Source organism: Cervus canadensis, chromosome 4, assembly GCF_019320065.1.
Source record: "Cervus canadensis isolate Bull #8, Minnesota chromosome 4, ASM1932006v1, whole genome shotgun sequence".
NCBI classification, from domain to species: Eukaryota; Metazoa; Chordata; class Mammalia; order Artiodactyla; family Cervidae; genus Cervus; species Cervus canadensis.
The window spans coordinates 12,773,890-12,888,325 of NC_057389.1; the positions used below are offsets into that span (position 1 = coordinate 12,773,890).

General features: G+C 38.9%; 1 long non-coding RNA gene across 1 annotated transcript; it reads left to right on the forward strand.

Moving 5' to 3' along the window:
- The first annotated feature begins 28,828 nt into the window (after nt 1–28,828).
- Nucleotides 28,829–104,358, forward strand: LOC122441036. Its single transcript, XR_006269181.1, has 3 exons — nt 28,829–28,881; nt 30,061–30,172; nt 103,711–104,358. It is a non-coding gene; the product is annotated as an uncharacterized LOC122441036 (long non-coding RNA).
- The last annotated feature ends 10,078 nt before the right edge of the window (nt 104,359–114,436 follow it).

Below are 114,436 nucleotides of genomic sequence, written 5' to 3' on the forward strand. Positions count from 1 at the left end.
GACTTCAGGACTCCCTTGCCTAGAGCAGCAGGTGGTTATACAAGATCATTTTTTGAAATGCACTTCTATTTTCTGCTCATGCTGTTCACAATTTAAATAGTACAGATGATTACACTAACTAGTTGTGTGAAAATTTGCTTAAGAAATTTAATGTCTCTGCATAAACTTTTGCCTTTCTTTTTTTCCTTTTAGAGAAAAGCACATTGCCTTTACAATGGGCAGAAAGTAATACCTATTCCAAAATTACAAGGATATATTCTGGCTCTAGAATTCAATGTCCAGATTCTAAAAATGAGTAAAGACACTTATTACAAAAATATTTATTGCATAGTATATAAGACATGGTAAGACATGGTGGCTAAGTGTTCTTACCCTATAGGGCTTATAGTCAAGTAAAAATAAGAAAAATCCCAAATTTTATTATGGCACTAATCTAGAACCAATAATTAAATTTGTTTTGTGTAACATTTTAATGAAAAAAAAAAAAAAAAGAGGAAATCTACTGGACTAGATTACTAAATAAGGAACTGGCAAAACACATGGAATGAATGAGCATATTTCCACTGGACAGATGTATCGGAAAGCAAGTTGGGAGTAAGAGGTCAAACAAATACAAAACAAGGCCCCAAGGAAGCGCACATCTGTGCAGCTTGAGCGTTGAGAACAACCATCCGTATCCCAGAGGGAGTTACATACTTACAGCTCCTTGCTTTACAGTTAATTTCAAGTAGAATCTCTCTTCATTTATTGTACAAATCATTAGTGCTTTCTGCTTGGCACTCTGCTAATGGGAAAAGGAAGATAAATGAGACAGGATTCCGCTTTCAAGGAGCTCAAAGATAGAAAGCAGTGTGTGTGTGTGCTGAGTCTCTTCAGTCCGGTCTGATTCTTTGCGACCCTCTGGACTGCAACCTGCCAGGCTCCTCTGTCGATGGGATTCTCTAGGCAAGAACACTGGAGTGGGGTTGTCATGCCCTCCTCCAAGGGATCTTCCCAATCCAGGGATGGAACCAGCATCTCCTGCGTCTCCTGCATTGCAGGCAGATTCTTTATCCTCTGAGCCACCTAGAAAGCAGTATTGTAAGGTACAGTAAAAGCTTGAGGGGCTTTACAGGGCTTCAGGTGAGTATGACAGCTCACAGGGGGAGGCTAGGAAAGTCTGGATGGCTCCAGGGGAAAAGGCAGTGGGGTTGAACTGGACCTGACGGCAGATGCAAGTGGATAGTCAGAGTTTGGAGAGCGGGCATGTGTTCTAGATGGAGAGCTTCTAGTAGGATGTAAGACAATGTAACAGAAAATAGGTCATCTTTGGGGCTAACCAATGAGCAATCTGGGTTGTGTGGACTAAACAGATTTAAGAAAAAGGCACACTTGCAAAGTTGGAGAAATAGTTAAAGAAATAAAATGGGTGTTGAACAACATTTGATTATGTACTTAGTCTAGAGACTTGATGAGCAGGAGAACCAGGGTAAGGGACACTCTGAAGAGGATTTTGTAAAATGATTGCCAAGTTTTTCTCTGTAGAGTGGCAGTTGCAAACTCGACTGTCTAGGAGAGTCTGGTAAGGAATGCTGATGAGGGAACTGAGCCGCGAGTAAGAAAAATAGCAACTCAAGGGAGATGATCAATGCCAGCAGGAGGTGATAGGGACTGGGCTTAAAATTGGCCAAGTGGACAGAACATATTACTTTCGAAAAGGGCAGCTGCTACTCAGCTCCAGACACTTGCTGCCTTGTGGAAACTGAGGCCCAGTAGGGCCAAATATTCAAGAGAAATTGGAAGTGCATACTTTATGTTGGAAATGAATTCAAATTAAAAAAAAAAAGAACAAACAGTGGACCTCGGCATTGTATGGGCCAAAAAAAATAGGTCTGCAGGCAGTTTGAGACCTCTGATGATGTCTTAGGAGTTCTTAAAATAGGAGGAATAGAGAAAAGCCTTCCATTTGAAGAGAAATCAAAGCATCATACTGCTAGGAATAGCAGGAATAGTAAAGAGACATGTGGAAAACCCACAGCTTGTTTGACTATTTGTTCAATGTCTGTCTTAGTAGACTGTAAACACTATGACAGTGGACAGCCTCCTTGCTTTTCTTCTCAACACCCAGCACAGTGCCTAACATAATATGGGCATGAAATGAGTATTTATTGGATGGACATTACTCTTAGAAATCTATCCTTAAGGCTAATGAGAAGTGCTAGATTCTATTTTTTTTTCCCCTTACTTTAGAAGAGGGAGGAGTATATTGATGTCTGAATAATTAATGACATAATTTTACCATATCAATATGCTATTTAATACACAACCTTTTTATTTTCGGCAGAATCTGTTCATATACTTTATCACAAAACCCTTAAAATTTATAGTCTATGTGAAATCCATGAAATAACTGTGATCATGGTATTCCTCTAAGCTTCAATGATTTCCGATCACCTACTGAAGAAAGTCTCAAGTCAACATGATGCAGACTTACTTATATGATCTGGCTTTTGAATGTTTCTTAGGTTCATCTTTTTTATTTCCCAATCTTGGGATAAGTGAGTAGGTGAATGGTTCTTGGTTGTTGAGAGCTGCTTCAGAGAAGAATTTTTAGGGGACATCCATTCATATTTGATAGTGATAAAAAAAAAGACAATAAACACCAATACATAGGATATATTACCAGTTGCCAAAAGAATCAAGTGAAATTGGGCAAAGATTTATGATAGGCTTAAGGAATCACTAGAATTCTAAACTTTAATTGTGCTTAGTTTCCCTTTATAGGTATTAGACCTAGTAAATAAGGACACACATTATTTTTAAAAGGTTTTATAATATTCAGAGTTTGTGTGGACACTTTTTAAATCTAGTTTTATGGTTAAATATTCTAATATGTTTGTGAATGCTACAGGCATTCTGTAGGCAATATTCACGTAATGAGGAGAATGGCTGTAAACTGTAAAAGTATCATTTATTTTCTAGATGTTCTTTACCCATTGTATTCTATGTCTTAAAGCAGTACTTCTGAAAAGACAGACTAAGGAACAGTTATATTAGAATAGCCTAGAATGTTTGTTGAAAGCAGATTTCCAGAACATGCCATAGGTATATAATGAAAGTAAATCTCTTGGGAAGGGCTCAGGCCTCTGAATTTTTACAGTTTCTTAAGAGATCTTGATGCAGATGAAGTTTCAGCACGACTCTTTGAGGGTAGGTGGTAAACTGAGAGTGGCATCGCTTATTATAATGTGTGGTCCCCGTCTCTTTCTTTCTCTGTCCTAGCGTGGAGTCGGGTCCACAAAAATGCCGCCCCCTGTAAGTCTGGCTGGGGAGATTCTGTGCAAATGTTAGGAGAAGCACACTGATTGAAACCGCCCACCCTGGCCAGGCACCATAGTAACCATTTGCATGAGTTGTTTTATGGCAGGAGATCCTGATAAGGAATACGGAGCTAATAGGCCACCACCAGCCGGAAGAGTTCGGGAAAGATCGAGAGGAGACACTACCTGTCCGTCCACCTCCCAGAATCCCTCTCCGAGCATCCATCTTGGCTGAGCGATGCGTGCGCCACCAGGAAAGACTGAATTAGAATGATTGGCCAAAGACCACCCGGAAACTAATCCCATCACCATAAAACCCAAGACTGCGAGCCACGCGGCAGAGCAGTTCTCCTGGGTTCCCTTACCTACTGCTCTCCACCCGAGTGCCCTTTCCCAATAAAATCTCTTGCTTTGTCAGCATGTGTCTCCTCGGACAATTCATTTCCGAGTGTTAGACAAGAGCCCAGTTTCGGGCCCTGGAAGGGGTCCCCCTTCCCACAACACAAACACCTGCATACCAGATGGGCACGATTGTAGACCTCCTTCTGCTGATCCAGCTTCCCCTCATGTCATGCACCACTTGCTTAATTCAGAGTGAATGGAAAGGATGATGGGCATTTCACACAGAAGTCTTCAGCACATCAGAGTCATTTTTCTTTTTTTGGTTCTTTTCTTTTTTTTTCTTCTTCTCTATTTACCATGATTTATAGTCTTTTTCTTTTTCCTGATCAAGAATTGCAGGGATTGAATATCCCAACGTAAACGACTGAAGGTTAAAGGCATTGCTTTGTGAAAACAAGTGACTTAATTCAGAAAGCCTCAAGAAGCTGGTGTTGCTATTTTTAGGGATAGATTTGTTTTTTATTTTATTTTTTTAAATAAATTTATTTATTTTAATTGGAGGCTAATTACTTTACAATAATGTAGTGGTTTTTGCCATACATTGACATGAATCCGCCACGGGTGTACATGTGTTCCCCATCCTGAACCCCCCTCCCACCTCCCTCCCCATCCCATCCCTCTGGGTCATCCCAGTGCACCAGCCCCGAGCGCCCTGTCTCATGCATCCAACCTGGACTGGAGATTCATTTCACATATGATAATATACATGTTTCAATGTCATTCTCCCAAATCATCCCACCCTCGCCCTCTTTCACAGAGTCCAAAAGACTGTTCTATACATCTGTGTCTCTTTTGCTGTCTCGTATATAGGGTTATTGTTACCATCTTTCTAGATTCCACATATATGCGTTAGTATACTGTGACTTGTTTTTTAAAAACAGATCCAGTTTTCTATTAAAGCCATCTAACAGCTTAAAGCTTATCAAGTACTAAGTGTAAAAGTATGTATAGATGTATTAAAATAGGGTCTGAAGGTAAAAGAATTATAATTTCTTTCTTTTTCTAATGCCAGTGACCTAAGTATCAAATAGATGGTTAATCTCAATCACCACAATGAGATACTAGGATAAGATTGTATACTAATCTTTTAATGAGGCAAGTATAGCATATATCTAGTTTACTTTCTCTCTCTCTTTTTTTTTCACCTGTACTTTTTCTTCTTACACTGTTTTTCCTACTGCTACTGCATTGCAGGATGGAAGGAAATAGTCTGCTGTTGGACTCCTGGGGAACTAGGAAACACTATTAGAAATGGTTTAGGTAGGAGTTATAGATCATGGGAAGGGGAATTGGGTTATGATCTTTAGCTCTAAAGAAAACCCTGCCTATGAATTTAAAGGGAAAATAAGTATCCATAAGACTTTTTAAAAAGGTCACCATAAAACACTGACAGTTAGAATAAATGATTATAGTAGCACCTACACACACACACACACACACACACACACACACACACACACACACACACACACACACACACACACGGCGGGGGTGGGGGGGCAGAGGGTGGCGGGGGGAGGGAGCTTTTCTGTTACCATTCAAGGCTCTCAGCTAAATGTTTTGATTGCATTAGCTCACTGAACTTCATAAAAGCCCTACAAGGCAGAAATCCGCCCCCCCCCCCCATTTCATAGATGAGTAAAGTGGGGTTTATAGAGGCTAATTAATTACCCAAGGTTACACAGTGGCAGAGCCGGAATGTGAATTCAGGTGCTTTGTCTCTAGACCTCAAGCTCTTCACCACTCCTATAACTGCGGAAGGGAGGTGCCGAGAAACAACGGTTGTCAGGGATCAGTGAATTCTGGGAATGTCCTAAAAAGAAAGCAGTTAGCTGCTAATCTGGATTGGTCAAATCTGGACTGAAGAAAGCAAAGAAAAGTCTCCAGTATACCGTCATATCGTTGACGCTGCCCTTTTCTGCCAAGTGTGCAGCTGGGAAAAAGCAAAACCAGTCAAATTATTCGAATGATGTCTGTGCTGGTTCTGCTGAGGGCTGTTGCTTTCAAATTAAACTGGTCGAAGAATATGCAGAATAAAGCTGAGTAAATCTGAAAGATATCCACCTTGTCTGTCTATAGTTAAAACTCAGTGGAATACAGTTGCAGTTCATTTCCTTTCCTTGCTAGTCAGGGATTGAAATGCTGAGTATTTGCCAGTCAGTTGGAAAATGCCTCTTAAAGAGGCAGAGGCTGCCCCTGACCTCTCGTTCCCCCCACCCCCACCCCCACCCCAGCGGACTGCTGTTAAGTCTTCATTGTTATGTGCAGAGTTCAGTCCCAGCAACATCACCCTCTGTGCTGAGTTCACATGGGTTTGCAAAGGAACAGATGTACTGTGAGCAGTTAGCCATTCCACAACGCTATGCTGCCTAAGCTGACTTTGCAGTATTCACAATAGACCCAGCTACAGAACACCAGCAGGAATTTCCTGTTTGGGATCCTTTTATTCTTGCCACAGCAAAACCTCTCAGAAATGTGTCCTATGCATGTCAGGTATGGTGGAATTAAGTAATATCAGGCTGCCACATTGTTGAAAGTTCCCATTATTTAAGTTCCCATTAAAGGACTTTTATCCTCCCAACACATATTGTGGAATATACATCTTCTCATAGCTGACACATGTGGTTTTGTCTGGTTCCTCAGCTAGAGATGGGATTATCTTTTGGGAATATGCTTTAACAATCAGCTTGAGCATGAAAAATATATATCTTTTAAAATTTTTTCCTAAGGCTTGTGTCCACTGCCTCCTCCCCCAACACTTTCTTTACTTTTCCCCCTTTCTTTTTCTATTCCCTGCATTTCCCTCTCCTCAGATATCAGAATTTTGGAACAACAACAACAAAATTATCTATGGCACTCCACAGCAACACAGGATTCAGACTCTGCAAAAACCGTTAAGTGAGGTTTCATTAGTTTAGTCAACAATGTTGTAACCAGTTGTCTGCTGGGTTCATCCATGTCAGGAAACTGTCAATAAAATAAATAGAATCATTTCTGTATCACAGGATGCCATGAGGAATAAATGAAGTTGTGCATGGGAAAGCATAAAGCTCAAGGCTTAGAGGGGTGTTCAAGAGACATTAATTCCCCACCTGACCCCAACCTTTTCTATTTTTTATGTCTTAAAACTCCTGAAGGAAATATTTTGATTTGGTACTTCATAAAGGTAACAAACAAGACATTTTATTGTTTGAATGGTGTTGAAAGAATTATTAGATTTATCAGAGTTGGCAAACATAAACGTATATAGCAGTTTGTGTTAGTTGGTCAGTCATGCCTGACTCTTTGCAACCCCATGGACTGTAGCCTCTGTCCATGGACTTCTCCAGGCAAGAAACCTGGAGTGGGTAGTCATTCCCTTCTGCAGGGGATCTTCCTGGCCCAAGAGTTGAAGCCAGGTCTTCCATGCTGCAGGCAGATTCTTTAGCATCTGAGCCACCATGGAAGCCCCATGTAGCAGCTTGTATATAAGCTGTGGTCCTCTCAGTCATGTTCGACTCTTTGTGACTCCATGGACTGTAGCTCACTAGGCTCCTCTGTCCATGGGATTTTCTAGGCAAGAATACTGGAGTGGGTTGCTGTTTCCTCCTCCAGGGAATCTGCCCCACCCAGGCCTCTTTTGTGTCTCCTGAACTGGCAAGCCAATTCTTTACCACTAGCATCACCTGGGAAGCCCTGTATAGCAGCTTACGTATATACATTTATTATTGCAGTGTAAAGCTGTGTTAATAGGCGTACCTCCTTATCAGAGCTTTAGTGACCCTCAGGGTCGGCTATAGCAGGAATGGCAGATAGGTTTTGCATGGTGTTTGACCAGAGAACTCACTGGGGAGTAATTTTCTCTGCTTAGAAAAAGCCTCTAGAACATGTACAAGCCAAGCCTGAATCTCTATGCTGGGGAAAGAGCTGATGGGAAGTGAAGGTGGGGGAAGGAACTAGAACCTTGGCTTTGCTATCACACCTCATGTCTGTTTTCAGTGCTAGGAGCATGCTTTCATGGCTCCTAACATACAAATGCCACTGGGATCTATAAGCCAATGATAGGCTCTTATTTTGTTCTTCCTGGTAACATAGAAACTTTTGACGTCCTTGGAGGAGATAATGACATCCAAGGTGGCAAATCAGAATCCCAAGTTCTGGAATACCTGCCATTGTTGTATAAAAGTGAAAAGACCCAACTGGACCTAGCTTGTGGAATTTCTGGTTTATGTAATTCAAAGCAGGGAAAGCAGTCATGCATAACACGTGAACAAATAGGTGTGGTCATTTTTTCCAATAGACTTTCATACAAAAACAGTAGAGTCAGATTTGGCCCACAGGCTGGGGTATACCACCCCAGCCCCTGCCTTACAGAAGAGAGAAGCAGTTACATTGGACCCTTGTGCTCAATCCAGTGTCAAGCAGATAGTTCTACTGCATTTGCGATGGCCCAGTGATTCTATCAGTGATCTAGCACAGAGATAGAGAATGAGCTTTCTCTCATCTGTCACTTTCAAACAGTTGGTTTGAATGCACGTGTAACTATGTTCAGAAGCATTCTGACATTGTGTCTGGGCTAAGCAGAAAATATAAACAATTAGCAATGCTTGAAATAGGCATCAAGGGGGATACAAGTAGTGATACATCACATTTTTGCCATTTTTGCTTTAGTATATAGGGCCGACATGGCCTGATTTTGCTTCACACATTGAAAATTTTCCATTCAAGGGCCAAGAAAGATTTTTCTAGCTTTATGATCACATTTTTTTTTTTTAAATGATCCTAACAAAGATCCAAGGTCGGCTAAGATGTCACCCAATGCAATTGCTCAAAAAGAATGTTTTAAATTTTTTTAAAGGTTAGTACAGAAATGATAAGATCATTTAAAGTATTTTATCAAGAGGAATTAATCAGAATTTGGAGTTAATCCATCCTATTGAATTTTGGAGCTAATCCATCTCACTAAATATTCAAATGAGATGCCTAGGGTTGTTGTTGAGTCATTAAGTTGTGTCCAGCTGTTTTTCTAAGCTGGTTGCTAAGTCATGTCTGATTCTTTCGCTACCTCATAGACTGTAGCCCGCCAGGTTCCTCTGTCCATGGGATTTCCCGGCAAGAATACTGGAGTGGGTTGCCATTCTTTTCCTCAGGGGATCTTCCTGACCCAGGGATTGAACCTGTTGTCTCCTGCATTGGCAGGAGTTCTTGGAGCACAGGTGACCACTGTGTCACATGGGAAGCCTATGATAACTATCACTTTTTGGGATACTAGAATGGGATGGCAACATAGTAATGTATGTTTTTTTAAAGTTTTCCTTTAACTCTCAATCATTTTGTACATGTATTACCTATGGCGTGCTCTTACTAACCTTTCTTATTTTTATTTTCCAATCCTGGAGAAGGCCCCAGACATCTTGAAAGTCATAGGAGGAGAGGTGATTCCTAATCGGCTGTTGTAGAATCCTGCCTACAGACAAGCAAGTACCGCCTGCAGCTGTGGTATAAAGCAAATGCTGCTTCTTGAAAACATAATCATTGGGAGGCAGTTGGCAGCTGTTAAAATTGAATCACCGTTGCTCTGTCCAAAGGGAAGGGAATTTTAACCATTCGTCTCTCTAAATTGATATTTAATTACCCTCTAAAAAAGAAAAATGTGAAATTTCTCTTCAGAACTCCCTATGTGCCATACCCAGCGTTTCACAAGACCAGACAGCAGCTATGTGGGCAGAGCATACACAAGAAATAAATCCATGGTTCCTTTTAGTTGAAGTTTGGCTTTAACCAGCTCTATTTTCAGTTATTTTACTTACACTTTCCTAAAAGAGCAAATTAGGTTTCAAAAATATAGTGAAAATCTTTTTGAACACTTTCTTATGATCTTGATGGAATGTTTTTCTTATCAGAGAATGAGATGTGAGAAAATGGGAAAAGGGATCGAGAGAGGAAGAAAGAGAAAACAGAGGGAAGAGGGTTGAGGCAGCAGTTCTTTTCCTAGGCTGGCTTCAAGGATAGTTTTATAAATCATCTGAAATTGTATGTGAGACTTTACACCCACTCCACTCGTGTAAAGTACACTTCGGGGATAAGTATTAACCCTTCAGTTGAAAATCACTGTTCTAATAGACTGAATCTTTATCTAGGGATGGTAGCTGGAATAAGTTCTGGAATAGCCAAGTCCAGCCTGAGACGTGGTAGAAAGTAGGGCCAAAGAAAAAGAGATGTTAACTAAGGAAAATATCATGTACTTCACCAGCTTGCCCAGAGGCCGCCCTGATCCTGGATACGTGATTATCAGTCCCGGAACCAGCAGGAATCACGGTGGTCAAGGCAGGCTCTTTTTGGGAATCAGTGACATATGACTGCTTCCCTCCTTCTCCCTGCTAAGAGAACAGCTGGTGCACCCTGGAGCGTCCCTGACAGTGAATGATAGCCCAAGGAGGAGGCACCAGCTGAAAGCCAGCTTGGCTGCAAATTAGAGTATAATGGCAGAGTGGTTTCTGCTGCGAAGCGATTTGCATCACAGCCCACTGACAATACACGGTCTGTAGGGCGGGCATTTGAAAGAGAAGGAAGTAAAAAATGCTGCATTTCTAAATAATTTAGAAGATTCATCAAAGGAAGAGATGCAGAGGAGATAGGAATCTCTAGTATCTGTTTTTAGATTATGTTATATGAACACTTATTTTGCACCCAAAGAAAGTTATCTATATCAAATTTACCTCCACGTTTTTCATGCTAGTTGCCCCTTCGTTCCCTACTCTCACAGTACTGAAATCATAACTGTTATAGAACAATATAAGTGCAGTGCTTAGACATATATCTCATTAAATTGTGTATTTATAATGCTTAGGTGTGGTTCCCTAAAGATCAGATTACTGTGGTTGTCACATCAACGCTCCAGCATTCTAAGAATCTGGGGTATGTGTGTGTTTAATAAAATCTTTAGGAAATGTACAAAGGACTGAATCTTGTGGAAGAACTCTGATAATGTGAAACATCAGAGAAAGTAAGTGAAAGTGTTAGTGGCTCAGGTGTGTCTGACTCTTCGCGACCCCATGGACTGTAGCCCCCCAGGCTCCTCTGCCCATGGGGGTTCTCCAGGCAAGAATGCTGGATGGGTTGCCATGCCCTCTTCCAGAGAATCTTCCCAACCCAGGGGTCAAACCCAGGTCTTCTTCATTGTAGGTGGATTCTTTACTGTCTGAGCCACAAGGGAAGCCCCTAAACATCAGAGAAGAGCTCCAGTAAATGCTAAATGAAATTCTGTGATAATGGAGACAGAAAATGCTGACAAACACAAGCAGTTGGAAAGGGAAACCAAAGAGAAACATGATAAGACTCATAAAATAGAAATAATAACCAACATAGAGGAGCATAGCATATTTATGTGTTACAGCTATCAGAAAGATAATCCATTATACTGGGTATAAGAGAAACATATCAAATAAACAGTATTATTTCATTAATTTAGCTATGAAAATCTGCTGGAATGGCATATAAATACATGGTAATTTATGACGTTTGAAAGGCTGGGCTTGTATTTTCCATCTGATGGTGATTTTCATGGGGACAGAAACTATATCTTGCTCCTTTTATCATCTCCAGTACTTAGCTCAACACTTATCACACTGAAAGCACTGAATAAACATATGTTTTTAAAAAAAGAATGTCTGACATTTCAGAATCTTTGTAATTGGAGGCCTGATATTATCAGAGCTTCTTAATTTTCCACTTCTTCGCATTCATACCTCCTGCTCCACTCATCACTGCCTCGTGAAGCCTCATTTGAGAATGTTTTCTCTTCTTTTTGCCTTTCCCAATCTTCTCTATACCCATTTATGCTTCAGCACAGCTTACATCCCACTTAGTCTATGAGGTCTCATTTGTCTGCTTTTCATGTATCAGATTCCTTCTAAGTTAGAATTCATCATATTTGCTTTTTAAAATTTATTTTACTGAAGTATGATTGATTTGCAATGTTGTCTGAATTTCTACTGTACAGCAAAGTGCTTCCTATATATGTTCTTTTTCATATTCTTTTCCATTATGGCTTCCCCCAGGGTGCTGAATAGAGTTCCCTGTGCTATACAGTAGGTGAAAGGGAAAGTGTTCGTCACTCAGTTGTGTCTGACTCTTTGTGACCCCATGGAGTGAAGCCCACCAGGCTCTTCCGTCTATGGAATTCTCCCAGGCAAGAATACTGGAGTGGGTTGCCATGCCCTTCTCCAGTGGATCTTCCTGACCCAGGGATCGAACCCGGGTCTCCTGCATTGCAGGCAGATTCTCTACCATCCGAGCCACTGGGGAAGCATCCTGTTGTTGACCCATCCTATTTATAGTAGCTTGCACCTACTGATCCCAAACTCCCAATTCATCCCACCTCACCTCCAACACCTTGACAACCACAGATCTGTTCTCTATGTCTGTGAGTCTATTTTTGTTTTGCAGACCAGTCCATTTGTATCATATTTTATATTCCACATATAAGTGACTTAACAATTCAAAGATGGTATTCGTCTTTGTCTGACTTACTTCATTTAATATGATAATCTATGTCCATCCACATTGCTGCAAATGACATTATTTCATCCTTTTTATGACTGAGTAATATTCCATCATATGTATGTACTACATCTTCTTTACCCATTCATCTGTTGAGGGACATTTGGGTTATTTCTATGTGTTGGCTATGGTAAGCAGTGCTGCAATGAACAATGGGGTGCATGGGTCTTTTCAAATTGTAATTTCCCCTGGATATATGCTCAGGAGTCGGATCGCAGGATCATATGGCACATGTTCAGTTGTCATTGACTGTTTCACTTGTTTAAGACTTGTTTCCCTGCATAGACTACAAGCTGTTTCGTCAGAAGGAACCATGTTTCAAAGAAGGTTGCTGGCTTAGACGCGGAGTCGTGTCTGACTCTTGCAGCCCCATGGACTGTAGCCCACCAGGCTCCTCTGTCCATGGAATTCTCCAGGTAAGAATAGTGGAGTGGGTTGCCCTTTCCTTCTTCAGGGGATCTTCCTGACCCAGGGATCAAACCTGGGTCTCCTGCATTGCTGGCAGATTCTTTAGCAACTTAGCTATGAGGGAAGGTAAGTTTCTATATTTCCCATGTTGCTGAGGACATTTCATAGACAGACAGGAGGAGTCTAATGCCAGGGAAGAAGTGATGCCTGAAGGACTTGAACACATGGTAGGTGGGTGGGGATCCAAGCTTATAGGTTTCCCACGGTGTGGGGTAGTTTCACCATTTGCAGGGAGCTCATATCTATGGATGTTTGATAAAATGGAGGCAAGGCCCCTGAATTTAGTGTCCTTTGTGGGGATCACACACTTTGCTAAGCTTTCCACTCATTTCCTATCTCAGCCGCTGTAGTCTCAGAAGCGACATATTGAAATTAAATGGGTTTCTTTTACATGGTTACAACTTTTAGCTTTTCTTCCTCCCTAGGGCATAAATTAGAAGTAGGTAAGTAAATAGTGGCATAGACATTTAATCAGTTTTCTATTATAGGAAAGCTCTCCCCACCTTTTTTTTTTTTTTTTTTTTAATCTCTCTCTACTTCTAGGTGGAGAACATAAAATAGTAATAAAATTATTCCTATATTCTCGTCTGGCATTTACTGGCTTGACAACATCTTCGGTACATGGAATACAAGCAATACAAAAATCTGATCTGTATATTGTGCTAACCTTAAAATTTTTTTTCCTGTGGTTTTTCAAGGGAATTTAGCTATATCAGTTGATAGATAGTATTCAGTAAAGAGAAAGAAAAAAATGTAGTCTTTGTCAATTAAAAAGAACTGAAAACATGTTACATAAGCTCTAATCCTTCTGCCCTGTGAACTCTACTTTGGAAATAAGCCAGACTTTACCCTCCCGAAATTGTAGAATATTTTTGTATAGTTAAGCAATAATGTAGCATTCTTTAGCCATGTTTTCCATAAAAACATCTAATAGCCTATTAGAAGAATAAAGAAAGGCAAGAATCAAGATCTATCCCCAGTCTGATAGGATTGTTCTACGTGGTGGTGGCTTACTAATAGCTTTATTATTAAACCATGTAAGCAAAAGAAAGCACTACAGCTTAGAGAGAACTCGGATGGATCTGCTTTCAGCATGTAACTCAACCAGTGTGTAGAAACAAGTAATTAAAAGGACACAAAGCCCGTAATCAATTGCGCACCGGTTATCTTTGATTGCTCTTGCAAAGGACAAATTACACACAAGCCTCTTGAAAGCCTGCAGAGAAAGAGGTTCTATTATCTTCGTTTTGAAATCATCTCTCCACAAAGACAAGGGCTTCCCTATTCCCGATCTCTTGGTTTAATTAAAAAGACACAAACATCAGATGATGTTGCCGCATATCGAATGTTTCCCTGTCAGTGCAATGGCGTGAAAGAGGAGTAGGGGGAGGAGGGTGAATGGGGAAATAGGGCCGGGGGGTGGGGTGGGGTGTGGGCTGGAAGAATTTCTTTGCCATAAAGACTGGCCTTTTTCACTCTGACCATCTGTTTTCTCATGGTGAAAAGCCCCATTGCTGTATCCTGGCATAGCTTTGCATGTCTTTGTGCTTGAGGGACATTCAATCTTGCATCTGATACACGCTGATCTGTGACACTTCCTAACAAATGAGGCTTTGTTCAAACAAAGAGGCTCCCTGATAGGAACTGTAAACTTGGAGCTTGATATCCTGCAGGAAAGGCAGGCTACGGCTGAACAGGCACAGGAAATTCTCCCCGCAATGCAACAGAGCCGAAGGAGGTCACACACCCATGCACACACACAATCTTTCAGATCCTCCCAGACCTCGCATCTCTGTCTTCCCTTCAGATCCAACAGCTCTAGACCACAGCTGTGTTCGGACCTGGCAAGAATGGGACCCATCTCCATTAGAGGCCGAAGCTCACTCTCCATAATAATGGCACATATTCGTGTAGCTTCTTAATTTTACAAAGCACTTCCACAACATTAATCCACTTGATACCATAAGCTCTCAAGGCCCAGTCCAAATGTGATCACATCCAAGAGCGCTCTTCTGTAAATAGCAGGGCCAGTCGCAGCTCCTCTCTCTTTCTTCTCCTTTTACGTCCTCTCTCTTCTTCTCTCTCTCCTTTTTCCTCCAGCTGGTGAGCTTGAATTCGAGGTTCCCAACTTCAGAACTGCCCACCTTTTAACCATACTATGTTTTCTGTGGTCCCTGACCACTTAGATTTAAGCTGCGGAAAATGGACAATGAGCTATGAATACGGATTGCAATTCGGGGAGAAAAAAAAAAAAAACAGCAGAGAAGACCCCAGATAAGGAAAATACTGCTTGCTCTTTTCTAGTTATGATTTGGTATCCTGTTAGAATGTAATCAAGCATCCCTAGGAAGAATGCTACTTTTTCTTTTCCTCCCTTAATGCACTGTGTTCTCTCCCTGGAAACTCCTATGCGTTCACGGAAGACCTGGCTGTTGCAGCTTCTGTTGCGGGCATCTCCTCCTTCCTCTAGTTGGTTAATTTGGTACTTCCTTCATGTTCTCACCCCACCTTGCTTTCCACTCAGCATGAGTATGTAGCATATCATAGTCTGAACTGTTCATGTATCTATTTCCCCTACTAAACTGTGAACCACAGGGCTGGACCATGTATTTATTAGATGTCCTTGTACATTTCCAGTATTTCATGGAGTGCCTGACCCACAGCAGGCTGCCAGTAAGTGTGTTAGATAAATAAATTTTGTTGGTTAAACACTGATACAATTGAGAGGGAAGAAACAGGAAAATACGGCAACACATAAAGCATTGACTTCCCTGCACACACCTATAAATTTTTTCTTGGCCTGGACCAGTCACTTGGCTTTCTGCTTCTTACCACTTCCACAATATGAAGCAGTGTGTGATTCAGGAATTATCTTAGACCCAATGTCTCAGTTTTCTGGATCAGTACTTTTTTTTTTTTTTTAGAAAGATACTTGAATTACAGAGAATTTAAGTAACCTTTAAACATTCTGTCTTTGATTACTTAATGGATCTATTACCAAATGTAAAGATTTTTGGCCCAATAAGGCTCTGGAGTTACAGGAAAGAAAACTTGTCCAGTGGAGCACTTTAACATGAAAATTTCTTAGGGAGGTCAGTAAGCTGCAAAAAAAAAAAAAAAAAGTAGTCACATGTACTTAAAAATCTCACCTTTCAACTGGTTGTTCAATCATAAGTTTTTTTATTTAATGTTTCTGAACCTTGATTTCCCTAGCTATAAAATGAGAATATTAACACTAGCATGCCTCAATGGGATTTTATGAGGATTAACTAAATGTGATTGTAAAGCATGCTGGGAACATAAAGTACTGGATAAAATAATTAATATTCATAATTTTGAGACTGGATGTGATTTCAAAGGGTAATGGTGTGAGGCAAGTTGCAACGGCATTGCAGTTTTAAGGGGAGTGGTTCCAACCCATTTTGTCCCTTTTCTCATCTATTTCCCTCATGTGCTGGTAAAAATACAACAGAAAATGGATTAATTAAGGTGTGGTAGCATGGTCAAATTTATTTGAAAACTGTTTTTAAGAGTAATAGTGGTCAGCAGTCAGAGGGTAGAGTAACTGTAACTGCCCTGTTATTCCAGCCAGTCTGAACATTACCACGTAAAACATGGGAAATAGCCACAAAGATAGCAGAGCAAACCTCTTGGCTGTTAATGTCCAGTCACTTATTCAATTAAAAGTAACCAGTATGGACTCTCGAAGTGACTGTCAACCTACGTTTCTGTTGGTTCTGCAGTAGCAAAAGGGTCAACTCTTGGCCAAGCAGTGAGCACAACCTATGGATCTAAAATTTGACGTTCAATTAAGAAACACCTTCAAAAGGCGATTGACACCATGGACTCACGAGGTTAGTTTATCACCCCAGGGGAGTAGCTATGAGTTTAATGTGAACCTACTCAGAGAGATTCTATTTAAACTAATAGTTGACATGAATGTTGTGCTGCCTTTTCCTCTGAGTCTCTGTTCTGTATCATTGCATATGATGCTCCTAAAACCCCTTTAAGGAGACAGGAGAGACTGTAGTCACTCTAAAGTATAGACAGGAGAGTGAGGAGCTGTCACATGAGTCACCCACCCTGGGCAACCTTTCTCCTCATCGTCAATGAAGCTTCACATTCTGATTAAGCTTGTCAAATTTTCCAAACTTGTGTATCATGTGTGAAAAGGGACTTTTTTTTTTTTTTTTTAAAGGAATGGAGCTCTGAGAACAATTTTCCCAGCATTTTCAAAAAGCAGTATTGATTTTTCTTTCAAACTATCTTTCAGATTCCTTCCCTCTTTTCCATTCTCACGTCAGCCCTGAAGGTCAAAGTCTCATGACTTAACTTACTGGAGCAGTAGTTTTCAACCCTGGCAGCACAGTAACATTTCTCTGGGAGTTTTAAAAGCACTGACATTTGGAGTGGAATCTCAGAGATTCTGATGTAACTGGTCTGGGATGTGTCCTGAGCACTGAGATATCGAAAGTGCCTCTGGTGATTCTCAAGGGTGGCCCAGGGAGAGGAACCAGCAGTCACTGACCATGAGCTCTTCTCTCTCCAGATCCGTCCTGCAACTTCAGCTCAGCCACTCAGTCGTGTCTGACTCTTTGCGACCCCGTGAACCGAAGCACACCAGGCCTCCCTGCCCATTGTCAACTCCCAGTTTACCCAAACTCATGTCCATTGAGTTGGTGATGCCATCCAGCCATCTCATCATCTGTCGTCCCCTTCTCCTCCTGCCCCCAATCTTTCCCAGCATCAGGATCTTTTCAAACAAGTCAGCTCTTCACATGAGGTGACCAAAGTATTGGAGTTTCAGCTTCAATATCAGTCCTTCCAATGAACACCCAGGACTGAACTCCTCTAGGACGGACTGGTTGGATCTCCTTGCAGTCCAAAGAACTCTCAAGAGCCTTCTCCAACACCACAGTTCAAAAGCATCAATTCTTCTGCGCTCAGCTTTCTTTATAGTCCAACTCTCACATCCATACATGACTACTGGAAAAACCATAGCTTTGACTAGATGGACATTTGTTGACAAAGTAATGTCTCTGCTTTTTAATATGCTATCTAGGTTGGTCATAACTTTCCTTCTAAGGAGTAAGCATCTTTTAATTTCATGGCTGCAATCACCATCTGCAGTGATTTTGGAGTCCGGAAAAATAAAGTCAGCGATTGTTTCCACTGTTTCCCCATCTATTTGCCATGACGTGATGGGACCAGATGCCATGATCTTAGTTTTCTGAATGTTGAGCTTTAAGCCAACTTTTTCACTCTCCTCTTTCACTTTCAACAAGAGGCTCTTTAGTTCTTCATTTTCTGCCCTGCACTCACTTAAACTTCATAAGCATTACAGTAACTAGTTCCATCTTGGTTTTACTAAAAGTATCTCTCATCTCCATTTTTCCTCCTATTTTCTATTCCTAATATAGATATTTCATCTCATATGGTTTGAAACTAAAAGTGGAATAGATGATAAATACATTAAAATTCCAGTGCTAGATAAATATTTCCCGAGTAGTGCTTTAATCATTTTACTCATCCAGAAATTCTAAAACCTCAGCATTGCCAAGTTGCAAAGCTCTTTGAGCTAGCATTTAATATTCTTCAATTGCTTAAAATCTCATTTTACCTCTCTAGGTTGACTTATCACTACTGCCCTTTCTGTATTCCAAATGTTCCACACTGAACCATTTGCTCTCCCACCATGCCTCCTACCACTTCATCTCTGGGTCTCAGTTCTGACCTTTCCCTCCACTGAGAAAGCCTTGAGCCAGCTCTAAATCTTTCAATATTAACCACCCCTAATGTGCATATCAATACGCCACTGTCTTTAATAAGACGTTTCAGTTCTAATAAAAATGGGTGCAAATCCTCTTTCTACTCCAGAACATTTTTACTCCTACATCTTATGGCTTGATCTATGATTATTTGTATATTTTATCCTACATCCTTTCTTCCTCCCATTATACTTGTAAGTTCTCAATGGCCAAAATAAAATATGATTAGAGCTGCTATAGACTCAGGTAGCCTGGGTTCAAATCCTGGTTCTGCCTCCTACCAGACATGTGACTTCTAGCAAATTGCTTTCCTTTCTGGGCTTTGTATTCTTATTTTTCAAATGGGAGAAATAAATGCCACCTTCTTATAGGGCTATGGGACAAATTAAATAATGACTTGTGTATACTTTGAACAGTGCCCTGCACAGAGTGAGTACCAGTAAATGCCAGCTCTTGTTGGTTGCTTGTTTTATCTTGACAGAGAGTAGGGCAGTATCTTGTACATTTTAGGCACCAAAAATATTTGTCAATTGTACTAAATTCTTTGCAGCTTGAAAAGATCCCAAATATCCATACTATAAATATTTGATAGCTGATGAGTTTTAGGTCATTTTTACAGCTACTTGACAGAGCATGTGGGCCAACGTGACCTGATATTTTGCTTCAAAAAATGGAAAACATAATGTCTGACAGGCTTGATATCCTGTGTTGAAATTCTTGAGTCCCACAGTTAGTGCTAGAGATTCACCTCTGTGGAATGCCAAAACTGTCAATCACAGTGATTTATTGCATGCTCAGTTCCACAGACATTTTAAAAAAATAGTTGAAAATCCAGAAGCCATTGAAATTCTTTGGCTTAGAGCAAGTATGTGCAAAGAAACTAAATAGGAAAATTATGTATTCTGAGAACAAAACTTCCCAATACAGATATTTCATTTATTAATATATGCTTCACAGGTCTTTGGAGATAAGACTATAAAGATGACTGTCAGATTTAACCAATAAATATTTTAACACCAGCACATCTTAAACTCATAGGCATTTGTGTATCAGATGTCATAAAGTTGAACTGCCATTTAGTTTTTCAAGACAGAAAAAAAGAATAAATAAAATGATTAAGTCAATGTCAAGTGCAACTATTCAGCCAGTTACGGGGGTTTTCCCCCTCCTACGCTGACTTTTGAAGTGTTTGAAGTGGCTTTTTAAAAAATTAATAATTAATCTTTTTAAGGTGTTCTTTTTGCAGGTGGTGAGGGCAGTCAATGTTAAAGGGGAAAAGATAAGAATAGAGGACAAATTCTGCCTGTCGGAGGCAAGGTGTTTATGAGGCGATAAGACGCCACAGGGGTCACTTGTGTGTGCTTGTACTATAGAGGTTAATGTGATCTTTGTCTTCAGTGAATTCCCAGGAAACCTTGTCAGTGAATTAGCTCTGGAGGTGATGTTTGTGCATAGGAAGTAGAATAGTAAAAGTCTGAAGTAACAGTTTACAGCTGTAGAAGAGGGAGAAAGAGAAAGCAAGTAAAAGAGAGAGAGGGAGAAAGAGAAAACTTCAGAGGCAAATAGGGCTTTTTGAAGCGATGCTGAAGACAGTTTGTCTTCAAGGAGTCACATACTGATAATGGCACATGAGAATTTATGTTGTTTTGGGTGTTTTATGGCTAACAATTTTTTACCTTTGCTGACTGTCTTGAGTCCTCTTTGTTCAAAGAATTTATTCATGGGGTTACACTCAGATTAACAATGGAATATCCAGCATGTATACTTCTGGATGGGAGTATATTTCTTTATCTGATCCTTTTATAGGGGTCATTACATGCCAGGCACTATGCTCTAAGTTTTACTAAAATATAATTACTGATTTAATGGCCCGAATAGCCCTGTAAGATAGATACCCTTCTTATGCCCATTATACAGATGAGGTAATGGAGGCCCAGAAAGGTAAAATATATTGCCCAAGGTCACAGAACAGGGCTAGAAATAGGACCCAGGCTGTCTGATGAGCTATCTGGCTCATGCTTGTAAACACTGAGTTATGTTGTTTTAGAAGAAAAGACACAGTTAACACAAGAGCAATCAGAGCAGGTTCCCCCCTTCAGTCTTAGTGTTTTGCTCTTATTATGAAACTGTAAGCAGTGCTCCCTTTTAAGGATAATAGGAGATAACGGGGCTAATCTGATGAAAGAAAGGAATTTTTAAAAATGCAGCAAAGGAAGACCAGGAATTTAAGTTGACGTAAATCGAGTGTAAATGTCTTAAAGTGCTTTGGCCCATGGCCTACACTGATCTATGGGAGGAGCTGGTGTCTCAGGGAAAGGTGTGCAGTGAGTGTGGAGGGACAGTTTTATGAGAAAGTGACAAAGGTGCAACAAGTATGAGGGGGCACACTAAAGGCCAGAGGTGTATGAATTCAGCAAGGACATCATCTCACATCAGAGAATGGATTCACCTATCCTAGATACCCTCCCCTTCTTTCTAGCCTTCTCCATAGCAGGAAAACTATTACAAGGATATTCTGCAAAAGATCGCTGTCTGGATGCCTGAACTTAAATCCTCAGTCCACGACTAACTGGTCTTACGGCTTCGGTCCAGATATTATATTTCCCTTGATCACAGTTTTTCCATTGGTGAGACAGGATTAATAATAGTACCTACCTCAAGGTTATTGTGAGAATTACATGAGCTAATCTACATGAAACACTCCTAGCACAGTGATTACTCAACAGTACTTTTTGACTTTTTCTCTCCTTCATGACATTTGATGTCATGAATGTAATTTTCTATTTCACAAATATTTATCTTCTACAGGCTAGGTGCTGGGATATATAAAGATAAATGAAATAAAGTTTATTTCATTTAAACTCCCTTGCCTTGAATTTAAAAGATATTCATGATCTACACAACAAAGGCAAATATTTGTTACATGGTTGTACAAATAAGTGAACTATAAATACTGCAATAATTCCTAATCGATTTTCCAGAGCAAAAAAAAAAAAAAAAAAAGCTTTCAAGATACATAATAATTTGATAAAATGCACTAAGTGTTCTCTGCCACGTGTGTCTCTGTGACTTTTTTGGAAGCGTGATGGATGTTGCCAGGTGGAAGAAGGTTCTCCACTCACAGTCTATGTACTGGGTATCTCACAGGACAGGTAAAGGCGGAGATGTCCTTGAGACGGGCAAAGTCTTTCTCCTTAATTATGCTCAAAGAGTATCAAATACACATTGTAAAGGGGAGGCATAACAGAAAAAAAATGGATTTATACACAGTTTTCTAAACTATAGTAACAAGACGGTATCTAACTTTTCTAAGTCCTAAATCATAATTTCTGGGTAGCAGGTCGCAAAAGTTCTTTGTGCAAAATGGTTTCAGATTGTGTATGCCAATATACTTCATCAGAAGATATGACAAGTCCATTTTAAATATTTAATATGAAAATCAAATTTATTCTGTTGCTTCACGTCCCACCCTGCAGCTTACTCTGATTTTCGCCACAGCTGCAGGGCACACTTTTATACAATCTCAGCTGCGGGCCGACAACATCCTGCGGCAAAGCCTCCTCGTGTAGATACACTTTCTACCCGAGACCCTGTCGAAACCACAGCTCCTGCTCAGTCTATGGACAAAACCAGTCTGGAAACATCTGGGTGTTAGTGTCCAAGTTGAGTTAGTGGATATGCTTGCTTTCCCCTTCTTCTACTGTAATAATTGTGAGACATGCTCTGCATGCTCTGCCTAAATTGTACCAAATACATTTATTTACACACACACACACACACACATATATATATATATATATATTTCTCCTGTCCTATTTTACTTCCCTTGCTCTTTCACTCCTGTTTTCAAGATTATCCCTCAGTAAACAATCTGCATACAATGCATTCAAATCTTTATCTTAAGCTCTGCATGGAAAAGGTCCATATTAAGACATAAAATCCCAGCACGCAGGTGATTGATAGTCTTAAGCTAGTTAAAACTGAGTCAAGGAAAATGGGTAGATCAGGATACATGGGTGTTTCACTTGGAGAGATTGAGATAGAGATCATCAGTGGAATCTCCTTTCAGACCAATTAACATGACACAGGCAGGCAGGGTAGCACCCACTACAGTTCCTAGGAAAAAAATCTTTAAGTAAACTCATCCTTCTAAGAGATATTCAGTGGCTACATATTTCTATAATAGGAGCAGAAATATTATGTTTTAAACACATTAAAAGAAAAATTACAATGCATCTTTCTTCTCAATAAACAGTTTTAAGTCCTAACTGAAGTGCTGAAAAGACTTAGAGACATATGGGCCACTTTCACTGAGTCTGAATCAATGAGACTGACATAATGGCCTCATTCTTCTTTAGTTGGTTTATGACAGCTGCTTGTGTTAGAATGTCAATGAAAGCCTGCGACAGCAATATAAAAGCTATCATATTGATTGTGACATAAGCTTTGAGCTGATTAGAACAAAAGTACACAGTGCAAAGTATAATTTTTATCACTTTATAGTCATTATAAAAAGACCACAGTGATTATCACTAGCAAAGCTGTTTACATCATGGTGCGTGAAACTGACATGTATATAACCCAAAGCGAGGCAAACAATAAGAGTTAAGGATAGAGCAAATACACCTGCTCTGAATTAAGAGCATAATAAAATGATAGGGTCCCTTCTGAAAAGGGGTCTATACACTCTGTATCCCTATATTTGAAGTTCTTAACGAACATGATTATACTTGAGTTTTAAGTCACCAGTGGTGAGCTAAAGAATTTCATTTTAAATCCAGGTACTGGCTTCCCTCTTTTAGCTGTAGTAATATCACTTTAGATATGCCTTGTGCATTTCAGATTACCTATGACTCTGAGTAAGTCCCATGCCAACTTTTAGAAAAACAGTCACCCTAAAAATGATAAACAGTTCTTTTAATATTCCAGGTTTATGGGAACCTTATCAGAGCAAAATTAAGGAGAGCCTAAATAATTTGAGTCATGTAATCTCTCCTAGCATAAACCAGAAACTGAACTTGTCCAAAAGCTGTTGAAGCCTCTTGAAGTAAATTAGCAGAAGAGGAGATGCTCTCTGAATGTGATGGGGGAAATCTGGTCAGTGTCATGAGGTTGTCATTCCTCTTAAAAATTGCTGGGGAGCTATGTTCAACCTCTGTATTCGGGGGCTGTTTGAGAATTTATCGGAGTGTTTTTTAAGAAATGGGGATGTTTGAGGTAGTGAGGTAGACAGAAAATTGCTAGGTGACAAATGACCGGAGAATTGTTAAATGTTGTGGCTCAGTTCACTTTAGGTGTCTCCGCTATAAATAAATGGCATTTCTGTGGAGCATGTCTCTTAAATGCGCAGAACTATTTGTCTCACAGGATAGGATAGACATTACTCACAAACACTGCTGGTATGTCAGTCCTTCTGGGAGCGTGGGAGGATTTTGCCCCATTAAAGTTAGACAAACATCTAACATCCTCTGACCAAGAAAATGAGAGAAAAGTAAGTGGTGTCACCTGTGACCTAAAGCATAGAAGAAAGGGCCTGAGCACCATTCTTTCTTCTCTTCTTTGCCCTGCTAAAGCTGGAAGGCTCTTTTGCAAGAGCAGCAGGTAGGAAGCTAGAGCCTTTATCTACCTTAGTCTCTGACTGCCATAAACCAAGTTCTCCCCTTGATGCATGTGGGTCATGTGCTGTGTGTGGGAAACAGACCTTTGCTGTGTTGTCACAGAAAGGTTAGTGTTTTTTGTTAAACTAGCATATCCTGACTAATACATAGGATCTGTTTTAAAAGGCACTGTTTATGCAAACCAGCCGCCTGGGATTGAAATTAGCTTTGATATATAGAATATAGGAGTATAATATTTAATCAACTATAACTCTACCTTTATAATCTTGTGTTTAACCTCCAGGCTTATGGCAAGATAATACCCCAGGAGAATCAAATCTAAGTTAGTGGATCTTCAGTGATAGGAATATAACTCGTGTTATTTGTATTGAGTTGTATTAGAAAACAAGAGTGCAAGGAAAAAGGATTTTGGCCAAACACCATCTTATACCACAGAGAAAAAAAGTGAGGGAGAAAGACAAAATCAGAATGAGATAAAAGAAAGGCATCATAAGCAGTAGGAGTGATATATCCATAGCCATAATGCAAGCAGGTTCAGACCAGAAACCTGGGCATATACTGATTGAGCCAGCCCAAAGTTTGAGGAAAGATAGAGCTGGTAGTATAGGTTTCAAAAGTGGCTCAGTTGGTAAAGAATCCAGTTGCAATGCAGGAGACTTGGGTTCGATCCCTGGTTCCGGAAGATCCCCTGGAGAAGGAAATAGCTTCCCACTCCAGTATTCTTGCCTGGAGAATTCCATGGATATCTATTCCATGGATAGAAGAGTCTGGCGGTCTATAGTCCATGCGGTCACAAAGAGTTGGACATAACTGAGCGACTAACACACACGCATACACACACACCCACACCCAGGTTTCAAAAGGGTTTTAACTGAAGCTGCGTATACGTGATGTCCAAAGTTTTATCAAGTCCCATATTGGTTTTACAGACCTGATCGATTTTTTTTTTCTATCCAATTGGTTGACTAATGCTATTTATACAGAGTGATTTTTTTTTTCTCTCAGAGAGTTATATGTCATGTCTAATCAAATGCCTTGTCTCTCACAAGTTGGTGGTAATTATTTTTATGGTCAAAAAAGATCTTTTTCCTAATATCAGCTTTTTAAGATCAAGAATAATATAAGGGTTCTCAAAACTTTTGTATTTCCCCTTTTTGATGTTTATATTCCCTAAAGGACTGACATTCCATGAGGGCAGAAATGATGTTAGTCTCTTCACTATAGAATCCCCAGGACTTAGCATAATGCCTTGGTCACAGTACGTGCTTATTATTTTCTCAACAAATATATGAACATGTATATCAAGCTTCTAAGCTCTTTTGGTGTGGTCTTACTTTAACTTAATCTTCCCTGGTGGCCCAGACCGTAAAGTGTCCGCCTACAATGCTAGAGATCCGGGTTCGATCCCTGCGTTGGGAAGATCCCCTGGAGAAGGAAATGGCAACCCACTCCAGGATTCTTGCCTGGAGAATCCCATGGACGGAAGAGTCTGGTGGGCTATATTAGTCCATGAGGTCACAAATTGTTGGACACTACTGAGCAACTTCACTTTCTTTCTTTCACTTTCTTTACTTTATCTTTCTGGTTTTATTTCTGTTAGGCTCCCTCACACATACTGTGGCCAAACAGATCTGTGTATAAACTTCATCCCATCTTTGTTCTTTGATTTACTCTCTTTCCTCACAATGTCCCCACCTCTCTGTCTACTGCTAATAGATGCCTTTCACAGCTAAGAACTTTTCATATATGTTGCCATTCTCTAAAATAAAATAAACAAAACTATGAAGTAGGTTCTATTCCTAGTAATAACACCATTGTACAGATGAGGAAAATGAGGCTTAGGAAAGTAAGGTATCTCAGTTCTCTGAGCCCCATAGGCCCCCAAGTGCAGGGCGGCTAAGCTTTGTCTCCTCACAGAACCACTGCCTCTAACTGCCTTGCTTACTGCTAACTCCTGCTGTTCTTCCTTCAAGCCTCACTCAAACACCACTCCCTCCATAAATCTTTTTTATTATGTTGATCTTCACCGATCTCAATCTCTCTTCTGTTCCAAACACCTGTTACCCTTAAACTCAGCACCAGGCTGTTCACCCTCACTGGTTCCATATATATTTCATGTGTACTAACTTAACATTTCCAACGAGACTTTGAAGCCTCCAACTGGAATTGAGCACTATCGTATATTCCAGGATCTAGCACAGTAGAGATGATCAAAGAAAACTTTCCAGGAAGCAAGTTGAGAAAAAAATAAAATAATGCTAGAGTTGCCCTATTTAACTTGGAATTCTCATTTGTAACTTTTTCTCAAAGCTCACATCAAAGATCTAACCTTTTCTTTTGACATTCTTTATTAATTTATTTTTTAATTTCTGCCACTCTGAAACTTAAAACCATATCTTTAGCTTCGGAATTGTTAAAAGTAGTTTGGATAAAACAGGCTGCCTTTTCAAGATGAGGCAAAAACGGTTATTTCCAGTCATTAAAAATGTTTAGGAACAAAGGAATCAGCTGACAACTTGTGCCTGTGCCATCAGAGAAGCCGGAGATTGGGATGTTTAGTTTTACACATTGGGAAGGAAGAAGCAAGGATTAGCCCCCGAGGTTGACACCTCGGATGAGCTCAGTGGTTTTGCATTATATCACATGAACATAATGTCTTTCTTCATGCCCCCTTAGAACTAGGCAGAGGCACAAAAGAAAGCCCCAAGCCAGAGCTCTGAACATAAACTGGATCTAAGCCTTAGTAACTGAATCTGATCATATAAACAACTCAGAACAAGTGAAGAAGTGCCAAACTTGCCCTTGTGAGTTTCCTTGTAAGTTAAAAATAAACTCGAACACTTATGTATTCAGATTATAGAAAGGTAATGAAATTGAAGCTAATTTAAGTAAATGATTCATGATTCCAAAATACATAAAACTACTACAAAATTAAGTTTATTTTTGTGCAAAAGGAAAAACAAAATAAATGGAGCCCTTGGTTAGGTTTGATATTCTTTAAACAAATTGCAAAATATTTTCCCATGTCAGCTTAAATCATAGATTCAGATTTAGACCAATTTGGGGATAAGGAATAGTTATTATTGGATGACTTTTCTGTGGACTATGTAAAACAAAGTCACAGTTTAAGTTAATTCTCAATGTAAAGGTGTCCACTATAGCTACGGATACTTGGGCTGAGCCCTCAAGTAATTCACAAGTTAAGTCATAGTATCAGAGTGGTAAAGAATCCATCTGCCAATACAGGAGACAAAAGAGACTAGATTTGATCCCTGGGTCAGGAAGATCCCCTGGATGATAAAACGGCAACCCGCTCTAGTATTCTTGCCTGGAGAATTCCATGGACAGAGGAGCCTGGCGGGCTACAGTCCATGGATTCGCAGAGAGTCGGATTGACTGAGCACACATGTACAACACACATTTAATTCTCTTATATATATGCATGTTTTTAATAGGAAACAAATATTTTTTTTATTATGAGTTGATTTCAAGATTGAAAGAAAGTGAAGTCGCTCAGTCGTGTCCAACTTTTCAAGATAGAGACTCACTTAAAGATCACACAGTTCGTATTGAGGACATAAATGGGAATTGTGAGACCAGGCCAGATGCCCATTTTGGACAGTATCATCTTGCTAACAGCACTCCAAAGATCATGCCGTGGGAGAGTGGTAGAGGCTCTCATACTGTACCTTATGGTCACTTGCTAACTTCCCAGTGCTTTCTGGGGATCATTAGACTTTTGTCATTATTTCTGCAAAGTACAATACCTGTTATTCCCACCACTCTTTTGATTCACAAGCTATCAGGATGGGGATGGTTGCTTACCCTGAGGGACTTCTCTGTAAGATCTTTTCCAGTCTTACCTCCCCCACCACCCTTCTGCCCCTTTGCCCTTTCTCTGACCCATTGTTGAGATTCAGACAACCTTGCAGCTAGCTGCTTGTGTTGGGAGAATTTCCTCACATGTCCCCTGCATGTGCCGCTCTCAATCATTATGACTCTCAGGCTCTGTGGTCTTTACAGCTTTATGTTTTACTAATTTAGCAGTTTCATGACTCTTGCTCATTCTGTTTGCCCTTCTAAATCTAGACCTCCTCAAGCTTTCTTTGTGTAAAATTACTGAAATGGAAGGCTTATGGTGTAGTTCAGAATCCCTGGTAATAAGTCTAGGTGAAGTTACATGTGTAAGAGATTAATTGAAGGAAATGCCCATGAAGGATAGAAGAAGAGATGGAGCAGAACTTCAGACCGGGATGCAGGTCTGAAACCAGACAGCAGAGAGGGGAGGAAGGAGGATTTGGAGCCTCACGTTGCAGTGCAAGTGGAAAGAAGTCACACTCAAGTTGGATCAAAAGTGGCCCAAAGGAGTTTCCCATAGGTAGGAATGGTCCGAGTCCGTCATCCCTACTGTGCTCCACCACGGGCCAGCGGGTGTCCAAGAAGAGCACCATCTCCATGTGAGAGCTGTGATGGAGCCCACTGGGTCGCCGCTGGGGTTATCACTATCTACAATCAGAGCAGATTTTTTCTGGAAGGGAGGTCAGAGTAACTCACCTTCCATAATTCCCGCTTTGGACTGCACAGACTCATTTCTCCACCTGTGTTTGGGGCCCAGCCTCTCCCCAGTTCCTAGGACTCCTCTTTCTGTAGGATAAATTAGAAGACTGTGGTTAGGGGGATGGAAAACAGTTGTATTATTTCATTTGGTCTCGGGTCTGCCACAAGGGCTGGTGGTCTCCCTCCTCTACTGTTGGACTAAAACGCACTTTGTTCACCATCTTCTTGGTAAGTCTTTGTCATTAACCTGAGGGGTCCGAGCCCTGCTAGTCATTCCTTTATCAGGTCAGGTCGGGGTTGCTGAATGCGCGCACTCACAGCTGGGTGAGGGTGTATCCAGAGAGACCCAAATAGGTCACCTGGCTTCCCCATGTCCGCCCCCCCGCCCCCCGCTCCATCCCCATCAGCTCAGAATGTCACCACGTCCTCCTACTGACCAAGGTCAGACTTCTGCGTTGTCATGTGGGTTTCCACGTCTGTGGGTCATGTACTCCCTCCGAGACTAGACAGTGGTCCTGACTGAGCATCCCTGGGTGGGTAAAGCAAACTCATACCTGAAATCAGTATTTTTCTCTGTAAGGACAAGCTGCCAGTCATTTCAAGATAAAAGAGACCCAAGGTAGTCAGACCACCTGAAGGAGTTGCTGGTCTCCTGGAGGAACAGAGCTACATTGGAGACTCAGCGCCGAGAGCAAGCTGGACATTCAGAGATGACAGTAGAAGTGTGGGCCCGGAGAGGTGTCAGTCCGTGTCAGGTCCTTATGTAGCTTCCGATGCTGACACCTTGGCGTCCCTGAATTTTTACAGAACTTGTCTCTCACCCTCTTGACTACAAGGCCTCCGAGGCTCTAGCCATCTCCTGCTCACCCTGCCTGAAGCCAATAGATCAATGTGATTTTCTGCGGAGTGTCTAGACAGCCCGTATCTCCTTGAATAGTACTAGGACAGAAGGCAGGAGTGAAAGTGAAAGTCGCTCAGTCGTATCCAACTCTCTGCGACCCCATGGACTGTACAGTCCATGGAATTCTCCAGGCCACAATACTGGATTGGGTAGCCTTTCCCTTCTCCAGGGGATCTTCCCAACCCAGGGATTGAACCCAGGTCTCCCACATTGCAGGCGGATTATTTACCAGCTGAGCCACAAGGGATGCCCAAGAACACTGGAGTAAGTAGTTTATCCCTTCTCCAGGGGATCTTCCCTACCCAGGAATCAAACCGGGGTCTTCTGCATCTGCAGGTGAATTCTTTACCAACTGAGTTATGAGGAAGGCAGGAGAGCTATCACAATAGAGTTATCAGAGCCCAGGAATAAAACTGCATGGATATTTTTGTCTATTTCTTGTAAATGCAATTGTGTTTGAACTTTTCTCCTGAGGTAAAAAAAGAGGCCTTATTAATATCTTCTAGCAAAGAAACCATGATTGGTCTTCTAGAGGTGATCATGGCTAACACTTGGTTGTGCTCTGGTAGAATACAACCATTCTCCCCGATCTGTCCAGTTTCTGCAGAGGCCAGACTGGTGAGTTACACAAAGGTATGACAGAAGCTGTAGTCTTAAAATATTTATCTCTTTAATGACAAGAATAATCTCCACCACCCTTCCATGAAGTGATATTGTTTAGATTTACTTTCTTTACTGAGAAATAATAGCAACTTTAAAGACTTTCACTCAATTTCATCCACTGTGATAGTGCTTATTCCACACTTCAAGGATCCAATGTGAGGGATAGTCTAACTTTGAATCCTAACTATACTCAATGCTAATGACTACTTAATGTGTCCATGGACTCAGTGGCTGGGACCACTATAGTAGATAAAATCCATTGTACTAAGTTGGATTTTATCAAAGATTCCATTTATTCCCTGGATCCCACACTAAATCAGGTGTGATAATGATGGTTTGGGTTCCACCTATCAATGTCAATTCAGAATGTAGTATCAGTAGTCTTTACAATGTTGGATATTACTTTTTCCAGGAGTCAGTCATCTGACTAAAAGGCTACAGATCCCTCTATGAACACTAAGCATATTTTTACCGTATAGACTTGTGATAGAGTTGGGAGATCGGCAATGGATTCCGTTCCTGAAAATTGACCCAGAATTAGGAAATGAAAAAGGAACTATGACTTTTTACTGGCATGACTGCCCTCAGCTCCCTACTCTTTCACTGTTGTTAGAGATTAAGGAGCATTACTGCTGTCAGGCTATTCATCCCCTAGGGTGTGACAACCTATTAACCATTTTCACAAGTCTTTGTGGGTTAATTCTCCATGGCTGCTTGCCAGTTATCATGGTAACAGTGGCCCCATAGCTTCTGGCCATTAAGTGCCACCTCCTGGCCTCTATTGCCCACTTGGCTATTAATGAGCCAGGCTCAATGCCCACCTCCCCCAACGTCAGCCCTGGACAGCAGAGGTGGTCACCTCTGAGTTTTATGAGGCTGGTGTTCCCCTCCATAGTGCATTCCTGCTGGCCTTGGTGAACACTGGGTCTTGTGAGCCCTCTCCTGGAGCATAGTCCTGGGTTGGATGTTCATTCCCATATGCCTATTTCTTCAGTTCAGTTCAATCACTCAGTCATGTCCAACTCTTTGCGACCCCATGGACTGCAGCATGGCAGGCCTCCCTGGCCATCACCTACTCGGAGCTTGCTCAAACTCACGTCTATTGAGTCGATGATGCCACCCAACCATCTCATCCTCTGTCGTTCCCTTCTCCTCCCGCCTTCAATCTTTCCCAGCATCAGGGTCTTTTCCAATGAGTCAGCTCTTCGCATCAGGTGGCCAAAGTATTGGAGTTTCAGCGTCAGTATCAGTCCTTCCAATGAATATTCAGGATTAATTTCCTTTAATTCCATCTTCTACTATCTGTCACGTCAACTCACACCTTCAAAACCCAGTTCCAGGAGACTCTTCTGGATCCTGCTGGCCCATGCCTGCTAATTTTTGCCATTTCTTTGGTGTGTGAGGTATTTCCTGCCTTATTGGACCTGCACATCACCAGTTGGATTATGCTGGGATTGAACTGTAGTGCTTGGGTTGGTGGCCAGGAAGGGGAGAAAGAACAGCTTCCCAGGGGCACTTGCCTCCCAGGGGCCTCTGTCACAACACATGCACAGGAAAAGTGCCGACTCTCAGGAGGTGGTGTCACTTCTGTAAGCTCCATAGACTCAGGAGAGTCTTCAGAGTCCCATTCCCTGCCCCTCCACCACCTTAAGGGCATCAACCCAGTTCATCCCATCCCTTAACTCCAGGCTCTAAATATTCTCAACTTAGCATAACATACCTTCCAGGGCTGGGCATTTAAATGATTCTGGAGCACCATGACCCTAACTCTTAGATTCTGTGCTTACTCCTCAACTGTGTCTGTCTTTGCACCACACCAGATAAAGGACTTCTTCAAAAGAGTAGTCCTGACACATATACACTACGATGTGTAAGACAGATAGCAAGTGGGAAGCTGCTATATATTAATAACATAGGAGCCCCAACTCGGCACTCTGTGGCAACCTAGAGGGGTAGGTGGGTGGGAGGGGATATTTATATACGGCTGATTTGTATTGTTGTACAGCAGAAACTCACGTGACATTGTAAAGCGATTATCCTCCAACTAAAAAAAAAAAAAAAAATCTACCAAAAATGCCCTCTGGTTCACACAGTTTGCAATTAACTCTTTTATTTTAAACTGATTTAAATTTCTCATTGTCCTTCAGAATGTCAGTGCAATTCAGAAGTGACTGGCCAATTCCACTGTCCTTAATTGGGCGTTTTTCCACCATACATTTCAAACATCTGAATCACTGCATCATCAAGAGTATCCCCTTCTCCTGGGTCATTTTCCCAGATCAGTTCAGTTCAGTTCAGTTCATTGGTTCAGTCCTGTCTGACCCTTTGTGACCCCATGGACTGCAGCACACCAGGCCTCCCTGTCCATCACCAACTCCCAGAGTTTACTCAAACTCATGTCCATTGAGTTGGTGATGCCACCCAAGCATCTCATCCTCTGTCACCCCCTTCTCCTCCCACCTTCAATCTTTCCCAGCTTCAGGGTCTTTTCCAGTGAGTCGGTTCTTTGCCATTGGTGAAATTTTTAGCAGTTGGGCTCCTTCCTTGCATCAGAGACTCTCTGTGCCTCCTTCTAGATGAATGTTAAGGGATCCACCAGCCCACAGACCTCATCTTAATATATTTCATTGGGATCATTTCTGGTGCCAACTGTGTCAGCTTGGGAAGCAGGTGCCAATGTGGAATTAGATGTATGAGAGCTTTATTTGGACAGTGGTTCACAGAAGATGAAGGGGAGAAGCATCAGGATTATGCAGGAGTGTGACGCATGTCTGACCCCTGTAAATGGATTTTCAGAAGGAGGATGATGGGATAGAAAGAGCCTCACATCATGATTCAGCTAGGAGAAGGCCCTGGGCAGGCTGATAGATAGCCTTAAAGAGAAGACTGCCCATTAGAGAAGTCCCACTTTGCCCAGGAATGGAACAGCTCTAGAAAAACCTCCGTGCTCTGTGGCTGGTCATAGCATGGCCTTGGCATGCATGCTGCAGTGGATTCTATGATGCAGCCCCAGAGTACGCTCCTCATAGCAGGTTCTGTCTAGAAGGGAGATCTGGGCCACTCCAGTGGCTGCCACAGTTATATTTCAGGTGTGGACGCATCATATTTTTATTTGAGGGAAGTAATAATTTGTTGATTTTTCCCCTTACATACTAAAATTACCCAATGCCTAATATTTGGTTCACTCTCAAAACCCTAATAACCTAATGCAAACAATTTCCACTCATCCTACGTCTCTTTTCTAGATCATGACTGGTAGCTCAGAACTCTTTGTATTATTCATAGTTTGAATTATTTATTGCCAAATGCATTACCTTGAGTTTTCCCATATTAAAATTTATCTGATCACTTTCCTACTCACTGTTTGGACTTAAATCATCTTTTCATAGTGTGTCTACCACTCAAATATGTGTAACGGGGGTCATATCTATAACTTCCCCTTTATAATGAATATTTGCAAGTTTTGACAAGTATTCTTCCAATTTCATGGCTAAGTATCTCCTTGGATTTACCTAAAGTCTATTAGCTTTAGACTATGTTGAGATCTATGAGCAGAATCTTCTGAGAATTCTTCCTTTGTATACTAACAGGGGACTCATCCTTTGTGTCAGCCTTGTGTTCCTGTACTGGAGAGATTAACTAAGGACCCATTAGCCTGAAGAATCTGTGAAGTACATGCCACCTCTTAAGGGTGGAATTTCCTGTATAGAGGGTCATGGCTCAAGAAGCAAATTTTGCAGGTGAAAACTGTCTTGCTATCTGACCCACCTGACTGTACCAGGGATACATAAAAAGGCAACAAATGCAAGGTTACCCATGGGGTAGGCCAGTTGGCTTTGGTGAGGCTCTGCTGATATTCTAGATGAACATGGAGAAAGGTGGTCACGTAAGTACTGACCATTATACAAAGTTAAACAACTGCCCTCTATGTAATCTTTTATGTGTAACACGACTTCTTCTCTTGTGAGGCAACTCATTAATGTACCCCGGGTTGTGTGTGCTAGCAATACAGTTAATATCTGGAGGTAATCTGTTCTCTCTCTCTTTAATGCTAAGGCAGTTGATCAGCTTGATTAGCCTTACTTGGCTGTATAATTTCCATTTACGACTGCCCTGTTGTGTCTCCTGACTGCACTAATGTATTTTTGAGAAGTCTTCATTTCTAATCCTCCTCCTCTTACAGAGGAAACCTTTTCTGGTGCTTGCTTTTTAAAGTTTTAGATCACATTAGTTTCCGGTTTTCTAAGTCATTCAATAAGTTAGATGCCCACCAACCTTTGTGTCCCCTCCAGGGTAGAGTTATCACTGGAAGCAGACACTTAGTCAGAGACCTCGGTACCCCAGCATCTAGATAAGGCTGTGCGTCTGGTTCTTGCTACTGGAATGGAGTAGAAATGCTGTGTCACACTTTTTTCTGTGGGTTGGATACAAAGCATGATAAAGTCCTTGGAGGTGGCACATTCCCAACATGGAGGGAACAAAGGTCTCTGACTTAGACATAAAGAAACACTGTTTGCTCATTGGGAATAACTGGACTAGACTTAGGAAAACAAGGATAACAATTAACTTCTATTGCACTGAAATTTTAGGGTTTATTTACTGGCATTACCTTAATGAATATTAGACTTTCAATAAGGAAAGATCTTAAGCATGGTTTTAAGAAACATCATTACATTTACCTTACGAATATCTCTGAGTGTGAGGAGGCAGAATTCGTAATGTTCTGTGGCACAGGCAAAACAGAAGAAATTTTTTTTAAAAAATGAAATAGCATTGGTATATCTTTGGATAGAAGTATCACTTTTTTGATATATTCTGATAAAAATATATTATAGACACCAAAAGCAAAATAGTGTGACTGTGTTTCAAAAAATAGAAGGATTTGGGTAAGCTGCAAAACTAAATGAATGTGTAAATCCAGAAACTTCATTTAACAAGAGATAGACTGGTGGAATGTTACAAGAGCTGGAAGACAGGGAAGAATTTTGAATAAGATGGGAACTGTGTCAAGAAAGGATACTTAAGAGTTTATAATTTAGCAGAAACAAATCCCAAAGGGGGTAGTGAGTGAAACAGTAAAAACTGGCTCATAAATCAGCATTTTAAATGTAGAAAGTAAGTGCCACAGATATGTCCTTTTTTTTTTTTTATCTCCTGTACTTTAGTAGAATCTAGCTAGATGTAAAGATCCAAAAATGGAGAAGGCAATGGCACCCCACTCCAGTACTCTTGCCTGGAAAATTCCATGGACAGAGGAGCCTGGTAGGCTGCAGTTCATGGGATCGTTGAGTCGGACACGACTGAGCGACTTCACTTTCACTTTTCACTTTCATGCATTGGAGAAGGAAATGGCAACCCACTCCAGTGTTCTTGCCTGGAGAATCCCAGGGACGGGGGAACCTGGTGGGCTGCCGTCTATGGGGTCGCACAGAGTCGGACACGACTGAAGCGACTTAGCAGCAGCAAAGATCCAAAAAAGCCCTGGATGAAGTAAACAATATTTTTCTCTTGGCACTTTAAATGTTGCAAAACATTTTACACACTTTACCTCACTTATTCTTTAACAATGTCCTTGACAATTAGAAATGTTGGATAAATAAATAAATAAATAAATAAAAATAAAAAAAAATAAATAAAGAAATGCACTCAGAGGAAAACCAAAAAAAAAAAAAAAGAATGATGAGGATAAAGAACTGAGGCTCAGAAAGTACAAGCAATTGTTTACAGCAAAGGGCTTCCTGCCAACACTGGCAATGAGGATAGTTGAACTGGCTGTTTGTGACTCTCAAATGAAACTTTGAAAAACAAAACAAAGCAAGCAAAAACTTTTGCAGCGGCTTGTTGTAGGGAAAGGTGTGATGAACTTGAAGTTTTTATCCAAATGTGAAGAGCCAGCTGGGAAAATCCATGAAATGTTTCGGGGCAGTCCTATCCTTTCCCACGATGAGGCTGAGATGTTTATAAACTAAATTTTTATGTTTATGCAACTCAGGAGTAAAGTACTGAAGAGGCATCAAAGAGGAGTGTTTTGAACTCTTCCTAATTGGATTGGCCACTTGAGTCAGCGGTCTTTGGAGGACATGTGTTTGGTAACTGGGTTCACCTCCTTAGAAATTAATCTAGAATAATGTCATTTGGGGAACAGTATAATTGCTGTTGTTGTTTTGGCTGACTGTATAGAACTTCGCTATCTTCAGCTGCAAAGAATATAATCAACCTGATTTCAGGATTGACCATTTGGTGCTGACCATGTGCAGACATGTCTCTTGCGATGCTGGAAAAGGGTGTTTGCCATAACCAGTGTGTTCTCTTGACAAAACCCTGTTAGTATTTACCCTTACTTTAAAAATAATGCTTTACACTTTTAAAAACATCGATCTCATTTTTTCCACTTATTCTATAAACTCAGAATCTATTTTGAGGTATGAGATGGTATTAAGGATAAGAATGTGGAAGTCAGACTTGTTTCCTAAGGAACTTTGAATCCACTGGGTAAACCCGAGTAGTGAATAGATAACATTACAATGCAATCAAGCACTCTGATGTATTTATTGAGGGAAGTATATGTGTCAACTCAAAAACCATAGTAAATATAGTCAAAATTCACGGGACATCAACTATAATTTCAAAGTCATTATTAAAATATTTTGTTTTGATGAGTGAAAGTGAAAGTTGCTCAGTCGCGTCTGATTCTTTGCGACTGTATAGTCCATGGAATTCTCCAGGCCAGAATACTGGAGTGGGTAGCCTTTCCCTTCTCCAGGGGATCTTCCCAACCCACGGATCAAACCCAGGTCTCCTGTGTTGCAGGCAGATTCTCTACCAGCTGAGCCACACGGGAAGTCCAAGAATACTGGAGTGGGTAGCCTATCCCTTCTCCAGTGGATCTTCCCAACCCAGGGATCGAACAAGGGTCTCCTGCACTGCAGGCAGATTCTTTACCAACTGAGCTATCAGGGAAGCCCTTGTTTTCGTGAGAGGACACTGGAAAAAAGCAGTGGGAATTATTATTTTTTTCTCTAATTTTCTAACAACCTCCTGGTTTGCTTTTATTATCTTTCCCTCCTCTCTTCTCCATATGTAATCCACACTCTCTTATTTGCTCTCCTACTATTTTTAAGGTAGTCTCACAGATTTACTTAAGCTTAAACTTATTTCCACGCAGCACAACTGTGGTTTAAATATTACAGTCTGTGGAGTCAGACTTTAGGTTCAAATCTGGCCCTGTCTCTTATTACTTGTGTCAATGTACTTACAACTTCTGTGTTTAATCTCCTTGTAGAAAACAGCATTCGCTTTATAAGTTTCTTATATTTTTGTGAAGACTTAATGGGTTTACATACATAAAGTGCTTAGTGTCTGGCATGTGGTAAGTGCTCTGTGGTTGAGTATTAGTTTCCTTGTGACTGTCACAAATTACCTTGTACCTTAGGAATATAAGTCAGCATCCATTCATCATCTCACAGTTCTGCAGATCAGAATCCGGGTAAGTTTTCCTGGGTACTCTGCTGAGGGTCTAACAAGGCTTAAATAAAGGTGTTGGCCAGCATAGGCTCTTATCTGAGGCTCTGAAGGAGAATCTGCTTTGAGGTTTAGTCAGGTGATTGGCAAAGTTCAGTTCCTTGTAGTTGCAGGATGGAGGTCCCTGTTTCCTTGACATGTGGGCCCCTCCATTTCAAAGTCAGCAATGGCATGCTGAATTTGTCTTGTACATTGATTCTCTCAGACATCTTCTGCCACGTATTTCTGCCTATTTTGCCCTCTTCTGCTTTCCAGGGCTCCTGTGATTGCATTACCTGCTCAGATAATTCAGGATAATCTCTCTATTTTAAATCAGATAATTAGCATTTTAGTTACCTCTTCAAAGCCTCTTTTGTCATGAAGTGTAACATATTCACAGACATGATGTGGGGTGGTGAATGTTATAGGAATCAAAATTCTGCCTACCACAGACCATTATCTATTATTACTGTTGTAATTTAAATGAGTGGAGGACTAACAGGTGTATGGAATAGAATGTTCAGGACAATAAACTTTTCTAGTGAATTGAATTGAAAATGATTTGAAAGTTATTTAGAGTTAAACTCTGGGGGTAAAGGAACTATTGCTCTGATGAACAAACTCAAACTTTGAACTCTTATCTTTTTGCATATATATATACTGATTTCTCCATTTTTAAGGGTAACATTCTGTTACTCTGAATCTTAACACAAATCTGTTGATACATTTCAAAACTGTTTATAAAATTACAATGCTAAAGTCACCTCTCATTTCAAAAATAGAATAAAATTATTAAGAGAAGTAAAGTAAGAAAGAGAAGTGTTTTCTTATAAAATATAGCTTGGAGAAAGGTTCAGATATCTCACAAATTGTGCACCTTTCAAATATAGGTTTGTGAGGATGTGTAGAAAAAGGAACACTTGTACACTGTTGGTGGGAATGTAAATTGTGCAACCACTATAGAAAACAGTATGGAGTTTCCTCAAAAACCATGTGATTCAGCAATTCCACTCCTAAGTATATATCCAAAGAAAAAGAAAACATTAATTAGAAAAGATACACCACCCTAATGTTCAAAGCAGCATTATTTACAACTGCCAAAATATGGAAATAACCCATCCATCAATAGGAGAATGAATAAAGAAATGGTGTGTGTGTGTGTGTGTTCACACAATGGAAAACTATTCAGCCAAAAAAAAGAATGAAATGTCATTTGCAACAATGTGGATGGACTTGGAGAATATTATGGTCAATGAAATAAGACAGACAAAGACAAATACTGTATGTTATAACTTATATATATGTGAAATCTAAAAAGTGAAACAAACTAGTGAAAATAACAAAACAGAAAAAAAATGCTTTCTTCTGAAATATGATACAATTGACTCCTGCTAATATAATAAGGGGCTTCCCTATATGTTTAAGAAATTATTAAATTTATTAAATTATTTAATATAAAATGAAAGTATTTAAATTGTAATTACTTCTAGGTATTTCACAGTCAGAACCTAAACTAGGTTTTGTTAGAAGCTGAAAACAGAAAGCTTCAAAAGATCATGAGGAAGGAAAAATAAAAATAAAGTAAAATACAATGTTTAACTTATTTATGCGTGCAGTATGAAGCCAGATAACTATAATTAACATGGTTAAGCTATTTCTAAAGATATTTTTCTGTTGTTTTGCTTGTGAGTATAGTATTCAAAGTGATTTTCCACTCTACACACAGACATCACAAGATGGTCAGTATCAAAATCAGATTGATTACATTCTTTGTAGTCGAAGATGGAGAAGCTCTATACAGTCAGCAAAAACAAGACCTGGAGCTGACTGTGGATGATTATCAGCTCCTGATGGCAAAATTCAGGCTCAAATTCAAGAAAGTAGGGAAAGTCTCTAGGCATTCAGGTATGACCTAAATCAAATCCCTTATGAGTGGAGGTGATGAATAGATTCAAGGGACTAGATCTGGGAGACAGAGTGCCTAAAAAGCTATGGACAGAGGTTTGTAACATTGTACAGGAGATGGCGACCAAAACCATCCCTAAGAAAAAGAAATGTAAGAAAGCAAAGTGGTTGCCTAAGGAGGCCTTACAAATAATGAGAAAAGAAGCAGAAGCAAAGATATTCCCAACTGAATGCAGAGTTCCCGAGAATAGGCAAAGAGGTAAGAAAGCCTTCTTAAGTGAACAATGCAAAGAAGTAGAAGAATACAATAGAACGGAAAAGAGTAGAGACCTCTAAGAAAGTTAGAGAAACCAAGGGAAACTTCCATGCAAAATATGCATGATAAAGGACAAAAACAGCAAGGACCTGACAGAAGCAGAAAGGATGCTGGCAAGAATGCACAGAAGAACTGTACAAAAAAACTCTTAATGACCCAGATAAACACGATGGTGTGATCACTCACCTAGAGCCAGACGTCTTGGAGTGCGAGGTCAAGTGGACCTTAGGAAGCATCACTACAAACAAAGCTAGTGGAGGTGAGGAAATTCCAGCTGAGGTATTTCAAATCTTAAAAGATGATGCTGTTAAAGTGCTGCACTCAATATACCAGCAAATTTGGAAAACTCAGCAGTGGCCACAGGACTGGAAAATGTCAGTTTTCATTCCAATCCCAAAGAAAGGCAGTGACAAAGAATGTTCAAATTACCGTACAATTGCACTCATTTCACATGCCGGCAAGATTATTCTCAAAAATACTTCAAGCTAGGCTTCAGCAGTATGTGAATTAAGAAATTCCAGATGTACAAGCTGGATTTAGAAAATGCAGAGGAGTCAGAGATCAAATTGCCAACATGCTCTGGATCATAGAAAAAGCAAGTGAATTCCAAAAAAAAAAAAAAAAAATCTACGTCTGCTTCACTGACTATGATAAAGTCTTTGACTATGTGGATCACAAAAAATTGCAGAATATTCTTAATGAGATGAGAATATCAGACCACTTTACCTGCTTCCTGAGAAACCTGTATGAAGGACAAGAAGCTACAGTTAGAAATGGACATGGAAAAATGGACTGGTTCCAAATCAGGAAAGGAGGCTATATATTGCCAAGGCTATATATTGTCACCCTGCTTATTTAATTAATATGCAGAGTCTAATATTCAGCGTACATTATGTGAAATCCTGGGCTGGATAAATCACAAGCTAGAATCATGATTTTCTGGAGAAATATCAACAACCTCAGATATGAAGATAATACCACTTTAATGGCAGAAAGTGAAGAGGAACTAAAGAGCCTCTTGGTGAAGGTGAAAGAGGAGAGGGAAAACACTGGCTAAAGACTCAACATTCAGAACATGAGGATCATGACCTCCAGTCCTATCACTTCATGGCAAGTAGATAGAAAAAATGTGCAGACAGTGTCAGATTTCATTTTTTGGAGGGCTTGACTGAGCAACTGAACTGAAAATCAATGCAGATGGTGACTGCAGCCATGAAATTAAAAGATGCTTGCTCCTTGGAATAATAACTATGACGAATAAAACTAGACAGTGTATTAAAAAGCAGAGACATCACTTTGCTGACCTTTGCTGACAAAGGTCCATATAGTCAAAGCTATGGTTTTTCCAATAGTCATGTATGGATGTGACAGTTTGACTATAAAGAATGTTGAGTGCTAAAGAATTGATGCTTTCAAACTGTGGTGCTGGAGAAGACAGACTCTTGAGAGTCCCTTGGACAGCAAGGAGATCAAACCAGTCCATCCTAAAGGAAATCAGTCCTGAATATTCATTGGAAGGACTGATGCTGAAGCTGAAGCTCCAGTACATTGGCCACCTGATGTGAAGAGCTGACTCACTGGAAAAGACCCTGATGCTGGGAAAGATGGAGGGCAAGATGAGAAGGGGTTGGCAGAGGATGAGATGGTTGGATGGCATCACCGACTCAATGGACATGAGTTTGAGCAAACTCCAGGAGATGGTGAAGGACAGAGAAGCCTGGCTGGGCTGCAGTTCATGGAGTCGCAAAGAGTCAGACATGACTTTGCAACTGAACAACAACAGTGTTAGAATCTTCTGAGCATGGTTACTTCTCCCTAGCTTCTGCTCAGGGCTCAGAATCTCACAGTAGGGCTAGTTATTTGTATTAGGGTTTGTGTCTTAGTATAGGAGTCACTTGGTATTTTTTTTCATGGATGATGAATCTCTATATATGTTTACATGCATACATACATCTGCACATGTACTTACACATACCCACATTATTAATTTACCTGATCAGTTAGTAATAATTTAAAATTTGCTTTTCAAATGTACTTTTGTCTTTAAACTTTAATGTGTACTCTGCATATTAAAGGCAGCATAATATCAGCTATCTCTAAACAGGGATGTTTCATTGGGAAAGAAATTGACAGAGATGGACAATGAGTACGTCTAGACTTTCTAAGTTATACCGTAACTTGCAATGTTCTTTTTATTTTTCTCTCATTTCTTGTCCCTATTTTTTCCCCATCCATTTTAGAGCTAACTTGCCAAAGTTTTTTCTATGCATGTTTACTCATGCCTTAAGTTCTTTTCTCTCACTTCCCTCACATAAACCAGGTTTTGGCCTAGTACAGCTTTTACTATACATCTTGGAGTATGGTGATTTAGATAAAAATTCAATCTTCTTTTGCATAAGGACAAGAGATTTAAACCTCCAAGGTTTTATTTATGAAAATATCAAAAACCATGAGTGACTATGAGTCACTATGAAATTTCAAAATCTCTTTTTAGCTGTAGTTAATAATTTACAGATTGAAGAATACTTGCTGGATTATGATCAAACCTTCAGACAAGAGGATGCTAAGATGATAGCTTTTCACTACTTAGTATCCATTTATATGATATCACTGAGACTTTTGGCATAGAGTTCATGCTCAAAATGTTTTTAACATCTGTGTGACTATTTTTTTTATGACTGAAGATTCAATATTTATTAATCTCTCAAACCCCAGTTGGGTTTCTGAATACTTTCTTTGAGGAGTGCACAAAAATATAATCTCAAAACAAATCTCAAGAAGTATAAGGTAGAGGGTTTTAGTTCTAAGAAATGCAAGAGTTCTTGCTATGCTTAGGGAGTTAGGTTTAATGTAGTGAAATATTTTATATGTCTTTGCATTACCTTTCACTTAAATCTGTCATGCAGAATGCAAATAAAGTTGAAAATCTCAGCAACAATAGGCAGATTAGATTTAGAAAGGAATGAATTGGTGTCTGTTTTATGATATATATCACAGTAAAGCAGGTTTCCAGATTCTCTGCTTTCCAGAAATGCATAACCCATGATGATAAACATATTAAAATTGCTTTTGGGAAATGAGGATGATATTCATTTGACATAGAGGAGGATACTTAATCTCTGTATGGACATCAGATTGGGAAAAAGCAGTTTTTTCATTTGGGTTACATTTATTATCATTTCTGCACTTTTGATATGATGGTTAAAATGAATAGATCAACTGGGCTGCAAGTACACAGAAGGCTATGGTTATAGACATGAAATAAACAGTAACTAACAGGGTTTTCAAGATAAATGTAATATACTGAGCTGACACCAACCAGAAGGCTAATTTGGAAACAGCACAGAGAAGGTTTAGTAAGAGGAATTTTATTTTGGATGAAACATTAATACAAAATGCATAATTTCACAAAAGGTTGTTTTGTTCTGTTTTTTGTTTTTTTTTTTTTCCTGTTTGATTTTGTTTGAAGCTGTCATGAATGGCCCCCTCCATGGATCACAGCCTTGTGGTGAAAGGGCTTGTGTAACTCAATGAAGCTATGAGCCAAACCATGCAGGGCCACCCAAGATGGATGGGTCATAGTGAAGAGTACTCATAAAATGTGGTTCCCTGGAGGAGGAAATGCAACCTACTTCAATATTCTTGCCTAGAGAACCCCATGGACAGTATGAAAAGGAAAAAGATATGACACCAGTGAAGATGAGACCCCCAGGTTGGAAGGTATGCAATGTGCTACTGGGGAAGAGTGGAGGGCAATTACTATAATAGCTCTAGAAAGGGTGAAGTGGCTGGGCCAAAGTGGAGATGACAATCAGTTGTGAGTATGTCTGGTGGTGAAAATAAAGTCCTATGCTATAAAGAACAATGAATCTAGAATGTTAGGTCCATGAATCAAAGTAAATTGAATGTGGCAAAGCAGGAGATGACAGGAATGAACATGGACATCTTAGGGATCAATGCATTAAAATGGACAAGAAGGGGCAAATTAAATTCAGATGATCATTTTATCTATTACTGTGGGCAAGAATCCCTTAGAAGAAATGGAGTATCCCTCATAGTCAATGAAAGAGTCCGAAATGCAGTACTTGGGTGCAACCTCAAAAATGACAGAACTGTCTTGGTTTGTTGCCACGGCAAACAATTCAACATTACAGTAAATCTAGTCTATGCCCCAACCACTAATGCCAAAGAAGCTGAATTTGACCAGTTCTAGGAAGACCTTCAAGATCGTCTAGAACTAATACCAATGAAAGATGTCATTTTCATCATGTGTGAGTCACTAAGTCATGTCCAACTCTTTGCAACCCCATGGACTGTGGCCTGCCAGGCTCCTCTCTCCATAGGGATTCTCCAGGAAAGAATACTGGAGTGGGTAGCCATTCCCTTCTCCAGGGGATCTTCTTGAAGCAGGGATAGAACTTGGGGTCCTTTTCATCAGGGGATTGGGATGCAAAAATAGGAAGTCAAGAGATAAATGGGGTAACAGGCAAGTTTGACTTTGTAGTACAAAATGAAGCAGGGCAAAGGCTAACAGAGTCTCATAGAGAGAATGCATTGGTCACAGCAAACATTCTTTTCCGACAACCCAAGAGACCACTCTACATGTTTACATCACCAGATGGTCAAAACTGAAATGAGATTATGTTCTTTGTGGCCAATGATGAGAAGCTCTATACAGTCAGCAAAAACTAGACCTGGAGCTGACTGTGGCTCAGATCATGAGTTCCTTATTATAAAATTAAGACTTAAAATGAAGAAAGTAGAGAAAAGTACCAGACCATTCAGGTATAACCTAAATTGAATCCCTTATGAATATACCATGGATGTCGCATGGGATTAAATCTGGTAGATAGAGAACATGAAGAACTATGGATGGAACTTCGTTAACACTGTATAGGAGGCAATGAACAGGATCATCCCAAAGAAAAAGAAATACAAGAAGGAAAAGCAATTGTCTGAGGAGGCTTTACAAACAGCTGGGGAAAAAGAGAAGCAAGACAAGGGAGAAAGGGAAATATATACCCAACTGAATGCATAGTTCCAGAGAATAGCAAGGAGAGATAAGAAGATCTTCCTAAATGAACAATGCAAAGAAATGGAGGAAAACAATAGAATGGGAAAGACCAGAGATCTTTTCAAGAAAATTGGAGATATCAAGGGGACATTTCATGTAACAATAGGCACAATAAAGGAAAGAAATGGTAAGGAACTAACAGAAGCAGAAGGGGTGGTGAGAAAACACAGAACTATACAAAAAAGGTTTTAATGACCCAGAAAACCACGATGGTGTGGTCACTCACCTAGAGCCGGACATCCTGGAGTGTGAAGTCAAGTGGGCCTTGGGAAGCCTTACTACAAGGAAAGCTAGTGGAGGTGATAGAATTCCAGCTGAGCTACTTAAAATCCTAAAAGATGATGCTGTTAAAGTCCTGCACTCAATATGTCAGCAAATTAGGAAAGCTCAGCAGTGGCCACAGGACTGGAAAAGGTCAGTTTTCAATCCAATGTCAAAGAAGGGCAATGCCGAAGAAAGTTCAAACTACCATATAATTGGGCTCATTTAACATGTTAGCAAGATAATGCTTAAAATCCTTAAAGGTAGGCTTCAGCAGTGTGTGAACTGAGAATTTCCAGATGTACGCGCTGGGTCTCAGAGAGGCAGAAGAAACAGACATCAAATTGCTGACATTCACTGGATCATGGGGAAATCAAGGGAATACCAGAAAAACATATACCTCGGCTTCACTGACTACACTAAAGCCTTTGTGTGGAAACTGTGGAAAATTCTTAAAGAGATGGGAGTACCAGACCACCTTACCTGCCTCCTGAGAAACCTGTTTGTGGGTCAAGAAGCAACAATTAGAACCAGACATGGAACAACTGACTGGTTCCTAATTTTGAAAGGTGTATGTCAAGGCTGTATATTGTCTCCCTGCTTGTTTAACTTCTATGCAGAGTACATCATGTGAAATGCCAGGCTGGATGACTCAGAAGCTGGAATCAAGATTGCCAGGAGAAATATAAACAACCTCAGATATGCAGATGACACCACCCGTATGGCAGAAAGTGAAGAGGAAATAAAGAACCTCTTAACGAGGGTGAAAGAGGAGAGTGAAAAAATTGGCTTAAAACTCAACATTCAAAAAACCAAGCTCATGGCATCTGGTCCCATCACTTCATGGCAAATAGATGGGGAAAGAGTGGAAGCAATGAGATTTTATTTTCTTGGGTTTCAAAATCACTGTGGACAGTGACTGAAGCCATGAATTTAAAAGATGCTTGCTTCTTGGAAGGAAAGTTATGACAAAAAGCTATGATAGTGTATTAAAAAGCAGAGATATTACTTTGCCTACAAAGGTCCATATAGCCAAAGCTATGGTTTTTCCAGGAGTCATGTATGGATGTGAGAGGTGGATATAAAGAAGGCTGATGGCCGAAAAATTGATGATTTCAAATTGTGGTGCTGGAGAAGTACTCCTGAGAGTCCCTTGGACAGCAAGGAGATCAAACTAGTCAATCCTAAAGGAAATCAACCCTGAATATCCATTGGGAGGCTATTGCTGAAGCTCTAACATTTCTGCCACCTGATGAGAAAAGAGATGTCATTGGAAAAGACCTTGATTTAGGAAAGATTGAAGGTAAGAGGAGAAGAGGGAAGCAGGGGATGAGATGATTAGGTAGAATCACCAACCCAATGGACATGAATTTGAGCACATTCCTGAAGACAGTGGAGGACAGAGGAGCCTGGCTTACTATAGTCCACAAGGTTGCAAAGAGTCAGACATGATTTAGTGACTGAACAACAGAAATAATACCATGAATGCCAAGTGATGTTACCATGGTTTTTTCTCTTATAGATACTTTTTACTCAGGGTATCTTTCATGCATGTATATTTGGGGTCCATTATTCAATTAAAGGGATATGCAAACAAATTCCCATGATCTGCTTTTACGGCCTAATCATCAGCTGTTACCTGTAGGAGTTTGAACCAAATCTTTCTTAAACTTTTTAATTAAAATTGTATAAAGTGTGCAACATGATGATTTGACATGCAGTAAGTCTCCTACATTTGAACTTTTAAGTTGTGAACTTTCAAACGCACGTTCACGTGTCCAATCAGGTAAGTTAGTTCACATATCCAGTGTACACTGACATGTGTGTGCAGCCTCTTTCAGATGGTTGTGGCTTTGTGAACTTTACTGTACAGTACTTAGAGATTACAGTGGTATAGCATCTTTATTTTAAGCCCAGGATGTCCTGAAGCGAGTGGAAAAGCAGTGGTGACACAGCTGGTACCGATAAGATGCATCAAGAAATAACTATGGGAACAAAAATGAAAATAACTGAGTGTGAAGTCAGGAGAAAAGATGGTAGACATTGCCTATTCTTATAACATGAATCAGTCAACCATTGGAACAATTCTAAAGAACAAGGACAAGATCATGGGATGTATGAAGTCTGCTGTGCTGATGACGTAGACAATAATATCAAATAAAGGTGGAAAAGTGATGGGCGAGATGGAGGAACTTCTCAGTGTGTGGATGCAGGATCAGCAACAGCTTCAAGACCTGCTCAACTCAACGCTGATTCGAGAGAAAGCTAACAGCCTTTATGAAGACTTGGAGAGGAAACATGGTGAAGAATAAGAGGGTATAGCTTTTAATGCCGGCCGTGGCTGGTTTTATCGATTCGAGGCTGGAGCCAACCTTCAAAACATAAAAGCAAATGGCGAGGCCACGTGTGTGCACATGGGAGCTGCCCGGGAGTTTCCTGAAATGCTTTGAGATATTATTGATGAAGGCATGTACTGTCATCATGAAGACCTGATGGAATCGGGGGCCCAGAGAAAGGATGAAGAGTGGCAAGAGAAAGCAGAAGTAGCCGAAGAGATGAAGCGATTCATGATGCAGGGAATGACAAGGGGATTTTCAACATTTGAGAAGGTAGGTAGTTTTTTGAGACACAGAGCCTGAACACAGAACAGCACATGAAGGTTGCAGCAGCCATTCAGGATGCAATCCAGTGCTACTGAGCTATTAATGACAAAAAAAAAAAAAAAGAAATACCACCCAGAAGTCACTGGATTGCTTTTTTCAAGAGGGTAGATAGAATTGAATCCAGCAAGGAACCAGAACGTGTGCCATCAACGTCAGGCATGAGTGAACTGCAGCTTGCCCTTCGTCTGTTGTTGCTGACAATCCTTCAGCTCTACCAGCTCTCATTCCCCTCTGCCAGGCAGTAGCTCTTCTTGCCTGTTCACTCGATGCCAGCCCCTGTGTGCCAGCTATTGTACTGTACTACTGTACTTTTCAAGGTACTGGACTGTAAGAATAAAAATGGTTTATTTTTGCATCTGTTCATCTTTATGTATTATTTATGTGAAAAATATTACAAACCTATTACTGTACAGTATTGATTGTGTTAGTTGGGTACCTAGGCTAACTTTGTTGGACTTATGAACAAATTGGAACCCATTGGTGGGTAGAACTGTCCATATGCATGGAGAAAGGATTACTGCAGACAAGCTAATTAACATATCATCTCACATTTCCATTTTTTGTGCATAATGAGAGCCCCTAAAATCTACTATTTTAGCAAATGCTTCCTCCACATCATGGCAACTGTAAATAAGGCTGCTATGCATGTTGGCATGCATGTTATCTTTTCAAATTAGTGTTTTTGCCATATATATATATACACACACCCAAGAATGGAATTGTTGGCTCAAATGGTAGTTTCAATTTTAGTTTTTGAGAAGCTTCCATGTTGTTTTCCACAGTGATTGCACCAATTTACATTCCCACCAACCATGAACAAGTATTCTCTTTCCTCCACATCCTCACCAACATGTGTTATTTGTGGTCTTTTTGATGGTAGCCATTCTGACAGGTGGGAGGTGATATCTCATTGTGGTTTTAATTTGCATTTCCCTAAAGCTCAAAATTCACAAAACAAAGATCATGGCATTTGGTCCCATCACTTCATGACAAATAGATGGAGAAACAGTGGAAACAGGGGCAGACTTTATTTTTTTTTTTTTTTTGGCTCCAAAATCACTGTAGGTGGTGACTGCAGCCATGAAATAAAAAGACGCTTACTCCTTGGAAGGAAAGTTATGACCAACCTAGACAGCATATTAAAAAGCAGAGACATTACTTTGCCAACAAAGGTCCATCTAGTCAAGGCTATGGTTTTTCCAGTAGTCATGTATGGATGAGAGAGTTGGACTATAAAGAAAGCTGAGTACCAAAGAATTGATGCTTTTGAACCATGGTGTTGGAGAAGACTCTTGAGAATCCCTTGGACTGCAAGGAGATCCAACCAGTCCATCCTAAAGGATATCAGTCCTGAGTGTTCATCGGAAGGACTGATATTGAAGCTGAAACTCCAATACTTTGGCCACCTCATACGAAGAGCTGACTCATTTGAAAAGACCCTGATGCTGGGAAAGATTGAGGGCAGGAGGAGAAGGGGACAACAGAGGATGAGATGATTGGATGGCATCACCAACTCAATGGACATGAGTTTGAGTAAACTGTGGGAGTTGGTGATGGACAGGGAGGCCTGGCATGCTGCAGTCCATGGGGTCGCTGAGTTGGACACAACTGAGCAACTGAACTGAGCTGAACTGAATGATCAGTGATGTTGAATATCTTTTCATGTGCCTGTTAGCAGTCTTTATGTATGTTGATGTATTTTGTTTATGTATGTTGGATATTAACCCTTTATTGGTCATATCATTTGCAAACATTCTCTCCCATTCAGTAGGTTGTCTTTTTGTTTTGTCAATGATTTTCTTTGCTGTGCAAAAGCTTTTAAGTTTAATTAAGTCTGATTTATTTTTGTTTTTGTTTACTTTGCATTAGGAGATGGATTAAAAAACATATTGCCATGATTTGTGTCAAAGAGTGTTCTGCCTATTTTATCCTCTAGGAGGCTTATGGCTATTTGGTCTTACACTTAGGTTTTACACTTAGGGCTTCCCTGATAGCTCAACTGGTAAAGAATCCACCTGCAAGGCAGGAGACTCTGGTTCAGTTCCTGGGTCAGGAAGATCCACTGGAGAAGGGATAGGCTACCCACTCCAGTATTCTTGGGCTTCCCTTGTGGCTCAGCTGGTAAAGAATCTGCCTGCAATGTGGGAGACCTGGGTTAAATCCCTGGGTTGGGAAGATCCCTTGGAGAAGGGAATAGCGTTCTCCACTCCAGCATTCTGGCCTGGAGAATTCCATGGACTGTATAGTCCATAGGGCTGCAAAGAGTCAAACAGGACTGAGTGACTCTCACTTCATTTTCACTTTAGACTTTCACTTTGCTTTCAGTTTAGGTCTTTAATTCACTCTGAGTTGACTTTTTTGTATATTGTGTAAGAGAATGTTCTAATTTCATTCTTTTTTAAAAAAATTATTTATTTATTTTAATTGGAGGCTAATTACTTTACAATAAAGTAGTGGTTTTGCTATACACTGACATGAATCCACCACTGGTGTACACGTGTTGCCCATCCTGAACCCCCCCTTACCACCTCCCTCCCCATCCCATCCCTCTGGGTCATCCCAGTGCACCAGCCCTGAGTGCCCTGTCTCATGCATCGAACCTGGACTGGTGATCTGTTTCACATATGATAATATACATGTTTCAATGCTATTCTCTCAAATCATCCCAGCCTTCCCTTCTCCCACAGAGTCCAAAAGTCTGTAGCTGTCCAGTTTTCCTGGCACCACTATTGAAGAGACTGACTTTTCTCTACTAGCACGTTCTTGCCTCTGTTACAGATTAACTGATCATAAGTGTGTGGGTTGGCACAAATTTAATTTTTTTATGAAGCAAAAAATTGTCTAATTTTGCTTGATTTTCTATGCACATATTATTTGTTTCAACCACAAAGTATTGTGTATCAAGTGTCCTATTTAGTATTCCAGAAGTGTTTCCTTGAGCCCTCTGACCCACTTCAAACGGGACTGTATACTCTCTATGTCTGATTGCATGCATGCTAAGTTGATTCAGCCGTGTCTGACTCTTTATGACCCTGTGGACTGTAACCCTCCAGGCTCCTCTGTCCACAGGATTCTCCAGGGAAGAATACCAGAGCGGGTTGCCATGCCCTCCTGCATGGAATCTTCCTGACCAAGGGATCGAACCCTCGGTTCTTACGTCTCCTGAATTGGTAGGCAGGTTCTTTACCACTAGCACCACCTGGGAAGCCCTAAGTCTGATTACTCAGCGGTCGTTGTGGCATCTTCTGTCAACACCATCCTGGGACTCATCTCTTCTTTCTGTGTGCTTTCCTGTTTCCCATGAATTTTTATCTTTGTTTCAATTTTATTTTGGTAGATCATCTCTGTCTAGAAGATCCTTGAGAAAGGACACATGGGAGTAAGAATTTTGAAGCTTTGTCTCGTGTGAAAATGTCTTTACTTCTATTCCTTTTTACTGATACTTCATCCTGACATTGGATTCTTTACTTATTTTTCATCAGAAATCCAAAAGCTCTTCTCTTTTGACTTTTAGTGCTCCCAGTTTCCAAAGTTACTGCTGACGAAAACCTGAAGCCATGTTAATTTCTGTTTCATTTTAGGTGCTCTTTCTTTCTCTCTCTGGAACCTTGTTGAATCTTCCCATTGTCCTTAGTGTTCTGAAGTATCACAGTGATGTACAGTGATAAGATCTGTCTGCATTCACTGGGCATGTTGTTGGTCTTTCAACCTGAAAACTTAAGCTCTTTGAGTTTTGGAAGAAATTTTTAAAAATAATTTTGCTTATCACTTTCTTCCCACTTTTTTTTTTTCAGTTTTACACTTCTGGAATACTTTTTTTTTTTTTTAAATAGTAGACTTTTTGAATTGATCTTCTCATTTTCTTGTTATTTTTGTTCTCCTGACCTAAAATTACTTTTTGCTACTCTTCTCATTTCTCTTATGCTGTATGAAATCAATGCTTTCTTTGTATTTTTGTCTTTGATAATTGGTGTCTAAACAGGCTTTTATTTCTATAAGTTGTTATGTTATAATTTGAAGCAATTTTGTTAAATCTGTTTTTCAGTTTACTAGCTCAAATGCATCATCTCCTTCCAAGTCAAGTGAGCTGAAGGTCCTTACCACCCTTGTCCTGTTGTTTTATTTTAAATTTAGAAAAACATTTAAACTTTATCTTCTATTCTTTACCATCTGAGCCAATATTTTAACTATGGAAGCACTCTTTTGGTTCTCAGGATGTTCTTTTTTATTATAGCATTCTATTCCTTTTCTACAAAGTTATAATATCTCCTCTTGTGTTTCAGTGGATATTAATAATACAAATATCTTCAAAGCTCTCTTCCCTGTGAATAGTCAGCTTCCCCCAAGTTGCTTTTTATATTGTTCATACTTTTCACATTGCAGGCATTCCTCAGATGTCTAACAGTTCCCGGGGACCAAAATCTTTGATTGGAAGCTCTGATACATGAGTGGATCTTATCACCTGTGAACCTCAAGGCAGAAGGATGTAGGTACGCTTTTCAGTTTTGTGACTTCTGGATACATTCTCTTGAAGTGGTCTGAATTGCCAGAGAAAACATTTCTAGTCCTGTGCCTGGAGGATGATGGCCTAGCTGCTAGATGTTAGGGAGCCAACGAGGGGAGAAGAGCTGGAGGACTCAGCCATAGTGCTCATACTTGTCCTTGCTGTTTTATCATGCTACCTTTGCCATCCACCCTGTAAGGGGCCCAAAGCCTCCCTTGTTTCATTGTTTTAAGAGAACACGCTTCCCTATTGAGCAAATATTCAAGAGGCGTGGTCATTTGATTGCCTTAAGCTGGGAAGCAGATCTAGGGATTTGACTGCTACTTAACAGTCCTCCTTATTTCAGCTCTCTCCTATTCACACTTACAGTGGTACCTGATGCTACCGTATCCTTAGGTTTTTGAGGATTCTGGGTTAGAAATCTGATGAGTTTTCAGCTTTCTGAGTGGCTAGGATAAGATTCTGCTTTCTGGGGTCAGTTAAACCCTTTGCCACTTGAACATCTGCTTTCCAGCTTCTAAAATTTTGTTGCTGCTGCTTCTTTCATTTTTCCTGTATTTTGGAGTTGATATGCCTTGGGTGGGAAATCAATTTGCTATTATCTTAGTGAATTTCAGGAGGGAACAAAATTAGACTAATGTGTTCCATCTGTGGCAGACTGTATTTTCCAAAGGTGGTCACCATAATATCTCCTGTCCCTTTGTACTCTTTTGATGTGATTATGGCATTCCTTCTATCAGGTGGTTGGTCCTGTTTTTCCCTTCTCTTGAATCCTGATGAACTTTTGACTATGGTGGAAGTGGTGCTTTATGACTTCTGAAGCTAGGTCACAAAATGCTATGAAACTTCTGCTGGGACACTTGCCCTTGGAATCTAGCCATCTTAATGTGACTAGAACACAGCGAGCCAGTTGGAGAGTAGGAAAAGCTGTGATGGAAGAGAGAGGTTTTGTTTTTACTGGACATGAGTCACAAAATCTGTTCTTCAATTTTAGTTTTTCTAGGTAACTGTGATTTCAGCAGCCTCAGCTTCTTCATCAACAAAATGGATGCATTAAATAAGATGAATTTTAAGCTTCTAGTTCTACTGCCCTATTATTTTTATGACATTTAAATAGTTCAGAGCCATACTGATGTTTAACTTCAGGGAGTTTTATTCAAATAGACTGCAGTGAGAATGATACCCTAAAGTTGCAGAAGATGGCAGCTATGATAATCAGCGAGGCTGATATGTGTATCTTTGAACCTAAGTTCCACTATTGGACAAGTCTATTATGCGTCTGACATTGAAATTGTATGGGAACTTGTCACTCTGTTATAGCATTTTAGCTATGAAGTAATATAATTTGGTTTGCAAAGATTCATTGACTGTAGTCTTTCTCTGAATGTCTTGTGATAGAAAGTAGACAATTTCTATGACTGTTTTCTTTGCCTATTAGTTTGGAGGGAAAACAAACCAGAAGCACACATTTAAATATTGAGCAACAATATATTCAAGAACAATAAAGAGTATGGAGATGTCTTAAGTAATATCAAATCATTTGTTTGGTTTCTCCCCACTATTCTGTAAGTCCTTCTTTCTACCTCATAGACACTTACAGATCCCCTACTTCTTTCTCATATCTTTGTTTTAGAATTTCTGAGTTCTTCAGAACTTCTAAGAATTTCTTGAAATTTAAAAGTTTTTTGTATTTTCTAAGACTCCTTGAAGCCAACCTTTCTTGGCAAGAATTTTTATCCATATTCTTCTGCTAATGTAAAATATTACATCCTTTCCTCATGGAATTCCTTATTTTCTACATAAATTATCCTGCAAAGCTAGAGCTCCTGAGGGAAAGGAAGATTTCTTTTACACATGGAAAACCCTGAATGTCCATATTTGCCTTGGATAATTTTTAATGCTTTTGAGAGGAGGATCTATCTTCTTTCCCAAAGTACCCCAGAGCTCTCACAGATCACCACTCTAAACATTAACAATTTAAAAAATCTGCACTCACAGGAAAGAGAGCAATGAAATCTTTTCCCCTCCCCAAAGAAGAGCTCTGAACCTTGGGGGAAATCATGAAGCCACATACTTTACTTTTAAATTAGTTTCAAATTTCTACTTCTCCCTTCTGTGCAGAACTCTCAGGCGTTCCTGAGAAGCTCCTATTTTGCACTTTTGTATTAATATTTGGTTAGCCAACCAGGTAAAGGATAGAAAAGACTGTCATTTTTGGGATGAAAGCCATTCTGAATGAACTTTCTTAATTAAGAAGCTTAAAAAGGATAAAAACATATATGAACCACAGAGACGCCCTGGTTAAAACAATCTTGTAACCAGTAAAGTTTTGTTGTTTATGTGAGAATTTCTCAATTATTCTAGAGCAGTAGGTCTCAAACTTTTTGAGTGTCAAATTAACTGGAGGGTTGATAAAACAGATTTCTGGGCTCTACCCTCAGGGGTTTTAAATTCAGTAGGTCTGGGGTGAGGCCTAAGAATTCGCATTCCTGACAACTTCCCAGGTGACACTTGATGCTCCTGGTCTAGGAAACCAAACTCTGAGAACCACTGCATTAGAGAGCCTGGATGCTGAGGGTCCTTCAGTTCAGTTCAGTTCAGTCGCTCAGTCGTGTCCGACTCTTTGCTACACCATGAACCACAGCACACCAGGCCTCTCTGTCCATCACCAACTCCCGGAGTTTACCCAAACCCATGTCCATCGAGTCGGTGATGCCATCCAGCCATCTCATCCTCTGTTGTCACCTTCTCCTCCTGCCCTCAATTTTTCCCAGCATCAGGGTCTTTTCAAATGAGTCAGCTCTTTGAATCAGGTGGCCAAAGTATTGGAGTTTCAGCTTCAATATCAGTCCTTCCAATGAGCATCCAGGCCTGATCTCCTTTAGGATGGACTGGTTGGATCTCCTTGCAGTCCAAGGGACTCTCAAGAGTCTTCTCCAACACCACAGTTCAAAAGCATCAATTCTTCAGTGCTCAGCTTTCTTTACAGTCCAACTCTCATATCCATACATGACCACTGGAGAAACCATAGCCTTGACTAGATGGACCTTTGTTGGCAAAGTAATGTCTCTGCTTTTTAATATGCTATCTAGGTTGGTCATAACTTTCCTTCCAAGGAGTAAGCGTCTTTTAATTTCATGGCTGCATATATTTAGACATGTATAATTTAAAATTTTTATACATATTAAATATATAATATTTGATACACACAATAGAAAATCAAAAGATATGTGTATTATGAAACATAAAAATAAAATGAACACCCATAAATAATTTCCCAGTAAGGAGTAGGACTTATCAATACTGTTGTATCTATATTGGTGTGTTCCTTTATTCAATCCTCTTACCTTCCCTATCCACTCTAAATTTAGTTTGGCATCCCACTGCTTTAAAAAAATGGTTTTGTCATGTAATTTTTTATCTTAACTAGGATATTTAATTTTGCTGATATTTAAGTCTTATGGTTTCATACTGTATGCAGTCTTCTGAAACATGACTTTTTTGACTAAATATTGTGTTTCTAAGATTCACCTCTGTGGCTGTGTGAGATGTTATTTATTTTTTAGTTTCATAGTTGTATAATTTTCCTTTTGTGTGAATACAGCAAAACATATATATCTCTTTTCCTGTTAATAGACTTTTAGGTAAAGCTTTTATGGACAAGACTATTTTAGGCATCTTTTATGTATCTCCCTGGACGGCTATGCAAAATTTTCTCTAGGATTTTTTTCATCTTGAATGAGTAATATATTGATTCTATAGAGAAGAAAGTGACATCTTTTTTTAAACATTATTTAAAAAAATTAAATGTAAAAGAACTTATGAAGTGTTTTCTATGGAAAACTAACCCCACTAACTGCTTTTTCAAAATGCGTTTCATGGGCAAATAATATTGATAAATACCCTATTCTATGTAACTGCTTTGGAAAATCACAGTAAAATTAGCATGTCAATGGCTCTGAGAAGACCTAATATAAAGGAAATGTTTATTTATATTGAACCTAGTGATTCCTATGTTTTTGGTCATAGAATCCCAGTTGTTCAGTATGTTTATTATTATCTCATGGCACCAAAAGTCTATTGAACACATCTTGTTACACTGACATACTGCATCAATACTATAACACTATATAGGGTTTTTATTGCATCTCTTTGATACATAAATGAAATTTGACACATTATATACATTATGGAATAGGAAGGAAATCTCTATGGAATATTAGAAAATCCTAGGAATACCAGAAATCCTCACCTAAAATCAGTAATTCTGTGCTAATACGTGATCTTTGTGATCAATTACCATTGACTGGTTCTGGTCCCATTCCCACTTTTTATAGTGGGATAAATAGCTCAAATCCTAGAAACATGGAGGAACCATGAAAACAGTATTGAGATAGCTCTTGTCCAATTATCAGCTGGGTTTAAAAATGAATTCTTCCCTATATCTAAAAGTGGAAATATTAATACTTCTTGAGCAGGAATTCTAGCATGTCTGTTAGTCCACCATGCCAGAGAGGCCAGGATGCCTCCCAGATCCAATTATTCACTGTTTGGGTCCTATCTGGTTACATCAAGACTTCAGACTTTTCAGAAAAATCCACAGTTGCTCTACTCCAGCACAGAAAGTAACTAGTTTACATTTTACCATTCTTTGCTCAAAATCTTTTTCTTTGTGTTTCTCTTTGGTTCAGATTTTGACTTCTTCTTCTTCTTCTTCTTTTTTTTTTTTTTTTTAGCTGTTCAGATCGTTGGCTTATTTTGATAATGTGCCCATATTTTGTTTCAATATTTCCATAGAATTTGTCTCCAGGATTTTCTTTTCAATTCCTTGCAAGCTAGCTTTGGGGAAGTATAACCTCATCTCTGAGTTTCTTGGAACAGACGTTTCTATGATACTACACTCCATCTGAGCCTCAATTCTCAAGGTTCATTTAGCTGAGGAATTAGGTTCCAGGGTCCAGAATTTCTCTGTTTTCTTTCTATCCATATAACCCCTAGAGTTCAGAGTATGAAACCCTTCATTCCTTCCAACTGGCCAAGCCCTTACCTTATTCTATTTGCCAGACTCTGAATTGGTTCTGATTCTTCTTTCTCTTAGATTTTGTGATTTTCCAGAGTGCTCCTTTTCTGACAAGTGTTATCACCCGCTCTGCTTTGTGGCACTTGCTGAAGAACACTTTCTGTGTACTCTTGAATATTATATAGGTTATCAACAATTATGACTTTATTGGATTTTAATAATTATGATTGACCAAGCCAGGGCATATAAATTGCTCCTTAGTTTCTAGTCTTTGAATGTATTTCCAGAAATGTATTTCCTTGAATGAGCTCATCTCTCTGGAAAATTTGTACTCTCTACCTTTGAACCTTTAAATATAACATGGGTATAGTTCTCTGTGGTTTGGAGAAGACTCTTGAGAGTCCCTTGGACTGAAAGAAGATTCAACCAGTCCATCCTAAAGGAGATCAGTCCTGGGTGTTCATTGGGAGGACTGATGTTGAAGCTGAAACTCCAATGCTTGGGCCACCTAATGCGAAGAGTTGACTCACTGGAAAAGACCCTGATGCTGGGAAGGATTGGGGGCAGGAGGAGAAGGGGACAACAGAGGATGAGATGGCTGGATGGCATCACCAACTCGATGAGCATGAGTTTGAGTAAACTCCGGGAGTTGGTGATGGACAGGGAGGCCTGGCGTGCTGCGATTCATGGGGTTGCAAAGAGTTGGACACGACTGAGCGGCTGAACTGAATAGTTCTCTGAGCAGGACTAAGTGTGTCTGAAGTATACTACATGCTCTATAGAACATGCTACAAATCTCTCTTCCTAAAAATGTTGGCTTCATCCTACAGTCAGACATTTCTTATATATGTAGCCAATATGGAGGGACCTTCACAACCATCTTCCAATTCTTTATTTGACTCCAGTGAATTACTTTTTCCTTGCCCCTTCATTCACTTTTCAACCCAACCCTCTATTTGACTCCAGTCTAACCCTCTAGTTGGAAAATCTTGCTTCCTAGATCATCATGAAATCTCACGATGAATTCTCAACTTATTGCTGGCTCCATCTATGGCCTACAAGAGATATAAACCCAACATTTCCACCTATTTTTTTGTCTAATAGTATGAGTAGTTCTCCACTCAACCCCATTTCTTCCATTTGACCCCTCTTCTGCCTAATTGGGGATTTATCCTGCCAGTTACTACCTCTTTGTACATTGTCTAGCCATTTCAGGTCAAGGCTTAAATGCAGTTGCAATTCCTCAGAGAGGAATTTCCTTCTTGTAAACCCAGAGTAACCCAGCTGCCACTGTCCATGGCAGCACCCTGTTTTGTTGTTTTTCATGGCAGTTATCATCACCTAGTATCCCTCATTTACCTGATATTTGTTGACTTCTTGTGACTTCCTTGAAAGCAGCGACCTTGTCTCTTGTTTATTTCTAAAGTCTTAATACTTAGCATAATGCTTGGAACATAGTAGGAGTTCAGTAAATATTGTGAAATAAAACAATAAGTATATCCTCCAATATCCTCATTTCTACATACTCTTTCCTTCTAGTTTATAAATATGTGTATTACTTTCCCATCTTAAAAACAACAAAAGCAAACAAGTAAAAGATGAAAAAAAAAAATTTTCTTAATTCTGACAACAATTGTCTAACCCAGGGATTGACAATGTGTGGCTCACCAGTAAACCACATTTTTTTTAAATAAAGCTTTATTAGGAAGGGCCATGAACATCCATTTATGTATTGGCTATGGCTGCTTTCTGCCCTACAATGGTACTGCTGTATCTTTGCCATAGAGACCATATGCCCACAAGCCTCAATTATCTGGCTTTTTCAGAAAACGTTTTCCTAGCTCAGGACCTATTTTCATATTTAGCATTCTCCAGAGTAGTAGTGTGCCACAATTTCTTGCATTCTTGTCTCATTTCTCTTTTCTCTTTTTTTTAGTCTGATTCCATCTTCATACTATACTACATTGCTTTCTCTAAGGTTAAAAATGGTGCCCTAATTGCAAAATGCAGTAGATGCTTTCGGTCTTTATATTCTGGGGCTACGGCTCTTGGCTTCTGTGACACTCACCCACTTCTTTCTTTTCCCTCCTCTCTGACTGTATCTTTTCTCTTTCCTTTAGCCTGCCCCTTTAGAACCTGTGCATTCCCAGATTCTGTCCTTAGCTAAAAGTTCTCAATTTGCATACTTTTCCTACATAAGTTCATTCAGTCTGGTTGGTTTCAATCCCACTGCTAAAGTTCAGTTCAGTTCAGTTCAGTCGCTCAATCATGTCTGACTCTTCACGACCCCATGGACCGCAGCATGCCAGGCCTCCCTGTCCATCACCAATACCCGGAGCATACTAAAACTCATGTCCATGAAGTCAATGATGCCATCCAACCATCTCATCCTCTGTCTTCCCCTTCTTCTCCTGCCTTCAATCTTTCCCAGCATCAGGGTCTTTTCAAATGAGTCAGCTCTTCGCATCAGGTGGCCAAAGTATTGGAGTTTCAGCTTCAGCATCAGGCCTTCCAGTGAACACCCAGGACTGATCTCCTCTAGGATGGACCGGTTGGATCTCCTTGCAGTCCAAGGGACTCTCAAGAGTCTTCTCCAACACCACAGTTCAAAAACATCAATTCTTTGGCACTCAGCTTTCTTCACGGTCCAACTCTCACATCCATACATGACCACTGGAAAAACCATAGCCTTGACTAGATGGACCTTTGTTGGCAAAGTAATGTCTCTGCTTTTTAATATGCTATCTAGGTTGGTCATAACTTTCCTTCCAAGGAGTAAGCGTCTTTTAATTTCATTGCTGCAGTCACTATCTGCAGTGATTTTGGAGCCCCCAAAATTAAGGTCAGCCACTATTTCCACTGTTTCCCCATGTATTTGCCATGAAGTGATGGGACCAGATGGCATGATCTTCATTTTCTGAATGTTGAGCTTTAAGCCAACTTTTTCGCTCTCCTCTTTCACTTTCATCAAGAGGCTGTTTAGTTCCTCTTCACTTTCTGCCATGAGGGTGGCGTCATCTGCATATACACACCATTTCTTGACTTTGGCAGCAGCTTTCTGACTAGTCTCCCTGCATTCAACCATACCCTATTAAAGCCACCTTCTTCTACCCAGATGCCGAGTGTTGGTTTAAGGCAGTGCTTTCCCGACTGTACTGAGCATCAGGCTCTCTTACAAGACTTACTAAGATACGGATTGCTAAGCCCCATTCTGTAGTTTTCACCTAGTCGGTCTCCTGTAGGGCCAGAGTATCTGCATTTCTTCCTTCCCAGGTGCTTGCTGCTGGTGCTGCTGTTGTAAACTGTATATTGAAAGGCACTGGCTTAAAAAATGTTTCCATTGCCCCGCTCCTTCCTTAATACCATGCAGTGGTTTCCCGTAACCTCCAGGAGTGGACCTAACTTTCCTAGTATGTCACATAATGCTCTCCAAGCTCTTACATTTCCTACTTCACCAGAATTCCTTCTCTCATTCTTTGACTTCCACTTGATTCTCTTGAAACCTCAAACATTTGCATATTTCAGCAAGTGTCCTGACATTTCAACCCTCTGAGCTCTGGCTCATACCTGTGATATCCATACCCAGTCTGCCCATCTTTCTTCTCACTCTTTAAAGAGGTATTTCAACTGTCTGTTCCCCTTCCAAGCTTCTGCCATAGTGCACACGTTCCTCTCACTACACAGTTTCTCTGTCCACTCTGCATCCACAGTAGTATCTTAACAACGGTTATTTGTGTTTATCTTGTCTCCCCTAAATTGTGAGCCCCTCGCGGAGGACTTAGAATCTATGATTCTTTCAATCCCTTTCTCTCTCTCTCTCTCATCACAAAAATGTAGGCTCGTTTTGATGTATCAATAGAAAATATATTTCACACTGAGGGTTAGAACATGGAATTTAGTGTTCCCATACATTACTGATCACACCATAAATTGACTGCATCCTTTCAGAAAGCAACCTGGCAGAAGCCATGGAGAGCCAGAAAAATAAGAAAAACCTTTCATGTTCTTGGACTTAGTCATTCCACTTCTGGGAATCTAGTCTAAGAAAATAATTCAAAATATGCATAGAGATGCAAGTCACACCACTTAAAAGAGCAAAACAATGGAAAACACAGAGTGTTTCACACTAGAGAATGATTAAGTAAGATGATTCTGATGAAATACTGCATATTTAAATAATTTTTAAAGCACATATGGCAAGCATAAGATTATTTTTATTATAATGTTAAGTAAAACATAAAGATACCAAATGTTAATATAAATTATAATTCCAATTATGTAGCAAGATTTTTTTTTTTTTTTCCAGTGGGTTTGTCATACAATGATATGAATCAGCCATGGATTTACATGTATTCCCAATCCCGATCCCCCCTCCCACCTCCCTCTCCACCCGATTCCTCTGGGTCTTCCCAGTGCACCAGGCCGGAGCACTTGTCTCATGCATCCCACCTGGGCTGGTGATCTGTTTCACCATAGATAGTATACATGCTGTTCTTTTGAAATATCCCACCCTCACCTTCTCCCACAGAGTTCAAAAGTCTGTTCTGTATTTCTGTGTCTCTTTTTCTGTTTTGCATATAGGGTTATCGTTATCACCTTTCTAAATTCCATATATATGTGTTAGTATGCTGTAATGTTCTTTATCTTTCTGGCTTACTTCACTCTGTATAATGGGCTCCAGCTTCATCCATCTCATTAGGACTGGTTCAAATGAATTCTTTTTAATGGCTGAGTAATATTCCATGGTGTAAGACCTATACATAGAAAACTATAAAACACTGATGAAAGAAATCAAAGAGGACACAAACAGATGGAGAAACATACCATGTTCATGGATTGGAAGAATCAATATTGTCAAAATGGCTATTCTACCCAAAGCAGTCTATAGATTCAATGCAATCCCTATCAAGCTACCAACGGTATTTTTCACAGAACTAGACCAAAGAATTTCACAATTTGTATGGAAATACAAAAAACCTCGAATAGCCAAAGTAATCTTGAGAAAGAAGAATGGAACTGGAGGAATCAACCTGCCTGACTTCAGACTCTACTACAAAGCCACAGTCATCAAGACAGTGTGGTACTGGCACAAAGACAGAAATATAGACCAATGGAACAGAATAGAAAGCCCAGAGATAAATCCACGAACCTATGGACACCTTATCTTTGACAAAGGAGGCAAGGATATACAATGGAAAAAAGACAACCTCTTTAACAAGTGGTGCTGGGAAAACTGGTCAACCACTTGTAAAAGAATGAAACTAGAACACTTTCTAACACCATACACAAAAATAAACTCAAAATGGATTAAAGGTCTAAATGTAAGACCAGAAACTATAAAACTCCTAGAGGAGAACATAGGCAAAACACTCTCCAACATAAATCACAGCAAGATCCTCTATGACCCACCTCCCAGAATATTGGAAATAAAAGCAAAACTAAACAAATGGGATCTAATGAAACTTAAAAGCTTTTGCACTACAAAGCAAGATTTTTTTTTAAAAAAGCCTGGAAGAAAATGCACTCTAAATTAGGATAATAAACTTATGATATGACTGTATATGGTGGTTTTATTTTTTATTTTATATATTTTAAATATTTAAATATTTTAAATATTTAAAAAAATATTTTTTTAAATGAAAAAGATGTGTCAGTTTTAGTTATACAGACAAGGCTCAACTGAGATTTTAATACTAATCTTTACTTGTATCTTTTGTCTAAATTACTGCAGGATACAATTTTAGAAACTGAAAATGATTAAGAGCCATAGTGTTGAATACTGACAACATGTAGCTGAAGATTCATGCAACAATCAAAGGTAAAATGACTTTTGTAAGAAGCTGAATATAACATGAAGACACCAAGTTACACATCACAGCGGGAGCCAGCAGGGCATTAGATGGATAAATGCAGTCAAACATCGTGTCCAACATTATGGGCTAATGTAGAGCTAGTACAGCGTGTGGTTAGAGTTCTCACTGTAGCACTTTAGCCTGGATTTAAGCCCTACATTGTCCCTTGCTAATGAAGTACCTGTGGGTAAGCTTCAGCTTCTTGGAGTCTGTTCTCCCCCCTGTGAGATAAGGATGGTAACACGTGCTTATGGTGGACACTGCAGATTGCTTACCCAAAGCCATCCTACTGTCTGTGGTCTGCCCCCTCAACACTGCCAAGCTCACACACTCCCTCTCTCTTTTACATACACACTCATTGCCCATCAGAGTCTGTCTCTTACTCGAGAGGCTCCCAACATTAGATCCTTACTTTCTCAGCCCTCCTTTAGCCAGATTAAGGTTTGATGATCCAGTTCTGGTCCCTCGAACTGAGGGAAATGTCATAATATCTTCTGGGAAAGATTGCCCACCCCTCGCACCAGATATATTCATGGACAAAAACACTGACTTTCTTTGCTGAGTGTGGTCATTTGCAAGTGTGAGGTCTGCAATTGTCTCACTTCTGACAGTGAGAGAGGGAACACTGCACAGAGTATGGCAGAACGAAAAGATGGACAACCCGAACCTTTGATAACATCACCACCCTGGAGAACTTTTTTATCTGGAATCATACATATGGTCAGTGTTTAAATCAGTTTTAAATTTGGTTATTCTAGTATTTGCTTTTAAATCACTTTTTGTTGGCTATTCTAAAACTTGCAGTTGAAATGACTATACAATTTTATACTAAATGAAATAAGGTGGGTAATGTGCTTAGCAAGAAAGCAAAGCATAGTGGTCAAGGGTAGAGGCACTGAAGTCAGATGGAGTTTTTTCTAGTGCTAGTCATGTAACACTGAAAAACTTCTTAAGCTCTCTGTAACTCAGTTTCTTTATCTGTAATGAGGAGATAATAATAGCACCTACCTTATAGGGTTTGAGTTGGGAATAAATGAAATATAAAGCACCTATGAAAATATCTGGCACCTATAAAAATTCCTATATTAGGAAGTAAATGTAGTGAACCAGGGTCGCCCACATGGCAGGCGGATTCCCTACCAGCTGAACTATCAGGGAAGCCCAGTGGTGTAACAAGAGTTCAGTAAATGAAATACCACTCGTATAGATAATTGGTTATGAAATGACCTTAAAGACCATGTAGACATTTTATAACCAAGCTGTAGTGACCAATCTCAGGTTAAATAATCAAGTCACCTAATTTTTAATTCATGGCACTTTCTCTTATGCTGTCCTGTCATTATCTTTTCAACAGTCCTGAAACACTGTTATTGCTTTTTAATTATCATAAGTTTTATAGTTTTAATATGTGATGCAGAAGTAGATTCAATGGATAGATATTAAATTGCTTTTGCATTTAATTTGGGTAATTTAGACTCTTTAATTAGACATGTTATATTCCTGACAAGTTTATGTAAGTAACATTTTTTTAAAACAAGGGGTTACTGACTGATATTTTTTACTTTATAAAGTGTTCAGAATAAATTTAGTATAAACTTTTCAAGCAAGACATGAGGCAAATTTTGGAAGATTTTTCTGAAGCTTTCTCTCCTTAGGTGTCATATGATATATGATTGCTTACCCACAGCCATCCTTTCATCCTCTCCAGTGCTATAAATATCTGCAGAATCTAAATTTTTAAAAAGTAACAAAGCCATTATCATAACTCATGTGACAACTTCTGCTACTCTTTAGAAGTGTGTATACCACTCAAAATGAAAGGGAGGCATTAGTTGTCAGTCCCTCTGACTGTGAGAGGGAGAATCCATTGTGTGAGTGTCTGGTAGGGCATCCACAGAGTTCTTTCTGATCTAATCTACAGCTACAGCTTCTAAAAATCAACAATCTTTTACTCTTAGCATCTAAAAGAATGCATGATAATATTCCATAAATGATTGGTAAATAAATGCATACACCAATCACATATCTATTAAGCAAATTCATATATTGGGAAGGTAGAAAAAGTTCTTGATCTCACATTTTAATGGGTAAAGTTGTGGTAAGTGCAACAAAGACAAACAAACAAATGAACAATGTGGAGGTGTGTTAGAGAATTCCTGAGTAGAGTAGCTGGCAACTTTAGATGAGGTAATCAGAGAAAACTTCCTCATGGTATTTCTCAGGTAATTTGATCTGAGACCTAAAAGATGAGAGGGGCTACCCTGTAGTTTTCCAGTTGGGGAAGGCTCTGTCGTAATCTAGGAAACAATATGTTCAAAAGCCTGGAAGCAGAAGTTAAGTTGGCGTGATCAAACAAACAACAAAGCAAATCAAAACAGAAAGACTGAAATGTTTGAAGTGTCACTAATAAAGAGGGAAATGGTAGACAATGAGGTGGGTGAAGCTGGCAAGAGCCATGTCATGCAGATCTTGATACAACATGGGAAGAACTTTGGACTTTTCTAAGAAAAGTTGGAAAACGTTGGAATCTTATTCATGTAACCAATGAATAAAAATATACAAGGTGCTAACTCCTTACCATTTAGGCACTCTTCTCATATTTTACATTGATTAAGCTACTTAATGCTTAGAGCTGTCTTTTGAGAAAACTGGTGCACAAATATATTAAATAATTTTCCCAAAGACATACAGTGAATAAGTCAGAGTACCAGGATCTGAAGCTGGGAAGTCTGGCTTCATAGTTCTTGCTGATTCCCTTAAACTTAGTGTCCTTTATATATCAGTGTGAAGCAACACAATAAAGAAATTGGAGAACAGGATTTGTTTCTTCTCCCCAAAGGTAAAGTAGTACCGTTATTTCCCTTGTGATTTAATTCCATTCAGGCTAACAAAAGTTCACTGATGTCATCCTCAGCACACAGTGCTGGCTAAAGTCCTGGGCTGTAGAAATGAAGAATATAATGGTTTTTTCTCTCAAAGAACTCAACAGTCTAACCAAAAAATGACAAATGACATATGATATACATATACGTATATATATGATATATGAATGACAAATGATATACATAAATATCTATAATGTTAGCAAGTCTCTGTGGTATTTAAGATGAGTGTTCTCTAATATTCACTCACTTTCTCTATCTTAGGCCCACTTGCATTAAGTTGGACCATGTCACTAATTTTGTCCATGGATTCTGAATATGTTACTTCTGGACTAAGGCATCAAGAGCCCTGTACAATCTACCAGTTTGTTCTTCCCTCTTGCGGTGACTGAGGAAGTTTCATGTTGCTAGGGCAGGGACACAATTTGGAAGCAGCCTAGTCAGAAAAGAAATAACTACCCTAGGGAGTTACCAGACTCACATCAGACTTTTTTTTTTTTTTCGTAAGAAAGAAATAGACATTGTTGGGATAACTGCTGAGATTTCAGGCCCTGTTTATTACCACAGCAAGGCAGAGACTATCCTGTGTTTTCTGCTTTAAAAAAGTGCATGTGATGAATTCTGAGACACAAGAGGAAAAAAGAAAACAACAATTCTTACTGGTAAATAGAAGATGTTTCCATAGAAGAAGTAACATTTTAATTGTGTATAAAAGATGAAAAGGACGTCAGTGGCCAGAAAGATTAGGGGAGAGGGGTGAATAGGAATCAGGAAGGATACCATAGAAACATAAACCAATTGAATAATGAAGCTTAAAAAAAGCTATGAAAGTAAGGAGAAATAATTTGGAAGATAGAAAATAAAGCCACTTTTCTAAAATGTTCAGTAATTAGTAGTAGGCAGTATAAGGCTAAACATAGAGAGATGTGAGTGAAAAGATAGATTTGGGCTTATTTTGACTATGCTAAAGATTGTGACTGTGTGGGTGACAACAAACTGGAAAATTCTTAAACAAATGGAAATACCAGACCATCTACCTGTCTCCTGAGAAGCCTGTATGCAGAACAAAAAGCAACATTTAGAATCAGACATAGAACAATAGACTAGTTAAAAACTGGGAAAGGAGTACATGAAGGCTGTATATTGTCACCCTGCTTATTTAACTTATATGCAGTGTACCTCATGTGAAGTGCCAGGCTGGATGAATCACAGCTGGAATTAAGACTGCCGGGAGGAATATCAATAACCTCAGATATGAAGATGATACCACTTTAATGACAGAGAGTGAAGAAGAACTAGAGTTTCTTGATGAGGGTAAAAGAGGAGGGTAAAAAGTTGGCTTAAAATTCAACATTTCAATAAACCAAGATCATGGGCTCTGGTCCCATCACTTGATGGCAAAGAGATGGGGAAAAAGAAGAAACAGTGACAGACTTTATTTCCTTGTGCTCCAAAGTCACTGTGGATAGTGACTGCAGCCATGCAATTAAAAGACACTTGCTTCTTGGAAGAAAAGCTATGACCAACCTATATAGCATATTATAAAGCAGAGACATCACTTCGCTGACAAAGGTCTGTCTAGTCAAAGCTATGGTTTTTCCAATAGTTATGTATGGATGTGAGAGTTGGACAATAATGAAAGCTGAGCACTGAAGAATTTATTCTTTCAAGTTGTGGTGCTGGAGAAGACTCTTGAGAGTCCCTTGGACTTCAAGATCAAACTAGTCATTCCTAAAGAAAATCAATCCTGAATATTCATTGGAAGGACTGATGCTGAAGCTGAAGGTCCAATACTTAGGCCACCTGATGAGAAGAGCTGACTTATTGGAAAAGACTTTAATGCTGGAAAAGATTGAGGGCAAGAGGAGAAGGGGTCAACAGGGGATGAGATCATTGGATGGCATCACTGAGTCAATGGACATGAGTTTGAGCAAACTCCAGGAGATAGTGAAGGACAGGGAAGCCTGGCGTGCTGCTGTTCATGGGGTCACAAAGAATTGGACACAACTTAGCAACTGAACAACAATTTTGATAAATGTAAGCTCCTTAAACTTGATTTTGTACTATCTGAAAGAGCTACTAAAAACTTTTCATGCTGCTAATTCACTTTAGTCGTGTCCGACTCTATGTGACCCCATAGACGGCAGCCCACCAGGCTCCCCCATCCCTGGGATTCTCCAGGCAAGAACACTGGAGTGGGTTGCCATTTCCTTCTCCAATGCATGAAAGTGAAAAGTGAAAGTGAAGTCGCTCAGTTGTTTCCGACTCTTAGCGACCCCATGGACTGCAGCCTACCAGGCTCCTCCATCCATGGGATTTTCCAGGCAAGAGTACTGGAGTAGGGTGCCATTGCCTTCTCTGAAAAACTTTTCATAGAGGAAACATTTTCTGACAAACACTAAAAGACATGTTTTGAATAGATGACATTAATTCTGATATAGTCCCCACCCTGTGTTGGTTGCAAACTACAATCAGAGACATTGCATTGTTTTGAAATTATTTGTTAGGTGACCTTAAGTGTAAAGGTCACTTTACATTTAAGCAAACACTTTCAGATTATTTGTTTCATATTGAGGTAACCTCACAGTGGAAGTTGCATTTGCTCTAAGTCTTCATTTTTTGCACAGTAGCTAAGACTTGCAGAAGGTGTTGAGAAGGACGAAAGAGATGGGAAGGGCTCATGGGAGTATGAGTTGGGCTCTGAGATTGCATGCAGCCTGTGCCTAGACCGATGACTCAGGCAGCAACGGATTCCAGTAATTGTTCAGAAGAGAAAATAGGGGCTCAATGGGGACAGTAATGGGAGGCTTAACCTGGGGAGAGACTGAATGGGTCAAGAGACTTTTGATGTGCCCAGATGTCTATTCAGCTACTAAATGAATGATGCACATGTCATTAGGAAGATAGGAGAAGTAGCATTTTTGAAGAGTCATAAAGGATCAGATGGCCTGCTTCGGCCTAGGTCTGTAGAGTGCCTGATGGAGCCCCTGAAACTGAAGAGAAAGCAGCTTTGTTGTTGACCATTGTGCTTAATGTCTCCACTGAATTCTCTCCTGTGACATGAAAGATCCTAAGACAGAAATGAACCCTTTGAAAAACAGTACTGGTTCTATTGACAATAGAATGGGAAGAGTAAAAGTAAGGAATAGACAGTTTTGTTTTATAATACTTGCAAATTCTAATGTGAAAAATATCATTAATATGGATTAAATATTATATTATTTTTCTAGTGTATATAGGTATGAGTATTATGAATAAAATATAAATCATTAAAATAATACTGGATATTTACTAACTTTCTGTCATTATTGTAATTCTTTATCATTTGATGATAAAAATATAACTATCAGCCTGATTAGAGGCTGCAAAATTTTTGATGTTAAAGTGAAAACAGTATCCATGGAAAAGTTAAGAACCATCTGTTCTGTTAAGAAATATTTATACCATGGGTGTACATTCTTAACAAACAGTGTTAAGGATATGTCTGGGATAACCTGAAATGAATAGAAATTCATCAGCTGACTCTGAATGTAAGCAAAAGTCATGGAGATGGTCTTGCTTTGACACAGTCCATAAGTTACATACCTAGATAGGACAAACAGCTACCAGAAACTTTGAGGAAGCTCCCAGAACATTGTTCTCATAATTTTTGAAGATTCCAGTGCTCTGTGTGTGTGTGTGTGTGTGTGTGCGCGCGTGCGTACACACGTGCCTACTGGGAACTTAGCAGTAGCAGGAGGAACAGGAAGGATGTACCAATACTGCAATGCCCTTAGCACGTGACTCTCGGTGAAAATGGGAAGTTTGCCAGCTGTTTACATTATTTTCAGATAAGTTCTTTATCTGAAATCTATAGCTACTGTGCTTCATTTTGCTTGTGAAAGCAACTGTTACAAACCATACTGAAGATAAAATAGTTGGTTATTTTTACCCTACATAAGGACTTTGATCCTTTGTGAGAAATTCCTTTACTGAAAATATAGAAAAATTTTGCTGGAAGCATTTTGTTGAACTTAAGTAACAGAGGTGATGCCTTTTATTGTTATGTCACTGAAAAGTCAAGGAGGGTTTAAGTAAATATTTTCCTAATAAATTGTATGGGGAATCTGTAACTGCTCAGTGGAAAAATCTAAAATAAGCAATTAGCGAAGGCACTGTTTGTTAAGAATGACATTTCCCTGGAAGCCAGCTGTTGCCATGAGCATGAAGGTTTTCTTACTCTTTGTGTCCCCTCACTCCTGACTTGGAAATCAGTTAACACCAAGTAGCTGCTGATTTTATTTTGCAAAGCTTTTTTTTTGTTAACATGTCCAGATATTATATAAGGCTTTCCATTGGCATCAAAATTTAATTAAGCGTAGTCAGTTTGCCTTTGCTTTGACTTTGATTATTTGAATTTCAACTGCCTTTAGGGAGAAAAATACGGAAGTATATTACTCACCATTTCACATCTGTTGCAGTTTAAAAGACTCAGTTGCCAAGAATTTTATGAAGCATCACTTAGTAATGATTCAGGAAATGATTAGTCAATGCATCTTATGCTCAAAGTGGAGGGCACCCTCTGTTGTCCATCTTGGTGTGATATTTCCTTTGTGTTGCTTAAACCACAGAATCAAGCTATGAATTTGCAATTTCTCCTTAAATGAACACTGACCCATATACATAAAAGAATCCTTCAATATTCTACTGAGAGTGTTAAAGTAGGGTGGTCTAAGAAAATTGGCTTCATTCTCATCTTCCATTAGTTAACTGGGATTTCCAAAGTCATTTGATATCTCTTTCCAAATGAGAAATATTAACAACTTAATGGTAATGGAAAATGAGAATGTTGACAATTGCACAATGTACATTTGCAAAGGTTTAATTTTGCAGTTGTTATTTAAAGCTGAAGTACAAATGAAGTTTCCAACATTTTTGTCTGTTTGTTTGTTTTACAATTTTAAGATTCAATTATTATTAACATTTTCTAAAAGGCCATGGAGCTGAAAACTATGTTTAAGCCTTTGACTAAAAAAGACACCTCAAGAAGTCTGCTTCTTTAACTTTTTCCTTATACACTCTTAGGACTTTATTACCTCTTCTAAATATTTTTCTTGTTCTCTGAAATTTGCAATGGATCTTTCCTTTATTATTATTTATACATGATTTGATTCTTGATTTCTAATGATTTGTACCTTAGACCTCTGTAATTTCTCTTAGCATGCAACTCATTTATTTTCATTGTTTCAACTACCACACCATAATAACAGTCATCAGATCTTTGTTTTAGTCTTACAAAACATTCCGCATCATATTTTCAAATAGTTACTATGCTATTCAACTTGCGTAGCACTCACCATGTCAAACTCATGACCTTCATCCCAAATCTACCTTAGGTTTGATCCCTATGGAAAGACTACAAATGGTATTATGTATTTTCATTGAAAAGCATTAAATATTTGGCTGACTCATTGCAACACAGTAAGTCATTGTCTCCAGATCTTTTCAGTGGTCAGAGCCAATATACTTTATCCATTTTATATAAGTATAATAGCTGTATATTACATATTTTGTGTAAGTGCATATTAAAGATAAAATATCTCATGAATTCATACTACTTATAAAATTTTAGAATACAGATTTTTTACTTAATTTGTTTTATATTTCACCTATATTACCGTTCACATTTAAGACCTTAATTTTCAAGGATACAGGGGATCATAGAATTAGACTAGCTCATAATTTTTCTTCATGAAATCTGTGCATGTTTTTGCCATTTCCCCCCTTCTTTCCTTCCTTTCAAGGTATAGTTGATATGCAATATTATATGTTTCAAGTGTACAACATGGATTCATGATTTTTAAAGGTTACACTTCAGTTATAGTTATTATAGGACATTGTGCTGTAAAATGTATCCTCATAGTTTGTTTATTTTTTACATAGTAGTTTATACTTCTTAATCTTCTACCCATTTCTTGCCCTGATCCCCCTTCTTTCCTTTCCCCACTGGTAATTAGCTCGTCTGCTCTCTGTATCTGTGAATGTTTCCTTTTGTTATATTCACTAGTTTGTTTTACTTTTTAGATTCCATATCTAAGTGATATCATAGGATACTTGTTTTTCTCTGTCTGACATTTCACTAAGCATAATACCCTCAAAATTGATCCATGTTATTGCAAATGGCAAAATTTCATCCTTTTTTATGGTTGAGTAGTAATCCATTGTATATATATATATATATATACCACTTCTTTATCCATTCATGTGTTGATGGATGCTTGGATTGCTTCCATGTCTTGGCAATTGTAAATAATACTGCTATGAACACTGAGGGTGCATGTATGTTTTCAAATTAGTGTTTCTGTTTTCTTCAAGTATATAATAAGAAATAGAATTGCTGGATCATATGGTAGTTTTTTGAGGAAATTCTATTCTGTTTCCTGTAAAGGCTGCATCAATTTACATTCTCACAAACAGTGTACAAGTGTTTCCTTTTCTCCACATCCCACTTGATCATGATGTAATCCTTTTATTACTTTATTTTATTGATCATGATGTAATAACTTTTATTTTATTGTTGGAGTCAGTTTGCTTGTGTTTTGTTGAGAGGTTTTGCATCTATGTTTATCAGTGATATTGACTTGTAATTTTCTTTATTGTGATATCTTTTTCTGGTTTTGGTATTACGGTGATGGTGGCCTCAGAGAATGAATTAAGAAGGGTTCCTTCCTCTGCAATTTTTTGAATAATTTCAGAAGGGTAAATGTTAACTCTTCTGTAAATGTTTGGTAGAATTCACCTGTGAAGGCATGTGGTCCTGGGCTTTTGTTTATTTGGAGTTTTTAAATTACTGATTCAATTTCAGCAGCAATTGGTCTGTTCATATTTTCTGTAGTTGTTGTTCAATTGCTGTCATGTGCAACCTGGCAACTGAAGCATGCCAGGCTCCCCTGTCCTTCACTTTCCCAGAGTTTGCTCAAACTCATGTCCATTGTGTTGATGATTCCATCCAATCATCTCATATTCTGTTGCCCCCTTCTCCTCCTGCCCTTACTCTTTCCCAGCATCAGGGTTTGTTCTAACGAGTCAGCTTTTTGCATTAGCTGGCCGAAGTATCGGAGCTTCTGCTTCAGCATCAGTCTTTCCAATGAATAGTCAGGGTTGATTTCCTTTAGGATTTGATCTCTACTCTTCCTGATTGAGTCTTGGGAGATTGTGTATTTCTAGGAATTTCTTCTAGGTTGTCCATTTTATTGTCATATGGTTTTTCATAGTAGTCTCTTATGATCCTTTGTATTTCTATGGTGTGGGTTGTAACATCTCCTTTTTCATATCTGATTTTAATAATTTGAATCCTCTCTCTTTATTGATGTGTCTGGATAAAGATTTATCAATTTTATTTCTTCAAAGAAATGGCTCTTCATTTCATTGAGCTTTTCTATTCTTTTTTAGTCTCTATTTTATTTATTTCTTCTTTGATCTTTATTATTTCTTTCCTTCTACTAACTTTGAGTTTTATTTGTTCCTTTTTCCTAGTTGCTTTTTGTATAAGGTTTAGGTATGAATTCCCCCCCCCCCAATTTCTGGGGTAGAAAATTGGGAAATTATAAAGAAATGCAAAATATAAAAGTTATAAAAAATACAAAATTTTTGTATTTCTATTGTCTTTGTCTTTACTGATGAGCTTTTTTCCTTTTGTAATTTCCATGTTTCTCATTGTATCCTTTCTTTTCTACTTAAAGAAGTTCCTTTAACATTCTTGGAAAGCTAGTGCTAAATTCTTTTGGCTTTTGCTTGTCAGTGAAGCTTTTCACCTCTCCATCAAGTCTAAGAGCCTTGCTGCATAGTTTTCTTGGTTGTAGGCTCTTCTCTCTCAGCACTTGAAATACATAATGCCATTCCCTCCTAGCCTACATTATCTTTCTGAAAAGTCAGCTGATATCCTCCTGAGAGTTTCCTTGTATGTAGCTCATCACTTTTTTCTGTTTTTTTGTTTTGTTTTGTTTTAATTTTTTGATTTTTTTGGCCTCACCATGGATATTAGTTTCCTGACCAGGAATCAAGCCCAGGCCCTTTCGAGGGAGAGGGTGGAGTCCATGGACTGGACCACCAGGGAAGTCCCACTGCTTACTGCTTTTAATATTCTTTCCTTATCTTTAATTTTTGCCATTTTAATTACAATGTGTCTTTGTGCATTCCCCTTTGGGTTAATCCTGTTGGGGATTCTCTGATTCCTGGACTTGGATGTCTGATTCCTTTCCCAGGTTAGAGAAGTTTTCAGCTATTATGTCTTCAAATATGTTCTTAGCCCCTTTCTCTCTTTTCCTTCTGGAACCCCTAGAATGCACATATTCATGCACTTGATGTCAGAATTCTGCTAAGCTAGCCTCATTTCTTTTCCTTTTTTCTGTTCAGTGTCAATCATCTCCACTACTGCGTATTTCAGCTCACTGTTCCATTACTCTGTATCATTTAGTCCACTTTTGATTCCTTCTAGTGTATTTTTCATTTCAGTTGTTGTATTCTTCCTCTCTGGTTGCTCCTTATAATGCCTGGTAAAAAATTTCAACTTCTCTCTTTGTGCATGCATTCTTCTCTTGAGTTCTTTGATCATCTTTGCAATCATTACCCTGATCTCTTTCTTGAATATATTGCCTATCTCCATTTCACTGAGTGTTTCTGAGGTTTTATCTTGTTCCTCTGTTTGCAACATGCTCCTCTGTCACCTCCCTCTGCCTATTTTAATTTCTATATATGGTAGGTTAATACATTTCCCAACCTTGGAGAAGTGGCCTTTTGAAGGAGATGTCCTATGTATCCTGCAGCACACTCCCATTTTATCACCAGAGCGATGTGCTCTAGGAGTTCCCCTTCCCTGCCCGTGTGTGCCACATGGGCCCTTCTGTTGTGGTGGGCTGCTGACTAGGGGTGGTCTGGTAGGCTTGGTTGGCTCTGGGTCCACTTGATTGGTAGGCTTTTGGCTTGTATGGAGGCTCCTGGCTGCTGCTTGGCAGGGCCAGACAGGAGGCGGCTGGCTGCGGGACCCCAGGAACTTGCAGGTCTAGCGCTGGCTCCCTGGTATGCAGAGTCAGGGTCCAGGAGACTCCGGGGCTGGTGCCTGCCTTTTGAGTGAAATCAGGTACCTGGGCCAGGGCTAGTTCAATGGAAGGCAGAAATGGGTTCTGGAGCCTGGTTGCAGGGCCCAGGGTCCCAGAGCTGGTCTCAGACTGTCGCTGGGCAGAGCTGTTTCTAACACAACTGACTCATTGGTGTGGGGTGTCCAAAGCTTGTATTGGCCTCCTAGTGGGTGGGGTGAGGGTCCAGCCAGACCCAGGGCTGGTGCTGGCCTGCTGGTGGGTGGGCTGAGTCTGCAGGCTGTGGGTATTCTAGAATTTTTAATTTCTATCCTTCTATATCACATGCATAATTATATTAGGGTAAAAATTTTACTGCTATCACTATCGCTATTATTTATAAAATTAATAAGGTTTTCTTCATTTGTACTCCTCATTCTCCTTATCCTTTTGAAAACTAGTTGGCCTATATCTACATTGTCAGAGCGTTTAGTACAGCACACTACAATCTCTCACTCTGAACCCTCATTTAGGGTTAGTGTTAGTTCAACAATTAATTATGCATTTAAGTTCACCACCAGATCTAAGAAAAGAGTACATCTATTTTTTTTAAGTTTTCCTCCTCATGTGTCAGTATGCTCATGAAATAATGAAAGAAGAAGGGTGCTGGCTTCACCAGTTAGATATGCTTATGCTCCCAGGATAAGAACTGGGGACAGATTGTCTACATCAAATGGGAGAAATTCAAGAAAATCCTTTTCTCAGTTTCTAGAAATGTGCCTCATTCCCTGGGGAAAAATACTGAATCACATGTAGATCAAAAAATATCCGTTCATCCAGAGAACTAGTCCTTAATCTATTTATTACTTAATTGCTCCTTTTTTACCTTTATGAAGCACTGAAACATTTTTAAAAGATACTTTAAGCACTTGTGAAGAAAACAGATAATCAAGTAGTGAGTGTGTTTGCAATAGATAGCTAGTGGGAAGTTGCTGCATAACAGAGGCAGCTCCACCTGGTTCTCTGTGACAACCTAGAGGGGGCGGGACGGGGTGAGGGGGTGGGGGGGAGTGTCAAGAGGGAGGGGAAAATGTATGCTTATGGGTGATTGTAAGCATTGTAAAGCGATTATCTTCCAACTAAAAATAAAAGAAGTGAATGTGTTAACAGTAAGCACGTCCTATCAATTTGTTAAGACATTTAGCAACACTAGTCAACTAGTCTTATGTATTATCCAAAGTGGACATGTATATACATGGCAGGTTTTGGAGGTTTATTTAAATAAGAATATTTTTGATTATTAGAATTAGTTTCCATATGTTCAGGTATGACTGGAAAGATCATTGGTAAACAATAGAGTACAATGCACCAAACACTGTTAGAGATGCCACTGTAAAAAGCTCCGCTGGATTCTTTTGAATTTGCTTTTAAAACATCAGCATGTATAAAAATAAAACAAAAATGAAAGTGAAAATAATCATGTAAATAGAAATGTAGGATGTGAGCTTTGCTATCAAGTAGATCTGAGTTCCAATGATGCAAAAAGATGTTTAGTAGTAATTGTTGAATGAATTAGAGAATAAATCAATCATTCAGTCATCTAATAAATCATAGTTCTATTACATATAGAGTATGCAACATTGAACATGTTATTCGTAATAAAAGCAGAAAAGCTTTTATATGACAGAGACTAGCTCACAGAATTGGAGTGAAGACAATTGGCATGTTGTGTGCAAACATCACAGAAAAGAGTCTTAAACATAATAATTGATCAATAGATGTTTCTTTGTCTTTTTTTTAAAGACATTTGGGCTACTTTTAGTAATATACTGTCAAAAATGCTGTCAAATAATAGGTGATTTTAAATAAGGGTATTTATTTATGCATCACCACAGAATTGGGTTTTCAACCAGACAAAAGCATTAACTCTATCCAACACTTACTCTGGAAAGTAGCTTGAAGTTTACCAGACCATAAAGTTGCTTGGATAATTTTAAAACTCTGAGTGGATATCTAGGAAGGCCTTTCTTGAGTATCTTGAAATGAAAGATAACCTGGAACTTTCTAAGGAGACTGTTACCAGAAAATTCACCAGAGTAAAGAAAACTCTTTTTCATTAGATTGGTTTTCCCATTTGAAATGAACACATTGCTGAACCAATTTAATTAATGTGTTTTTCTGGAGCTCAGCATTTTTACTTTTTGTATTGAGTGAAATCAGGTCAGTAGAGAAGATTAGTAACAGCAGGTGAATTTTTGGATAGAAAGTGAAGAACATGTTCTAATGCCTTTTCACCATCCACCATAACCATCTCATCTTGATCCACATCTCAATTAATGGCAATAGAAGCTATCCACTTAGCTCATCCTGAAACCTTGGGTTCATTGCTTTCTCCCGTTACTCCTTTACCTCTTGAGTCAAAGAACTTCTGAACTCACATAAGCTTTATTTGAGTAATGAGTCTTAAATTTATCTTCACTGTCTCTCATTTACATTCTTTTTCACTCATTCACAAATATTTATCGAGGGTTTACTAATGGCTTGGACCAAGTACGAGACATTCATTGTCCCTAATCAGAAAAATTGTGCTAACATTGTAGCTGGTTCTTCACTTCCCACTTCAGCCTGTGATCATGAAATGCTTACGTGCTAAGTCGCTTCAGTCATGTCTGACTCTTTGCGCCCCCATGGACTGTAGCCTGCCAGGCTCCTCTGTCCATGGGGATTCTCCAGGCAAGAATACCGGAGAGGGTATGATCATGAAATAGCTTTGCTCAAAAACCTCTTGTGGTTTCTTTCTTTTCATAAAGTATGACCATATTCTTCAGCTTATCTTTTTAGCTATTTAAAATCTATCTTGGGCTTCCTCGGTAGTCCAGTGGTTGGGCGTACACCTGCCCGTGCAGGGCACGTGGGTTTGGTCCCTGCTTCAGGAGGTTCCCACGTGCATAGGGCGACTAAGCCTGTGTGCCGCAACTACCGAGCCTGTGCTCTGCAACAGGAGAAGCCCCTGCTCACCATGATTAGAGAAAGTCTCTGTGCAGACATGGAGAGGCAGTGCAGCTAAAAGTAAATACATCTCAAAAAATAAATACACACATAAATAAAATGCACCCCTAACATCATTTCTAAAACACTTCTCTCTCCCCCTAATCTATTCATTTAATTGTGATGGACAGCATGTGGTTGGTTTCCCAACTCCCAATCATGCCACACGTATATTTTCAGATCTCCATGCATGTATAGCTTACACAGTCTTCCTAGAGCACTGTTTTAAGGATTCTTGTATGTTTTGTTTTTCTTTTATGCATGGGATTCTGAACTCATCTTCCAAATCTCAACCAAAATTTTGCTTCTCTGGGAAGCCCTTCCTGAACATCCAGTCAAAATTTATTCCTCCTTCCATATTCTGTGATTGGTCTTCTAATTTGATTCTGAGCCCCTCTGTATCAAGAGCCACATTTTTTTCATGCTATTACATTAATATCTGATATTTAAAAGCTACGAGCTGTATAAGCGAATGAGCTGAGCTTCCTGCTTATATCAGTGAGTGACCAACTGAAGAACATTTTATTTTAGTTTACTGATTTGAATCAATATACCTTGAAGTCTAGCACAGTGCCATGGCTCCAAAATGGTGAATTTCAAATTTAAAAGCATATGAGTAACTGTCCATTCTCTGCCTCTAATTTATCCAATAAAATACAGCTGAACAGTCTAGGCACCGAGTTTTGCACATACACATACAGGGGGAAAATATGTAAATATGGTGTGTGTGTATATGTGTGTGTGTATGTGTGTATATATATATATATATATATATAGAGAGAGAGAGAGAGAGAGAGAGAGAGAGAGGTCATTAAAGACTTAAACTTTAAGTTCTGTGAGGGCACAAACATATTTGCACATCACATCAAGTAAAATGTTTGCAGTGTAATAGAAAATGAGTATTTGTTGATTAAAAAAAAATAATTTAATTTCATCTCATGGGCTGAATTTTTTTTTTCAGTCTAACTCTGGAACAACCCAATACTTTATCCTAAAAAAATCTTTAATTGACATTCTTTTTGGTTATAGCTAGCTAAATTCTTGAGTACTTGTTCTTTTGGGAGTAGGGTCACATTTAAGGCACATGTGATTAATCTCATTTGTGTGTAATCTTGCAACCCAAGGGTGTCTTAAGGTTGAAGCAATTCATAAGCATCTGGTACCTCCGGCATTGGTTGCCTCTTTGGTATTGCTCTAATATAGCAGCTTGCAAATCATCTAGACTCACCTATGTCCTCAAATGTCCCAATTATACTCTATCATTCTGCCTTGATCTAAAGAAACACTCCCTTTAGATTATGAGGGTAGTCTTCATGATACATAAAAAGTTTATTTTCTTCTTCTAAACACTGCATAAAGGTAGATAAATATTTTACTGTGAAAGTAAACTTTTGGTTCTAAATAGAGCTTTGTGAAAATAAAGTTCTTCTGACTCCTGCATATTCTACTGCTCTGTTCTATTGATGAACATTTTCAAAATGTGCTCCTATCAATTTTTAATTCATTGTGCTACATATTTAGTCTCTCTGCAATGGACTTTAGGAGGGCTTCTTAACTGGAGCCTCAATAAAAAGTAACTGCTTTCTTAATTTTTCCTACTTTTCTCATGCCCAGTTTATGCCCTTCACCAAGCTTGTGTGTGTGTGTGTGTGTGTGAGAGACAGAGAGATTATCTGTATAAATCTTACTTGTAACCTGTTACTTTATCTTAGGGAAGATTTAAGTTGTTTAAGGAGATTGTATTTTGGGTATATAAACATTATAGATATGCATTAATTTCATATCCATTTCACATTTATTTTAATCCTTGTCATTGGCTAAACAGCTTACACTGAGATAAGAATATCTGACAAATATACGAAGTTCCATATATGTGCAAGATTTCTCTTCTTTTTCTACCAGATAAAGCACAACTAGTCAATAAGCCAAAACCCCGTTTTATTGATTGAGATCAGAAGATTAGCAGTAGCACTGAAGAGCGAATAAACTGTTCCCTGGTCTTGATAGCCTTGTAAGAATATCATTAACAAGTCTCTTTCTGTGTCAATAGTTTCCTGACATATCAGTAGAGTCCTTCAGGGAGCAGATTAGCAAAATTAAGGTTTATTCTCCCAACTCCCTCTTCGAAATACATTTTGTTTTAATTTGTTGATGGAGATTGACTTAGATAATCAGAAGCTAAGAAACAAACAAATAGCATCACAACTTCCAAAGGGCTAGCACTAAGTTAATGCTGACTTGACACATTTTCTTCAAAAATCTATTGTTAGAGTTTATAAATATTTAGCTAGTCAAGAATCTCAGTTTCCTCTGGTGGGATGGATTTGATTTCATTCTTGAGATTAAACTAATCTCTGGCAAGTAAAATTATAGCCAAAAGTCTTTGAGGACTGAGGCTCTGGACTATAATAATTATTTTTCTTATTTGATAGCAGAATCTCAACATGATGGCTATATTCAGTTTTTACACAGAAAGGATTTAAAGATGACAACCAGTAGAAAAGTGAAGTTGCTAGGGAACTCAGCCTGAAGCCACATTTTCTTAGAAAGACTACAACTTCTATTTAGATTGTTTGCTTACTTGATGCGGCTTGTGAGGAGGCCCATCAGAAATCACAGGGGTTATTTTTCTGTATCACTTTCCCACTGTCAAACCACTCCTTGTCAGTTGTGTTCGACTATTTGCAACCCCATGGTCTGTCCCGAGATTCTCCAGGCAAGAATGCTGGAATGGGTTGCCATTTCCTTTTCCAGGGGATCTTCCCAACCCAGGGCTTGAACTCGGGTCTCCTTCATTGCAGGCAGATTCTTTACCATCTGAGTGACATGGAGTTCCCATGTCACTAATACTAGTTCTCAATTAATGTGCATTGACTAAAGTCCACCACTATTCAACATTTTGCCTGGAATCAAATGCAAATATATTCTTATAGTGTGTATTCCCTGTTTTCCTTATTACAGAACTCATTACATACACTATATTAGTGTGTTCAAAGTGAAAGTCGCTCAAGCATGTCTGACTCTTTGTGACCCCATGGACTCTACAGCCTATGGAATTCTCCAGGCCAGAACGCTGGAGTGGGTTAGTTTCCTTCTCCAGGGGATCTTTCCAACCTGGAGATTGAACCCATGTTGCCCGCATTGCAGGCAGATTCTTGACGAGCTGATCCACCAGAGAAGCCCGTATTCGTGTGTTAATGCCTGTAAATTTCTAGTTCCCCCTCACTTTGATAGTGTGAGTCAGGAGCATGTATTTCAATCCTTATTACAGATTCAGAGCTATCCAAGGGCCTGTCACGTGTAATAATACCCCCAAATTTTGGTGATAAAACAATGATCTCAGAGAACACAATCTTAGAGATATTTTCCAAGGTCATTAGACTAAGAATGTATTTCAACTTACTTAACATTTCCTTACGTATCAATGGCATGTAACATTTTCAGAACTGGAATTTCCCCTGGCTATAGTCATTTCTTTTAAATTAGGATTTGAAAGAAAGCTTTGAAGCTAGTCACTGACTGCTTTCCCTACCATGTTTGGTGTTAAGAAAGGCACCTGGGTCTTTTTTGTTTGTTTGATTTCTTTTGAGGTGTGCATGAAAGTTTGTGATGGAGCAATTTCTGAGTATGGTCTTAGTTACCAACGTTTAGCTCTTAAGTAAGTTGTGCATATCCAATAGCCACCGTTTGATCAAAATGTTGTGTTTAATTCCTTGAATTAGCTATGATGTTATCCACATATTTAGGTTGACATTTATGTGCAAAGAAATAAAGTACAGAGATATCTAGAAAAGTACTGTGTGTGAACAAAAAGGAAAAGGAAACTTTTCTAAATCTTTGGAATAGAACACTCATTTAACAATGATAATAACAGTAGTTGCTATTTACTAAAAGTTCACTATGTAGCAGCTGCTTCATATAGTTTATGTTACTTAATCCTCAGAAGAATGCAATACATTTCATTTTATTAATATCAATACTTTTAACGATGATAAAACTAGAGCTGAGAAAGGTTAAATAATGTTTCCAAGGCAACACAATTTATTAATCATGGGTGAGATTTAAACTCATACTTGATTCTTGAACTTGTATTTTCAATCACTATAATATACTGCACTTAATTCCAGGGAATTAAATATCAACTTTTAAAAAGATGCTGAAATGGAATATAACAAGTCAATTTTTATACAATAAACCATGGGTTAACTAATAAAACTATATTTGTGCTATGGTGTCCTAAAAAATTTCCAAGCATTATATGAGATAAATAGATTATAAACATAGCTCATCTTTAGCACCAGTTATACAGTTTCTCGTGGAAAATTAATTGTACACCTTTTTCTTCCCTACAGTATTTAACTTTTTTTTTTTTTTTAATCCATTTGCCAGGCTCTGGTTTGGAGCCTGGAATATTAAACTGTCATCTCACAACCAAAAAAGGACAAGAGTAAAGTGAAAATGGATCTCATCCCAAATAACTAAAAGTTTTTTTGGCATTGTTTAATATTTGGAGGGAAATAAGTGAGCTGTAATCTAACAGAGCAGAAAGCTCCTCGCTGTCATGTTTTAACTATTGCTTTTAATCTCAGAATTAAACATAACAGAACAAAGCACATTTCCTACAATCCACGATGAGGAAATATTCAGCCTCACAGTACCATTTTTGGAATCAGGCACACTATCTTTAAGTCTACTCATTTTCCTTTCTAGGTCCCAAAGCAGGAGACCTCACATACACAATTTTTTTTTCCCCCGCAGAACAGTCATTTTGATTTTTAAAAGAAAGTTTCCTTTGCATTGGACGCTCTAGGTGCCTGCTCTGTTGAAATTAAGTATTATTTAATGAAGTGAAGAAGCTTATAAGGCCCATTATATTTTGGAGAGTAATATTTTAAAACATAGAATTTGGAGCAATGTTTCAAAAGATGGGATTCGGAGAGCTGTAGATAAATATCATCTACATAGAATATGCTTTGCAACCTACTGTAAAGAGATTTTTTTCCCCACTCCTTTAACTGAATTTTTTTAATTTAAAGAAATTGCTGCTGGAGAGGAAACTCTGCTATTTTTCTTGTGTTTTCTTACTTTTTTCTCTTTTTAGTTTGCATTTCAAGAGACATTTGCATGAAAACAGCCCTGTTCAACTGGGGTTTTACCTGCTCCTCCTCCTGATGGATTGACCGCCAGTCATAATCAGTGAGGAGAGAGCTTCCAAGGCTGTAATTCCCCATCCTTTATCTCAGGTTCCTTTCCCTTTTTTTCATAAATTCCCTTCCCCCAAACTCAGTGGCAGTCCTTCCTTTTACTGACCCTAGGAAAGCTTCAGCTCCCTTTTCCCCTCCGTTGACCTTCGGTCCATAAACTCCCACTCCAATTTTGTGAACTTTTCACTTGCAACTGCTCGGCAGCCCTTACTGCCTGGCGTCCCCAGCAGTTACTGTCTCTAAAGGTGCCTTAACTGTAAGAACGCATGCTCCCCTAAGTGACGGCACTTCCACGTTTTTGCTTCACAATGGCACCCGCTAACTCCTAATCATCCTCGAAGAATCCATTTATCTCCTCTCCATAAAGATTTCCTGACCTTTGTAATCTGACGGGTATCTATCCTTGCCTTATACCACCATAGCATTCCTGTGCTACCACCGTGATCCTGACTGGATTGTTGGAATCGTTTGTCTATAAACTCCATGGAAGTGAGGACATTAGTTTTGTCTATATCCTCTACCTCCTAACATAGTTTCACACTTAATAGGTGCTCATTAAACATTTCTGAATGAGTGTTGTTCAGCTACCCTCTGTGTAATACTGTTGGGCTTTGTGGGGCGAGTCCACTATAAGCAGGGAAGGTGGTGCAACCTTTGCAAGGAGTTATTTGCATTTTTGGAGTGAATTAGCCTGGGTTATCCATGTGCTCCACAATCAGTTGAGAAGGCATGCAGGTGGAGAGGTGGGGGTAGGTATCTTTGAAGAATAAACATCAAGAATAAAGGCACAGAGGCAGGCAAATGAGAAAGAATATATGAGAGGGTCCGAGGTGGCTTCTAGGCCAAGTCAGGACTACACCATTTCCAGCTTCCCTGCCAGTCCCAGGCTATGGGCGTCTCCAAGTTTTGTCTCAAATGACCTTTATTTTATAATGCTTTTCGTGTTCCCTAGAAAGCTCTATTCTTCAGGTCCCTTTAGAATTTTACACTTTTAAAAATGAAACTATTTTGAATTGTAATTATTTGTGTGCACGTAATAATATCTCACTTGCTCAACCACATACTCTATGAAGGGAAGGTGTATTCTTTACCTATCCCTGAAGCTTCTGCCTAACATAGAGATTAGCACATAGTAAGTACACAGTATTATTATTTTCATCATTATCATTATTATTTTACTCTTTAGGGTGAAATTGAAAGTGAAAGTTGCTCAGTCGTGTCTGACTCTTTGCAACCCCATGGACTGTAGAGTCCATGGAATTCTCAGGCCAGAATACTGGAGTGGATAGCCATTCCCTTTTCCAGGGGATCTTCCCTACCCGGGATCAAACCAAGGCCTCCCCCATTGCAGGCAGATTCTTTACCATCTGAGCCACCTGGGAAGCCCAAGAATACTGGAGCGGGTAGCCTATCCCTTCTCCAGGGGATCTTCCCAACCCAGGAAATGAACTGGAGTCTCCTGCATTGCAGGCAGATTCTTTATCAGCTGAGGTGCCAGGGAAGCCCGCTTTAGGGTGAGTATCTTTATTAATGATACATGGTATACAAGAAATGAATAAAGCTCTGTTGTTTGAGTGCTGTCTATATAACATCCTAGTCTTGAGCTACTTGGTTTTACAGACTAACATATCTAGCCATTGGTGGTTTTTCTGTAGGGCTTGAAGGCTTGTGTATGACGTTTAGATACGGCAAAAAGCAAAGTGATATTTTTCATCACTTTAAAATCCACAACAAAATAGTTAAATTTTGACTATCAAGGTAGAGAGGAAAACTATCATTTGACTTAGAAATTAAACACTTTAATCATAGACATAAATTTGTGTTCCTTCTTGTTTTGCTATTTCTGCCAGTTGGCAGGAGCTGAGGTAATCCTGAGGCAGACTTGAAATATTTAAAGCACCAGTTCCAATCCCACCACTGGGCATATATCCAGACAAATTTCTAATTTGAAAAGATACTTCACAGGACTATTTAAAATAGCCAAGATATGGAAAGAACCTAAGTGTCCATCACCAGAAAAATGGATAAAGAAGATATAGTATATACATATAATGGAATATTATACTGTCATTAGACAGAACGAAAGAATGCCATCTGCAGCAACATTGATGGGCCTAGAGATTATTCCATTAAGTGAAGTAAATCACAAAGAGAAAGACAAATACCATATGATATCACTTATGAGGACTCTGAAGTGTGTTAGTCACTCAGTCCTGTCTGACTCTTTGGGACTCCATGGACTATAGCCTGTCAGGCTCCTTTGTCCATGGAATTCTCCAGGCAAGAATATTGGAGTGGGTTGCCATTCCCTTCCCTAGGGGATCTTCCCAACCCAGCGACTGAACCCGGGTCTCCTGCACTGCAGGTGATTCTTTACTGTCTGAGGCACCAGGGAAGCCCAGAATCTAAAATATGACACAAGTGAACTTATCTACAAAACAGAAAGAGAGACTCACAGACATAGAGAACAGACTTGTGTTTGCCAGGAGGTAGCAGTGGAGGGATGGATTAGGAGTTTAGGATTAGCAGATGCAAACTATTACATATAGAATAAACAACAAGATCCTATTGTATAGCACGGGGAACTATACTCAACATTTTGTAATATAATATGAAAAAGACAATATGTATATAGCTGAATCACTTTGCTCTACAATAGAAATTGACACAATTTTATAAATCAACTATACTCCAATGAAATATATTTAAAAAAGAGAAAGCACCAGTTATTCTTGAAATAGTCTATCTAACTGTGCCTTTGGCTCTATGCTGGCCAGTGTCCTACAATGCAGATGAAAGAGAAGCTCAAGAAGCCAGGAGATTTCTGTTTCTGTTTATTTTCTGTGTGACCTTGGGTAAGGCAGTTTTTTAAGCAGATCTTACGTCCAAATTTTTTTAAGCAAAGCAGTTCAATTAAATGGCTAAGATCCCTTCTAACATCACATTTCTAGGATTTTCTGAAATTTTAAGAAAACCAAGGAAAGAGATCATTGACATACAGCCTATTTTTTTCACATGCACTTGAGCTAGTATTACTGCAGAGAGACCTATTATTGCTGAGCTCTCTATAATATAAAAAGCAAGAAAATTCACAGGCATTATTTGCCTCTAACCTTGTTTTATTCCACTGGGTAAATCTGGAGGTTGCATATATTGCCCAGAAATGGCAATAGAGGTGAGAGTCAAAAGTCTCAAGAAGTTCTTCCTTCTCTCAAAAAGCCAATAGATTCAGTTGTAATTTTCAGCATATTTTAAAAACTCCAAGTTAATCCCTGTTTAACTAATAGTCATATCCTTTTACTAGAAGGAGAATCTAAAGGGTTTATAATTTTTTGGATTTCTAATACTATCATTTATCTCTTTATTTCTAAACGTGCTGAATGATATTAATTTGGGGGAGTGGAGTGGCAATGTGAAATGATTTTGCTCTAAAACTTGTAAGACATCCTTTCAGATAACTGAAGACACCAAAGAAGGCTACAAGGCTATACAAACAGAAATAAAAACCCACTATGAATCTTCTGCTTAGAGAAAAACATTTAAGCACTGAAGAAGAGTGAACCAGCAGAGGAGAGATGAGTTAGTGGTTAGTTTTCTTTTCCTAAATTTTGAAAATCTCCAGATTGAACTTTTATTTTTCAAAGTAGTTGATCTTATTGAGTTTTTAAAATAAAGTATCACATTTTAAATAATTTTAAAATTTAGAGATTTTGGAAAATTTCAAATTTGAATTTTAAGTGGAACTGAATTTTAAATATATATTTAAATCCATGTGTAATTACTGATACAGAAAGAATGTTAACATTTTTTATATCAGAGATTAAATACTTAATTCACACTAATTTAAATTCATATTTACATCAGTTTGTATAGAACTCTTATCTCAACTCATAAACTACTCCATTTCCATGTTTAAAAGAAAGACTTCCATCTAGTAATTCTTATCTATTGTTAATTTTCTCTATAAACTTCCAGAAAGTGTCTTTTACGACACCTGCATAAAACTATTCAGTTAATCACCAATATGATTCTAACAGACAATTCTCCAAAGTTTAGCTTCATTTTTTTTTCACATAAGCGTTTGCTCTATAAATATTTAATGCAAAATTAGTCAAAGTTGTTATAATTTGTTATATAATTTTACTTAAATCCAAGAATGGCTTTTCTCTTATATAGTTTTCTAGTTTGTGTCAATAAAATAAGATGTATACAAGAAGCAAAAAACAACTTTGGCATCAGAGTTCTTGATTCTGAACTTTGACTTAAAGACCTGATTAATCGTAACTCTTACCTATCTATCCTGAAATGACCCCAAGTCACATCCTCAGAGAGTACACTTCTTCTTGAGAAACCTTGGGATAAAAGAGAATTTATGATATTACAGCAAGAAGTTACATTTGCAAGAAATCAAGGTAAGATCAAGTGAAACGGTGTTCACCGGAGTTTGAGATGCATGAAAACTTCCAGAGAGTGTGTTTTTGTGTAGAAATTTCTTTGGGGGCAGAAGACTTCAAGGCCTGAAAGACACAGGCTTCATTTCTACCAGGTCAAGAGAACTAATCACAGTTGGGAAAAGACATTCTTATTTTCAACCACAAAATTGCTCTTCATTCCTACAGAACAACAAGGAAAGTGAAACTGGAAGCAAGCCAGATGCTTTTCTGGTTTTCCTTTGGGTGTGAATTTGTTCACAAAGCTCTCAGTTCAGAACATAATGTTACGTTCTGGAAACGCCACGGTGTATTGTTAGGGGATATAATGTCACACTGAGGAACGTTCATTTCACAAAGGAATTTCACTTGCTAAACTGCAACTAGAAACCATGTGTGTGCACAATAAACACACACACACACACACACACAATTTATGTATATGCTCTGAATTTCAGATCTACTCAAAGAGCTGAAAAGAAAAAATGTCATTTTCAAAAGCCATCAAAGCTAGAATGCTAAATAGCTTCACTTTTTATTTAGAGGCAGAATTTCTCTGAGACCTGATTTACCTCCACAGTAGGAAAGAAGAGTATGGATTAGTCCCTGTAAATTTTTTTTCCCTACTATGACTATTTAGATTACTCATATGAAAGAATGTCTCTATATTTGCAACAAAGCATGCATTTCTGAGTTCAGAGGATGACATACACTATTTTGTCAAAAGTAATTGAAACATGAGGCCAAGTCCTATTTTTTTAAATGCCTGTTGCATTTGTTCATGGTTTATTAATGTTTCCTGACTTACAGATAACAGGTTCTCAGCGGTATACTTAACATGGTTGCCTGTGGGGCAATTTGCTCTTCTTGCACTTTCAGAGAGTTGAGGGCTGGAGGAAGTGAAGTTGAGTGCAAAGCAATAAAACTTAACACCCTGACAAGAAGTGACTGGACTCTTTTGTGGCATTCTGATGCCATTTCATGCCTATTGGTTTATTCTTTCCAGCTGAGTTGCAAATTATTCCCGGGATGGACATTTTTATGTCTTTCATAATTTTTCATGGGCTTCCCAGGTGGCGCTAGTGGTAAAGAACCCACCTGCCAATGCAGGAGACAGAAGAGACGCAGGTTCAATCCCTGGGTCAGGAAGATCCCCTGGAGGAGGAAATGGCAACCCACTCCAGTATTCTTGCCTGGAGAATCCCATGGACAGAGGAGCCTGGCAGGCTACAGACTGGACTCCTTCGTAGCATCCTGATGCCATTTCATGCCTATTGGCTTATTCTTTCCAGCTGAGTTGCACATTATTCCTGGGATGGACATTTTTATGTCTTTCACAATTTTTCATAGCACTCAGGATATGCATGTACATAGCAGGCATTAGCGTATATTCTTAATAATTAAGGGCATCATTTCAGTGTTGAAAATAGTATATGTTATATTCAAACAGCCATGGAAAGCTGGACATTCTTTTGGCTGTTTGTCTCCTGCTAAGAAAGTTTCAGAGAATTCATGGGCCTGCCATACAGTCTATGGTTCTGAGCCATGAAGTGGGTTGAATTACCTTTGGACTGCCAGCTCTAGAACTTGGGTAGCATCCTAGGCAGTGCTAAGTAACAATCTGATCTTCTCAACCCCTAGAAAGTAAGAAATACAAAAATGAAATGGCACTTTGAAACACATTTTTAACAATACTTCATGAAGTATGTTGAAGAAAATAAAAATCATGTTCCCATTTTGAAAGCAAAGGGACTGCTGATTGACTGATAATTGGGCACGTCTTTAACTCTGGGCATTTCCTCAAGTCATCTTCACTTTAGTCTCTCCCCTTTCTCTGTCCTGGGTTAACAGAGGTTACAATGACAGTGTAGGGAGGGCATTTACCTGGGCAACAGGCTGAATGGAGAAGAAAAAAAAATGTAATTTCTACGTGGGAATGTGGTGAGGGGCTTGAGAAGGTTATTCATAAGTGGCATTGAGGAAATATTTTCAGTGAATCTTAACAATATCTTTGAGAAGCACAGCAAAAAAGTAGACAGTCTTCTGTTTTTTAATGTGAAAGTCGCTCAGTCATGTCCAACCCTTTGTGACCCCATGCACTATACAGTCCATGGAATTCTCCAGGCCAGAATACTGGAGTGGGTAGCCTTTCCCTCCTCCAGGGGATCTTTATGACCCAGGGATTGAACCCAGGTCTCCCGCACTGCGGGCAGATTCTTCTTTACCAGCTGAGCCACAAGGGAAGCCCGGTTTTTTAATGTAAGTTCAGGATATTTATTCTGAGGTGATTCATAAACTTCACCACTCCACAAAATCCCTTTTGATATTTTCTTTATGTTTGTAGTGTCACCAGTTTTTAGATTAAAATGTCATAAAATACTGACTTTGTAGTTCCTCAGTTGAATATTTTGGCTATTATTCTTTTGGACTATAACCTGAAAAATCCTGTAGAATCTCACTTGGTTGAATAGTGCAGTTAAAGATAATTAAGGAATATAACAAATCAGTTGTTTTTATCCATCAATATGGGCACCTCAACTGGTAGATATAATCAATTCATCAACTAACTGGAGTGCCTGTCTTCTGCACAGCTGGAAATGTTATTCTGAAAGGCTTTTATTTTGTATTTTAAATTTATTTTACTATTTATTTGGCTGTGTCGGGTCTCAAGTGCGGCATGAGAGGTCTTTTCGTTGTGGCATGTGGACTGTTAGTTGCTGCCTGAGGGATCTGGTTTCTGACCAGGCATTGAGCCTGGACCCCCTGCACTGGAAGCAAGGAGTCTTAGTGACTAGATCGCCAGAGAAGTCCTTATAAGGCTTTTAAATCTCCTTTTTTTTCATATATTAGTGGAAAGGAAAATCAAAGGAGTGTCATTTTTAGAAGGCATTGGGGCTATAGCTTTGCTAATTTGTTATGTTGATTTAGGACAAATTCTTAGTGCAAATTAATTTACTGCTCCCTCTTCCAAAAACTGATACCAGGTTGAATTTATATGGGATTCCTTTTATATCTTGGGGCCAGCATACTTTAGATGCAAAAAAGAGGATCTAAGTTCTCTGGCGATATTTGGGGGACAGTTCTGAAGGTGATGGTTTGTGGACTTCCTAGGAGAAATTTTGGCATTGCTGTATATGCCAGTAACTTTTAAAATTTAGCGTGGATCAGAATGAACTGACGGATTTGTTAAAACACAGATCACCTCAGTGCCAGAGTTTCTGATTCAGAAGGTGAAATACAAATAATCTGTATTTTAGCAAGTTCCCATGCAATACTGCTGGTTTGGAGACCCCACAGTGTGAGAACTTCTAGCCTAGAATATATCCTAGACCCACTAGAAATCCCTCAAACCTACTGGCAGAGCTGCAAAAGTTAAAGAATGATGGAGTTAAACAGGATGGATAGAAACAGACATTTTGGGTTGATTGGTCAGGCCACACACAGAAATGGAGGAAACTACAAAATCTAGAGACCGTTTTCTTTGCTACTGGGAATTATCTCTGCTTAGCTCTGTAAAAGAAGCAAATTGACATTTATATGATGGCAAACTGTAAGGTACCCGCTGCCAGCATGAGCGGTTCAGACTACCCACTGTTATTTTTAAATGTTTCAGACATCCTGGGAGCAAGTGCAAAAAAACAGACTCATGATCTAAACAATATGAGGAACAGATAGTACACTTCAAACAAGACATTCCTTTCTGCCAAAGCAGGTTCGAAGACACAGTGTGAAGCAGAAGCCACTATTTTAGAAAGAAAAAAAATACATAAAGGGCCTTTTTATGAAAATTTCCAGACCTAAATATCCTTACCACTATTTACCTGTGCAGTTGAAATGCGGGTTTATTTCAATTAGGAACATTTCTTACTCATCAAGGAAAGGTAAGAAAAAGTGGGTACCACATGTGGGTTTCATAAAATGTACTTTTGTTCAAAACATGTAAATGATCTGTCCCCTTCCCCACAGGCCTTTAGCAAACAAGGGTGATGGTCATTGTGCCCAAGGTAAGGTACACATGCAAACATTTCGATTGTACTTTCTGGACACCAGAAGTCCGAAAAGAGAAGTCTGATTTACAGTCAACAGTTTCCACAAGTGACCCCTGGCAGAAAGGGGCTGCTTTTTCAGCTGGCGCTGTTGTTGAAGTTCAGAGGAATAGCTCATCTGTCTCTATTTCAGGCGTCTGGCAAACGGAGAACTGTTTCAGCATTCTCCATCCCACTAAACACTTTCAGATGACTTCCACATTCTGGAGCATCTGCTGGTTATCTCATTTCTCTCATTTTGGATTATTTTCCCTGTTGTGTTTTGAAAAGACTCCCTCTCTAACTTTTATTTTCTAAGTCCACTATTGTTGCTCTTGCCATTTTGGGAGAAATCAACAGATGTGTTTGGTATTACCCCATGAGATAGGCCACACCTGTGGATAATCTGAAACCAGAAATGGTAATTAAAAAAGAAAAAAGAAATAAATAAAAGTCCAGTTGAATCACAATTATAAAATATGTTCAGGAAATGATTCATGGACTGAAAGTAAACAGTCATCAATAATTTTGGGATCTTTTTTTGAAAGTTCTTATAAACAGCACAGTACTCAAAGAAATTCTATACACATGTTGTTATTACATGTGATGCATATATATAATATAAACATTATTCATAACTTATTATTATAAATGAATCCACTCGTTCTTATCTTTACTGTTGCTTTGCCAGGTACTGTGTTCTGCTCTATGCTTGTAAAATATCAAAACAGCCAAATACTCTTCCTGAGGGAATTTTCTTCATTTCCATAAAATACAGATACATATAACTCTTAATATATTTATTCCAGCTCTTCATTTGTTTTATAGAGCGCATGAATGATGTTTCACATATACTGAGGGTTTTCTTACCCCAGTTAATCAGATATACGGGGCACTTATACTTGAATATTAATGTATTTATTTAAAAGCAGGGTGACTAGTGCCATTAAAATTGTAATTTGAATTGGTTAGTGTCCAATGAACATTGCTTGATACATACTGTTAATTAGACAGCAAGGATGAGTATTCTGTTTGCAATCATGTCCTTCAGAAACAGAAAGAACAATGGGCATGTGATTTCACAAATAGTCTTGTTTCCTTAATTTTCTGAGATCTTAAAGTACAGAAAAGATGAAAGAAAAACATTAAAAGATCACAACATACAATATTAAAGACACACCACTAGATGTATCTATTCTGTTATTTCTGAAAGAAGCAAAATATTTACAAATTTAGCCAAAGTCTACTACAACCACTCCCTGCTATTCCATTTTGTTCTCCCTTCTCAAAGACACCTTCGCCCTCATAAAAGAGTCCAGAGAAGGATGAGTTGAGAGAATAGCGCTGACATATATACACTGCTGCTGCTGCTGCTGCTGCCAAGTCGCTCCAGTCGTGTCCGACTCTGTGCGACCCCGCAGACGGCAGCCCACCAGGCTCCCCGTCCCTGGGATTCTCCAGGCAAGAACACTGGAGTGGGCTGCCATTGCCTTCTCCAATGCATGAAAGTGAAAAGTGAAAGTGAAGTCGCTCAGTCGTGTCCGACTCTCCGCGACCCCATGGACTGCAGGCTCCGTCCCTGGGATTTTCCAGGCAAGAGTACTGGACATATGTGCTGCCATGTGTAAAATAGCTAGCTAGCAGGAAGCTGATGTATAACAGAGAGAGCGCAGTTTGGGATTTTGTGATGACCTAGAGGGGCGGGGCTTCCGGGTGGCTCAGACGGTGAGTAAAGCATCTCCCTTGCCACGCGGAAGACAGGGTCCGATCCCTCGGTTGGGAACATCCCCTGGAGAGGGAAATGGCAACCCACTGCAGTACTCTTGCCTGGAAAATCCCATGAACAGAGGAGCCTAGTAAACTACAGTCCACAGGGTCGCAAAGAGTCGGACACGACTGAGTGACTTCACTTTCTTACTTTAGAGGGGTGGGATTGGGCGCGGGTGGGAGGGGACTTAAGAGGGAGGGGATTTGTATACTTATAGTTGATTCATGTTGTTGTATAGCAGAAATTAACACAACGCTGTAAAGCAATTATCGCTCAATTAAAAAAAAATAAATAAATAAAGGCCAGATAGAAATCCCTGGCTCCCTCCACCATGTGAAGATAAAATGAGAAGTTTGGGACCGAAAGAAGGCTCTCACCGAATCATGGTGGCATCCTGTTCTTGAACTTTCAGACTCCAGAACTATGAGAAATAAAGTTCTGTTATTTATAAGTCACCAAATCTGTGGTATTTTGTCATAGTAGCCTCAACAGATTAAGACAGATAGCTTTTTTTTTTTTTTAATCTTTGCAATCGTTAGCAAAAGATAAGACAATAATGGCCAAACGAACACCTTTATCATCCTTCCTTGTGATCGTCCACTGGATGCAGAGATTAATTTGAGGAGTTGGATTGTTGCTTGGACAAAGATCGGAGGACAAAGAATGAAGTCCAGTGACATAAGGGTGTTGTCAGGGAAACAAAACCATTATGTTCTTAGTGCAAATTAGGCAAAGATGGATTTTAACAGCAGTTTGAGAAAACATTTTTGCCATCGTCAGAAGCAGGATTAGGTTAACATCTGCTGCTTAGAGAAATACTGATTTCTGCCCTTTGTTTCACAAGATGCCTACATTGATGGCGATCTCTATCTCTGTATAAGACAGAAATCTAAAAGACTAAAGGGACGTCAATTGTCCTTGCCATGTTTCAGAGAAAGAACAGATTATATTTCTTTGTTGCTGCCAAATATTGTCTATAGGAAAAATATCATAACTTACACCTAGCCTAACAAAAAAGAGCTCCTATGTTTCTTAATACTGTGTCTTAATCACTACTGTTATTTAATGAGTATTTTTAAGGTATTAATACTTTTGCTAAATATGATATACTAGTTTCAGTTCACCCAGTGGAACCCCTCACACAGAGGTTGAATTATCTGGAGGTTTTTATGATTGTAACCGCTTGGCCAATACACTTTCAGTCTCCCAATATCTCAATATCTGCCTTACTATTGAGAGTTTCATGAATGATGCAAAAAAAAAAAAAGAGGTTTATAGCAATATATTAGGAATAAAAAGCAAATGCCTCATACCACAAATATCACAAGCAATGATCTACCTTGTCAGTTTTGGAAAATCAAAACTAAAAAAAAATATGTTTTATTATCTCTTCTACGAATAAAGAATACGGTTAAAAGATTTCTTTTGACTACTCATTTATGCTACCTGTAAAGAAAATTACTTTAAATTTTATTTATGTGTATTTATATAGTCCCGTATTGTGCTCTAATACCCCAAACAGCAAGAAAATAGCTTGTCAATGGGCTATAGGTGCACAGCCAATTTACATTAGAAAAACGACATTGTGGATATTTGATGACAATTCTAAGTCTATAAATTGTTGGTATATTTAAAGGTGTATTTATGTTTATCAATTTGAGAGACTTAAACAGAGATATGTCTTTGAATGCATGACAGGAAGCTTCAAAAGGAGTAGTGAAGCTGTATGTTTTAAATCTGCTGATAAAGAAACTTACCTATTTATCTGTATGATTCTTTTTCTCCAACTGTATTGACTCCAAGTTATTATGTATGCTTAAAAGATTACATGGAGGTGTGATGCTACTGAGAAAATATTTTCACAAGCTGTAAACTTTGGTGTCAGACTTTTTTGCACAGTTTGTGATTAAGAATTTCAACATATTGCATTTGGGTCCTGAAGTTTTATTTGTGGAGCCTCCTTTTGCTTGGCTCAATGAAAGGTCACCTTTTACCTGATCTGTATTCTCATCAGAGCTTCATGACATGGTAAATCTAATATTCATAAACACCTGGAGGCTGAACTTGAAAAACTGTTAAAGTTACCGTTGTGTTTTTATCATTTGTTTTTACTTATGACTATGTAAAACTGAGAGAGAACCCCAAATTCCAGAACTACAGTTCCTGATGGAATATGCTGCCATGTAGTCTGTCTCCTAGTATCTCAGTGAGTATGAAGGTCTGATTATACCATGAGAATCTCCAGTGTTGTTGGTGATACCAAGAATATCAGTTTGCATGTAAATGTAACCCCCTTGCATATAACATTTTACATGATGACTCTTATTCCAAATATAAAACATGGCAGAATCTTTATGAGCTTGGGTGATTCAAAGAATTCAGAGATTGAGAGCCAAGAATAAATATTCACATACTTTGCAGTTTCACCTAGTACTAGGTTTAGGCTCATGGATGAGTGGATATTATGTAAAGCTCTTCAGTCTACCTTTGAATTCTTAGAATATATTTACCATATTGCATTCAATTTTAGTAATAGCTGTCCTAAGAAATTTTCCTTGCTTCCTTTGGAATTTCTCAGAAGCTAATTCAATTTCAACACACTATTTTATCTGGCCTTAATCTTTTAAGCAAACCTTTTAGCATAGGAGTGGGGTCGCTTCAACTACAGATACATATTAGAATCAGTGGAGGTTTGAAAAACAACAACAACTCTGGTTTTATGCTCAATTAAATCAGAATTGCTAAGAGGAAGGACTGTGCATTGTGTTTAAAAAAAAAACAAACTTTAGATAATTCTAAAATTCAGCTAGGCTTGATAGCTCCTGACTTAGCATTTAAGCTTCCTTATGTTTATACATCGTAATTACCATTATACCTTATATATCTATGTTATATATAAGTATGTTAAATGTTTACAAATCTGACTCTATCAGATTGGTTGAAAAACAACCTAAGGGCATGGAATAAAGCTTACTTTATTTTATATTTGTCCTAGTGTCTGGGTCTCAACATACGCTTGAATGAACGAAGGAATTACAGCGCAGGACATATTTACCCATTTATAAAAAGATTAAAAAAAAAAAAAGATTTATGTCAGGTAATAATCAATAAATGCTATTTAAATGAATAAAAGGAGTGGAAAAAGTGAATTTTTCACTCTTATACAACTTTGATAAAGATCTCATGGATAGTATTATTAATAAATACTGGGTAATAGTTCCATGGTTTGTGTATGTACTTAGTTGTCTTTGTAATATCTTCATTCTTAGGTTAAAAACTAAGCTTCTTGAAAGAAACAAAGAAACAAATATCTGAGTATTTTTCTGATTATATTGCTTTTATAATTTCTAAGAATTCCTAGTACTAAGGACTGTTGAATACATATTACTGGACTGTCTGAATGGGCTAAAATAAATGTTTGATTTGCCCATATTTTAGAAAAAATATCTTTTTATATACATTTCTTTTCACTTATAATAATACCCCTCCCCTCCCCCCAACATAAATAATCAATGAGCAAATTCCTCCATTATCCTGACTTGGATAAAAATCTTTTTCTAAACTATTAATGTCAGTCAAGACATCTAGAAGTAATATGGATGCAGCTATTTAGCGCAATTCTTGCTCAATAATTCAAACATTACCAATTCTAATTCTCTACTGAATCCCACTTATCTCCTTCATGTGGGCAGTAAGACTTTGAAAGGAAGTTGGGTCTGCTTTATTCTGATATCACACATATTTGAGATTCAAATGACTGTGCAATAAAAAGTGAACATTATGCATTGTCCTTACAGAGCTTCACTCTTTGAGGAACACAAAGAGCTTTAATATGTGATCTTGTTAATCTTCACAATATCCCTTCTAGGAAGTAACATGACATTTTCATGCAAGAAAATCCAGGTGCAGTGTAGAAAATGCCAACCTGACTTACTGGAGGGAATTTTTTTAAGGTTTGAAATCTCTTTTAAGATTTTTTTTTGTTTATATATTTCAGACTTTAGGCTTTTCAGTGCTGTGTTCAGTGCCTGGTAAGCTTGAGATGATCCAGATGGTATTTCCAACCCAAAGGACATTTTTTTTTTTTAATAGAGACTTGGATATATATACATATATATGTATTTTTTATTTTCTTCAAATTAGTGTATCCATATGGTTTGATTTGGTGAAATGTGACCAGTTTGTGGATTTTAAATAATTAATTTCAGCTGCTTTAACAAAGAAGTGGTTTTTCAATGTACAGACACCAGTATAATTTGTAATGGCAATGCAAATAATCATAATGGGTAATAATTTATCTGTACCCTAAACAACTTTTGCTTATCATTTTATATTTTCTTTGCCCTCAGTTTAATTATATTCCAATCTGCTGTCAACATTACTACTTGGATGCTTTTTTTCAAAATGCTTGAATACTTTTAGGGTGGCCTTGTACACCAGATTGGCATAATAGAGATCCTCACCATGACTGACTTTACCTGGGTTTTTTGCCACTTGCAAACCTATACCCAAATGCGTCATTTACCTCAGATATAGTCACTATTACCTGAACACATCATCATATCAAATTCTCAGAACTGTTTCCTTTCCCTGCAATGTACATCCATCTTTTCCTCATCTAGCTAAGTTCTACTTGGCATTCAACATCCAGATCAAGAAACATACCATAATCATTGAATATGCTATAGATGTTGGCCCAGGTTTTCTCATTCCAATAGATACTGGCTTCTTGAGGAAAGAAACAATACACTATTTATGTTTAAATCTCAATACTTAACATAGTAACTGACATATATTAGAGATGCTGATAAAAGGGTCTATTAAAAGAATAGTTTTCTTGTTAAAGTGTATATGCTTCAATATCTAAGAGCATAGCTAATAGCAGCCATTTAATTCTCATATTAACAAATTAATACTTAAACCAAATAACAGAGAATATATTTAGACTTATTCTCTTCATGACGGTAAACATTTTATATGGTGAAAGTTGTTGCTAACTAAGCAATATAGAGGTGTTGTGCCTGTTCACATTATAGACTTTTCTCATTGAATGCAACTGATTTACTAAAATTAAACCACATTTTAGAGTCCTTACAACTTAATTCTATGTAGATTTTCTAGTAGAATCTTGGTCCTTTTCCGAGGTTGTCCTGCAGCCACCTACATTTGAAGGTAGGAAGTATACTCTTCAAATAGGAACCTTCTGTAATATTCTTAAGAGGATGAAATCCTTCCTCCCCAGTTGATCTAATATCAGATCATGTTCATCTGCCCTTTCTTGGAAACGTGAAAACAGGTTGTAAAACATTTAAGGGTGAGAAATAATTCTTGTGGTGTGCTGCTTGAGAGATTTGAAGCCATGTAATCTCAGTCTAGGTGCTATCTGGGAATCAAGCCATGCTGCTGGGATGCAATACTTACTGTTTTGGCTCCTCGTATACTTGCTATTTGAACTCTGGCATGATGCCTTAGGTTTACAATAATAGGCATTATGGAAAACAGTTGTGTAGAACCTGCCACTGTCTTCAGCGCCAAAGGATCTTTTCCAAACATCATGTATTATATGAGGGGATTTCAAATGTGACTGCTTAGGAAAACCTCTTGGAGAGCTTGCTAAAATACAGATCCCAGTGACCCACTTCAGACCTACTCAATCAGAATCTCTGGGAATAGTCCTTGTGCTTGCTCCATTGCTTCAGTGGTGTCCAACTCTGTGCGACTCCATGGAGTGCAGCCTGTCTATGGGATTTTTCAGGCAAAAGTACTAGAGTGGGTTGCTGTGCCCTCTTCCAGGGGCTCTTCCCGACACAGGGATCAAACCTGCATCTCCTGCATTGCAGGCAGATTCTTCACCTGCTGGGTCACCAGGGAAGCCCTGGCACTAGCCCTTGATATGAATATTAAAAAAAAAGTTTTTATTTTGAAATAATTTTAGGTTCACATATAAACCTCAAAAATAGTATAGAGTTTCCATGTTCTAGTTCCTCACCATCCAATGATAGTATCTTACTTAACTCTAACATCTAACACAATGATCCAAACCAGGAAATTGATGATCATATGACACAATTAACTATAGCCCTTAATTTGGATGTCAGATGCTTTTACATGCATTTTTGGTATATTAGTTTCATGACATTTTATCACATTTATAAATCTGAGTAACTGCCAACCCAATCAGCATGCAGAACTGTTCCAGCAACCTCCCGAGCTCTCTTGTCTTTATACCCACACTCTACTCCCAGTCCTAACTTTTAGTGACCACTAATCTGTTCTCTATAGTTTTGTCATTTCAAGAAAGTTATAGAAGTTGAATCATATAGTAAAAGTATTGGCTTTTTCTAATCAGTAAAATGCTCTTGAGATTCATTCCCAGGTTCTGTGTCTATCAACTTTGCTCTTTTTATTGCTGACTAGAATTCAGATGCACCATAGTTAATCTATTCCTCTGTCAAAGTACATGTGGGTTATTCCCAATTTGGGGCTATTACAAATAAAGCAGCTGTAAATATTTGTACACAGGTATTTGTGTGAACATAAAATTTCATTTCTCTAAGGTAAATTCAGCCCACATTTCAGTTTTGTCAAATGACTCTATACTTTTCTTTATGGTAGTTTCCCCTCATATTTTCCTTCTTGAACAATAATTTTTTCATTCAGAAATTAATTACCTCCTGATTTCCAAGCCTCCTTTTGTAGAACTGCCTCTTCTTCTAAGTTTGTTACAGTAAATATTTGGTGCACTGTTATTATTCAGGAACTTCTTTTCATTATGGTCTTGCATTGAATGCTTTTTTTTTTTTTCAATTGTGCCTTTCTTTGTGGTTTATACTCTTTTTACAGTGTACTTCCTAAGAAAGGATTCTTAAGTATTAAAAGTGTAATTATACACGTCAAAAAAAATCTACATTCTATACTGCCACTTGATTGATTGTTTACATAAATTTTATCTTAAAAATACTTTTTTTTCCTCCAAATTTTGAATACGTTACTCCACTGTCTTTGAATGTCCAACTTTAGCTCATTCTGATTCCTGAATTCTTTATATGCAACTGCTGTGTGTGTGTGCTTTTAAATTCTTCTTCCTATGCTGGTGTCATAAAATTTCACAGAATATCTTTTAAATAGGAACCTGGAAATCCATGGACAGATGAGCCTGGGAGGCTACAGTCCATGGAGTAACCAAAGGGTTGGACACAACTTAGTGACTAAACAACAACAAAAGCATTTAACCTTTTCAGTGTGGAATCTAATGTCTTCATGTTTTAGGAAATTTTCCTGTATGCTCTTTGTATTATTTTTAGGAAAAAAAAATCATCCTCTCCATTTTTGTTTGTTTATTTTTCTCTTTCAAGAACTTCCATTGGTTGGATATTGCATCTCTAAAATGGTCCTTTTATTTGCTTATATGTTGATTCCTTATTTCCATCTGTTTGAATTCTTGTTTAGCTTTCTTAAAAGCGCACTTGATTTCTAGAATGTGATTTCTAATTTTAGATCTACCATAAAATTTTTCAAAAGCTCTCTCTTTTATTCTTTCTTATTTCTAATTCTTAACAGACACAACATATTGTCTTATCTCAGGATATTAATTGCAAGGTTCTTAAATTTCCTTTTGCTTCCTACATTGTCTTGGTCTCTCCTCTTCTTGCTTTGATTTCTTTTCTTATTCCATCTTGCATATGGAGATTTTGGTCATGTCTCTGGTGAGCCCGGTCTCCCTGTTCATAGTTAAGTGTGAAGAAACCAACAGGAACGCTTGAACCTGTAGATGATGCTTGTGGGCATCTCTGTAATCAAAATCAGCTTTTCTTCACAGAGGTATCTCCCAATAAACATATCTATGGTTTTCATTTTTGTTTTAAATTGGGGCCAGTTCGGTTTTTCCAGTAACACCACTAGTCTCTTGCATCAGGGTTGTGCCTGGCTGCCAGGGTTCTGGTTCAAGTGGCACAGGGGGGAAAAGGACCAGAGTCCTTCTCTTCGATTACACCTCATTTAATCACTCCTTTCTTTTCTGTTGGAAATCCCTTTTCTTCCTCCCACCTTTTGGTAAGACTCCAGACTTTGGAGACAAGGGGGGTAGTGGTGAGGGTAAGTAGTTCATGAGGGGCGAGGGAAAAAACAGAAGTCCAATCTTTTTTTTTTTTTTAACAGGATTTTCATGCCTGTTTTCAGCCCTGACCCTTACTCATCCCTAGTATATTTGATGCAGCTGAATCCTGAGCCTTCTGTGGTTTCAACCAGCTTATTCTCACTGGTATTTCTGAAGCTTTTTAAATTTGCTATCAGCTTCCTGACCTTCTTCTGGCCTTCAAAATATTGCTGAAATTTCTTGTCCGATATGTTTCCATTGTTTTGTCCATTTTCTTTTGAAAATTTATTTACTGTCATGTTAAAGCTGTTTGAGGAGGGAAGATAAATGTCTGTAGTCAATCTGCCATGTTTAACTTGATGTATAGCTATGTTGCTGGCACTGTGATGCTTTGCACCATGGTAATTGCATTTAACTCTAGGTTCCAGTTGTAGGATAGTTATAGGACTATGTTCCATTCATCTCCAAGTATTTTGTTTGCATAATTCCATATATTCCTCAAAACAATTAACCAGTAAGTAAGATAAAGCCTAATTTTTATGGTTTTTTTTTTTTTTTTGCAGTTTTTTGCCTTTCTCTGTCTTTAGCTCTTATTTCTATTTTCATTTCCCCCTTTTCTTTTTATGTTCCTCCTGTAAAATACTATATGGAATTTCAGTTAAAATTTCCTCATATCAAATTTGGAAAAAGATAAGTGGATAAATAATGGAAAATAAAACAGTTAAGACAGCTAGGTAAATTTTTGATACTAACAAAGACTAATGTACTTTTAACTTCCATCTTGAGTCAGTTAATGAAAATTTTCTTTCTTCTCCTCCCCCTTCTTAATTAATATGAAACATAGTGGGGTTTACCATCACGGCTTGAATGGAGAAGAGAGGTGAAAACACACGGGCTTCACTTCTTTGCATTTATACTGAGATCTTGAGGAAGATCCTTTACCCAAAGTAGTCTAATTATACATTAGACTGGAGCTAATTATACATTAATGCTAATTTATATATTCATAAGAATTTACAGACTATTATTAATATAGGCATAAGTCTGGATGAATAAGTACTGGGTATGGTCCAAAGTTACTCTTATCTTCTAAATATTTTGCTAATATATTGTTTTTGGTAGTGCTGGTGAGTATCTAAAACGCATCCCAGGTTTTATTTCCTTCAAATTGGAAATGAAAATGATTTTATACCTCTCTTCTTCTTAAAAATCCTCAGGAACATTTTTAGTTTACCTAGAATAAAATTCTAACTCTCTATAAAAACCCTGCACATGTGCATGTTAAGTGGCTTTGACTGCCTGAGTCTAGTGATTCAGATTGTAGCTCAAATGTTTCCTTCAGAGAGACTGTCCTGAACCACATATTCAAAATAGCCTCACTGTCCACTGTCACTCTTCATTTTACCATCCAATTGTAATTCTTCACAAGGTAGTTATTATCTGATATTTTTGTGTTTGTTTCTTCTCCCTCCTCGTTATTTACATTTTATGGTTAGTCTCTCTAGTTGTTAAAAAGCAAGATTTTTGCCAACCTATTTTACTTTAAAATTCTTGAGTGTTTGCAAAGTGCTTGGTATTTATTAAGCACCCAATAAATATAAACAATAAGTTAAAGAAATACATAAACAGATTAATTGGTTAGTCAATCTAGGTGAATTACTGGAGGAAATTGCTAAATGTAGAACCAGTGAAATGTTACTAGAATTAACATGTATATCTTTAAGATTATAGATGAAGGGGATCTAAGTTTTTAAAACATGGAATAAAATAACAAATCTTATGCTAATTACAATATGCTGAACATGCACCATTCTAATAGGCCTTGTTTGGGAAAACTTGTTAAGGATTCTGGTCACCAATTTCAGTGTAAAGAGTTTTTCTCTCTCCACACAGCCAATCAAGTCTTTGACAGCAGCTGGATGTCCTACAATTCAACTCAATTCTGATACAGTCTACCTGAGGGCAGCTTCAGATTCCGAGGTTATGGACTCAATCCCATAAGACTGCCTCCCCTGCTAACTCCTAGCAAGCCCAGGCCATCCTGTTCTTTGACCAACCAGATAGAGATTGGAGGTTCTAACCCCTTCAACTTTGAGTTTGGTTAATTTGCTAACGTGGCTCACAGAACTTAGAAAAACACTTTGTTTACTGGATCAACCACTGGTTAACTGTAAAAGGGTATAACTCAAGAACAGCCAGTTAAAAGAGACACATAGGGCAAAGCATGGGGAAAGGTCTTGGAGTTTTCATACTCTCTTCATGTGTCCCACTCTCCCCAATCCTGAAGCGTTAACACCTAAAAGCTCTTTGAACTCTGTTCTTTAGGGGTTTTATGGTGCTTTCATTACAAAGGGCTGTGTGTGTATGTGCACACGCACACGCTCAGTTGCTCAATTGTGTCCCCTAGGTATGATTGATTAACTCACTGACTATTCATGATTGAACTCAATCTCCAAGGCCTCTCCTTTCCCCAGAGGCTAGGGGGTGGGACGGAAAATTCCAATCCTCTAATCACACAGTTGGATCATCCAAAAAGCAAGAGAGTTCCAGAAAAACATCTACTTCTGCTTTATTGACTATGTGGAAGACTTTGACTGCATGGATCACAACAAAGTGTGGAAAATTCTTAAAGAGATGGGAATACCAGACCTCCTGACCTGCCTCCTGAGAAATCTGTATGCAACTCAAGAAGCAACAGTTAGAACTGGATGTGGAACAAAAGACTGGCAACTGCAGATGGTGACTGCAGTCATGAAATTAAAAGATGCTTGCTCCTTGGAAGAAAAGCGATGACCAACCTAGACAGCATATTAAAAAGCAGAGACATTACTTTGCCAACAAAGGTCTGCCTAGTCAAGGCTATGGTTTTTCCAGTAGTCATGTATGGATGTGAGAGTTGGACTATAAAAAAAGCTGAGCACTGAAGAACTGATGCTTTTGAATTGTGGTGTTGGAGAAGACTCTTGAGAGACCCTTGGACTGCAAGGAGATCCAACCAGTCCATCCTAAAGGAGATCAGTCCTGGGTGTTCATTGAAAGGACTGATGCTGAAGCTGAAACTACAATACTTAGGCCGTCTGATGTGAAGACCTGACTCCTTGGAAAAGACCCTGATGCTGGGAGAGATTGAAGGCAGGAGGAGAAGGGGATGACAGAGGATGAGATGGTTGGATGGCATCACTGACTCAATGGACATGAGTTTGAGTAGGCTCTGGGAGTTGGTGACGGACAGGGAGGCGTGGTGTGCTGCAGTCCATGGGGTCACAAAGAGTCGGATACGACTGAGTGACTGAACTGAACTGAATTAGACAGTTGGGTCTGCTGGCAACCAGCCCCCAAACCCGAGATGCTTTCCAAAAAAGCCACTTCATTCACATAACAAAAGGCACCCTCACTGCCCTTACCACTTAAGAAATTCCAAGAAGTTTAGGACCCCTATGCAAGAAATGACCAGAAGACCAAATATATATTTCTTATTGTAAACCATAATATCACATTTGAGAATCTGATGCATAAGTTGAAGATAACTAGATGAATGCTCCTGATGACCTGGATTATGCAGACCCTCTGAACTCCCAGAGCTTCCAGGGGTGGCTTACCTTTCCCTTGAGGATTCTACAAAGGCCTCTCTCTAGCAATGCAATACTTATCCCCTTAAGGAAATCGCCTCTCTTAGCTGCCAGTCTGATAATAGGGGCTGAATCTCAGTACTGCCCAGGTGGGGACATCAGTCCAGTTCAGTCACTCAGTCATGTCCGACTCTTTGTGACTCCACGGACTTTAGAATGTCAGGCCTCCCTGTCCATCACCAAATCCTGGAGCTTGCTTAAACTCATGTCCATTGAGTTGGTGATGCCATCTGACCATCTCATCATCTGTCGTCCCCTTCTCCTCCTGCCTTCAATCTTTCCCAGCATCAAGGTCTTTTCCAGTGAGTCAGTTCTTTACATCAGGTGGCCAAAATATTGGAGTTTCAGCTTCAGCATCAGTCCTTCCAATGAATATTCAGGACTGATTTCCTTTAGGATGGACTGGTTGGATCTCCTTGCAGTCCAAGGGACTCTCAAGCGTCTTGTCCAACACCACAACTCAAAAGCATCAATTCTTCGGTGCTCAGCTTTCTTTAGAGTCCAACATTCACATTTATACAACTACCGGATAAACCATAGCTTTGACTAGACATGCTTGGTCTTAACGAGGGTAAAGAGTACACACCAAGAAAGAGGCAAGAATTAGCTTACATGTTTGAGAGAGTCACAGAGCTCTATAAGACCCATGCAGAAGATCCCCTAGGATTAACCTCTAAAGTTGTTTAAGGGGGCCAGAATAAAGACAGGATAAGCAAAAATGTATTTGCCTGGTAATACTTTCTAAGGATGTGTGATTTAAAAACTCCCTTGCAAGGACTGCAGGAAGGGGGCAGACTCACTGATGAGGAGGCTGTTCGATAGAAAACAAAAATCTGTGCTGGGTGAAGTGGAAATTCCAGTAGTGATTGAACTCAGGTCTTGGTCTGCGGTATGAGGTATATGAGAGAGGAAGGAACAGAGTCTCCGGAAAGTGTAGGTACTGGAAGGGATATATTGTGTAAGGCCAGAAGACCCACTAGATGGTTAAGTCCCATCTCTAAGGCCATGAGGAATGTACTGGTGAGAGGGGACGTCCAGGGCTTCTGAAGGCTGGTGCTGATGGCCGGAGAAGCTCACCGACCTGGACTTTTTAATAGTCAGATGGCTTGTGAGGAGCCAAAGTAATAGACAGCAGGGGGCACTGCTTACAGCCATAAGCCAGGAGGTCACAATTCCTGTACCAACCAGAAAGATCAGCCAGAAAAGATTTGCAGAGATGGTTAATGGAAGATGGTGTCTATAAAGCAAAATAGATGGGCGGCCAACAAGAGTACTGTTTAATATCCACAACCAGAAGATGATAAGAACCGAAGAACAGGAAATTGAGAGCAGTCACTTCAGAAAACAGTCATAATTCCTTGTTCAGTTTCTGGGTCTGAGCTGATTTTTCAAATACAGATTTTATTAGTAGAAGAGGTGTTCAGACCCCTAAGAGGAGAGATCTGTACTTCCATAACAAGTGTACACTATGTTACATGCTATCCCCAGAAGGGCCCAGGGTCACTCACTTCAGCACCTTTACACTGGGGAGAGAAGGATGCCTGGACATTTTGAAAACTATTGCACACAGATTTGAACTGATGTCCACACTCAGAGATTGAAAGTTTATTATGGTCCCCATGTGAAAGTAGTGAGTAAAAGGGGCCAAGGAATAAAAGGAGTCCTAACTAAAGTCAAACTTATAGTGGCTACTGGGTCCATGGTAGAACCAGACGTATTTCTCTAGTCTTAGATATATAATAGGGATTTATATTCTTGGCAGTAGGATAACACCCACACTGAATTCTTGACCTGTAGCATAAGAGCTATCATGGTGAAGAAGGCTAAGACCAAGTAGAAACTTCTGATGCTATTCTGTCCTACCCTGACAAAGATAGTAAATTAAAAAAAAAATCACCACATCCTGGGCAATGGTGAAGATTAGGGCTTCAGTTATGAACCTGAAGATCATGGAGGTGGTGGTGTCTATTATATCACTCTTCAATTTTCCAGGATTCATTGTTTCCTGCAGGGGCCTGTCAGTCTAATTAAACAACAAATATTATTCAGTTCATCTTATTATAGACTATCACAAGCTAAACCAAGTAATTTTCATATAGACAGAATCGTTCAGTATCTAGATTTTGCGTCCAGCTTCTTTCATTTAACACAGTTGTTTTCAAGGTGTATCTATGTTGTATAATGCATAAGTACTTCATTTCTTTTTATTGCCAAGTAATATTCCATTGTATAGATACTTTTTTTTATCCATTGTTTTTATTTAGCTGTTTATCAGATGATGGACATTCTGGTTGTTGCCACTTTTTAGTTATTATCAATAATACTGCTATGAGAAAAATTCCGTGTCAATATGACCATGTGTTTTCAGCTCTCTCGTGTGCGTGCCAAGTCGCTTCAGTCATGTCCAGCTCTTTGCAGCCCAGTGGACTGTAGCCCACCAGGAAACTCTGTGCATGGGATTCTCCAGGCAAGAACACTGGAGTGGGTGTCACGCTCTTCTCCCAGGGACCTTCCCGACCCACAGATTAAACCTGTGTCTTTTGTGTCTTCTGCACCGACAGGCTGGTTCTTTACCACCAGCATGACCTGGGTATATATTAATATATCCAGAAGTGGAATTGCTGGCTCATATGATACCTTCATATTTAATCTTTTGAGCAACGCTAAACTGTTTTCCAAAGCAACTGAACCATTTACATTCCTACCAGCAATGTATGGGGGCTCTAATGTTTTTGCATCCTTGTCAACAGTTGCTATTCTCTGTCCATTTATTTACAGCCATCCTCCTATGTATGAAATGATATATCCATATGGCTTAGACTTACATTTCTCTAACAACTAAGGATGTTGAGAATCTTTATAGTTTTTATTGGGCATTTGTATATCTTTTGAAAATGACTATTTAAATCGTTCGCTCACTTTAAAATTGGATTATTTGTCTTTTCACGTCTTATTATTCTTGAGTTGTAAGGCTTTGTTACCAAGCAAGGGCTCAGTGTCCAACACCCATAGAAGCCAACACTACGATGCAAAATTTGAGAAGAGAAGTGATTATATCTTAAGACTGACCATCAAGGAGACGGGAGACAGAGATCAAGTCTGACTTCTCCATCTGGAGTTCAACCAAACTTTCATGAGTTAGGAGAGAATGTGTTGGAATGCTGAAGCACTAGCAGGGCAGGTGTAGTGATGGCTTTGAACTCGACTATTTACAGTAAGGCAGGGTAACGGAGGGGCTGCCCCGGTGGCTCCGACAATAAAGAATCTGCCTGCGATCCAGGAAACCTGGGTTCTTTTGATCCCTGGGTAGGGAAGGAGGAAGGAAGAAAGGAATGGCTATCCACCCCAGTATTTGTGCCTCAAGAATTCCATGGACACAGGAGCCTGGAGAGTTATCATGTGGTCACAAATAGTCGGACATGACTGAGTAACTAACGCTTCACCTTACTTCATGGTAAAGGAGACTTCACCATTAGCTTTTCTGGGACAACGGACCCTTTGCTTCTGAAAGTGTTCTGGTGTTCAGGGTTCAGTAATGTCCTGGTCCTTTTGTTGCATGGAAGAGAGAAACTTTGATTCCAAGTAGTAATCCTATTTGAGGTTGAAATTTTCTTCTTTACACAAGTTTTGGTTGCATGACTTGCAGTTTTGTCCTGTTGTTTCTGAAAAACAAAAACCAAAACCACTCAGAATCTTGTTATCCATACAATAGGACTATATTGGGCTGGTCCTGAGACTATTAGTTCTTTTTATACTCTATATTCTAAGCCCTCATCAGATAAATGATTTGCAAATATTTTATCTCATTTTGTGGGTTATCTTTTCATTTTCTTAATAGTGTCCTTAAAGCACAGCAGTTGTTTTCTGTTTTGGCTGAAGTTCAATTCAAAAAAATTCCTATTTTTTCTGTGATTACTTGTGCTTTTGGTGTTTATATATAAGAAATCATTGCCTAAACCAGGATCACAGAGATTTACATCTACATATTCTTCTAGGAGTTCTATAGTATAAATGTTACAGTAGATCTTTGAAACATGCTTAATCAATTTTGTGTATGTTGTGAGGGAGGGATCCACCTTAATTTTTTTGAATGTGGATATTCAGTTACCTGGCACCATTTATTGAAAAGGACTATTTTTTTTTAATCACCTTGGCACCCTTGCCAACTTGCTATGATTGTTACTGAGGAGAAGAGTATACTTAGACTTAATCTTATTTCCCTCTCAGATTGTTGTTCATGTTATCAATGTTTGTTGCCCTTACTAAATGTTTTATTTCACTAATAAAAGTGCTATAGTTTTTAGTCTTAGTTCTATATTTAAATAGCTTCAGATTGCCCACAAAAACTCTTACCATAACTTCTCTAATTCTGGAGTTCTCTATTTTGCATCATTTTGCTTAACTGATTTTTTTTTCTCAAGTAGTGCCCCCTCCACATTCAGGAGGGGTTCACAGCTTTAGCTCCCTCAGTATTGAAGATAATGTCTGCCTGTTCCTTTAAATTTGAATGGAAACTTGACCTGGCATATATTATTGCAGGGGTCAGCAAACTTTTTCTGTAAAAAGCCAGATAGTAAATGCTTATAGCTTTGCCAGCTTTATGATCTTGGTTGTTCTTACTCAGTTCTGCTCAGTTCAGTTCAGTCACTCAGTCGTGTCTGACTCTTTGTGACCCCAGAAACTGCAGCACGTTAGGCTTCCTTGTCCATCACCCACTCCCCGAGTTTACTCACTCACGTTCATTGAGTCGGTGATGCCATCCAACGAACTCATCCTCTGTTGTCCCCTTCTCCTCCCACCTTCAGTATTTCCCAGCATCAGGGTCTTTTCCAAGGAGTCAGTTCTTTGCGTCAGGTGGCCAAAGTATTGGAGTTTCAGCTTCAACATCAGTCCTTCCAATGAATATTCAGGACTGATTTCCTTTAGGATGGACTGGTTGGATCTCCTTGCAGTCCAAGGGACTCTCAAGAGTCTTCTCCAACACGACAGTTCAAAAGCATCAATTCTTCGGCACTCAGCTTTCTTCACTGTCCAACTCTCACATCCATACATGACCACTGGAAAAACTATAGCTTTGACTAGATGGACCTTTGTTGGCAAAGTAATGTCTCTGCTTTTTAATATGCTGTCTAGGTTGGTCATAGCTTTTTTTTCCCAAGGAACAAGCATCTTTTAATTGCATGGCTGCAGTCACCATCTGCAGTGATTGTGGAGCCCCAAAAAATAAAGTCTGTCACTGTTTCCACTGTTTCCGCATCTATTGTCATGAAGTGATGGGACCAGATGCCATGATCTTAGTTTTCTGAATGTTGAGTTTTAAGTCAATTTTTTCACTCTCCTCTTTCACTTTCATCAAGAGGCTCTTTAGTTCTTCACTTTCTGCCATAAGGGTGGTGTCATCTGCATATTTGAGGTTATTGATATTTCTCCAGTAATGATCAATTCTGCTATTGTAGTGCAAAAGCCATCATAGATCATTTGTAAATGAGTGAATATGATTGTATTTCAATAAAATTTTGCCTATCAAAATAAGTGCTGACAAAATTTGGCTTATGGGTTGTAGTAAATTGAGCCACCTATTATTGGATCACACAGTCTTATAATATTGTGGACCTGTTTGTTCAGTGAATATTTATTGAGTACCTAATACTTTGGCTGCCTAATGAGAGGAACTGACTCATTTGAAAAGACCCTGATACTGGGAACTATTGAAGGCGGGAGAAGTGGATGACAGAGGATGAGATGGTTGGATGGCATCACCGATTCAATGAACATGAATTTGAGTAAGCTCTGGGAGTTGGTGATGGACAGGGAGGCCTGGCATGCTGCAGTCCATGGGGTGGCAAAGAGTTGGACATGACTGAGCAACTAAACTGAACTGAATCTATACTAAATCTTCTAAGATTTCAAGACCCACTGTTGTACAGGACAAAAAGGGCTCTTCCACATACAGCCAGCCAACAAACACATGAAAAATGCTCAACATCTTTCATTATCAGAGAAATGCAAATCAAGACTCCAATGAGGTATCACGTCACACCAGTCAGAAGGGCCATCATCAAGGAAACCTACTAAAAAAAATTCTGAGAGAGTGTCGAGAAGAGGGAACCTTTCTGCACTGTTGGTAGGGATGGAAATTGCTATAGCCACTATGCAGAACAGTATGGAGATTCCTTAAAAAAAATAGGATAAAGCTACCATATGGCCCAGCAATCCCACTTCTGGGCACATGCCCCAAGAAAACCATAATTGAAAAAGATGCATGTACCCCAATGTTCAGAATAGTACTATGTACAATAGCTGGGACATGGAAACAGCCTAGCTGTCCATCAGCAGATGGATGGATAAAGAAGTTGTAGTACATACATCCAATGGAATGTTACTCAGCCATAAAAGGAATGCGTCTGAATCAGTTCTAGTGAGGAGGATAAACCTGGAGCCTGTTTAACCGAGTGAAAAGTCAGGAAGAGAAAAGCAAACTTCATATATTAACACATATATACAGAATCTTGTAAAAGGGTACCAATGAACCTATTTGCAGGGCAGGAATAGAGATGCAGACATAGAGAACAGACTTTGGATACAGTGGGGGAAGGGAGGGATGAACTGAGACAGGAGCATTAACATATATTCACTACCATGTGTAAAATAGATAGTGGGAAGCTGATGTATGAACACAGGGAGCTCAACCCAGTGCTCTGTGACAACTTAGAGGGGTGGGATGGGGTGAGGGAGAAGGTTCAGGACGGAGGGGACATGTGAGTGCTTGTGGCTAGTTTGCGTTGTCGTATGGCAGAAGCCAACACAATATTGTAAAGCAAATATCCTCCAATTAAAAATTTTTTAAAAAGGTCTCTTCCCTAACAAACAAACACTTAATACATGTATGACAAAAGAAAGAGGGAGGACAGATGATAAGGAAGTCAGGAGAAAGGGAGGAGATAAGAGGTGATGGAGAAATAATACAGAGAAATCAGACTGCAGCAGGGCACACAAAATTTGATAGAATGCCCAGCAGATACTTTGCAGAGATGATAACAAGAGAAGCTTTCAACTATGTGAAGATCTGGGCAAAATATTCCAGTAATGAGACAAAGCATTTACAAAGTCCCTTTCATGTGATTTAGAAAATAGAGAAATGAAGTGTTACTGAATAAATTGATTCAATGGGAGAGCGTGAAGGCTTGAGGTGGGTGAGGAAAGTGTGAGAATTGTTAAAACATTGGGATTTCATTGTAAATTCTGTGGGACGACACTGGAGAGTTTTAAGTGGGGCAATTATATGATCTGATTTAATTTTTAAAGTGATCATTCTGATTGTATTTGGAGAGATTTATCAGAAAAAAGTATCAGAAGGATGTATTTTGAAAGTTATTGCCATAATTCAGGGAGGAATTGATGGGGCCCAGTAGGGAGATGGCAGAGGCTTTGATGAAAAGCATGTTGATAAAAGACATATTTGGAAGTAGAGCCAACAGGCCTTATTGATGGACTAGATTAGATAGATAAAGAAGAGAGCAGAATAAATGATGACCACTTGGTGATTGGCTTGAGAAATTTGACGGTGCCTTTAATTGAGATCTGGAAGATTGAGGGAATAATAGTCTTTCTTAGAGTCAGGGACTATCCCTTACATGTCTGTTTGCTAGGGAGAAGATACATGACATGAAGAAGGCAATGATATATAAGTCTGGAATTTGGGATGAAACCAGGGATGGAGATAAAAATTTGGAGATCCTTATATGATAAAAGGTCATAGAAAGGATAAGAGCTCAGGAATGAACTCTGGCCCATCCCAACATCTACAGCAAAGTAAAGTAAGAAGATGGTAGTTGTGCTGCTAGTGATAGAGAAGAAAGAGGACTAATTGGAAGAGAAAAAGAAGACACTTCAGTGAGGTATGAGAGAGATGAGAGCAGAGTGTCATAAAGTTAGAGAAGAAAATTTCAAAAAAGAGGTAAACAGACAAGTACAAAAAAATTGGTACTGGTTTCTTCTCAACTCCTTAAATGAGTAACATTAGCTACTAGGTCATGGCTACATATGGTATGTCAGGTACAGATACGCCATGGCGACATCTGATTATACATCTTTCCCCAGTTAGTATAGGAAAGAGTCTGGCCAGTGAGGTTACCTAGAACTAGGAGAGGAAATAGAAAGTTTCTCAGGTGAAATGTGGGCTGTTAAAACCTGCAAAGCCAGCAGAACTGAAACCATTGCCAGAGACTAGAGTCTGAAAAGTCAGAAAGGGGCATCTGGATTGTTATCAAAGAGAAGATGCCAGAATCAGATATCAAAGCTGGGTTGTGGAGCCAGGAAGGCAGAAACTACAGACTGGAACAAGCATGAGCAAGTTGAGAGTAGCTGGGAGGTGTCTGGAGCTACTTCACAGATTGGAATTTTTTTCTTTTATAATATAGCTGCCCAGGTATAGCAGTGCTGGGTCAAGAGCTCAGAGGAGATTTCAGATCCATAAACTACACGATCTCTTCTCCAGCTGGAGTGAACTAAGGCTTCCTGTATACTCCTGAGGAGAAAGCCCCGATGTGTTCTGATGAATCCCTGAAAAGCAGTAATCTGGAAAGTAGAAAATGATCCCCCACAATCAGGGCTGACTTCATGTGTGTGCAACCTCGGCAACTGCATGGAACCCTGGGCTTAGAAAGGCCCCATGCTTGGTGTAATGCTCTCATGTTACCATTTTGAAATTCTTAATTTTTTTTTTTTTCACCAGCAGACCCATATTTTCGGTTTGCACTGGGCCTTGCAAATTATGTAGCTTGTCTTGCCCATAATTGCTTTTCTGGCCACATATTTCACTTCTTTTTTTTTTTTTTTTTTCTGATTGTGGGGTCAGTTTGAGAGGGTGCTCATTCCACCACAGTTCAGCTCAGTCGCTCAGTCGTGTTCGACTCTTTACAACCCCATGAATACCTCCCGGAGTTTACCCAAACTCATGTCCATTGAGTCAGTGATGCCATCCAACCATC